The 142,820-nt window shown below is 46.1% G+C and overlaps 4 protein-coding genes and 1 long non-coding RNA gene across 10 annotated transcripts in view; 2 read left to right on the plus strand and 3 right to left on the minus strand.

The window, feature by feature from the left end:
- The first annotated feature begins 8,363 nt into the window (after nt 1-8,363).
- C8BH5orf58 (chromosome 8b C5orf58 homolog) lies at nt 8,364-13,089 on the plus strand. Of its 2 annotated transcripts, none has more exons than XM_028894903.2 (3): nt 8,364-8,515; nt 10,171-10,264; nt 12,336-13,089. In XM_028894903.2, exons 2-3 carry the CDS (start codon nt 10,171-10,173, stop codon nt 12,482-12,484), a joined length of 243 nt encoding a protein of 80 aa, XP_028750736.1. In that variant the 5' UTR covers nt 8,364-8,515; the 3' UTR covers nt 12,485-13,089. The 2 variants fall into 2 exon arrangements, with proteins under 2 accessions (XP_028750736.1, XP_037057479.1); XM_037201584.1 differs by lacking the exon at nt 8,364-8,515 and adding an exon at nt 8,816-8,893.
- Nucleotides 13,090-13,538: 449 nt separating this feature from the next.
- Nucleotides 13,539-59,527, minus strand: Lcp2 (lymphocyte cytosolic protein 2). 3 transcript variants are annotated; one of them, XM_028894900.2, is made up of 21 exons: nt 59,201-59,527; nt 54,465-54,527; nt 51,466-51,512; nt 37,260-37,325; nt 36,793-36,824; nt 35,742-35,779; nt 34,435-34,636; nt 32,264-32,364; nt 30,543-30,609; nt 30,363-30,446; nt 27,333-27,358; nt 27,198-27,217; nt 26,977-27,093; nt 25,637-25,667; nt 25,188-25,200; nt 24,384-24,513; nt 22,529-22,578; nt 20,646-20,740; nt 19,842-19,919; nt 18,139-18,294; nt 13,539-15,999 (listed from the first exon to the last, which is right to left on the minus strand). In XM_028894900.2, the coding sequence occupies exons 1-21, from the start codon at nt 59,276-59,278 to the stop codon at nt 15,877-15,879; spliced, it is 1,617 nt and encodes a 538-aa protein (XP_028750733.1). In that variant the 5' UTR covers nt 59,279-59,527; the 3' UTR covers nt 13,539-15,876. The 3 variants fall into 3 exon arrangements, with proteins under 3 accessions (XP_028750733.1, XP_028750732.1, XP_037057480.1); XM_028894899.2 differs by having other exon boundaries at nt 26,977-27,096; nt 59,201-59,524; XM_037201585.1 differs by lacking the exon at nt 59,201-59,527 and adding an exon at nt 54,616-54,909 and having other exon boundaries at nt 26,977-27,096.
- A 47,862-nt stretch (nt 59,528-107,389) lies between these two features.
- The window catches only part of Kcnip1 (potassium voltage-gated channel interacting protein 1), a 379,007-nt gene continuing 343,576 nt past the window's right edge, over nt 107,390-142,820 (plus strand). Inside the window, exon 1 of the mRNA XM_028894888.2 lies at nt 107,390-107,891. Coding sequence (XP_028750721.1) covers nt 107,804-107,891 — 88 coding nt within the window. The 5' untranslated portion in view covers nt 107,390-107,803. The remainder of the gene's footprint in view (nt 107,892-142,820) is intronic.
- Nucleotides 112,102-118,032, minus strand: LOC119087055. Of its 2 annotated transcripts, none has more exons than XR_005090507.1 (3): nt 117,779-118,032; nt 113,595-115,706; nt 112,102-112,494 (listed from the first exon to the last, which is right to left on the minus strand). It is a non-coding gene; the product is annotated as an uncharacterized LOC119087055 (long non-coding RNA). The 2 variants fall into 2 exon arrangements; XR_005090508.1 differs by having other exon boundaries at nt 113,595-117,367.
- Nucleotides 133,775-141,433, minus strand: Kcnmb1 (potassium calcium-activated channel subfamily M regulatory beta subunit 1). 2 transcript variants are annotated; one of them, XM_028894892.2, is made up of 4 exons: nt 141,277-141,433; nt 139,779-139,936; nt 138,312-138,483; nt 133,775-134,932 (listed from the first exon to the last, which is right to left on the minus strand). In XM_028894892.2, exons 2-4 carry the CDS (start codon nt 139,910-139,912, stop codon nt 134,663-134,665), a joined length of 576 nt encoding a protein of 191 aa, XP_028750725.1. In that variant the 5' UTR covers nt 139,913-139,936; nt 141,277-141,433; the 3' UTR covers nt 133,775-134,662. The 2 variants fall into 2 exon arrangements, with proteins under 2 accessions (XP_028750725.1, XP_028750726.1); XM_028894893.2 differs by lacking the exon at nt 141,277-141,433 and adding an exon at nt 140,911-141,255.

The raw sequence follows: 142,820 nt of genomic DNA on the forward strand, positions 1-142,820 counted from the left end.
ATCAAAGATTTATGCCTAACACCTCTATTTCCCAAGCAGCTCACCTATCACCAAGTGCATGCTGATTCTACCTCCTACATTTTGTGTTCATCGTGTTTCTGTCTCTTCTACCTCCATTTAAAACAAGCCATTGTCATATTTTGCATGAACTTTATGACATCCTCCTAACTATATTCTGTGTAGTCTCTGTCTTACACATTCCCAGCGTTTTCTCTAGCCAGGTCATTTTCTCAAACCACAAATATGATCATAATCTTTACTACATAAGACCGCCTAATGGTTTCTGTCAAGAACACACACACACACAGAGAGACAGAGACAGAGACAGAGAAAGACAGAGAGGGGGAGGACATTATCCTCGACGGTCCTGCCTCCTTCTGCCCTATACTACTTGCTCTCCACTGCTACTCTACATCCTTCCTGACATGGTTTCAGTCTCTTTCATCTGTAGGCTGCTCCCGGATGCAGTGCTCTTGAACACAATGCTCTCTCTGCCTAAAGAGCTCTTTTCTTCTCACCTCAGTTTGGGTGCCCCTCCCTCAGAGAAGCCATTCCTAGAAGCTACCTGGTCCATGTGACACCCCTCAAGATATGACTCCTTCCTCAACAACGGACAATGTCTATTTAAATGCTCACTTCATATGTGTACATCATGAGCTTCATAAGGATGCTTTAATCAGCAAAGGACAGTTTATAAGACAGCGGTCCCATAAGATTATATGGCCTAATGTGTCCTGGTGATGTACTGTCATCTTGGTTTGTATAAGTAATTGCACTCTACAAGGTTTCCATAACAACCAATCCTCCTAATGATATGCTACTCATCCTGTCATTAGTCCTTAGCATCACAGGGTTGTGTTAGTGTGGCCTGGGAACTCCTGCCTGTCTCCTCCTCACCATGGCCTCCCAGGTAGCTAAAGACCTGTCCATTTGAATTCAGTGCTAGATACATGAAACATAACGCGGTGATTAACAGTGAAGAGAGACTCAGGGAAGACTGGTTTTATGAATAAATGATGGCACACAGTATGTTTGCAAAAATTGGAAGTCCTGTTTCACCTACCTAGTTCTTATAGTTGAAAGTTCAATTTTTTTTTTTTTTGCATTTTGTGTCTATTTTAATGAAATATAATTTGTCAGTCACTAACAGTACCAATCCTAAGACAGCCCCCTGTACTAGAGATGGTCGGCAGAGGGCCCCACAGGAGTGATAATTGAAGTCAGGTCGGGGGAAAGCTGTTGGGAGACCTTAGGTCCTATCCCCTGATCTCCATATGCCGCCCAGAGAGCATGCCCAGCAGGCTGCAGGATGCGGTGGCACTCTAGCCTACCACATCCCCAAACTGCCTGATCTGGCTTCAGGAAATGTGTTCATAGACAGACAAGCACCACCCCCATGGATTACTCTGATGCAAATCTACCGCTCCATCCTGGAATTGTCGTTTTCAAGCTCGAAGGATTTGTAATCAAGAGCTCACCGTTTGGAAGGATCGTGCAAGAGTGTTAGGGGAGAGCTGCTTTCTGAGGGGGCTGCTTTGTGCTTGCCAGTCAGTAGTTTTATTTCCATTTTCATTTTCAGAGCATCTGCCCCCCAGCAACAGCCTGTGGTTTGGAATTCATGGCTCTGCTGTGTGTTTACCCATGGTGCTTGCTTGTAATTGACAAATTTAAATTCTGGTCATATTTCATTTATTACCCAGACCCAGGGAAAAATCCTGGGCGGAAACCTAATTACAGCGGAAGTGCCACAAGGTAATTGCTGAGAAAGAAGTCGTGCAGTGCAGGGCTAAATATTTCATCTACCCATAAAATGATTACCCTGACAAGATTCTGAAAAATAATAAAATCTGTTTAATAAAACAGAAGCAAAATACCAGTGTTTTTACACACAAAGTATTAAAACATCCTTCATTTTGGACAGATCCTAAGTCATCTGATTTTTATTCAGATGATGATCCACAGCTGATCCCCTCCCAAGGTCCTTCCTACACATGGCTGTCTTGAAGTTTGCAGGGCTGGCACAGCTTCTAGAAGAACTCTGAGTCTGCTTTCTGTTGCTCAGTGAACACTTTTGTGGAATGATGGGGATACCCTTAGTTTGGGGTTGCTGTGTGTGGATGGCTCCAATTCATTACTTCTGCCCAGCCACACCTTTCCTTAGAGGTCTCAGAAGACATCCATGTGTAGCTTCTACTGCCAAAGCCCAGCCTCGAATCCTGCAGAATACCAGGGGGCAACACTCATTTAAATTTCTCTGACCTTCTAGGGCACTGCGATGGCCAGGGCCTGTCTATTCATCCAGCTGCTAAATAAAGACACTTACTATGTGCCAAGAGTTGTGCTAGGCAAAAGGCAGGGGATGTCAGCAAGACAGTGCTCTCCCTTGAAGTGTTACAAGAAAAGAGACAAGCTCGAAACCCAACAACAAACACACAGACATAGAGAGGGGAACATTCCCCAAATACCAGCAAGTGTTGAGTGGGGGCAAAGAAGGGGCTTCGGTGCAGGATGGGGGGATCTGAGAAGGTGGCTGGCATGCTCCCTAAAACACAATAAGGAGCCCATCTGCAAGGGTCAGAAAGAAACAGCTGTGGCACAATTGTTGGCAGCATGTATCGGGACTGAAAGAGGGGAAAAGGGAGAGTGGAACTCTGCGGATCAGTGTGAGGAAGGAGATGTTTGTGCCAAATGCTAGAGAGAATCGCTGGAGTCCTCAGAGGAGGGGAAGGGCATGATCCAGTTTACACTTTCAACAGCTTATTCCAGTGGATTCCAGCTGGCAAGAGTAGCTGTGGGGTGCCAGGAAGGGCACTCTTGCAAGGATCAGGGGTAGGAAAGAAGTTGTCCTGCATCAGGGCATGACAGCAGAGACAGAAAGAGGAAGAGCTTTGCATGCAAAAAATGCACATCTAAAAGCATGTATTTTATAAACCATGTCTTAGACATTAGCTCTAGACATTCCATTAAGATGGTAAACAAAACTAGAGAGCAGTAACAAAAGGGTCAGGAAATGGAAGGCATGAACTACATTGGAAAGATGTTGAGAGTGTGCTCTCATTTCTTCTTCCCACATCAGTGATCAAAGCAGACAGCAGGAGTCTAGTTCCATCTGAGCTGGGGGAGGTGTTCTACTCAAACACTTCCCTCTCTACTTATGTGGATCTTATTTAGATCTGAAATTACATAAGTATCTGAAGAGACAATGTTCCCGAATGTAGTAAGTTAGGTTGTGGCCATGCTTTTGCGTCTTGCAGAAGATACCCAGTGAAGCTGTAAGCCAGCCTTCCTTCAGGTGTAGTAGGCACACAGACCACCTAGATTACACTAGAGATGGGGGTGGAGGTGGGAGGGGATTGAACTTGGAGATTCAGAGGTCCTCTCCTTAGATTTGCCAAGTCAGTCTTCGAGGGAGATCCCTGAATCGGCCTTTTTAGACACCCATTGAGTCGCGGTGGTACAGTGTCAGGTTTGAGGAATTCTGCCTGAATATGGCTGATTCACCATGTTGAGCAATGATCAGAAGTACTTAAAATAGAGAGAAGGCGCTTTGGGTTAAATTACAACCAAATAAATACAAAGAAGTCGGACTTAAATCCTGTAATGATAAGTGTTAGCAATCCTTGCCAATGTGCTTCCGGATATTCTTCCAAATCTGCTCTTATACACATAGCATTTTTCATAACAAAAGATGAGCACACTTAGATTCTGGTGTAATTGACTTCATTCACCTAATAAATCCTTTCATAAAGATGCTCATTTCTCACTCCATGGACAGCTGATGAGAATGCAAGGGGGTAGGGAAGCACAGTGCCCAGAGGGAGGTGACATTAGATCAGGATCTATGCCTTTAATAAACAGAGGAAGTATTGTTATGGGATGGATGGCTGACATAATAGAATTAGAAACATATTTTATTTGGGGACAGAGACAAGCATCCTGATTGGTGGATTTCTGGAAATAAACACAATTTGTGTCATGAATATGCCTTGCTAGATGAAGGGATATCTAAGGAGCCAAGCACTGAGAGTTTTCAAACAAGAAGACATGGGAAGAAACTGTTGAAAATGCTGCCTTGTTGAACAGCATCCGCTTTCTCTGACACCTAGCCCTGCGCTTGCTTCACAGGGAGGCTGAGGAGGAAGGGAGGAGAGCCCAATTCTGACGCAGTAAGTGTATCTGTGCTGGTATTTTGAGCAGCGCATTGGAAGGCTTCAGCTTTCTCTTGGCTTCTGTACCCACTGACTCTGCAAGGATTCACACTGCTGTGTTCACAGCTGAAGTGTTTGGGATAGGGATGTGCCAGCTTTAGCAAACAGAAGTGCAGGGGTCCCCGTTAGATTTGAATCTCAGATAAATCACAAGTTTTCAGTCTAAGTGTGTCATACAAGACACTCAGGACCTTTGTGATAAAAATTTTCTGTTGTTCCTGTAAAATTCCAATGTAGCTGAATAACCTGTATTTTATCTGGCAGCCTTATCTGGGTAGCTCCCTGTCTCAGGGAGAGAGATGTTGGGATACAACTGTAACTGCTTACTTGGAGGTAAGTAAGGAGCAATGGAGATTCCCATTACTAACATCTTTCTGCATTTCAGAAGGTATTTCCATGGGCAAAAAAACAAATGGCTGCCTGACGCCAGCTCCTGGAAGATGGCAGTAACTCTAACTTTCACTTTCTATCCCAGCAGCCAAAGTCTTCCAATTGCTTCTTGCTTCCATGGTGTAGTTGGCCATGGGAAAGCCCAGGTCATCTGGACACAAAGAAAATTTTCATACTTCTGACTTTGCCATACTGGTCATGCCTTTCAGATAATGTGGGCTCGGGGCTGCTACCTCCCAAATTCATGTTCCCAGGGAGGGTACATAGCCGTGTTCAGAAGGGAGTTACGAATCCCAAGAGTATCAGTCCTCAGACACAGTGACTAGCACTTCTAATCGACAATGAGCTGATAGAGGAGAGAAACAGAAGCCCTGAGATCCAGCAAAAGTCAGGTAATTTACCCAATTGGTTTTCCTGGAAACTAAGACTTTCTGTCAGGATTTTGCAATAAAACTAACTGAGGGACTCACACTCAGCTCCATAAAAGGCTTAATCACCTTGTTCAGCAACAGCTTTCTTCTTTCTAGGGAATTTACCATCTTTTAAATCTCCTATATTTGATTAACATTAGAATCAACAATGGCTACCAAGTTAATAAGGACAATAGATTTTTTTTTTTTTTTGGCGGCGGCGGCGGGGGGCGGGGAGGGGGGATGTCTCAACAATAAGATTCCCAAGCTGTAAGTAGCAGATCATGCTTTTATGGTTTTATTTTCTTGGGGGAAAATTCCACAAAGACAGAATACATAGCTGTGTAAGGAGGGAGCACACTACAATAAGTTGTCTTTGTCTCCTAAGGCAGCAGCTTGCCATAGTTGACCTTTCAGAGTTCTTCATCTGTCTATCCTCTTACGATGATTATTTAAAAGAACTATGAAGTCATTTCTTTGTGAATAACAAATGCTGTGCTGCTGCAAATGACAGTCACTCCAGTCTATCTGTAAGAGGGATTCAGAGCCGGTGTGTAGGTGGGCGGCTTACAGAGGTTACCAAAACTTCTGGTAGTCCGGTAAGAGGCATTTGAAGCACAGGAAGTGAGGCAATGGCAGTTACTGAAAACCCTAGACGGATTCTGAAATAGGTTCAGTGTGCTCAGAACCCCACATCCCACCCAGTCGCAGCCCTCCTCACCACTTGATTTACAGGATTTTCCAATTCCAATGCTGTCTCCGCACACCTACTTAAACAATAGTTCTTCTTAAATAAACCCCCCACCTTTTCTTCCTGCTATTATCTGCAGGGAATTTCCAAAATACCTATTCAACCACGAAGCTCTGAGGTGAAGTTTCCTCCTCAAAGTAAAGGGGGTGGGGGTGGGGATGGGGACAGACGGTAAGCTCTTCTTGTAAGTCAGTTTTATTCTGAAGCTGTGTCCTTCCTGTTCTTTTGATGCTAAGTTATCCGTGCTTTTGTAACACACTGGTGCTAGTTCTATTTACTTTGTATTTTTGATGTCCTTGATTCAGAAAACGAATGTCACTCACTCTGTGCTGGCCACCCCACATTTGTATGCCTGTGTGTCCATTATTACGTGTGTATTTAAGTTCAATGGTCAATTAAAACTAAAAGTCCAGGGAGGCAGGCTGGGCTCACTTACCATCCCTGGTGGGTGGGTCTATTGGTGTGCCAGGCAGTCCTAACAAGACACCACTGTTGAGTGTCTTGAGCAGCAGAAACAGCCCTTGGAGTTCCCGAGGCTGGAAAGTCCAGGCAAAGGGATGCAAAGCTTTGGCCTCCTTCCTGCTGTGTCCTCAAATGATCTTTACTCTGTGTGTGTGAACATTCCTGGGTTCCTCTCTGTACAAGGTACTGTTAAGAGGTGATGGGGTCCAATCTTAACACCTCTGTTTTAAGGCACAAACATATCTTTAAAGTCACTCCAAATAGAGTCACGTTCTGAAGTGCTGGGGGCTATCATTCCAACACAGGGATTTGAGAGGGATAAAGTCTAGCCCAGCAGGTGGTAATGTGGCCTAGGAGGCAGCCATAACGGTGCAGAGAAAATAACAGAAGGACCAAATCCACAGACACATGATAAATTCTGTGGGTCTGCTGTTTCCTGGCTATGGACCCTTGAGCAGGGCAGGAATTCAGCTATGTGAGAATAAGCTGCTCTTTCTATGTAACTGGGATAATAGCTGCTTCAGAGCTGTCAGAGTTAAGCTCCCAACACAACACATGACACACAGTGAGCTCAAAGAACATCCATTGTCAATTCTTTAGTGTCTACTTACATTCTCCTAACTCAGAGTACCAAACAGAAAGAAGGCATCAAGTGGTTATGTTAAAAATATTAAGTGAGGGGCATCTTGGCACAGGAAACTGTGTGAAACCACAGCACTGAGGAGGGCTGATTCGGGAAGGCTGTCTCTAGGAATCTGAAAGTTTATATCTAGCACACGGAGGATTAGGAAGCCTTAGAAAGGGAAGGATTGTTAGAGAGCAGCCAACCTGGGATCCCCAAATGCAAGGACAAATCTCACTAGTGATATGAAGGATGCTTGTATATGGGACACATAGGCATCAAACATGTGCTCATGGTGAGTGGCTCCTCTTGCAATTCTTTCCATCTTTCTGATTCCAGTCAGATGGAAGTCTGTTTGTGCTACTTTCCTGACCAATGGGAACCCATTTAAACAAAAACCAGGCTCTGAAGAGGCAAGCTCACATAATGTAAAATACTGTCGCATTTTCGTTGCCTTTCCTCATCTAATGAACTCAGCCTTAGACACATTCTACATTGTTAAACTGAAGGTAAACACAATTTAAAATGACCAACAGAGTGTGCTGTGGCTTGTCAGGGAGGCACTGATTCAATAAGGCTCACCTGTAGTGTGTGAGCGGCCTGGGGAGAACAGAGTGTTGTCTGGCACCCGGTGCTGGAGACCTAAGGTCTCAGCAGGTCTAGGATAATAACCCACAACACCAGGTCAAATGCTTGGGCCAGTTCCTAAACTTGTAGTGGCAGGGATTCCTCTTGGAAGCAAGCAAAGATGGCTTGAATCCCAGCTTTTCCACTTGGCAAGAAACCACCGTATCTGTCAGCTCTTCTGTATCCTACTCATCAGAAAAATTTATAAGAATGACACCAGCAAGCCGGACAGTGGTGGCAAATGCCTTTAATCTCAGCAGAGGCAGGAGAATCTCTGTGAGTTCAAAGCCAGAGTGGTCTACAAAGTGAGTTCCAGGACAGTCAGGGCTACACAGAGAAACCATCTTTCAGGAAAACAAAAACAAAAACAAAAACAAAAACAAAAAAAAACCAAAACAAAACAAAAAAACAAAACAAAAAAAAAAAAAAAAAAAAAGGAAAAAAGCAAACTGTTATGAATGGGACAGTTACCACTCACCAAACACCTCTGATGAATTATTTCAGCCCTCAAAATATTATTCCAAGATAGTTTTTATTGCTCTATAAGATGGAGGAGCGGGTTTGGTCTCAGAATGGTTACATGTTTATCTGTATCTATGCAACTGAAGGAGTGGTAAAGTCCGCTTCAAAGCCAAACCGTCAGTCTAGAGTCCGCCCCTAGCTCCAGCACTGCACTGTGGAAAGAGAATACAGGTAAGTCGGCACCTAGGAAGCAGAAAATGCCAAGGAGGCCTTGTTGGTCCTCTTAGGAGGAGTCACTTGCAGCTTAGAATCCAGGATCTTCCGTTGAGTTGCTTATTTAAGACTACAATTCCCAGAATGCCATAGGTGCAAGAAGCTACCCAATCGGAATGCTATAGGCAGAGACGCTAGCCAATCATGTAGGCAGAGACGCTGGCCAATCAGGAAGCCTGTCCTGGTTTTCCCCGCCATCTCTCCACACCTTCTCCACACCTAGCGTTGAGTTGGCTGGCTGTTGAGGGTCTCTCCGCACTGGGTCCGCCGAAGGTGACGAGGCTTTTATTTGTGGTGACCAGTTGGAAAGGTGAGAGTTATTTGAAGCCATTCAGTCACCAGGCTAACTTCCGGGCTGCGGGGTGGGCGGAGAACCCGGAGGGTGGATGAGGGCTGTGGAAACTTCCAGGCTGCCTTAGACCTGCCCTCGGCGCTGAGCAGGGGTTAGGCGGGGGGAACGCGGTGACCCCCGGAGAGGAGCGGTCCTCGGGGGGTGTGGGTGGGGCTCAGGAGGAAGGCTTCTGAGCAGAACCAGCCCAGGGTTGAGGCAGGGTTGAGGGCTGGGACGGGCCCTGGGGGCAAGGGCGTTAGTGACGTCATGCCCCCCATGCTCGCCGTGTTGGCCTTGACGCTGTCTAGTCCTCAGGCACGGATCCTCTGTGCCCAGTTAAGCGTCATTTGAATAACGGTAAAGCTGAGCTGCCGCCAGCCCCGTGGGATTCGGGCGCCCTAAGCCCCTCTGCCCACTGAGTGGGGCTCAGGACACTCCTATTAGTTTCATGTTCAGGTTTTTTCATTATTCATTAAGTTTTACACTTTTTAAAACCGTGTTTCTTTTCCCCCCCTCAAACCCGAATCCTGGTTTTGGCATGTCCAAGTGAGATTGTTATTGGCATTCTTGTTTTAATATTCAGGGGCTTAGAGGTGGGTGCAAAGTGTGTTCTATTACGTCTGGAAAAGAGTTTTTCCAGCTGCTGTAAAGGGAGTGAGGGAAAAATAGGATAAATGACTGGAATTCAGGAAAAGTCCAAAGACAAGGTCTAACTTGGAGGTTAGTTTAATTATCCTGCACAAACAATGCTGAGGTGTAACTACCCAACTTTTACGTGGCAGGCGTTGCCTGGGCTAATTGTGGTTTATTTTTCCAAGTCGTTTTGCCAGGTTTGACTAAAAGGTTAGTATCTAGTGAGCCATCTCACTGTCCACAGTCCTGGTTAGACATATTTACTGTACTGTATATAGCACAACATGGCGGTTTATACATTTCAGACAACCAAGCACTTATCCTTGTCAATAAATAATAAATATTTTAGTTTTAAAGAAATTACAAGTGGGCACTGTCATTCAAGAGTAAGAGACAATGAATAAACATAAAATTAGGAAATCTACACAATTGCTAAATTGTAAGGTAGTTTAGAAATGTTGAGGATTTCTGTAGAGGGGACTTATTTCTATTGTAAGGGCCCCATCTTGTGGATGTGGTTTGATAAAGAAGAAACTTCACCCTAAGAAGTCTATATGCAATTGTTTTCAAGTGCAATTCCATTTGAAACCCGGAAAAACAAAAAGTTGATGCTTCCCCAGCTTATAACCGGCTTAACCATTTAGAAAAGACAATGATTTTGGTTCTAAAGTAACTATTTTTCTTTTATAAATTACCTACCTTATTTTTAAAAATAATTTTTATAATTTTATTTTCAACTGTGTGTGTGTGTGTGTGTGTGTGTGTGTGTGTGTGTGTGTGTGTGTGCCATTTGTGCATGGGTGTCTGAAGAGGCCAGAAGAGGACATTGGATCCTCTGGAGCTAGAGTTATAGGCAGTTGTGGGAGACCAATGCCCACTGTGAGTGTTGGGAACTGAATTTAGGTCGAAGGAGCTCTAAGTGCTCTTGACTGCCCAGTCATCTCACCAGCCCCCCTCCCCACATGTAAATAGCTCTGACCTGTACATTGTTTCTGTTTCAGATGTTTAAGAATAATCATCACGACCACAAGCAAAAAGTGGAAGCCATGATTAAGAACATTAATACAATTTCTTTGGAGATGAAGAAGATGAAAGGTGAGGATAGAGTCAACAACATGTTTTCACGTCACTGCTATAAAAGACACGTGAGAGCCAATGTGTGTTTCAGCTAGGGTAGTGTTCCCACTGCTTATAATTGTCCTGTTAAGAAGTGTCTACAGTATAATCTGAACTGTATTTTTGAAGGTACTAGGCCTGAATTCCTATTTCTGATACCAATAAGTTATCTAATCTTTCTAAATTTACATACCTTTCCTTAAACACCATTACATGACTATATTCCATTCTACAAAATTCAGTGTCTTTATCCATGAATCCCTACTAAGCACTACTATGCCAGATCAAGAATTAAAAGTTAGTTCTGTAAGTGAAGTGGTTTTCATTTTAAGTATATTCTTAGTGTAATAATAGATCTTAAAGGTCATGATGTTTAGTCAGTCATAGATATGGTCTCTTATTTTCTCCTAGCCATATACAATTTCTGTGATTATTTCTAGGGTACGCTCTCCTTGAGCCAGCATGCTGGAGAATTCTCTCATCAATTAACCCATTTCATTTTAGATAGTTCCTCAGGGATTAGCTGAAGTCTGTACCTCTACTCTCTTCATCTGATATTTGTAGATACTGTCTGTGTCACTTCTGAGACTGCCGCTGCAAGTAAATAATACCGACCTTATGTGATGCACACCACGAGGAGAGAATCCAAAGTGAGGGCAGCCCTGAAATTAATTCATCAGGAGCCAGCTTCTTTCCATCTTTCTGCTGTGCTGTGTATACTGCTACTAATCATCATTACACCCGAGGTGGCCGCACACAGACACTATTTCTGCCTCTTATACTTTTTATAAGCCTTTATCCATATAGCTCCAGCAGTTCTCCATTCTTTATAAAAATATGAAGGCCATGTAGCAATGATAGATGTCTTGCTCAGCTTGCACAAGGCTCTGAGTTCAATCTCTAGTACTGCAAAATAAAGAAATACTTTGGGAGAAAGGAGACTTGTAATAAGGGAATAGCCAAGTTCTGAATAGGGAGAAAAGCAATTTACTAACTAACATGATTTGAGGTGTCACGTTCCTGATGAAAAATGAGAAAAATAAAGCAAGTATAGTTAGGAGCAAGCCTGCCCCCCAAAAAAGTGGGATGATGTACCTACAAAATTCAGCTGTGAAGAGGACCTATAATAGTAAAACTGAAGGTTAAATAGTTGAGTTAGTAAAAGTATGTATATACACACACACACACACACACATATATATATTTCTTCAAGTATATTTGGAGGGGTGGGGAGTCAGTAAAAGAACGTTGTCTTTAGGAGCAATTGGCAGAAATCGAAAGAAAATCATGTCTTTTGAGATACAGAGAGAAATACTAACATACTCACACCCACCCTGACTTAGTCTGCTTTCTATTGTTGTGATTAAACATCACGACCAAAAGCAACTTGGAAAGAGTTTATTCCACCTTACAGCTTATAGCCTATCATGAAGGGAAGTCAGGACAGGAACTCAAGCAGAGGCCACAGAGAAATGTGGCTCACTGTGATTCTCTTGGCTTGCTCGTTTGCTTTCTAGACACCAGCCCAGGGATGGCACTGCCTACATCCACATCCTATCAACCAGGAAAATGCCCCCAAAGCCCGTGTCCAGGCCAGTCTGATCTAAGCACTTCCTCAATTGAAATCCCCTCTTCCTAGATACGACTGGTTTGTGTCAAGTTAACAAAGACCAATCAGCCACCACCAAAGGAGGGCAAACCACCACACACACATAAAACCAAAGAAAATGAGATTCAAGCAAAGTTGAAACCAGATGCCTGTTTTAGTAATGTCTTATGGGTGGCTCCTATTCTTTGCATTGTGTGTATATGTGAGTTAGCTAAGTTTAAGATATGTTTACACAACGTTGCAGTGTAGGAAGACATTTGAATAGATGGGTGGAGGGCCTTTCTAGTATACCCATGGTTTTCAGTCAGAATGGGTCACACCTCAGTAGCAGCTTGATCATAAATATTGGAAGAACGTCATTAGAAATTAGGACTAGCTAGCTCCTTACAGCAGTAACAGTTGTTATGACACCAGTGGCATTCTGTCTTCTCCCTTACACAGAACTCTCCCATATCCTGCTGTGTGACCTCAATCTCCATTTTGGTCAGCCCAAGAAGACTGAGGACCCCAAGGAAGCAGAAACAAGCCACCCATTTGAAGAGCCTGAGATACCAGATGTAGCCCTTGCCTCTATCAGTTTATCTGACTGAATTTTTTTTGTGTTTGTTTTAAATTTCTGGTTTTGTTGACTTAAAAATCTGTAAGAACTAAGTTTATTAGTATAACTTAAAACAATATAAAATTATAAATGAGCATAGCATCTGCTTGAAAGCTGTTTTTGTTGTTGTTTTTGTTTTATTTTTATTTTTTAATGTCTCAAAGGGAAACTGATTCCATTAATGCTAGAAGTCTGATGTCGGAAATTGACCTATCTGTGTTTGACGTGCTAGCCTTGTTCTCTGTGCTGTAGACAGGCTTCCTCCAAGTGCAGGGTAGAAGATGGTAGTAGCATAGCAGCAGACAGCTTGCCTTTGGGGGCCCTGAAAAGAACTGGTTTTCTGTTCAGAGGGGTCCCTGAATAGCTTAACTTTTGTTAAGATGTTAATCTGTGAGCAGAGAGTTGAGCAATGGTGATAGGTCCAGCTGGGGTCGTAAGGCCCATGGCTCAGATAGGTAAGACTGGCAGAAGACTAGAATTGGAAGTACCCAAAGAAAAACACGTTGTGCTCCTCCTGAAAACGTGAGACTCCAGTGACTGTAGTCCCAGGAGTGTAACCCTTACCCTAAGAGACTCAAATACATTTCTGTCATGTCATCAACTGTTACTTTTCTTGTTTCTGTGAGCAAACACCTGGTAAAGAAGCGGCTTAAGGGCGGAAGGGTTGGTTTGGACTTAAACTTTGAGAGAGATGGTTGATCCTGACAGGGAGGAGAAAGTGGGCTGGGAGGCAGCTGGTCACACTGTATCCACCATTATGAAGCAGAAAGACAGATACTGTGCTCTGGGCACTCAGCCCACATTCAGGGTGGGTATTCCCTCCTCGGTTGAACCCCTCTGGAAGCCTCCTCACAGACACACCCTTAAGTGACCCTAAAATTCAGTGAAGTTTTGGTTGTGAGCCTAGCCTTCAGCACTCTGGAGGCAGAGGCAGATGGATCTCTATGAGTTCAAGGGCAGCCTGGTTTACAGAGTGAGATCTACAACAGGCATAGGTACCAAAACTACACAGAGAAACCCTGTCTTGATAAAATAAAACAAAAAAAAACAGTTAAGTTGACATATTTAATCATCACAGCTACCAATGCTTTGAGATCTACCATGTCCTTAAATTTCATCACCTTTAGATGGAGAAATACCTGCAGTTTCCTGCTGCTCTCTCCCCAGAACCTACTCAGTGTTTTACACAGTATGGGTGCTGTAAATTCCTGTTGGACACCTGCTGAGGAAATGTAATTAATACAGTTTTCAGCTTTAGCATTCCCAAGTTCTAGGTCCTAAGTTGAGAACTCCGGGCTTGTGAGGATGAGGTTTTATTATTTTTATTTATTAGAGCATTATTGTCATTTGTTAAGCATTTCTGCATTCTACTTATTCCTTAGCTTAGTGTATTAACCTGGTGACTTCTAAGGTTCCTTTAACTTATGAAAATAAAGGTATAGACTATTCCTTTCCACTTGAAAATTTTGTAGATCAGAGAAATCAAAACATTTGTCAATAAATGTCACACAGTGATGCTAGAAGTCCTGAAGGAATGAGATTAGAAGAACAAGGCATGTCAGTGTTCAGTGAATACTAGGTTATGGCTTGCTAAACATGAACAGAACTGCAAATTCTCCTCAGCCTACACTGATGTCTTGATAAAGCTTACAGTGGCAAGGGGAAATACTGTGAACTGAAAATTTATTTACTGACAGTACCTATTGAACATCAGAGCTCAGCCTAGCCTGCCTTAAACATGTTCAGATCATACACCTTTAGCCTGTGGTTGGGCAAAGTCACCTAACACAAATTCTGTTTTGTCTTAAAATACTCAAGATATTATTTAATTTATTGAATTTCCATACCCCCCCCAAAAGGAAAAACAAAACAAAACACTTGCAACCAAAAAACTTGCAACACTGTAAAGTACTGGTGGGTACCCTGGTGGTCACATGGCTGACCAAGACTTTCATATCACCTGTTGCTAGCTCAGGAAAAAGCAAAATTCACGTTGGCATACAGTTTGTACTTAACAAGCATCACCCCCATACCATATAGTTGAAAATGGTAAAGCAACATAAGCCAGAAAGCCAACTGTATGCTTCATTAAGTGTGATTTATAAATTGAAGGAGAGTTGAGGTGCTGCGAATGATTTATAAGTCAATCTGAGAAGGAAGAGACAGGAGTTTCACAGCACACTTGTGTTGATGACAGAAAAGCAGAGCTGAAGTTTGGATGGGTTTTTTCCAAAGGCCCCAGTGTTAGAGGCTTGCTCCTGAGCCAGGGCAACAGTCAGCAGTGGTGGGACCTTAGGAGGGAGAGCCCAGATGGAGTTAGGTCAGTAGGTGCATGCCCTTGAAGGAGATTACCAAATCTTCCTTTGCTTTTGCTTCCAGCCACCATTTCAGTGTCCTGTATCACATGTCCAAAGGAACGGGAACAAGTGACCATACTGAGCAAAAGTCAAACTTTCTAAGTGAAAGTCAACTAATACAAGTTTTATCTAGTAGGGAAGTGGGCTAGAAGTGTGTGTGTGTGTGTGTGTGTGTGCGCGCGCGCGCATGTGCAAAGCATTGCTCTATCGTCCCAGGAGATCTTCAACACTAGAGAATGCTTTTCAAGACTGGAGGGGTACACTGTGGATGTAGATACAGGAGGCTGTGGTAGAGAAGCAACAGCCAGCGTGTTTGGCAGCAAAGCTGCATCACTGAATCTAAAACCGTTTTCTTACAGAATTTGTAGCTTATATTTACTTTAAAACCAAAATATAACAGTATGGACCAAATAATAAAGTTGTTTTAAGGATCTGAAAGAGTAAAGCAAAAGATAACTTTAATTCCAGGAAGTTATCCCAACATGCATTTATCTCAAATAAAAAATACATGAAAATACTCCCTGCAAAACCAAATAAGAAAGAATGGGGTTATGTTTCTGGAGCCTCTTAAGTTATTGCTGCTCAGAAAGTTAATTTTAATTGTGTTAAGTTGTATAAAAAAAAAAAAAAGGTTGCCTTGGACTGACAAAGTTTCATTATAAAACATGTGAGATCACAAACAATCAGTTTCAGTACTTCTTAAACTTGCCCCACATTATTTCTGTAGTATGTAAAGTACTGTATTTTGAGATGGATTGTTCAAAATCTCATGTCTTGAGATGAAGTACTGCAATGCACTCTTAGGCTTCATATATGGGCATGATTACTTCTGCACTTTACAGACATCGAAGAAAATAAATAAATTATGGGATATTCAGCAATCTTCAAACTCTTTTTAAAGGAAAGGGCAAAACTCTGTGCCCGAATTGAGGGTTTGCTTTAGTCCTAAGTGTTTATCCACGTCCTAAGGCCGCTTGACCTTCCTGCATTGACAAGAGTCAGGAGACTGACTTGCTTGGCTAACTTGCTATGGACACCCCGCAGCGTATGTCAGCGTGCACTGGTATCTGGAGCCTCGGTTTTTTCCATCAATGAGCAACAGTGGCATTTTCCTGAAGTAGTCAATAATATCTGATACAGACAGAAAGTCCTGGAAAAGTCAAATAGGAAGATGAGTTATAACGTTGGAATGGACAATGCACATTTCATAATTATGTGGGTTTTTTTTTTTTTTTCAATTCGAATCAGTTTGGGAAAATTGTGGGAAAAATAAAATTTGTCAAGTACTTTAGAGATTTTCTCATAGTCAACAAATTTTAAGAGATAACAATGTTAGTTTGGGCCAGCAAGATGACTCAGTAGTTAGAGGCCTGACGACCTGTAGTCAATCCCCAGGAACCACATGGAGGGAGGAGAGAATTTAATGCCTACGAGTTGTCCTCTGATCTCCACACATGTGCCATGGTGCACACAAAAATACAAAGTTTTTTTTTTTTTTTTGTTTTTTTGATTAAAACCTTTTAACCTCTGTAGTGATTCACCCAAACTCTTAGGAGGTCTAAGGAATCAGGAGGTCAGATGGGGGTCATTTCTGTAAGTGAAGGTTTAGCATTTTACCATTCCTTCCCTCTCGCCTCCACACTCACAATGTGGGCTCAGTAGCCAAATCTTTGCGTCTATAACCTAGAGCACTCAGTGCAGTCGGTCCCACTCACCCCTCTAGATGTGACCAGAAGTTAAATTCTACCTAAACTGGATTGTGTAGTTGTTCCAAGACAAACTGTCCAGATACCTCCCTCTAAGGAAACATGTATTTTCATGTCAGACCAAGAGAAATCTTGGGAGGTGATATTCTGCCTTTGGTGATATTCTGCTTTGTTGACAGGGAACAGGTGGCCTAAATGAGCAAAATCATGTTCTTTATACTCAGCATTGTCATTGATTTAAAGTATTTGTATTAAAATTATTAGTGAATTGTTCTCATTCTGTTAATGTTTCATTCAGCTGGTTTTCTTTGTGTATGCAAAAGTAGCCTAATGGTTGTTTTCACATCAAAGAGTTGACTTGTCCAAACAGGAAAATTTCTTTGGTAATATGGCCATCTTCACAGAGCCAAATGTCTCAGTTAGCAGTAAATGCCCCAAGCATCCCAATAATCACTGTAGCAATAATTCCAGGTTTCTCTGCTTTCTTATATGGGATTTCAAATTAAATTTTTTGTTTTTTATTGATGTGTATATGTGTGCCTGCTTGTCTGTATGTGTACCATGTGCATGCAGGTACCCATGGAGGCCAGAAGAGGGCATCAGAGCCCCTGGAACTGGAGTTACAGTAGGTTGTGAGCCACCCAATGTGTATCCTGGGAATAGAAAGAAACCCCCCGCCCCCAGTCCTCTGCAAAAGTAGCAAGTACTCAATTTTTAAGCTATCTCCCCAGCCCCTCTGATGGTATTTTAAATAAAGTTTTATAGGCAAACCATAGTCTTACCTTGAAATTATATCAAAAGAAATCAAAATAGATGATACTGCCTTTGACACTTTATAAATGTATTTTTTTTTTTTTTTTGGTTTTTCGAGACAGGGTTTCTCTGTGTAGCTTTGCGCCTTTCCTGGAGCTCACTTGGTAGCCCAGGCTGGCCTCGAACTCACAGAGATCTGCCTGGCTCTGCCTCCCGAGTGCTGGGATTAAAGGCGTGCGCCGCCACCACCGCCCGGCTAATAAATGTATTTTTAATTAATTAATTAATTAATTAATTAATTAATTTTAAAAGTTACACTTCAGGACCAGAAACAGAGCTCTGTGTTAGCACCTGACTGATGTGTACAAGACCCCAGATTCAGTCCCAAGCACCACAGTGGGTTACGTCTATGATATTGGATTATTTAGAATGAAAATACAAGAAGACCCCTCTAGTGGAGTAAATAACTCTGAGTATTTGTCTTCTTTCCTTCAGTAAGTGGAGAGCTTCAGTAAAGTTGTTTAACAGTATCATTGTTATACTGCATGTGATTGCACAGCATTATTGCTATACACCATGTGTTTTAACTGCATCATTGCTATACAGCATGCAGTTTAACTGCATCATTGCTATACACCATGTGATTTAACTGCATGGTTGCTAGACAGCATGCAATTTAACTACATTGTTGCTATACACCATGTGTTTTAACTGCATGGTTGCTAGACAGCATGCAATTTAACTGCATAGTTGCTATATAGCATGTGATTTAACTGCATGGTTGCTATACAGCATAAATTTGGGGAAAGAGTGAAGCATGAAGTCCTTACCTCTTTTCCTCGAAGTCCAGTCCCCAACAAGTATACTTGACTTTCCTCCTGGTAACGGATCTGAATGTTGTAAACTTTGTCTTTGTACAACACCATGAGAACATATGGATTGTTTACTGTTTTCTTAGAACTATCTCTAACCAGGAAAGTGCCATCCTAGAAGAATAGGTGCTTGTTGTTAATGGGAGCAGTGAAAGTCAGTCCTTGTTGCTTGTAAGAGACAAGCCTCTAGGGGCCTACAAAGCCGTCACTTGTCAATTGACATTGAGTTTTCCCCACAGCTGGGAACCCCAGGTACCCTGGATCTTTTGATTATTAAGAAAGACAACTGAGATTGCATCTGAAGTCTTCCAAGTTAACATATTTGGAGCTTTTTGTTGTTGTTTGTTTTTGTTTGTGGAGACAGTGTTTCTCTGCGTAGCCCTGGCTGGCCTTGAACTCACAGAGATCTACCTGCCTCTGACTCCTGAGTGCTAGCATTAAAGGCATGTGTCACTACCACCTTGCTTTTGAAGCTTCTTAGTATAAATCTTTTTCAGTAATAAAAACAATTAGTAGGTGAGTAAAGAACCATAAGACATAAGGTGGCTCACTTACTATATACCTGTTCATATCTATTAATTGTCTAAACTTCCCTTTGTATATCTTTACTCAGAATACACTTTTTGCCTGTGAAGTGCACCCTCCTTTACTCTACACATTTGTTGTATTTAGTTTTCACCCATTTCTCACCTGAACAAAAGAGAATGTGGACTTCCTATATTCTTGTCAACCTTTTCCCCAATACTTTATAAAATGTGATTTGTTCTGTACTTTAAATTATCATACAAGAATTATTGCAATGTAATAAGACATGACAAAGATCTAATATTAAAATAGAGCTAATTAGTAAAACTAATGTAAATCACTCTCTCCTCTATGTACTTAATTAGAATGGGTTTTAAATAGCCATCAATATGCAATAACGATGTTCCTTTGTTCCTTTTATTCGTACTTAATTGACCCAGTCAGAACATATCTGCTAAAGAAACCTCTCTGGACCAGTGAGTCACAGGCTTGGCTTGAATTCAGAGTCACCTGGGGAGTCTGAAGATTCCTTCAGCCCACCTTGCATTGCCACTTATTAAAACAATCTCTCCAAAACTCACAAACCTGGATTAAAAAACAAACAAACAAAAACCTCAGATGACCAAATCTGCTGCTGAGACTGAAAATGGTTGCTGTAGCCTTTACAGTGTGAAAGATGAAGGGTTGTTCTCCATCTCTGATCAAGGGACTCAGGGCTAAGAGTCAGTACTGGACCTGGGTTAAGACTTTATAGCATTAAGATTTCTAGACATATCTAGAAGACTTTGAAGATATGCCTTCAACATGGGTCTTTCCCGTGAATTTGAATGGTGACAGAGTGTTAAAAGGAAGATGAACTAGTAAGATGTCTGAAATGCATGATTCCTTTGACCAAAAAGAGACACATTCATTAACGAAATGGCCTAATATTTGCCAACTGACATATAGTGATGGCTTGGAGGTAACAGTCTATGGATGCTAGTGGGTAGGATGGTAGTACTAATGGCTCTTAAAGGAACAGCACCTAGCAGCAGGAACAGAAGCTAAGCTCATACTTGAGTCCCAGTGCATATCTATACCCTTTTCCTTCTCCTCTAACATTTATAACTGCATAAAAATAAACTGTAGAATGATACCTGGTTTATCTTCCTAAGAGCAGCTTCTGCCTCTGGTCGGGTAATATATGAGGCGTACCACTCTTCATCTAGTGAAGTCTGCAAATAAATTTTAAAAAGCACTGTAAGTTCTGTAGTTACATAAGCAAAGTGAAAAAAATGAAAAGGAAAAAAAACCCCTAATATTTCCCATAAATCACCACCTCAAGTCTCTGGGCTTTGAAACATTTGTTTTCTTGACTTGAATCACTTAGATGGGGCTACATGGAAGGCATTTTGTGCAAACTGCTTCCTTATCATTTCACTGACTGCAAAAGGAAGGAGCCTCCCTTATATAATGGAAACTTTCATCTGGAAAGACAGAGATAGACGAACTTCTTCTGCTTATTATATAGTAGTAACATACTTAATGAAAAATTTGTTTTAATGGAGCAACAAGGAGACTTGCTTGTTCAAGGCTATAAACCTTATAGCCTTGAAATAGATAAAAAAAAAAAATGGGATTATTTTTCTCATTTCCTAATGCCCCTGGAAGACTGTGAAAGAACACTAAAGAAAACATTAGTTTTCATCTACATCTTCCCCTCAGTTTTTGCTTTATTTATTTTGGTGCTGTCAATCTAGGGAAGGGCTTCACCCAATGCTAGGCAAAGGTTTGACCACTGAGCTACACAGCTGTGCTCTTAATTAAGTGCAATAAACGAAACTAACAGAAGACACAAATACAGCAGAGGGGTTGATGAGTATTTCTTATGGTCCTTTGCTAGGGAGAATCCGGTCCCTTGGTTAGGGAGAAAGGCAAGAAATTAGAAACAGCTGTATTACCTCTTCATCCCCAGGAGATGGAGGCTGCGGCCTGTTTGGAACTGGCAAGGGTAAGTTTCTACCTTCATTTCTGAGAGGTGGTCTGTTGCTGAGACCTTTCAAAGCAAAATATTTTGGAAATTAATTTATTGTAGGTCATTGTTTTCTCATCTCATAGCACATCCATCACAGATGTTCCCATGGTAGTGGGGGCATTCATCTTTTCAAGGATATGAGGTTATAGGGAGCCTGCATGGGACTGACCTAGGCCCTCTGCATATGTTACAGTTGTGTAGGTTGGCCCTCTTGTGGGACTCCTAACAGCAGGAGCAGGGGCTGGCTCTGACTCTTTTACTGGTTTTTGGGACTCTCTTCCTCATGCTAGGTCTTCTAGCCTTAATACATGGGGAGATGCTTAGTCTTACTGCAACTTGATATGCTGTGTTTTGTTGATATCCATTGGAAACCTGTCCTTTCCTAAACAGAATTAGAGGAAGAATGGATTGGGGTGGGGTGGGGGGACAAAGGGACAAGGTGGGGGAGGAGCTGGGAGGAGAGGAGGGAGGGGAAACCAGCCAAGATGTAAAATAAATAAATTAATTAATTTTTAAAAAAGAATATGAGGTTGGACAAATAATTTCTTCCTCTTTCAAACCATGAGGGCTCTTTGGGCTGTGTTCCATACCATGCCAGTGGAACTTTGAGAAAAGACCTCGACATTTCAGTAAACCCCTAATCATGCATACAACATAGTGTGGGCTCATCTATAAAAACAGCCACATTGTTTGGCTATGGGCCTCAATAAGAACATGCAAAAAGCAGACCTTTCATAGATGCCTGCCATCACAGCACACGTGGACCAACAATGTGCGAGCACACATGGCAACAGTGAGGAGACATTATGCCCTCAGTGTCTTCACAGAGCAAGAGGGAAGGCCTGGAGAAGAGTGTTGTTTTAGAGCCACTGTTGGCTGTGGTTTTTCAGTTTTTTTTGATTTTGCAGTCCCCCAAGATGGAGAACTGTTGGACTAGAGGGTGCCATCAATTGCTCACTTGCTTTAAAAATCATCCCAGTGCAGTCCTGTCTCACAGACCTTTGCTAGAACTAGACCAATAGCATCAATGTCCGGTGGGAACTTGCTAGAAATGCAAAGTCTCGGGTGACACCCAGCCCTTCTGAATTAGATCCACTTTGACACGATTCCCAGGCATCTGTTCATACACTGAACATTGAGAACACTTACAGCAGACACTCAGTGGCAGCATCACTGGAAAAGGAAAGCCTCTGGACTCTCCCACTAAATCAGAAACTTTTGTTGTTTTTCTGAGGCATGAGCTCATGTAGCCCAGGGTGGCTGCAAACTTGCTCTTTAGCTTATTAAGATGGTCTTACACTTTATTTATTTATTTAGTCTTTGACTCTTAATCCACCTCCCATGGTGGAGATTACAAGTTTGAGCCACCATATCTGGTTTGATTCAGAATCTCTGGGGCTGGGTTCTTGTAATCTGTATTTTGAATATGCTTCCCAATTCACAACCTGAGAGCAGATTCATTGCTGAGACAAGGAAGTGAAGCACTGCTCTGAGTTCTTTATCAAACCATCAGGGACATAGCACTCGGTGGGAAGATGAGGGATTAAGGTTTGCCTGCTGGTGGAGAGGTGGAGAGAGAGATAGAGAGATAGAGATAGAGATAGAGATAGAGAGAGAGAGAGAGAGAGAGAGAGAGAGAGAGAGATTTTATGTAGTGTCTCATTCCAACAGCCCTTGGTACCTTGTAGACAATAAATTGTTAAATGAAATATACTTTTAGGGAAAAGCCTTCGCCTAAAGGCTTTGAGACACATTATACTGTAACCATATGGACATGTTGGTAGGCAGAGATCGTAAACATGTACAAACCTTGAGAGAAGTATGGAGGCAGGGAGGCACTCTGCTGGAAGCCAATGTTACTGTAGAAACAGAAAAAGAACAAGCTTTAAGCTGGTTTGGCATGATGGGACCTGACTGGGGAGCTGGGTTGAAGACTGTAGATGCTTCTTGCTTTGTTATTGCTGTCCACCACACCTCCCTGGCATCATGGAAGAGGGAAGGGGGAAACTTATTTGATGTACTTTACTGATGTCCCAAGATGGACAAAGTCTAACAAGTTTCACAAGCCAAAGGCAAACAACAATAAAAATAAAGCTCATAAACTAAATTTAAAAGTCACTTTTAAAATGGGGCTGTGGTTTGAGGTCTTTGAGTCTATAAAATGGCTAAGAAGGAAGACACACTAATCAGTGTGCATGCAAACAGTAAAACGCCTGGAGCTACTGGTCTACAGGGAGAGAGTGGGGAGAGTGGGGAGAAAGTGCTGGGTGCTGCTGCATCACATCTGAGATACATTTGCAAGGCTGGGATGGGAAAGGAAATGTGTGGAGGCCCTGGGATGCTATCTGTTCCCTCTATGCTATGATGCACTAACACCAGCCATTAGCCCACATAGTAAATGTCTGCTCTGCACACTTGATCTTCTTGGCAGTTTTCAAGAACAAAAGATGTAGTTAGAGCCATGTGTGAGATAATGCGCCCAATTGGACATAGCAGTAGAGAAAGCCAGCTGGAGGAATGAACAGAAAGAAGGCATGAAGACCTCGGGGCAAAGCGAAGGCTTAAGAATTTCCCCAGAGAGTTGGCAGAGGTGGATGGGTTGTGCTGGTGGTTCCATTTTCCACAGTATGTAGGGTGAGAAGTTGGACTTCTTTTGAGTATTAAAGGGTTGGTGGACCAGCAGGGCAGAGGCCCTGAAGAGCAGCTTGAGGCAGTCCATTGGCTTGCCTGTGAAGGGATGATCTAGGTCTTGTTTGGTTCTCCTGGCCATGCCTCTGTTTCTGCATGGTCTTATTATGCCTGAGAAATTCTAGTTTTAGAGAAAACAATCCTTTTGAGGACAGCTCATGAGCATGGGTGCTTGGCCCCTGTCATGTGCAGGGCACATTCTCTGTTTTGCCATCCAAGATGAAAGAGAGACTCCAAGAACTTCACTTAACTGTGTTTCTTAATGATGTTTGTTTGTTTGAAATTAGCAAGTGAAAACACCCACCGTCTTCTGACAACATGTCCATAGCTCGGGACAATCTTGAGACAAGTCAGCCTTCACTCCCCTCAAGCTCAGAAACTCTGAGAACAACTGGGCTTTCAGGTTGTCCTCCAAGCTCATTTCCCTTATGAGGAAAGACAGTTCTGCCCAATGGCTCATTTCTTTCTTGCTCAAACTACCCAGCATTTACCACAATGCTAAGCTGAACTGGTTAGTTGTAACTGTTAAATGTGACCCAGCCTAAGATCTCCTGGGAAGACAGTTTCAACTGAGGAATTATCTAGATCACATTGGCCTGTGGGTGGATCTGTGGGGAATTGTCTTGATGGTTACTTGGGGTAGGAGGATCCAGCCCACCGGAAGTACACTATTTCATGGGCTGGGACCTGGACTGTATATGAATGAAGAAAGCCAGCCAGGGAAAAAGCAGGCAGATAGCATGGATGCATTCATTTCTCCGTGCTCTGGCCTGTGGATATGATGTGACTAGCTTCTTGAGTTCCCGCCTCAGCTTTCCTGCAGTGTTGGACTAGAACCTTAGGTTGTAAAAGAAAACAAACCCTTTCTCTGCTATGTTGCTTTTTGTCAGAGAATTTGTCAAAGCGACAGACATGAAGCTAGAACACAAGCCCCAGACATTATGCTTAGTTAGAACTGAGTGACTCAGCCACCGACCTTTCTGAGAAGGCTCCCGGCCCGTGAGACAATGGGAATGTGTGCTTGGGGCTGGGCTTGGCAGATCTTGAAGGGAATGTGTTGGAGCTCATAGAAGGTAGTGATGGCTGGGGCAAAGGTCTTTGATGCACTGTGGGGGAAGAAGAGAAAAATGAATAGTTAGAATTCAAATCTGGGGACATTCAGAGTACCTCCCCAGCTTAAACCAAACCCAAACCCAAAACCAGGTGATACAGAGAGACAAAAATCCAAAAGTTCAGATATAATTAGCAAATGGTAGGAAGATAACCTACCTCATATTTTTTTCCTAGATAATTCACCACCTTAGAATGCACTTAAAATTGTTGTTCTCTATAGTAGATTTTTCATTTTACTTTTAAACTACTTAGTTGGCAGAAAATGTTAATGGGAAACTTGTGAATTTCAGAGATGATTTATAATTTTTATTTTGTCATTTGCAAGCCAAAATCACATGCTATTTTGTTTATCCACAGTTACTGATTCTGTACCCGTGTATGTAAGAGGGTATAAATATTAAAAACGTTTCTATCAAGACATGTATGCAATTTTCTGCACAGTTGGGTGTTCTGAACACATGAACCTAAGTTTCCCTTGGTAAACCAACCAAGTGATTCCATTTTACTACAGCCATGAGGTGTAGCAATTGATGTATGTCTGTTTATTTTGATTTGACATGTAGGTTTCCATACTCAGTAATTGTATTTAAATGGCTGATCAGAAAAAATAAGAGAATAGAAGTTTTAAGAAATGATAATAGATTATAAAAAAGATCTCTAAACATACCATCATCTTCATCCTGTAAGGGAAAAATAGTAAGAGATATTAACTTATCATAAAAGTAGCATCCATCAACACTAACCCTCTCTTTTGTGAGCTGTGGAGGTTTTCAAAGGAGAAGAGGCAGGTTGGAAACTTTTGTGTGAGACTTAGACTCTGCAGCATCTTCCTGACCCCTTCCTCCATTCCTGACCATCAGTCTCCTTGCTATTACCCTTGGGAATGAGACTGCCAAGAAGCCAGCTACCCAGGACCTCTCAGGGGGACGGGAGCAAAGCTATTCAGCCTGAGGAGCTCAGCAAAGATGTAGACACTGGTATTTAACAGACTCTTTGGAGGTCTTGCTCTCATTACCTGACTTCAGATGAGAGCAGGGCAGATGGAGTCCCTCCTCCCCAGACCCTACACTGGTAGCCTCTGTGCCAAGCATTTATTAAATGACATTTCACACTTACAGTCTCTCTTCTGTCTGGTCCCCGTCCATGCCTGAAATGAATTAGATCACAGAAGTGAGCATCAAGAGTTTCAAAGAGCCAGCCCCAGAAGATAATTTCAGTAAATTGCACAAGGAGAAATAAAACCCACTGAACCGTGGCCCAAGGGGAAGTTGCAAATGCCAGCAGAAATGCTGGGGAGAAGGAGAGAAGGGAAATTTGGCCACAGGATGCTCTGTTATCATTGCAAGCTGAGCTAGGCAAACCTTTGTTCTTCAGAGCTACTGTAGCAAATAATTACATAATTATACATATATATATGTTTAGTCAGCTTTTAGTAGCTATTAAATTTCACTGAGTAGATGTTTTTCCAAGCAAATAAAAACATTTTCAGTAATATTCTTCTTTGCTGAGGTTTTAAACCAGACACCACAGGGTCTGCCCTTCAAGTAATAAGAAAACAGTTGGCCAAGGTCCCTGTTCTGGGCTTTTCCAATAGGCCATTGGCACTGAAGAACAAGCCAGTCCAGCAGCTTTGACAATAGCTATCCAAGGGCCGCAGAGGCGTCTGCACTTCCTGGGAGGGGGGAAAAAGCTAGGAAAGAGAAGAACAATTTGTTGAATAGCTAATGCCAGATGTTTCTCCTATCATCCTTCAGTTCTTCCCTTTTGTTTGAAAGTTTTGATATTTTAGCAATTATGATTGTTTTTCCTATATTTTGGTTTTGTTAAATAATGCATTAAAATGTTATGGAAGTCAACGACAGAGGATTTTCCTGGCACACCATAGCCCTAGTCCTGACTAAATTCACTCAACAGCCAAGCCAGGGCGGTGGTTATGAATCTTGATTGATAGATGAGATAATGAACCTCACTGTTCCCTCCCCAAGTAGCCTGGCTGGCCCACAACAAACCCGGGTACACTGGTGTTGTTTGGTAAATAGACCATACATGATTTTATTAGAGCAGAGGTAAAGCTGCTAGAGCCAAGCTCGGTCTCCTGTGGTTGGGAAAGTGGTTGAGCAGTAAGAAGGAGACTAATGCTGGCCTAGAAACCCCCACCCAGTCCTTCTCTGCTCCCTCATGACAAAAAGCGACAAATACAGCACCCGTGCTGTTCAGGCTGCAGTCCGACAAAGGCAGAGAAAACCCAACAAAAATGAGACCCTGCTTCAGACAAGGTCTCCCACAGCAGCCACCCTGTAATCCCCACTAAGTACTTCTACTCGCTCCTCAGCTCGATTCCATTCTCTTCACAGACCTCTCTACTTTTCATCTAACCAGCAAGGGAAGGTGTCCTCGCCCTCCCTCCCAAGTACTGGGAGTTCAAAGGCCCTCTGCAGGCGGAGCAGGATGATTACTTTGGAACCGGTGGCTTCTTTGCTGTCAGGGGTCCGCTCCTTTCATTCCTTTCGTGTCTGTCCATGGCTGGTGGTAAAGGAGGCTTTTGTATCTTGGGTAAATGCTCCCCGAGAGTCCTGCTGAGTGTACAGAGAAAGGATTTATTTGTAAGAAACCACTTTAACTGGGCAGAGAGCTACAGGGGAACTCTGGGGCTTGATCCAATACAATAGAGGCTTACCTTCCCACAGGGGCTGAGGGCTGTAAGACATTAGAGAAGACATGTGAGGGTCCAGCACTCTCCAAAGAATAAGGACAAGACCAAAAAAATCAAAATGAAAACTAAAACGATAAACCAACCAGAAAAACAGCTTACCTTGTCAGAAAATGTTGGTTTCTTTCCTGGAAACAAGAGAGAGTAGAACATTCAACTGGGGACAAGTGTGAGGTTGAGAAACAGATTCTGATGAACACTATGTCTGGGTCTCTGGGGAAGACTGACTTCAAGCTGGGACTTCAGATCTTGAAGGATCTGTTGCAGAGCACCTGATCTTCTTGGCTTAAAAATACTGCCTGGATTGTCCAAGTCACAGAGCTGTGTACATGCTAACGGGATGTGGGGGTCTGTGCTCCTTTTCATCCTGTGACTTAGTGTAACTGAGCATCCAATGGATTGATGTCTTCTTGGGATTTTACTTTTCTTTCATTGCTTAAGCATCTGTTGTCCAGCTTATTTTGATTTTTGAAGTAAACCTGTGTTTCATGAAGGAGTAATTTTCCTCCAAACACTTGGTATTATGTAAAGAACTCTATTTGGTTTCTGAAAAAATTAATTAACTTGGGAACAAGGGCTTTAAGAGATTGTCCTGGTGTACCAGAAACCATTTGAATAGTGATGATGATGGTCATTGTGTTGATGGTTATGGTGGTGGTGGTCACGGTGGTGATGGTTATGTGGTGGTGGTCATGGTGGTGGTGGTCATGGTAGTGATGGTTATGTGGTGGTGGTTATGGTGGTGGTGGTCATGGTGGTGGTGGTCATGGTGGTGGTGGTCATGGTGGTGGTGGTAGTGATGATAGCAATGGTGGTCACAGTGGTGGTGGTCATGGTGGGGATGGTCATGGTGGTGGTGGTGGTGGTGGCAGTGACAGTGATTTTTGTTTGTTCACTTGTTTGATTTCTTTGAGAATAGATGGCAATGAGGCCAAGTATTTATACCCAAGGGCTCTTTAATGCCAAGTTATTCAAAACAACTTAGGTTATTGTATCTGAGACCCTGTGAGTTAGGTGGATCTTTTGTTTTTCTATGTGATAAAAACATTATTATTGAGGTTCTAACAGATCTAGAAGCAGGCCTGATAGTACCTGAGCATGTTGGATCTCAGTTTCCATGGCTGTGAAGTCAGTGTAGGTTTTCTGTGAGGGTCAGGGACAGGATAGATGGGTAGGTGCTGACAAATACTGGCTAGCTCCTCTCTCTTCCTACCCTCCCATACTTAGCACCCAAAGGTGCATGCTTATGCCGTCCACTTGGAATCACATATTCACAGCATCACATAAGGTCTGAGTTCATGGTGGACCCAGGGAGATATAAGAAAATTGTCTGCTTTGAATAACTCACTGGCCAAGGGAAGAGCATTCTCATGACACGCAAGAAGTTTAGGAAATATTTAGAGTTTGAGATTGAACACCTTCTTTAAAGGGGTACCCCAAAAGTAAATTAACATTCTTTGGTCAGAATAGATTTTCCTTGTTCAGAAAGTATTTGAGTCATAAGAAACAAACAAACAAACAAACCAAATAGCAATCTTTTAATATGCATATACTCTGGGCATGTTAGGAGTTTTATGGTCAGAGTCTAAGCATTAGCAGAAGTTTGTTCCTCTGCAACATCTGGACAAGGATGCAATTCCAAAGTTAAACCTGTATCATCAGGAAATGCTATTTCTAAAATGTCTGCAAAAGTTGAAAAGTACTTAAAGGAGTAATTTGTGTGTCTGAAGATGAAATGTGAAGTATTCCAATTTCCTGATGCCCTCGCTTGTGGTAGTGAGAAGGCTTAGAGTTCAGATCAAGTCTATCTACTTTGTTGTTGTTGTTGTTGTTTTCTGAGACAGGGTTTCTCTTTGGAACAGCCCTGGCTGTTTTGGAACTCACTCTGTAGACCAGGCTGGCCTCGAACTCACAGAGATCCACCTCCCTCTGCCTCCTGAGTGTTGGGATTAAAGGCGTGCGCCACCACTGCCTGGCTCCTTTTTATATAACGTGTACAGTTCTCTACAATGAACTCTAAACTCAGTGGATAACACAGCTTCTCATGACTCAACAGAGCTAACATGTGCATCAGGGAAATAACAGCAAGCTGAAGCTTCCAATCCAAGATCTTAAAGTCGTTTGGCCAACCGAGGAGAACACTGTGGCCAAGAAAAGGCCAAGGCTTTGTTCAGAGTCCCACTGGGGAAGAGAAAGGATGGAGCTGAAACCTGGATTCTATTTCTACTCAGTTTAGATTTTTTTCTTGCCAAGATCCACCTAGTCTTTAACAGGTTCAAAGCCCAGGTCCTCAGTATCATGTGCTAGGATGCAAAAAAGCACCCACTTCAAAGTCCGAAAGACATGGTGTGAAAATCTTAACCCATCTATGCAAATTGAGCACAATCATTCATCCTCTTTGAACTTGTTTCCTCATCTAAGAGGTGGGGCTGATAACAACCCCTCTTCGTTGGCTTGACCTAAGGATATAAATTGCTTGACCCATACTAGATGTTCAATAAATGGTAGCTAAATTTCTGAGTTGAATTTAAAAAACGACTGTGTAAGGGTAGCTAGAATCAAGGTAGCCGGAATCATAATTACGAGAAAAGTCCATAGTGTTTCATCAACTGCACACATCCATGGCAAAGGGCATTTTGACATCAGATGGTACTTAGAATTTTAGAAAACACTTTCTCCTAAGAGAACATCCTCCTGATCGTGAGACTGTGCCTAAGCAAAAAACACCCTCTGGGTCAGCAGCTAAGAAGTAGCAGCCCAAACAGCTGATACCAGCTCTCCCAGAGCTCTGCCTCTCAGCCCATTTCCTCCCTGGGTACCAGGATGCTTCCTTCTGTGTCTTGGCCGAAGTACACACAGCTCACAGTTGTGGTGGAGCAGGCACAGCCCAGGGACTAAGAGCAGGGGATCTCAGATCAGCTGACCTGGGTTTAGGTCTCTATCTTCATCATGTGGTGGCTGAGTGATGTTGGGAAGTTACTGCTTTGTGCCTCAGTTTCTTTCTCTGTAAAATGAGGATGCTTCTCACAACAGCACAGTAGTAAAGTGGTATGGTGTGTATAAAAAAAAGTGCACTTAGCTCACTATAAAAGTAGCCATTGTTATCATGCATAAAATATGAGTAATACCAACCTAGTGTGAAGGGCTCTCGGTCGGGAGGCGCCAGTGAGCGGTCGAGGGGAGGTTTTGTGCTTCTGTCTATTGATGGAGGAGGCACTGGAGTGGAAAAGACTGAGGTCAGTTAAAAGAAGAAAGCTGCTGGCTGGGGATGGGGTAGGAGGGCCGGTGGGCAGAAGGCAACCCTATGCTTACACTTTGCTGGTTTGTGGTTTCGATTTCTGCTGGGTTCTTCATGGGTGGGTTGGGGTGGAGACAGTGGCTGCATGAAATTAAAAAACAAACAAATAAACGTTTGGAAACTTTCCCACATACCTCAGCAAGACTTGGTGGCATTGTCTCCCCAAGTCTATCTGGACCTGCTCCCCTTTCTCCATCGTCAGGTCTCCCAGCAGCTCGCCATCCCCTCTGTCAGCTGAGCTGCAGAGGTCGCCTCCTCTGTGAGTTTCCTCACTCTCTCATGCTAAAGGCTTTGTGCACAGCAAAGGAGCACGCAGAAACTCCTGCCAAGGCCTCCAGGGGCTCCAGTCACATGGGAAATGAAACCCAAGCCCCATGTGAAGTCCTACACAAGATGCTCCTGCCTGCCTCTCCAGGGAATTGTTGTGCTCTTCTCTGATGCTCACAGGACCCCCACATAAGGGCCTCCTTACAGTTCTCACCAAACCCAGAGCCCATACACACTCTCAAACATCTCTGTGGCTGGTTCCTCTGAGCGGGATGTTCTCTCTGCTTTCTGTCAGGTTGGTACCCTTGGTCACGTTACCTGGTTTTCTGCCTTCCTAACTGCATATGCAAATCATTTCTCCATCTATTTACTTGTTTATCATCAAAACTTCATGAAAGTTGGGGCATTCTGAGCTGTTCATATTCTTCCCCTGGCACAGAGAACACTGTTGTGTAGTAGCTGCCCAGTCAATATCTGTTAACGTGATGGGCAAATTCTGCCTCCCAGTGGAGGAGGTGAAATTCTCCAGACTTCAAAAACAAAATGCTTGTGTAGACACATGGGCTCCATGAGGCCCCTTTGCAAAAGTGCTATGCCAGCAGGAGGGGGCCGTCTATGAGAAGGAGGTCCTCACTACAGTGAGGACTCCATATTTGCCAGGGCCCTCCTCTCATTCTAATCTTCCCTTCTGGTCCTCACACTTGGACACTTGGCACAGTTGTTAATGTGTCCTGGCCACTTGGGGAAAGAGCACATCGCCAGATACTGACTCCTTTCACTTTGTGTGAGCTCCATAGGAGCTGGACTGAATGCTGAAAGGAAAGGAAAAGGGGGCTTGCTACTACTTTCTCTCCGGCTTCACTGCATTGGAAATTTTGTTGCCTGAAGGTGGTCATCCCTGAAGTTTCGGGATTTGGCCAGCAGGTGGCACAATACTGCGTGCAGGAGGGAGGCCTAGATTGGGAACCTAGACTCAGTTCTCCCATAGTTAAATAGATGAATATTGGAAGGGGAGTCCCCCATTAAACACACAGTTTGCCGGGCGGTGGTGGCGCACGCCTTTAAATCCAGCACTCGGAGACAGAGGCAGGCGGATCTCTGTGAGTTCGAGGCCAGCCTGGTCTCCAAAGCGAGTTCCAGGAAAGGCACAAAGCTACACAGAGAAACCCTGTCTCGAAAAAACAAAACAAAACAAAAAAACAAAAAACAAAAAACAAACAAACAAAAAAACCCCACACAGTTCATATTGTTTATGGTACCAAAAAAATGCCAATAAACATTATGACATAAATAGAAACTGCTTATGTATCACCACAAAATGAGTGGAGCGGGCGGGCTTGCCTTTTCCCTGGCGTAACCGTTTCTTACAAACTTAGAATCAGGTAAAGATGTCTAGTTCCTTTTCTGTCTGCTAATGAAACAATTGCTGCGGATACAAAGTGGCCTGAAAGAAGGGGAGAAGGCTTACTGAGTGATTCCGGCCAGTCGTTGGCAAGGGAGGGAGGGCAGCCATTGGTCTCTGCGGGGGCACCGGAGGCTGCTGGGAGACCTTGCTGGTGGGAGGCCGGTCTGTGGAAACACAATGTTCAAGTGAGAGAAGAAATGAAAACTTGAAAGAGAGTGTTGTCTAAGTGCAGGGTTCTCTTGGAACATGCTGTGCCGACCCATGCAGCTTGAGGTGCCAAGAACACCTGATCCTGGGCCCCCAGACCTCCATCAGCACCAGCATGAGTCCCAGCTACAGTCAGACCCAGCCTGGGTCCTACAGGAGGCGGGAAGTCCTCGAACCCTGTCTGCTCCACTTCCTGTCAATTGGTTTGACTCTTCAAACAGGTGATATCTGAGACACTGCCAACCAAAAGGAATCTTCTACAGAATTACCCCAGTGAGTGTTTTCAGATACAATTCTACATGTGTGGGTGTACAAATGTATACATGCATGGACACATGAGCCTGCATGCATATATATGCACATAATGTGTGTATGTTCACAGGCATGTGCACACATGTGCACCTAGAAACACCTGTGTATGCTGACATTTATGCATGCACAGACACATGTGTGCATGCCTGCATGCATATGCTCACACCGCACATGAACTTGCTTATCAGTGTTACATTAGCTGCTACCTCTCACGGGCCCCTTGTTCTGTAGCTTCCTTCCCTTTACAGACATTCTGGACTCACTCTCCTACTTCCTCCTTTTGCCCGTCTCCTCCCTTAAAGGGAGGAGCTGGCCCCCAACTCTGTTACCAAGTTAAATAGCACATGGTCTCACCTGAGACACTCACATTACTCCAACTGCCACAGAACTGCTCAAGAGCAGCTTGATGAGTTTGGGGTCTCTCACCCCTTTGGCTGGGAGAGGCCAGAGTAGAACTGTGAGGCATGAGCAGCAAGTGGCCGACAGCCCCCTGGCATCTTGTGCTTTTCACTTTATCATACTTGTAGAAACCCTAACTGACTATGTTAGTTTTAGGAGGAGTGTGGAGGGAGTCTGGTACTTGGGGTTAAAAAAAAAAATCCTGAGTGTTCTCCTGATCCACCCTTGTGTTAGCCCTAGGAAGAATGTCATTTCCCTTCCGGAAGGAATGGGCTCAGAGCGAGGGCAAGCCTGGTCTTCTCCACATCACGGGCCACCTTTCAGATCCTCCGATGTGTTATATTCCCTGGGACCTCAGGGCCTTTGCATGGCCATTTCAACTGCTTCAAATGTTCCTCCCTTACCCCACTCAGCCTCATTTAACCAACTCTAACTCTTTCTCAATAGTCTATTTAATAACAGCCGAAGACTGTCACTCAAATGTCACATCCCGAGGGAGCAAACCCATTTATCATGGTGGCTAACAAAATAACACATGCAATTGTTTGGTGTGGCCTCACTTACTAGACTAAGAGTGCTGGAGGATGAGGTCTGTCTCGATCACTCTGTCTTTGTGACAGACACTGAGAGACACTCACCACCTGGTTTCCCTTTTCTGCCCCACTCTCCTAGGTCTGAAACAGCTCTAATGATGGATGAAGCTCCCTGCCCATTGGCTTTAGTGTTCGGTCCTTCAATACAGGAAGTGAGGTGATGGAGTGGAGTCTGAAGCAAACGACAACACAGCCCCCAGGGTTAGACACATCGCTGCCTGGGTGCAGAGGAAGCCAAGTGTGGCTTTGTTCATTTTCTGTCCCCTCCTCTACTAGAAAGTAATTCCCACAAGACAAATGTGCATCTCCCTTCCTGGTAGCTTCCAGCACATGCTGTCTGGCTCACAAGAGGAGATGAGTAACATTTGTGACTTCGTGAAATAATGAACGAATGAACGAGGAAGGATATATGGGTAGAGAGAAACAGGCAGATGAGGAACATCCTCAAAACAGTCTCATTGTAAAGGCAGGACCAGCCCCTCCGAATACCTTCACATTTATTGTGACAGTCTGCAAATGGCAGTGTCACACAGCTGCCCTCTTTCTGGCAAGCCTTTGTCCTCTCTTCTGTCATTAGCCTGAGGAAGTGGCTAGAGGGGTAGATTCTTTGGTCTCAAGCCACACAGTTTTTCAGAAGCTGAGCAAAAATCAGCACCCAGAGCAGCTCAGCAGACAGCTTGTTCCAGGGCTGCCAGGGCCAGCAGGCTGCAAAGAGGCTCTTACCGATGTACATGGAGTTGGTGTTGGGGAAAGGCTTTGCGGGCAGGATGGAGTTCTGCAGAGCCTCCTCATCATTGGAGGGTGGAGGCTCATAATCATCAATATCATTCACCAACACCTCTTCTTCCTCATTGGGGGACTCGTAGTCACCATCGTCCTCCCCTTCCGGATCATCCTCGTTGGGACTTTCATAGTCATCTTCTTCCTGTGAACATAGGGGAGGAACAGCGCCGTTTGTACAGATGTCACAGGATGATGCTTTTACAGTGTGGATTCTGTGAGATCTCTGCCTAGGATCCCAGCGTCCTCCAGGCAGATCTATCAAGAAGCAAACTATAAAGTATAGTGGCCTCGGGACAGGATTGAAGACTAAGCTCCGGCTGAGCACAGGAGGGCTTAAGACAAACCTCCTCTGCAGGGATCCAGTTGCTGTGCTGAAGCACAGACTTGTCTGAGGAAACCTATGCTCTTGTTTATTTGTACAAAATAAATCTGTTGCATTCCTTTGTTTTTCCATAAAAAAAATACTTTACTAAAACCCATTTTCTTTCAAATGAAATGCTTTCAGTTACACGAATCCCAATAAGACAAGGGATATTCTCTCCATGAATGTTTTTTAAAGACCTAAGGAGACCAGAAAGACCTCTTAGACTTGGGCTGGGCAGCCTGGCCCCCAGATCCGCCTCTCCCCGGCAAAGGGGTTTGCACAAGTGCATCCTCCAGCAGGCTTCCTTGCTTTCTTTTCCATCACAGAGTTCTTAGCCCCCACCCGGCTTCATGCATGGTGACAATGTGTAGTTTGAGGTGAGGGGATGCACAATCCATCAGACTCTGAAAGATAGTGTCAATGTGACCCTAACACTTCATTCTGGAACTCTTCCCTCTGTGTCACCAATGGTGACTTAAGTCCATGAGAAGAAAAGTTAGAGTAGCATAGATTTCTAGGAAAGATAGAAGAGAGGGTGGGATTGCTATGAGGCTTGGTCGTGGTGAGCAATGGTGTGGCCAGCAAGTTACAGCTCCACCTCCATATTCTTCCAGGAAGCCTGACTGTCACAATCGAGCTCACTCATTTGCTCACTGCCCGTGGCGGCTTCTATTCCACAGGAGCAGAGCTGAGGAGTAGAGGAGAAACCCCTGGGCTTCCAAAGCTGGAAATATTTACTGCCGGGCCTTTTCTGAGCCCTGAAATGGGATGTTTCAATGCCTTGTTGGAGGAGGGAGCTTGCTCCTTTTTCAGCATTATGACGATCAATGTAAAGCCACTCTGGCCATCACTATAAAGATGATTTGCCCCAAACCATACTCACAAAGGATGACCAGCCACCATTGTCTTCTTCATGGCTTTCTGTGAAAGAGATAACACCACCATCAGCACCCAACAGAGTCAGAGCAGATCTCCCTCCAGTGTCCATCACAGGCCTTTTTCCTTCCCTCTACATGCTTCAGGACCAGCAACTGTTGTATTGAGTACAGTTTACCCTACCAGAACTCATTTAAATCGTGATGTAATGGCATTGAGAAGCCGAGGGATCCTTAAGAGATAATTAGGGACCTCATGAATGGATCAGTATCTTTCTCCAGAGACTGACTTGGGTCTCTCCAGACTGGAATAGGTGTCACAGGAGTCATCTGGGCCTAGAGACTAGATTACTTGTTACAGGCACACTCCTGGCATGTCACTTCTACACATGCCCCTTGCTAGTCTCATGCTTTCCCACATGATGCTATTCGTAATGAAGTTGAATTTAGCCAGAAGTTGAACTGAAGGCAGCACCATGCTCTCGGACCTCTAGAACTTTGAAATTAATAAATCTCTTTCCTTCATAAAGTAACCAACTTTAGGAGCAGTATTATGGCATCAGAAAACATACTAAGAGAGCAACTTACTATTGGCCATATCGTTTCTATCTGAAGAGTTCATTATACCAGAGAGCAGCAATGGTACCTAATCTTTCTTGTATGCATATAAAGTTACCCAGGTTGCTTTCATAGAGTAAGACCTGGGACCTTATTCATGGGGTTTCTTAGTCAACAGGACTGGGTAGGGTCCAAGAACCCAACTCGAGATGTTTTGTGCAATTGTACAATGGGAAACTGCTTGAAAGACTCAGAAATGAGACATGGCTCAGCTCAGGTGCTCAGAGCTTAGTCTAGGCTCTCCCACAGAGCAAGTAGAGGTCTGCACCGTACCTCTAGACTGGCATCCTTCCTCCTCTCAGTGGGAACCCAAACTCTTTTATGATGAAGACCTGGCTAGTAAGTTAATGAGTTGAGTCCCATGAAAGGTACTCAAGAAGGCCAGAACTGAAGCACGGTTCACCTCCTAGAGCAGCTGCCTCTTGGCCCCGATACCTTTACCTGTCTCCTCCGGAAATCGCTGAACCTGGGTTCTGCAAAGGCAAACAACAGCATCAATAGCCTGTCCATCTAATGGCATCTCCTTTCCTCAGTCCAGCCCTCTGCACCAATGGCGATTATATCTCCCTGCCCAAGACTTGCCCCCTCATTGCTTGGCAACCAGAGTTGAGCTGTCCCTCACTTTCTGGAGTCCACTAAAGCCACACTGGTGTCACAGCCTGTGACTCTTTAACAATCTAGGGAATGTTCCCCTGATGTCCTGGACCCAGGGGCAAAATGTTCATCGGGGAGAGGGAACTCCCTCCCCTCCTTCCGCACTCTCTTCATGACCCCCGGGACAGAGGGGACCACCACAGGGGAAGCAGTAGGGGCAACACCCGTGCTACAGATTCTTTTAAAGGCACATCTTGGGATTTTAATTCTTGAGTTCCATTGTAGCGGTGCCTAGGCTGGAGCTGCCTACTCACTTGCGTGTGAAAATGCTTCTTCTCTCTTCATTCTTGTTGATGTCTTGACTTAACTTACTGAGAATCCTGCAAGAGAAAGACAGACCTGAAGAGACAAAACAATCCCCTGCTAGTCTCCACCTCCCTGCTGCTCTCTGACCCACATGACTTCCAAGCACTAGGCCAAACCTGGCCAATCTTCTTCTTGTGTCCATTCTTTCCCCAAGCCAGCCTCACACCTTCAGCTCCATTTCTTGCTCCCACCTGGCTGGACCTTGTCCCCTCTTTCCTCAGGACCTGACCCAGTACCAATCACTTCTTCTGTTCCCGTGAAGTCTTCCATCACCAGCTGACCTACACCTACTGAGCCTTCAAAATCTGGCTCTGAGCTCTCCTTAAAAACTGGTCAGTTTACACCTGCCTCCTCCCTGCTCTGAAGGTCTGGTGCCCTAGGATCTGCACACTGGAGCTGTATCACTTACTGATCTGTCATTCACACAGTGTGGTCCCTTGGTTGATCACTCACTGTGCAGACTTCTTGCTCACACATGTGATCAAACGATATGCTAGACCCAGAGGCCCATGTGTATTTCTTATTACAACCTCCAATGGGCTGTTATTCACCCTGTTATCTCCCGGAATTGTCCCTCTTTGCATCTGCTTAGTGACATAGTATGATGGTCAATCTTGCTTATGTGATATGGTATGGAATAATCCATCTTCCTTAGCAGTTTAATTGGATTGAGAGACATCTAAGAGACTAGAACATCCCGGTGTGTCTGTGAACATGTTTCCAGAGATGGTCAGATCAGGAGTGCTCTGACTTAAGTGGCAGTTTCACTCATTTGAGGCAGGACAGAAAAGTGGGTAAATGATGGAGACATAGGAGAGGAACCCCTCACCCAGGATCTACTCAGAGACTCTCTCCACCAGTCAAGAACTCTAGCACAGTTAACAACATTTGCTGCAAAAGCTGTGCATTTTATAGAGAGACATTTTATAGAGAGATATTTTAATAAGAATATAAAATAGCAACAGATCATGCTTAAGACCTATGTGTACATGACCTTTCTCCTATCCCAGCTAAAACCGTACAGTTTTCTAGGAATCTTACTAGACTCCACTGGCAGTGAAGGACCTGTCTTCACCCCTTTGCACAATCTTGTGGCTCATAGTTTATTTTTATAATATTGTAATCCCATGGAGCCATCCTATAAGCTCCCTTATCAAAAGAGACAGACTGGGTGGTATCTGCTCTCTGCTGTAACTTGTGAGAAACCAAGTGGACTACTATATGGGGGCTGCTAAGACACTTGAGGCTGCTGTCCTTGAAGAAGCCCATGCCCACCTCCTCTGTGTGGCTTCTTCTCCCTCTGGGGGTGTCTCCTTCTAGGAACCCCTGTGTTTAAATCTATGTCAAACATTCTTTTCATTTTTTAATAAACTCCAACTCTGCTTCACACTGGCTCATCCTGAAATTCTTCTCTCCAGTGAAGTCAAAGATGGGTTTCACCTGAATGGAGGTCCCTGAAGGATAAGGGGACTCTTCAGGACACTGGGGGCTGTCGTGGTTTGTGTCTCGAGCTGCTAGGCACGGACACATTTATGTATTTGGATTTTGAGTAGATTGTTGGTAGGAAGTGGAACTACAGAAGTGAGGCGTGCAGGGTTGGAAGATGCTGGTTTCTAGAGGCTGGTACCCCAAGAGCATCTTAGACCTAGTGTTTTCTCCTGACTCTTTCTGTATTCTGGCTACAGTGAAGTGAATGGATGGCTCTGCTCTTCCACACCCTTCCACGCTGACTCTGCCTCACTAGCAGGCCCAGAAGCCACAGAGCCAAAGAGCATGCTCTAAACCTCTAAAGCTATGAGCCAAAATAAACCTTCCTTTCAGTTGTCTTACTTGGGTTTTCTGTCATAGTGATGAACAACTAAATCACCCACGTGGATTTTTCTTTTTTTTTTTTTTTGTAAAGATTTATTTATTTGATGCATGAGTGCTCTATCTGCATGTACAACTTTATGCTAGAAGAGGGTGTGGTGGTATTGTGTTCCCCCAAATATTATGTACCCTAATAAACTTAAATGGGGTCAGAGACAGAAGAGCCACAATATTAAACATAGAGGATAGGCAGTGGTAGCACACGCCTTTAATCCTAGCATCCCGGAGGCAGAGATCCATCTGTTCAAGGATACAGCCAAGCATGGTGACTCACACCTTTAATCCCAGGGAGTGATGGTAGAAAGCAGAAAGGTATATAAGGCATGAGGACCGGAAACTAGGAGCATTTGGCTGGTTAAGCTTTCAGGCTTTGGAGCAGCACAGTTCAGCTGAGATTCATTCTGGATGAGGACTCAGAGGTTCCCAGTCTGAGGAAACAGGACCAGATGAGGAACTGGCAAGGTGAGATAGCTGTGGCTTGTTCTGCATCTGATCTACCAGCATTCACCCCAATAACTGGCCTCAGGTTTGATTTTATTAATAAGACTCTTTAAGATTCATGTTACAAGAGGGCATCAGATCCCACTATAGATGATTGTGAGCCACCATGTGGTTGTTGGGAATTGAACTTGGGACCTCTGGAAGAGCAGCCAGTGCTCTTAACTGCTGAGCCATCTCTCCAGCCCTGTCACTTGGATTTTTATAGAAACTTAGAAAAGCATCCCCAATAAAGGTACAGCTTGCAGAGGGAGAGACTCTTGAATCAGCCAACCCCCGAGGCCAAATTCTGGTCAAAATAACTGACTATACCATATGCTCAGGTACATTCATACAGAACCAGCAAATCCCTGAAACCCAGCACAGGGAGAGCCTTGGCTCCCAGGGCTGTATCTCAAGCAGGCCCTAGCAATCCTCAAAATTCCCCAACACGAGACTCCACATTGCAGATTCCAGCAGGGTCCTCCCTGGCAAGCAGACTCATTGCTCTTTGGAGATTCTGTGACTGAAGGAACTTCGGAGATCATCCCAATTATATTTTGCAGGAGGTGGCAGAGGTTCAGACAAAAGAAGGGATAGTGTAGATTAATGATGAGGGCCACCTGTCTCCACAACACACACACCAGCACAACAAAGCACCCTCTCTAGTTTCCAACTCAGCACCCTTTCAGAGTCCCACAACCTTGTGCAATTCTCCCTGTGCTGTCTTCTTCCGGGGACTCCTGAGCCTCTGCCTCGCTGTGAAAGTGATGTTCAGTCTGTGTCTCTTTTGCTGATTGGCAGCTCATGGGGACGGGTTGGTCTAGTGCAAACTTGTTAGACTAGCAAAGGCAGTCCTTAACAACCCTAACATTTTTCTCCTTCTTCACTCCCAGGGGCTCTCAGTACCTTCCTATCTCATCCAAGTGACAGGGCAGATGAATTTGAGGAGCCTAGAAACTCAGGAGTACAGACAAATAAGGCAATGGTAAGCCCTATAATAATAATGTCGTTGTTGGAACTTTAGACTTTAATCACCATCTAGAGCAGAGGTTCTCAACCTGTAGGTCAGGACCCCTTTGGGAGGTCAAATGATCTTTTCACTGGGCATACCAGAGATGTCCTGCATATCAGACATTTACACTGCAGTTCTTAACAGTAGCAACATTGCAGTTATGATGTAGCAACAAAAATAATTTTATGATTGGGGGCCACCACAACACAAGGAACTATATTAAAGGGTCAAAGCAGTAGGAAGACTGAGGACCACTGTTCTAGAGGGAGAGGTGCTTTAAAATGCAGGGGTCGGGGTGGGAAGCACTTCCTAATTCTCTCTAAGCGCAGCATCAGGACGTTTGTGACATGACTCTTGTCACATGTGACCTGGCAGTGGTTGTTTAAAACAGATAGCAGGCATGCTAAAGGTCTCTTACAGGACGGTCAGAGGAGAGTGCATCCTGCCTCCTGCCAGGGTAGGTGGTAACAGCTACGGCGGCCACTCCTCTTCTGTCACCTGCTTACTTAAGAACATGCATTAAGGGCCTTCTAAGGGCCAGCAACTCTGCGGGCACTCAATAGCAAAAGCACCTGGGTTCTTGACCTTGATGGGTTGTGGAGAGAAGCAGACAAGGGGGCTGGGGAGGTGGTTCAAGCAGTGTTTGCTGCACAAAGTGTGGGGACATGAGGTATAAGTTCAGTTGATCCCTACCCCCCACATCAAAGCCAGGGACGGTGCTGTGCATTTGTGATCCCAACACTGGAGGCAAAGGCAGGCAGAAGATCCCTGGGCTTCACTGGGTAGCCAGCCGAGGCCCCAAATCACAATGAAAGACCCTGTTCTAAGAAAACAAGGTGGATTGCTCTTGAGGAATGAAAACTGAAGTTAACCTCTTGTCTGCACACAGGCACATGATCACGTGCACAAGAGCACACACACACACACACACACACACACACCTACATGCATATGTAAACACACAAAAATGAGAAAAAATAATGTGTGTGTGTGTGTGTGTGTGTGTGTGTGTGAGAGAGAGAGAGAGAGAGAGAGAGAGAGAGAGAGAGAGAGAGAGAGAAACAATGAATGTTTATTTGAGACAGGGTCCCATTGTGTAGTCCAGGCTGGCCTGAAATTTGAAATCTTCCTGTTTCAGTCTCCCGAGGGGTGGGATTAAAGATGGATGCTATCACCTAGATAACGATGAATACTTAAGGGAGTAATATTCAAAGTAAGAAGGTACTATGTATGTTCATGTGATGGTGGTGAGAGCTTGGACAGGAAGACAATGAGGTTACAATTTAAAACTACCAGTGCTCAGCAGTTAGGTACCATTTCAGCAAGGGTGGAGCTGAGCCAGCACTCAATGCTCCCATCCCACAGAGCTTAGCTGGACTTTAACGGGCTCCCACATCCTTTGACTCTTAAAAATGTCTCCCACTCTATGCTGTGACATTTCTCACCAGTATCTGTAACAGCCAGGCTGGGGCTGCTGGGGCCCTAGCTGGAAAGGAAGGAAATGCTAAACCGCAGGCCCCACACAGAGCAGCGAAGAGCTGAGAGGGCTGGATGGCTCAGGCTGTCTGCAGGCAGCAAAGCTGGGCCTCCCAGAGTCCTGCTGTTGAGGAGAGGGCTTCTGAGAACACTTCCAAGTTGCTGGGACCCCTAGCGGGGGCAGGCTGTTGAGTTGCTTTGCTAACGCTGCTACCATCTACCATCGCACAGACCTACAAAGTTGCACCCCACCCCCAGTGGATCAAGTGACAGTGAATGGCAGAGATGACTCACTCTCACTCTCCCCACAAACCCCCAACCCTCTCTCCCCAACCAGGGAAGGAGGAAGAGAAGGCTAGGCATCCACACAGGAGTCTATTCTGCTTCCCCTCATCTGAGGGTGGTGCTGGCCCTGGGAAGGGACTGAGCCTCTAAAGGGAAGTCAAGCCATTGCAGGAGGGTGGCATCACATAATGGCCTAGCTCCCAGCCCCAAAGCATCTCCAACTTGCTGTGTGACAGAGCCGGTCATCAGCATCACGTGCTCAGATCTTTCCCAAGGATGCACAAGGAACAGAAACTGCAAGCGTGACACTGTGACACCGTAATGTCCCTCCCCAAGGCCAGCACCCTGTTTGTCTTCAGCAAAGCCTTTGCCATCTAAAGGTCGCAGATTTTTCTTTGTTTGTTTTAATTTTTGTAATAAAAGGTTGCACCTGACTACTCGACTGCCTACTCATCAGGAAGAGCTAGGTGCCTCTGCCACATGGACTCCCAGGTCTAGTCTGGGATCCACGGAATCCACAGTGGGCAGGGAGTAACTCCCAATAGCCCCAAGGTAGCTCTAATGATCAGAAAATCTTGCAAAGTAGCTCTGTCACTCTGGATTTCAATGGAGATTATCATTTATTATTTTTTTTTAAAGGAAGAGAGAAAGGAGAGAAGAGAAGGAACTTTGTAATTACAAGGGGATTAAAGATAGAGTGGAGCTAAAACGTTGACAGGGCCTCATCTATCTGGGATCCTGGGCTCCGCCTCCACACTTTCTGCTCAACAGACCATTCTATGTCTCCCCTGTGTGCCTCGGATCAAATGTGCGGATCGCTCTCGAAGAAAGAGATGGACAGGGAAGGAGAGAGCACGAATGTGGGAGAGCGGGGCACAGAGAGGAAGAAAGAGGAGCTTCATGAGTAGGCACACAGAAAGGCATTGGCTCACACAAATTCAAGTTTTGTTGCCCTTGTCCCATGTGTAGCTGTTCAGTAGCCAATGAGGTGGGGGCAAGGCTGTTTCTTGTCATAGCTCGGCCAGTGGAAGTGATTCCTACCCCATTTTGGTTGGGATGCTCCCTTGGAAGGCTGCTCTCTTGCCTGGGGGTCCCTCTAGAACAGCATCCTCCAGGCCTTGGGTGGGGTAGACATCTGCACCTGCCTGGAGTAGCACTGTCAGGGTGTGTCCTCCAGCCCTGTCCTCAGCCCTCCTCCAGAACACCTTTGCACCATCATGTCCTCTGCTCTGAATTTCATGTTCTTTAAGGAAACTATCGTCCTTTTTGAACCAAGAGGCAGGCTTTCCATAATCCTCCCTTAGCCAGAGAAGAGTTGCAATGTCTGTCTGAAGACTCAGGAAGGGCCTTTCAAGTCCTTTTAGATCTCAGTGGAACCCTGCATGTAGGTCGGAAAGCCTGGGGGAGCAACATGACCTCCCTGCTTCCCTCTCAACCGCCTTCACGCCTCCATTTGACGTGGGCCTTACAGCCGTTTGAGTGGTAAGCAGATATAGTCAGCTCTGTTTTTCCAGTGTGGAACTTGCAGCAACTGAGGATCTGTGTCCACGTGCAGCGGAGGGAGCCTTAAGTAGAGTTTCCTGAACTCGCACTGGAGGAGGAGAGGTGGCAGCTGAGATGAAGCACCCCTCGTTGAGAAGGATTGTGGAGGGCTGGGTGCCTGGACCGGGATTAGCCAGTTGGTGGTAGAGGGAAGGTCGGAGGTAGGTTTCAAAGGCATAAATGCTTCTGTTTTGCTGGGGGCTGATTATTTACTTGTAGGTAGAGAGTGTTCTTTTCTCCTCTGAGGCTCCCCCTCTGCTCTTTCCCCATTCCCTTCTCTTCCCCGGTATAGAGATAAGCACTATGTAGATGAGACAGAAGATGGTCTCTGCTGTTAGGAACCTCGTGGCTTTGTCCAGAGAGACACATGAACTCTGCACAGCTCCTCTGATGGATCTAATCACTGTATGTGATGGATACAGTGCAAGTCAACTGTGAAGGGCATCAACTCATGCCAGTCTGTCTGATGCCTGTGCCACCCACACCAGTGCTGCCCCTGCCATCCTCAGCTACAATGTGAGGCTCAGTCTAGGCTCTGTAAAGGGAACTTCCATTGTTTTCTCTAAGATCGCCTTATTAAAATGTTCAGGGTGTCTTGATTAGCAACCATGTCCTGAGAGAGTGACTGTATTTGCAGAAAGAGAATTTCATTACAGAATCAACTTTTTAATAAAATCTAACTTAACTTTGGTGGTTTTTTTCCCTTACAAAATACTGTTGAGCTCATTTTGTGTTGGCCACCTATTCCTGGGCACAGGGACTGCCCTGAAGTGTGGTTAGTATATCCTGTACGACTCCATTGAAGAAAACTGATTTCTCCTTGGCTATCAACTGCAGATAGCTTTATGGTTACTGGCAGGAGCCTGTGTCTACTTCCCCTGCTCAGAGGTGGGACCTGTTTGCCTTGACCTTGCGCAGGCTTTGCATTCGCTGCCATGGTCTCTATGAGTTCATGTGTGCATCAGTCCTGTTGCATCTGGAAGACACTGTTTCCTTGGAATCACATCACCTCTGGCTCTTACAGTTTTTCTGCCTCCTCTTCTGCACAGCTCCCTGAACCCCGAGGAGAAGGGTTTGGTAAAGACATCCCATTTAGAACTGAGTGCTCCAAAGTCTCTCACTCTCTGTACATTGTCTGGTTATGGGTCTCTGTTTAACTAACGTTTTAAGCAGTGGGAAAGGATACAGAAATATCCAGACATGTGATCTTATTTTGCTTCTGTACTTGACTACAATCTCTTTCCATCGGCCTTCAAGATGATGGTCAAGACAAACCAATCTCTGTATAAGATGGTAGAATGCTAATTATTAAGTATCTGTATTGTAAAGGATAGAGCCAGGGAATTTATGTTCCTTTAATATTCCCCCCTCCTTGAGAACTATTACTTTGCCCTTCTCCAGAAGGGGAAACTGAGGCTCAGACTATCTGAGCAGTTTTCCCAAGGGCCTCAGTGGAGGCAGGAGGCACATTCAGCTTTAGAAGCAGTCCCTCCTACTCTGTAGCCTTGTGCCCTTGCTATTCTCTAATCCTCTCTTTCCAGAATATCGAATTCATAAAGATGGGAAACCATGCTGGTGACAGTGTTACATAAGAGACAAGCTTATACTCATTCAATGGGTTTTTTGTTTGGTTGGTTTTTATTTGTATTTCCCCAGTGTTTCTTCTAATTTTCCCCACTGACCCTTTGAGGTCAGTCTCATTACTATCTCCACTTTACAGACGAGAAACAGAGGCTCAGAGAGCTGAGACAGCATGCCCAGAGTCCTTGCAATGTCTTGTGAGCATGTGGACATCCACATCTAACTCACTCTCATGTCCCAGCTGATTCCCCTCTAAGTCATCTCTTACACTTCCCTGGACAGAACCAAGATGTATGGCTTCTTTGATATTCTTCCTGGTACACTCCCTTCGCTAACTCTTCCTTACAGAGGCTCACAGGACCTTTGTCAACTGTGAGCTGCACATACCAACTAGCTGTGTTAGCCTCTGTTTTCCTCTGCCCTGCTGCACACGTCCCGACTCTCAGACACAGTAGTACCAATGAATATGCTCGCCTCTGTGCTTTTACAATATGCTTCCTTCTCCCAGAATGCTCCACAGTTCTTCCCTTTCTATTACTTCTCCTTACCTTCCTCCCTGTCCTCCTTTTTTTTTCCCTTTTGGCAACAGGGTTGTTTTCATAGAGGCTAACCTCTAACTCATTTTGTGTTGCTGAAGCTGGCCTTGAACTCCCTCTGCTTCTGCCTCCCAAGTGCTGGGATTGCAGGCATGCGCCACTATGTCTGACTGTCAATGGGCTCTTACCTGCTCTTCCAGTTAGAATGTGAGCGTGCTGCGTGTGAAGGCTCTGTTCTTTATCTTTGTAGGCCCACGCTGACAAGTCTTAAAACAGTATAGGCATTTAGCAGCATTTCACCAAAAGAATGAGGTAGTCACAAAGTAGTAATTTGTGTAGGAACCGAGAGATAGAAGTCAGATGTCCTCAAAGGGTTGAATATGTATCTACAAGCACATGGCCACCATTTCCGACACTTTGCATCCTCCCATGAAGATCCACACTAGCAGCAGGTGCCATTTCCTTCCTCCCGGCAGATTTTCTCTAACAGTTGTTGTAGTGTGGCTGAGCATTTGTAATGAGTTCTTTCAGCCTTTGTATGTCTGAAAACGTCCTAGTGTACCTGCACTTGTCAGCGGTTGGACAACAACACACATTTATTGAATGCCTACTGTATGCCGGGCACAGTTCTAGACGATGAGAAACTCCAGCAAACACCACATCAGAGCACAATACAACAAGGGGCGCTGCTCACATAACCCCCCGACCCCCTCCTAGCATGCCTGTCTTCTGACCAAAGAGAAATGTCTTTTGAGGCTTCTAACTTTCTCATGAATTTCACAGTTAATTATTAAGGCATCATTTTGATTATCATTTGGGCAGTAGCAGTGAATATAATGAAGACTAGATCAAGGCAATCTGGTTAAGGTTTTTGCTTTCATTTCTGAAATAACGCATCACTAGGGTCTGGTCTTGAAACTGTTCCCCCTTTCGGGACTTAAGGAGTCTTCTTGGTGACATCGTTTCTGACAGAACTTGCCCCCACCCCCATCTTCAGTCACTCCTCAGGGTGTGGTGTGATTTCTCTTCTCTGACTACACGGGTGGTTTTTTTCTCTTCACATTTTGTTTCTAGTCAGTTGTTTTTTTGGGAAATTTGATGATAACGCATCACAGAGCAGCAGTCCGCCTATTTCTTGGGCTTAGGGTTTGTGATGCCTCTTGAATCTGTGAACTTAACAATTTTTATCCAACTTGGGAATTTCTCAGCTGCTATTTCCTCATGTCATTTATTTCTGTATCTCCTCCTCTCAGCAGGCACATCTTTTGGGAACCATAATTCTGCACATTCAGCTGGTTGTAGTGGCCCCACAGTTGCGGGATGCTCTGCCCACTTCCAGCACTGGAGAGCAAACCCAGAGCCGCAGGAATGCTAGGTAAGCACTCTCTCCCTGAGCCATCCTCTGGCTCCCTGATGATCTTCGACTCTGCAATACTTTCTCCTCCGTTTGATTTTGGGCAGTTTCTCTGGTTCTGTGTTCATGTTCAATGACTGGGGTGATTAGTTGTCTACTTGACACAAACTAGAGATACCAGAGAAGAGGGAACCTCACCTGAGGAACTGACTCCAGGAAATTGCCTGTAGGCAAGAATATGGGGCATTTTTTTTATTGCTAATTGGTGGAGAAGGGTCCAGCGCACCATGGATAGTGGTACCCCTGGGAAAAGATGAATCTGGGAAGTATGCAATGGTAGCTGAATGTAAGCCTGGGAGCAAGCTGGTAAGCAGGTTTTTTTTTTTTTTTTTTTTTGTCCCTCAGAGGTCTCTGTTTCAGTTCCTGCCTCCAGGTACCTGCTTTGAGCTCCTTCCTTGACTTCCTCGGATAACGGACTGTGCACACCTGCCCGTCAAATAAGCCCTTCCTTCCCTCCCCAGCTGCTGTTGGTTACAACGTTGGTGACAGCAGAAGAGAAGTAACCAGCACGCTGATGTGCAAAGCCTAGTTCCTAGTGAGACTACAGCAGTCTACCCTTCATCCCAGACACCTCCATCTCGAGGTCTGTGCAGATCCGTTTGTGTTTCCTGTGCCTCGGCTTGACTTTGGATACGATGGAGCTCTTTTTTTTGATAGATCCAGCTATCTGGGTCAGTTTTAATACGTTTGTTTTTTCCACTCTGGGTCGTATTTTCTTGTTTATGTCCTTGCCTGCTACTGATTAGATACTGCACACTGTGTTTTTGTTTGATCATGGATGCTTTTGCACATTCAAGTTTCGTTGGAGGATGTAGTAGAGTTGCTTGGAAACAGTCTGCATCATCTCTGCCTTGTTTGTAAGGCTCACCAGGCTGAGCCAGAATAGGTTGCCGATTAGGACTGATCATTCCTCTTTTTGGAGGCAAAGACTTCCTGTGCACTCTTCTTGGTGACTGAGTCTAGGCACCCTGACCCTGACTGCTAGAAACAGGTGCCACGTTCAAGCCTGTAGCTTCTGTTACTTCTCTGATTAGATAGGTCTTTGGTCAGACACAGGCTTCCTCCAATGTGTAGGCTGACCAGCACCCTACTAGAGAGGGACCCTGGAAAGTTTCCAGGACATTTTCTATCCAGCTCTCTCCTCTAATGGACTCTGTCTCCTAGAGTCTTTCCTCTGGCTCCTCAATTCGAGGATCCATCAGACTCAGGGTTTCTCTGCTTTCCTTGCCCTGGGCTGGAGACTGGAAGCTGAGGGTTAGCATAAGAGTTGCCACTGTGTTTCTATTGGTGAGATCTAAGGTAAACTGATAAAGAATGAATCCTTCTTAAAGGGGAAATGGACATCAGATTTGCCTGACTGCTGTCACAATAGAATGTAGACCTAGAATTATACTTTCCTTTTTTTTTTTTTTAAGAGAAAGTAGATTCTGTGAAACTTTTGATGGTTTTTAAAACACACAATGACCAAAGCCTAAAGTAGCTGAGGCCGAGTTTGTGGCTGACAATTCTGCCTCCTGTGTGTCTGACTTTTAACAGAACTCATTCATGCACTCGTAGGACTGTCCTATGCCCATACTCTTATATAAAGTCACCACCACCCTTTGTCCACAGGAGGTCCCCCAGCAGACATGCCTGAAGCTATAGGTGGTCCTGGTCCTGATAGAATATATCTGATGATTCTGCCTATGAAGGCACACCTATGAGAAAGGCCAACTTATAAACTGGGTGCAGTAGGAGACTAACACAATAACTGATAAGAAAATAGAGCAACCGTTACAATACTGTAAAATAGAAGCTGTGTGGATGCTCTCTCTCTCTCTCTCTCTCTCTCTCTCTCTCTCTCTCTCCTTCTCTCCTCTCTTTCTCTGTATTTTATTGCACTGTGTTTCAGATGCGGTTGGTCATGGGTAATGGAAACCATGGGCAGCAAAACCACAAATGAAGAGAGACTATTATAGTAGTCACCACATACCTGTAGCTACTGAAAGATGTCTGGTGGACTGGTAGAACTGGATCTTAGATTTAACCAAAACTGAATCAGCCATATGTGCTTACAAAAAAAAAAATTCTAGGGAGCTCTAACAAAGATAGGCAGCCACAAGGGTGAACTCTTAATGTTTTCATTTCCTTTATTTGCTGTGGGATGGTCTTTCTGTATGCTGTGAATATGTGTTGCCACCATTGATTAATAAAGAAGCTGCTTTGGTCTATGGTAAGACAGGATAAGAGCTAGGTGGGAAATCCAAGTAGAGATACAGAGAGAAGAAGGGTAGAGTCAAGAGCGCTGCCAGGAGCCACCGATGGAGGAACATGTCAGAGAACAGGTAACACCACGAAGCCATGTAACGATACATAGATTAAAAGAAATGGGTTAATTTAAGATGTAATAGCTAACTATCAATAAGCCTGAGCCATAGACCAAACAGTTTGTAATTAATATAAGCCTCTGTGTGTTTACTTGGGACCAAGCAGCTATAGGACACATGAAAGCTTTCAGCTACATCCACTTTTCTGGACAAAGAAGAAATAGCCAGGCTAAGTGTATTTTCTTTTTTCCTACATACCCAAGAAATCTTTCAGCTTCCTACTTTCTTGGGATACTTTCTTTTTATCATTATTCAGTCTAAGGCCCTTAGAACAAGAGAAGGGATTCTAGAGAATGCTCAAAGTAGATGTTTCAAACCAGTAGTACCAAGAGCAAATCCAACTCGTGTAGCTTTGTGCTGATTTTCACAATGTCTAAAAACATTTGAGTCAGTATTGAAAAATTGAGACATAAAACATTTGAACTCATGTTTCTAGCTATTTTTTGATCAATTTAAAGATTGGCCATCATTGGGTCCACATTGGCTGGAGATGAGTAGCTACAGGGCTCTCAGAGTAAAACACGTGATATGTGATTTGCCATAACCAACATTACCCCCTACCGTTTCACCATCAATCAACCTTTCTACTGGTTGTCTTTAAAATCATAATTTCCTATTTTTATTTTAGTGTAAAAATATTTCTCTAGAGACACTCATATTCAATGATAACAAAAAGAAAGATAAATCAATGGGAATTTGTGTTTACAACCTGTCCTATTTTGTACATTTATTCACCTGACTGGTCTCTGTATTTGAGCATGTTAGGTCTCTACTAGGACAATGAAAAATACATGTCACAATATGCATACCGCTGCTTCCCATTTCAGCACCCAGGGTAGACATTACTAATCGATTATAGCTCCTTTTCCTCAACATTCTTCTTAACATTACACCAACAGCAGCTATCCCAAGAAATCAGTATTGACAGATAAAATGATCTCCTTTGCCATCATTTATTTGGGTCCATGTTCATTTTATTAACCAAGAAACAGAGGTCTTGCAGTCTTAAACCAGTGAGTCAATGAAGATGCCATGAGGAGCTAGATAGATGACTCAGCAGTTAAGGTCATGTGCTGCTCTTACAGAGAACCCAGATTCTGCTCCCAGCCCCCACATCAGGTGCCTCATAACTGCCTGTAACTCAAGCCCCAGGGGATCTGACACATTCTTCTGGCCTATACCTGCATCTTTATGCTCACACACATACCCACATGCAAACACACAGACCAAACATAATTTTAACATGAAATAATCTTTTAAAAGACATCATGATGAAACCATAGAGTCTCTTGATTTTGGTACTGTGCTCATAGGCCCAAGCTATCCTATCAAAAAGGCGGGAAATGAAACATACGATCTAGTGTTGGGAGTTTGTGTTGGATAAGGAATCCAACTACTAGCGTGACTGACTGGATCTGTTACTTCTAGCTCATCATGGGATTCCTCTTCCCCAGACTCTGCTATTGTCCTCAATCTCCCTACCTGATTTTACCATTTAAAATTACATTCATATACACCTGACCCAGTCTCCCCTCAACAGGTCTTTATTTTAACCTGTTCCCCATCCTGCTGCCCACCAGGGGGTGTACTCACGGCATCCTCAGCTTAGGGAACTTCTGGATGTCATTTTCTGTCAGGTTCTGGAAAGAAGAGACACACAGGGCAGGCAGGTTAAAACTCACAGGAGGGGCCCTGGTCAGGTGCTCAGGAGGAAATGACAGAGAACCATCGTCATCGCAACACCCTTAGGTTTACTTTTTTCAAAGGGAATCCTGAAATTGGAATCTTATGTAAAATTTCCTGAATTATAAACAAAAATACTTTAGTAAACAAACACCGGGAAAAAATCTGTGAAACCAAATGGAATTTGTTTCATGGGCAAAATTTGGCAGCCTCCTCCTTATATTTTCACCCCAGGGTTCAGGTCCCTACTCAGTTTTGCATGAGAAGGGAGCAGTTCCGGGCTAATGTCATCAGAGGAGCTAATACTGAGGGTCTTGGCAAGGTGCTTGTTGGAGCATCAGGCCCGGCCCTTGTTAACCTGTGGTGAGTTTTCTGACCAGGCCCCTGTCAGGCCGCCTGAGTTATCGTGAGAGGATGAAGGAACAGCCACATACTGGGAAGTTGGACGGGCAGCCAAGGCGTTTTTCAGAGTATGGCATGATGAGTTGAAGGCATCTTGGAGTCTTCCAGAGGGACACTCTGGAAGTGACTGAGAGGAGGACACAAGCTGAGAAAGCTGAGCTAGAGATGGAGGAGAAGGTGTACATGACCATGGCTGGAGACAGAAGAGGAGGATGTTGGGAGGAAGAAGTCTTCTACACCATGGACAACAGCTGGGAAGGAAGGTGGGAAATGGTGAAACAGGCTTTGGGAGTTTTGCTGTGTGATAGAACTCCCTCCTCCCTTTCTTTCAAAACCCTCCAGCAATCCTGAGCTAAGCTTCATTGGAGTTAGATTTATGGATTTTAGAAGCATGATTATTTGCCGAGTTCAGAAAAGAGGTCCACAGACAGATAGCTACAAACCAGGTCCTGGCAGAGAAGCAAGGTGGCAGACAGGGCTGCTTGTCTCCCAATGTCCGTTCTTTCCATCTTCCTTACTGTCAGAACCTGAATTTGGTTCAGGGTGGGAGATGTGTTTGTGCAAAATAGTTAACTCCCCAGGTTACCTTGGAGATGGTGGGGTCACATGACTCACTTGTGGCCAGTAAGGTGTAATCTGCAGTCTACTGGATGAGATTTCCAGAGTAATGGTTATTTCTCTCTTTTATTTTTGCAAAGGGGATAAGGGCACATTCATCAAGCACCGTGCACCCTTTACTCTCCACCTTTCCCCTCTTCCTCTGCCTATTACATATATATATATATATGCATAATTTTATATATGTAATATATAATATGTATATAAAACCTGGAGGTGGAGTAGCCAGCTTGCAGTGATTTGCACAAACACCCAGCTTTCCATAGACTGAATGGCACCTAAGTCCAGGGCTTCCTCCAGAAGTCGCTCAGCCCTTCGTGTCCACTTGTACATGTCTTACTACTTGAGGAAGACCACATACATTCCCAGTTAACCCATCAAGCACATCCCTCCTTTTCTTACACCTTTTCAAAGTACAGCATCTCAATTTCTCACCAGAAATGACTCCAAGACTCCATTCTTCTCCATGTTAAACAAATGCGCCATTAAGACAGATGGGGGGGTATCTACTAGCTCCCACACTGAAGAAGAAAGGAAGGAAGAAGAAACAGAAGTGAGGAAAAGGAGAGGGGAAGAGAGGATAGCAAGTACTCTTCCCTTCAATAGTAGAATAGTCCTGGATGTTCCAGAGCCGAATGGCTATGAGATGAGTTACTGGAGCTCAGATCAAGACTTCCAAAGCAAACCCAGCAGAGCACAATGCAGTTCAGAACACCCCAGCTGCTGGGGCAGGCACCAGGTTCTACTTCCTGTTCTCGGGCTGCTCCTGCCCCCTTTGCACTCCCCGCTGTTCAGAGGGTGAGGAGGCCCGGCTGATTTCTGTGGAGGGCTGAGAGGTCCCAGAGATGGAACAGAGGAGATGGCTGTTCAGATACCGTCTCTCAACCAAGGAAACAACGGTCCTATCAAGTCAGCTCAAGCCTGGCACTCACATGAGAGGCACATAGCTGAGAAGTGCCATAGTTACCCCTGACCGTGACCCTGCACAGTGTGTTCCGTCAGCAGAGGATGAAGCAAAGGGGGATTGGGGACAGAGAGCAGATGCTTACTCAAGATGAGTCAGGACAGCAGGGCAACCAGGACCCTCTTCAAAGATGTTGCCCTTCCTCTGTACTCAACGTGGTGTCTCTTTTCTCAGTGGGAAAGCATCAGAATGAAACATACGATTTAGTGTAGTTGCAAGAGCAGCAACAATAAAACTTAGGGAATTCTCTTCATTCAAAGCTCAGTGTGAACAAAACAACAGCAAAACCCAGACAGTGTAGGAGAAGCTAGAGTCATGCTTTGGTTTAGTCATTAAATTTGTGACTTAAGACAAAAATCACCGCATCTCTGCATCTGTTTCCTCATTTGGAAATGAGGTGGTTGAAGGTATTCGTGAAGGTATCTTTCTCCTAAAAAACAGTTTCATGAAGACAGGAATCTCATATCTTATGATTTCTCTGTCCACAGCACGTGACATTATCTAGGATGGAATAGGTACTCATCTCAGCACGAGACTTCAGAGGTTCCCGGAAAGGGGAGACAATTGCAGGAGGTAGTGAGCTCACCATCACTAGAGAAGGTGAAGCAGAGTGAGGCAGGGATGCAGTGTAGGAAATGGATTGGTGTGCTGTGTAGCAAGCTGCGACATATGCTATCTTGGTGCCTTTCAACTAGCTTCAAGTCTCACGGTCAAGCTTCACAAAGCTACGACATAGAGACATGCAATTGGATTGCCCTTCTCACTCTGAATCTGAGAACATCTCCCACGAGACCTTTAAATTCGTTTTCTTCCCTTGTTAAAGAGTAAAGCAAAGTGCCCAGAGGGGATGACGAGGGATAGTGACAGTTTGTCTGAACGCACAAGCAAAGCGTTGTTCCAGTGTATGGGACTGGACAGAGCTTACCAAGAACCGAGCGCCGTCAATGTGGTACTTCCTCACCGCCTTCTCACAGTCCTTGTAGTTCAACTGCACAGAGAAGCACAAGGTGCCATCAGTGCCACAGGCTCCTGTGGTCCCCCCTTTGCCTCCTCCAGAGCTTAGCAATCTGTGGTACCTGTGGCTAGCCAGCCCCTTCCTGATTCTTTGTCTAACAGAGGGGCCAGGTCCACATCTTAGCCATACTTTCACTACTCCCCAGGCCCGTCTGAAATGGAGAAATTGTGCACTCTAGTCCGTGGGACCAGAACCTCTGGAAACACACTGTCTTCAAAGCTCAAGAAGAGTGGCCACATCCTAGTAAGGACAGCAGAAAGGAACTAACAGAAGAATCCAAACCCCAGCCCCCATCTTGTGTCCCCAAAGACTATCTTAGTGACCACAGCAGTCATTTATGCCTAGCCCATTTCTGAGCATGAGGGAGGAATCAACTCATGCTCAGTCTTGTTACGATGACTTTTTTTTTTCTCTTAAATGACCTAAAGCAACAAGATAAACATTGTCTGGAACTATGATAAACTTGTTTTAAATGTTTTGTCGAGGACCTCATTTACTAAATAATTCCCATAATTTTTAACCACTGAGTGTTCAGGTCATTTCCCTGGCTGCCAGCTCAGCAGTGAGACCAGCAGCTGCTAGTTAACACTGGATGCTCTGCAGGCCGCAGGCCCTGCGCCCACACACTGGATGCTCTGCAGGCCGCAGGCCCTGCTCCCATGCACTGGATGCTCTGCAGGCCACAGGCCCTGTGCCCACACACTGGATGCTCTGCAGGCCGCAGGCCCTGCTCCCAGGCACTGGATGCTCTGCAGGCCGTAGGCCCTGTGCCCACACACTGGATGCTCTGCAGGCCGCAGGCCCTGTGCCCACACACTGGATGCTCTGCAGGCCGCAGGCCCTGTGCCCACACACTGGATGCTCTGCAGGCCGCAGGCCCTGCGCCCATGCACTGGATGCTCTGCAGGCCGCAGGCCCTGCTCCCATGCACTGGATGCTCTGCAGGCGTCAGGCCCTCCTCCCACCCCAAGCAGCTGTAAGTCACTTAGTCCTCCAGTTACATGGGTGAAGGATGAGAGACAGAGAGGGTTAAGAAGCTTGCCTGGGTGGAAGGTGACATAGGTGACAGCTGGGCTCCAGCACTGGGCTTTAGTGTTTCCACAAAGGACAGTCATTAAGTAAAAACGTCCCGTACATAAGTGCACACAGTGAATGATCAGGAACGCACCCGAAAGCACCGTCTAGATAGCATATACTGCGCAGTGGATGTCATTCTGCCTAACTCTTTCTTTGTAAGTTGAATTGTTGGAGTCAAATTCTCTGAACAGAGTGACAGAATCAGCAGAGGTCAGTGCTGTAAGGTCTTGGGTATTTTCACAGCTGACCTCTGACCGTGGTGCACCCACCTCACCTTGTCCTCAATAGCACAAAACTTCACATCAGAAATTCCTCCAAGACTGAGGTCTGGTGTAGTTAAGGGAAACACATTTTTCTCTGAGGACCTTCTATTCTTCTCACAAATAGTTAGCTCAACCTTCTTTGAAGGAAATTTTAAAATCAATTTCTTATCTTACACTGTCCCCCCAAAAATGTGAAAAGTAAATATAGCTGGGGGGTGGCACACCCCTCTAATCTTAGCACCCAGGAGAGTGAGGCAGGAGGACAGGATTGATGTCAGTCCAAAAGCAGCCTGGGCTATACTTCAAGAACCCATCTCAGTAATAACAATCTTAAAATGTAATCGTTGTCATCTCCTAGTCTAGAAGAGCAGAATGGACATCCCACTTGGGAAGCTGATTTATAGGTCCATGTCACGGGCAGACAGCGCCTGCAGCATGCTGCTGTCTCCTTGACCCACACTCAGGGTGTGTAGCGGACTCTTGGAACTGGCAGCTTCCTTTAATCCATGTCACCGCCATCGCTATCAGATGAATTGCCAGTTCTGCAGAGTACCGGCTTTGACTCCAAACCAAAGCTAGAGGTCTAGCCTTGAACCTCCATAGTTGATGCAGTCCAGTAAGGTCTGAATTATGGGACCTAAAATCCATATTTCAACAAGCACCCTAAGTGATTTCCATTAGCACCCAAGACACCAATCTTGGCCCTGACCAAGTGGTTATCAGCTTTGAAGATGATGTTGACTGGGACCCAGAGAGAAGGAGGTCTGGCTTTAGGTCACAGAGTGAGGTAGTGAGGTAGTGATGTCACACAGCGAGGTAGTGATGTCACACAGGTAGGGATGTCACACAGTAAGGTAGACATGTCACACAGTGAGGTAGTGAGGTAGTGATGTCACACAGTGAGGTAGTGAGGTAGACATGTCACACAGTGAGGTAAAACCCAACAGGGTTATAACACAAGGCTATGAGCCAGTGACTCTCCTGCTAGGCCTAAGCCAATTGGAGGAGTTAGGGACACACACGCAGACTATGGCCTTAATCCCCATGGTTTCCATCCCTAGTCCAGGGCAAGGCACACATATCTGAGGCAATATGTCAAAAAGCCTCACTAGCCTGCCTCAACCTCCCCAGCAGGTTCTGCTTAGAAGAGCAGGATAAAGGTGAGGTAGAACATGGAACTCAATGCCTCACATGCATTTCCTTTCAACCTCACCTCCATCTCATCTGGTTAGTTACTGTCAATACCTCTGTTTTACTGTTTTGGTAAGTTGAGGCACAGAGAAGCAAAGTGACTGGAGGAAAGTAAGTCCCCAAGCTAGCTGGAAAGGGCACAACTCAAACCAAGGCATGACTCCAGAGCTGGGCAGAAGTCTCAGGGGCCCAACCCGACTGCTGCTGCTGGAGACATTAAACTTGCTGGTCAGTCCTTTCAATGGCACACTGACATCCAAGAGCATCCTTACATGACTCTGTGTTCATTTCACAGAGTGTTTTCTCTGGGGACCAATAAGCTCGGGGTCTGAAGGGTCTCATCTGTGTCTGTGGCAGGGGCTGGTGCTTCTAGGATTACCAATTCCTCCTCAGCTTCCTTGTTCCTACTCTTGATCCTTTCCCTCCGGAAGGTGAGGCCTGTCTCTGGGATGTGGCTTTGACTAAGCTCCATGGTTCCCAAGAAGAAAACTCCTCTTTCCCTTAACTCAAGCAGAGCGATGTGTACTTGGCCACCCAAAGCCCACCCTGTGCTGAAGGGAATTTGACCTGCACATTATCTGTGGCACCATGGGATTACATAATATCCCACTTACACTAGAACATGGGACCTTTCCGTGCCTCTCGGTCTCTCCCCAGACTTCCCTGCCTTAATTCTCAATCCTTTCTCATTGCTCTATTGAAATAACTCACTACTTCATTCCACCAAGGCAAATTTACCTTTCTGCCCTAACTTACTTCACTTTTAGTTAAGAAAAGTACTAAAAAGCAAATGCTTCAAGAAGTCAATTGTCTAATCATATTTCCACCCACAGTGTTAAAAGAAAAGTTTATAATGACCTTATGGGGAGAAAGTAACCAAAACAAGATTTACAAAAAGTGGCAAAGGGCAGGATCTGTGGGGTAGTACTCCTACCATGCCTCGTTAATACAGAATGCTCACATTTTCTTCTGTAGGTTGGGAAGGAACCACTGTATATATTATAGGTTTGATTACACCCCAAGGATCCTCTTCTACCCTTTGGGTCCCCCATTTCTTCAGAAACAATAGACGGCAAAGCAGATGATTTCTATGGTCTTAGCTTTAGGACCTCATCTTCATCACTGCCTGGAATATGAGTGGAACTGGAGGACAGTCTGCAGGCATGTGGACAATGGAAGCCCATGTCTTTCATAAGCCCTCCTACCTCTTCTGTACGGCTGCCTTAGAGGAGTCATGTGTCCTGGGATATACCTAAGCAGACATGTGGTCTTCGTTAGCAGATAACCAAACAAGGACCCTTGACCATCTCCTCCCAGCCTGGAAGGCAGGACAGTAACACTGTGGTCATCTTGATTTCTGAGTCTGCTGAGCTCATTCTTTGTGTTGCTGACTATCCTGAGGCTCATGTCTGCTTTCTGGCCTGCTTTCAAGGATTCTCATAAAGCTCCAGTGAGACTCCAACCAATAAAAAGACACTAGCCCTCTTCCAGGATCATGAACAGTCGATGCCCAAATATCGTTGTTCATCTAACCCTCTGTCCATCCCTCCTGCCCTGCCTGTTCATTATCCTACTCTGGGACTCCATATCTCCTTTTCTAGTGAGTAGACTTCAGTATAGCCGTTCTCTGCATTTCAGAGCATGTGCTTGAAAGCTAAGTAGGCACAACTGCAATCCAACCCAATCACATAAGACTCAAGAGCTTGGGATCACTCAAACTCCCTGAGCTGACTCTTCAGCTGAACAAAATATTGACATTGAGATGCAACACTGTTAGTGCATATCATTAACGCGGTAACACGGAACTCACATTACTGTGGGTTGTGTCTAATAGGACACAGTCTGTAGAGCACTACATGCATGTCTGTATGTACTAGGGGCTTATGCACGTGAGGGTCCCCTCCCTATCTTTCTCTTCTGGACACACTGCCTGGAAAGCTCAGTAGTCCGTCTGCCTCCCAGTAAAGTAGCAATTGCAAGTGGTAACGGTAACTCTGAGGCTATCTTGTACACCTTCCATATTCTGTCCTGATTCCGCCTCTGCTCTCTGCCCACCCCACTGAAGGCATACCAGCCCAACCAGAAGAAAGACTTTCACAAGAGTGAGAGACTCACCTTCCTGAAATAATCAGCGAGGCTGTCCGGGTTCCAGGCTAAGACCTCTGAGCGAAAGGGCACATTCTTTAAGGCCATGGCTGCTGTTCAGGGAGAAGCTCACAAGCTGAGGAGAGCTGCTGCAGCCATGAACAGAGAAAAAACCCAGATCCAGAACTCCGAGGTGTCCTTGGCTCTTTCGAATCCCAACTATGCTCAGAAACACCCTTGTTGAACAGGCGTCGTTTCTGCTGTAGCCAGATCCCAAGAAGCGGTGGCTTCCCCTGTGAACAAATATGGTCTCTTCTCAGAAAACGACTCAGCTAGTTTCCTTTACCACTTCCTCTGCTGACTTCTAAATAAGTAAACAAGGAAGACCAGCTCTGTGGGCTCACAATGCAGAGAGAGAGAGAGAGAGAGAGAGAGAGAGAGAGAGAGAGAGAGAGAGAGAGAGAGAGACTGGTAATTCCCCACTGGCCCAGACACCCCAGCCAAATGGGGACTTAAACTCAGTTCAAGTAGTTTTTTTCCATCCGATTTCTAGACACCCAAAGCTGGACACCACATTCCTGCATGACAAGGACTATGCAGATAAGAGCCTCTTTTGACAGTTCCCTAAAATTATCTATAATTTCATCCACTAGTGAACTGTGGGGGAAGGAAGATGGTCTCTTCATGTTTTCCAACACCCCCCCCCCAGTTTGTTTTTATCGAAAGCTGAGACGCCCTCAGCTGCTTCTTTGTGTTATGATGAGTGGATCTTTGGTGAGCTAGGCTTCAAGTGGCGAAGGGTGCTACGGTGCAGTGGACCAGCTCCGTTCCTGATATGAATGTTTCTGCACTGTAGTCTTGGGCATGGAGTGACTGAAGGGACCAGCTCAGGACACCCCAAGACCAAGTTCTCAGGACGAAGCATATATACCTACCCCAAAGGGACAAAGAGGGGGAATATGAGGCAAAGACTGAGATAGAGGTGAGGGAGAAGGGAGAGAGCAGAGGGGTGCTTATTTCAGAGGGGGACAAAGGATGGTCTCTGGATAGAGAGGAGACAGACCTGGTCTATAGGAAAATGGTGGTTTATAGAGGGAAAAGGGAAACACTGTGTTAGGATGAGCTGTTTAATTTTAACTGGGCATGTTAATTAGGTGAGCCAAATGGGGCTTTTGATTGCTGGACTTCAAGACTTTGATAGCTGGACCATGGTAGTCAGCCTCAGGAGGAGGAAATGGACCTAGCTTTAGGAATGTAATCTAACCGTTTTTAGCAAGGCAGAGGGAATGGGGGAGAAGGGCAAGGCCTGCCAGAGCCATGTTTGCCGTGTTTGGGCCAGTGTGAGTCCCTTCAGTGACAGTTTAGGTGACTAGTTCCCATACCTACAAGGCAGGAAAATAGAGGTGTTATACACATACAACCTGGATGCATTTACTAGGCAAACGCACAGACACGAAGTTTAAAGAATTGTTACTATTGATGGCACACCACCTTCTATACACCGTGCTTCCTCTCTTTATCTTCTGTCCACTATCATTTCTCCCGTTTGCTATTGAGTCCACCATATATCTAGCCAAAGAGTATTTTCCCTGGAGATAGGAGATGGGGATCTGTTGCATCCTCCTTCAGTCTCCGACTCTGAACAGATCTCATGGACTGAAATGATCCTTGGCAGTGAGTGGGACCTGAGGCTAAAAGCAAATATATCTGGTGCAATATGGCAACCTGTAAACACAAGTTAGCCAGTGTGCCATATGCACATGCACATACATACATGCCTGCACATATGGGAATGCACAGACTCACACATGTGCACAGATTTCTATTCCAGTGTTTGAACAATGCTCTGTTGCTGCCTGAGGTGCTCTTTCTTAAGTTTTTTCAATGGTAGCTTTAGCCATGAATGCTTTCCATTTTATGCACACTACAGGAAGCCCCACTGCCTCTAGTAGCTGTCTCATTACCGGCTCATGAGCTTAAATGAGATTATAGATGAAGCACCAGACCTAGCCCTGGAAAGTGGTCCATGGTGGTGATCTGCAGGAGGCATCAACCCAGGATTAAGTGCTCAACATCAAGTGCTCAACAACTGATAATGCCCAATGGGCCACTGCCCTGCTGCCCCACAGCTCCCCGACTAGTGAGAGACATTACTTCATTTTTTCAAATCAGCAACATGGCAGCTATCGTGGAGAGAAATCACTTTCAAGTAGAGTAAAGAAGACATCATGGGATGAACTGGGCTTTAGGCAGGGCCTTGGAGGGTGGAGTGGATAGGTGAGGATTCTGGACCTCAATCAATCCATCAAAGCCTCAAAACAGAGAAGTTCTGTGGAAAGGAACATTCCAGATCATTCTTAAAAGTAAAAGCAATAGTGAGTTTTTTGGGAGGTCAGCATTGTGGTTTTTTAATATTGTTGCCCCAACTCAGGGTAAAAACCAACAACAGAAAAGCAGAAGATAGAATAAAAATATTGTTAAATATGACACCCCTTGGAAAAAATTATCCAATAAAAAGTGGCCAAGATGAACAATCCATGGGGACCATTTGATTGCTCCCTATTTCCCTCAAGGAGGTTGTACATCCTGGTCTTGTCAAGAGTGTGCTTGAGTCCAGAGCCACTGTCCCTTACCATTTGCCTCCTCAAGGTTCTGGGATGTTTTGACAATGCCCAGAACAGAGTCAGGGTTCAAACTAGGTCTGTCTGGAGAGCCGGTACAGTAGCCCCTGTGTTCACTGGTACAGCTTATGGTCTGCAGCCCACAAAAAGCTGGTGAGTTGCTGATCTGAAATGTTTTTCAAATTGGTCCCTGCCCAGTGGACCACAGACCCATACCTCAGATAAAGCATCAGGGCAAAGAGAGATCAGATTATGAAAGGGGAAGTGTTTTGCCTCAGGCCCTGAAGACTGTCCTCTTCCTATCTCTGGGTGATTTCCCAATAATTTTAGGTTTCACATCTCCTGTGTTCTAGAAACTCCCAAGGCAGGGCAGCTCTGAAGAGAGCTCTCAGGAACCCAGGACAATGTGTGACAGTATGTCATCTCACTTGTTCCAGACTAGGTCTCTTTACATGTCAAATGGGCAGGCCTTTGCATTTATCCCAAGACAGCAGTGGTGCCAGGATGGCAAGACCTCAGTTCACATCAAGGTGTCATTCTGTTGGCTTTGAGCATGAAGCAGAGTAGCAGGTGGGGACCAGCCAAGGTCCAGAAGTAGAATCAAGGGAGCCTCTTTGATGGGGCAGCTGGTCCCACCTCATCTCTTTTGACCTTAACCAGGTAGAGAAACCCAGTGTTTACAAAGGAACAAGTTGAAAAGTTGGCCAAAGCAAGAGATTGCTTCCGGAATCTTTCATAGGTACTGAAATCTGTCTGAGCCCAAGTTCCTTATATAAAATGGTACAGTTCTTATACATAATATGTATACACCCTCTCACATACTTTGAGCCATTTCTAGCAGACTGGTAATACCTAAGAATACCAATGTTATGTTTGTAGCTGTGATACTCTGTTGTTTAGGGAATAATGGCAAGGAAAAGAAACTCTATCCACATTCAGTGTGGATCAAATTTTTAAAAATATTTCCCATCTGCTGTTGTTTGAACACATGGATATAGAGTCTGCAGACACAGAAGACCCACCATATGTCTCAAGGTCAGGTAAGAACAACACGAGGACAGCACTGAGCCAGGGACAGTGGCGGGGGCTCATAGAATGGGGATTGAGAAGCTGTGGGAAAGAAAGCGATGCTTGCAGTTTGTCTGACTGTTGGAACATCGGGACAGAGACAGTGGAGGCTGAACCCTCCCTCCCTCCCTCCCTCCCTCCCTCCCTCCCTCCCTCCCTCCCCAAGCCTAGATTTGCAGCACCCACCCTTTTCCTCTACCCCACAGCAGAATCACATGGCAGAGGTGATAACCACATTTCTTACTGACTGGTTTTAGAGGTGAGAAAATTGGCTGGGGAGCTGCTGCTCCTGCGTGTGCTGTGGAGGAGGATCTTGGAGAATTGTCACACTAGGGCCAGAGAAGAGAGGAAAGTAGAGACTTCATGCATGAGAATATGTTGCCCTTCTTAGGGCAGAGGCTAAGGGAAGTCCCCCCCCCCTCCAGCCATGCTTAGAGGCAGGCAGCGGAGATACCACCTGTTCGTGGGATCATCCTGGATGACAAAAAGCGAGTGATCGGATGATCCAATGAAGGAGAGTCACCGGAGGGTCCTGCACTGTACCTGGTACCCCACACTGTGGTGCAGAACAAAGAATACCTTCCAAAAAGTTCAGGGAATAGGAGGCAGGAATCCAGCAACTGATGCCCGGGGAGGACCAGTACTTGCTAGCACTCCTTGGGACTGTAGACTAGGAGACGGTAAAAATGGGCTTGTACAGCCCCATCCCGGCCTGTCCTCTGGTAACATTCACTCTATCTCCACAGTCTCTGAGAGCTCCCTCCCACCCGTTCTGGACACTGGTCTCACCTCCCCCATCCATGGATAACACAGGAGGAAAATATGAGTGAGCTGCCCTAGGCAAGGCAAGGACCAGTAAGTAATATTTTCCACTTCCTTGTGGCTGACAATTTCATTCTTCAATTTTTTTCAAGTCTCCTTGCTTTGATTCTCTTGCTTTGCTGTTCAACTGAGGTACCTCAGAAGTTCAAGGTGAATGGGAGGAAGTGCTTATTTGGACTTCCTGCCAAACCTCCCCTTCTTCTCTGTCCTGTTTTCGCTTTAGTTGCCTGAACTCAGATAAGTATGTCACAGAGAAAAAACTCCCCAAGTGACAGGAAAGGTGGGTGGATGTACACAGGGGCAAGAGAGAGGGAGCAAGCTTCCCTGCCTAATAGATGAGAAACCTTAGCTTTCTTTCATGGACAGCTGGAACGTGACGGGATAGCGGGCAGAGGACGGAGCACAAGAATAAAAAGCAGAAGGGATGTAAGCCTCTGGCACAAAATCAAAACAGTCCAGCTGCCTCTCATTGTGAAAGGAAGGTCTGAGGCTAAGAGTAACAAGATCAGGGACTGGTGAATGTTTTAGGTGAAGTCGAAGCACCAAGAATGTCTACCACCGCTTCCCAGGCACCTCCATGGTTTGGAGAGAAGAAATGGTTGGTGGGCCTTTATTCATTATACCATGTAACTCTCACAACCACTGCCCGAGAGGGGAATCTGGCATGTTCACCCACTTTGCAAATGGAAAAGAAGGGCGAAGGAAGCGTACCTGCTTATTGAAAGCCCCACAGAAAGCCAGTGGTAGAGTGTGGGTTCTGATGCCAAGAGAGACACAGTTTCCAGGACTCTTACAGCTCTTACAGGACTCAGGTGCACCCAGAGCAGGTCTTGCCAGTCACATCCACCCAGCTTTGAAACCCTTTTCCTTTGGTTCTCCTAACATGATGGGCCTATGTTTGCACATGTTGTTCTCTAGTAATGAAGGAGCAGAGTGTGTCTGATGCTGTGTCTGTGATACAGGCTCTTCTTCAAATGCGCACTGCAAGGAGAGACACAGCACTGCAGGCAGAGACACAGCACTGCAGGCAGAGACACAGCACTGCAAGCAGAGACACACAGCACAGAGACACAGCACTGCAAGCAGAGACACAGCACCGCAAACAGAGACACACAGCACCGCAAGCAGATACACAGCACTGCAAGCAGAGACACACAGCACTGCAAGCAGAGATACACAGCACTGCAAACAGAGACACAGCACTGCAAGCAGAGACACACAGCACTGCAAGGAGAGACACACAACACTGCAAGCAGAGACACACAGCACTGCAAGCAGAGACACACAGCACTGCAAGGAGAGACACACAGCACTGCAAGCAGAAACACACAGCACTGCAAGCAGAGACACAGCACTGCAAACAGAGACACACAGCACTGCAAGCAGAGACACAGCACTGTAAACAGAGACACACAGCACTGCAAACAGAGACACACAGCACTGCAAGCAGAGACACAGCACTGCAAACAGAGACACACAGCACTGCAAGCAGAGACACAGCACCGCAAACAGAGACACACAGCACTGCAAACAGAGACACAGCACTGCAAACAGAGACACACAGCACTGCAAGCAGAGACACACAGCACTGCAAGCAGAGACACAGCACTGTAAACAGAGACACACAGCACTGCAAGCAGAGACACATAGCACTGCAACCAGAGACACAGCACTGCAGGCAGAGACACATAGCACTGCAACCAGAGACACAGCACTGCAGGCAGAGACACATAGCACTGCAACCAGAGACACAGCACTGCAGGCAGAGACACATAGCACTGCAACCAGAGACACAGCACTGCAGGCAGAGACACATAGCACTGCAACCAGAGACACAGCACTGCAGGCAGAGACACACAGCACTGCAAGCAAAGAGACAGCACTGTAAGCAGAGACACAGCACTGCTGCACCAGGCTGATTTGGTGGTGAGGTGCTGGAGGAGAAGGGGAAACTGAGGAAGGAAAAAGACCATCGAATTCCATCCTTCCCATTGGGGGCCCCAGTGAGGCCCAAGTCACTGCCTGGCACTTCACATTCCAAGCTTGATTCTGAAAACTGTGTTTGCAGGTATGTGAGGGCCCTGGATCCTTCAGGAGGTTACTGTGCTGGTCGGGAATTCTGATGGCTGTATCCTCGGGGCCCTAACTCTGTGAGAACAGGAGCACATGACTGTTCAATTTGTCCATACACTATCAGAGAGAATAAAGGAGGTAGCCTAGAGTAGCTACATGGGGGACCACAGGCTGGCAGGAGGCGAGCCCCACCAGTGGAGTGTCTGACTTTGAGCTCCCTTGAAAATCACCCAATCTTTGTATTTTTGTTTGGTGGAGCTAGGATTGAACCTAGGACCTTGCACATGCTACTTCCTCGGTTCTTGTCTTTAGTGGGATGCAAATAACACTTAACACCCTTCCTGGTACTTTTGTTGATAAATGAAGCTGTTAGTGTTACATGCCTGAGCTGTACTAGATGTAATATAGAGACTTTTCCAGTTTATTTACTTTCCTCCGGACAATGCTAGTACTTCCTTTCTGTGCTAGCATGCCATGATGCTCTCAGTAGCTGATTCATTCTGTCCTCCTCACTTTAGAGACAGATACAAAAGAAACATAAAGAATTCTGTAGTGAGGATTTATTCTGCGAAGCTCCCGTGGAGCATCATCGGAGGGTGATCAGACATGTTACCAGGGACCAGGGATGCTGCTGAGAGCAGAAGGACGTTTGTTTGTACAACACTGAGCAACAAGTGCACCTTTGGGGCCGTGCCTAGAGAATAAAAATGCAAGGGTACCCTTAGTCTGTCCCCACCTCCTTGTGTTGACGAGTCAGTCTTTTCCCTGCCACGTCTCATCTGCCTCAGTTGCAAAATTCCCTGTTCCTCGTTCGCCCCCAACAAATGGTAACTCTAGTTGCTTCTAGTGAGAAATCAGGATCCTGTCTGCAGAACACAAGGCAGGCAGGGGAGTGTGTGAGAATGTGACCGTCACATACTCAGCTCACTGAGCTCTGTGGCTGCTGTTGCCCAGCTGCTGGGGTGTGAGACCCCCTCAGAGCACTGCTTCATCTCCCTTAGCAGAACCCTGTCAGTCTTTAGCGAGGGAGATGACGTAGGTTCCCGGCTCTAATTAAAACTTGGGGTAGGCTGATAAAAGCACGGGGTTCTCATGAGCAAGCTGCCCCCACCACTTAGCACCACTGTTCCTTGTTGCCTACTCTGTCGCTTTAGGGCCTCTTTAAAAACAAATGGCTACTTTTCCGATTAGCATACAAAGTAGTCCATTTCATTATGGCATTTTTTATAATACATGGTTTCAATTGATCCTCTTCCCCTGATTCCCTCCCCCAATCTCTTGCCTCCCAACTTGTACCTTCCTACCCCAGTAATCCCTTTTTTTTCTTTGATGCCACATGTATTCTCTCATTTAAAAAAATTGTCTTTTTATGTGAAGGAGTGCTTTGCCTGCATGTATGTATGTATACCACGTGCATGCCTAGTGCCCACGGAAGCTAGAAGAGGGTGTCAGATCCCCTGGAACTGGAGTTATAGACAGTTATGAGCTACCAAGTGGGTGCTGAAATCTGAACCCATATCCTTTGAAGGAACAACAAGAGCTCTTAACCTCTGAGCCATCTCTCCAGTCCATGTCAGATGTATTCTATCACACCCCATTTCTTTAAGAACTCTTTTCTCCTCACACAGTCCCCATCCCATCCCATGACCAATGAATGGACAGTGTCAGGCCGTCCTGCATGTGTATTCACTCTGTGATTCAGGAAATCTTGCCTAGACAGCTTCAAGCCCAGAATTCCCCAAATGGAAACATCCTCTGACAGAGAGGGTTTTTTGTTTGTTTGTTTGTTTTTCTCCTGTTTTGGCAGCTTCTGGGGGGACCTGGGACCACAGGATGGCCACAGCTCCCGCAGAATCAGCCTCTCAGTCTCGGCTTCTCTTCCCTCGAAAGTTTGAAAGCTCCAGCTACCACTTCTTTCCAAAGAGAGAACTTACCAAGCCTCAGACCAGGCATGGGAATAACACCATCGAATCCCTCTACAACTACACTACAGCTGAGTGGCCTTGGGCGACCTAGTCAACTTTTTCTCTCTGTGCACTAGTTTCCCACAAGGATGGGGAAACCTGAATAGCAGTCTTGGCTTCTCCGTGTGCTTGTGGAGACCCTGTGAAATGAAGCGGTCAGCTTGGAACACTGCCTGCCTTGATGTTCACAGCAGTCCTTGCTGGATGGTGAGAAGAATGAGCAAAGAGCTGTGTCCAACGAGAAAAGACAGAGAGAGACGACTCTGCTGACCTTGGAGATGGGGAAAGGGACCCAATCAAACGTGAGTGACTTCTGGAATCTGCTGAAGGTCAGGAAAAGGATGCTTTCTTAGGACCTGGAGAAAGAAAGAGAGCCCTTTATTCTGTTTAGTTCAGGGAGATGCATTGGGCTGTTGATCTGAGATCTGTATGGTAATGAGTTTGTATTGTTGTAAATCTCAGACGTTTTCAACCTGTAGGTCATGAACCTTTGGGGTTATACATTAGATATTTACATTATGATTCATAAGAGTATCAAAATTATAGTTATGAAGTAGCAATGAAATAATTTTATGGTTGGGGGTCACCACAACATGAGAAACTGTATTAAAGGGTCATAGCATTAGGAATATTGAGAACCATTGTTCTAAGATCATGTAACTTGTTATAGCAGCAACAGGAAACTAATTCATCCACTAACTTAAAAAAAACAAACTACCCCTGTCACTGAGCCATCTCCAAGGACTCATCTACCTTCTCAGTCCCCCTAGCTTCTGGATATACTGGCCCTCTCCACCAACAGCCACCTTCCACAAGCAATATGCCTACTGGCTAGAACCTCCACTGTGATGGTATTGTGTTCCCCAAAATATTGTGTACCCTAATAAACTTATCTGGGGTCAGAGAACAGGAGAGCCACAATATTAAAGATAGAAGATAGGCAGTGGTAGCACACGCCTTTAATCCTAGCATCCCAGGGGCAGAAATCCATGTGTTCAAGGATACAGCCAAGCATGGTGACTCACGCCTTTAATCCCAGAAAGCGAGCCTTTAATCGCAGGGAGTGACGGCAGAAAGAGAAAGATATATAAGGAGTGAAGACCAGAAACTAGAAGCATTTGGCTGGTTAAGCTTTTAGGTTTTGAGCTGCACAGTTTAGCTGAGATCCATTCGGATATGAGGACACAGAGGTTTCCAGTCTGAGGAAAGAAGATCAGCTGAGAAGTTGGCCAGGTGAGGATAACTGTGGCTTGTTCTGTCTCTCTTATCTTCTAGTGTTCACCCCAATACTTGGCTCAGGTTTTATTTTATTAATAAGAACTTTTAAGATTCCTGCTTTATTAGTATGAACCTTTAAGATTCCTGCCACACTCCACACTTTGACCCCTTTGCTGATACAAGTAATGGTGATGACCTGTTTCTTCTGGCCCTGAGGATTCTATGCATACAATAATTCAGCAGAGAAACACCAGGAAACTACTGTCCAAGGGGTCGTTTGCCCACAGTGGTGCCCTCATTGAGCATCTGGGATATTCAGCTACAAGGTGAACAGTGCAACAACGTGCCACTTTCTGACAAAGACTGGGCTGGCTGAGGATGATCAGCTGGACACCCATGAGTTTTGAGGGCTTGTACCTCTCTGAAGCTTAAGTGAGCATGTCCTTGCTGTGAGGAGAATTTCCCTTCTGTCCCTTGTCACAGGTTAAAAAACCTCACAGCTTGTATAATATAACCATCAATATAACCAGGTTGGTGTACTTTTAACTGGGCTAGTGTAAGGCCTTCATGCAATCAGCTAAACAGACCCAGTAGATATAGATAGATAGATAGATAGATAGATAGATAGATAGATAGATAGATAGATAGATAGATGATAGATAGGTATGTAGATAGATAGATAGATAGATAGATAGATAGATAGATAGATAGATAGATGATAGATAGGTATGTAGATAGATAGATAGATACCATGTAAGCTGAACAAACCATGTCTTTTGGTTGCAAGAGCTTCATGCCGCTCTGACTGAGGACTGCTGAAAGATGAAGTCTTTTTTTTTTTTTTTTAAAGTTGGAATGATTTGAAATCATCAACAGGAACCCCATGACCTACTTGGCAGTGAAGGACTCAAGATGGCCCAAGTGTGACTCATGCTGGGGCGCTAAGCCTCAGAGGGAAGCTCACATCTGCATCTCTGGGAGGTGAATGAAGGTAAACTGTGGTGAGTGAAGTGCCTGACTGTGTGGCAGTCACGTGGATGAACCTGTCAGTTACAGAAGCACATTGAACATGTGTGGAAGAGGAAGAAAGGGCAATGTAAGTGGTTACTGTTTTCCTACTCTCTATTCAAGGAATAGGAATGATACTGGCACACTCTGGGTTGACTGCAGGTGTGTCCTTCAGAACTTTTAACCTTGTCCAACAAGAGACACAGGGCATCATGCGAGGCGCTTTGCTAGTCACTGTTGTTAGTTCTGTTACCTGCTTCCCATACCAATATTGTTAGATAGTTTACACACCAACAATGTCCATCAACACAGTGTCATGCTTAGAGTTGAACCCTGGGAAATGGATCCAGAGGCTTCCATTATAGAGGGATGGGGTCCTAAAGGGTCTTGGCTCCACAGTGGTAGCCTTAGGCATCTTTTAGTTATGGATGTTCTGTTTGGACCACAGTGCTCCTTCCTGCCCCATCCCAAGAAAATTCTTTTGAAACCATGTTCCTTCCATTTGTCTCAGTCTTCAGTCGACCCATGAGGCCATGAGCACTCTTCCCTCAGCTAGGCTCCTTGCTGGGCTCCCAGAAGACCCATTGCCATTATGCCTCTGTGACCTTGTCAAAGCCCCATGCTTAGTTCAGCTCACTTACTCATTCATTAAACAAACATTTGTTAATCATCTGCATTGTGCCAAAGAATGTAATAGGCAGGAGTGAAGAAAACAATATTGTTGGTCTAAAAGGGCCTAACGGGTGGTAATAATGGATAATTAATTAGCATTTATATTACTTTGTGCCAGGCTAACCTTAAGCCATGTCTGTGTGTCTATTATATATGTATTATATATATAATCTTTTATAGTATATAGAACTATAGCTTATACTTCTATACAGTATATGTAATAGTGATTATGTCACACATACATGTACATATATATGTATTCAATCTTCTTAGTATAATGGGTTGGTATCAATAGAGTCAAAAAATTGTAGATTGAAAACATTCAAAAGATAATTAAATCTGTGTTACAGACATGTAGACCTTTTCTCATTGACATTTTCTAAACCATGTAGTTAATGATTGTATTGTTAGCATTGCATTAAATGTTCAAGTCATACAGAGATGATTTGAAGCACATGAGAGGATGTGCATAGATTGCATAACATAAAGATTGTGATATTTCCATGGATGGTGAAACTAGTCTCCCAATGACACTCACCGCAGCATACCACAAAGATGACGAGACTGAGCACAGGGCAGTTCCATGCCTATGTGACAGACAAGAACAGGGGAGCAAATAGGAGCTCTGAGCCTCTGCCTTGAACTAGCCACCAGCCTGACTGTCTAATCTAAAGGAAAAAAAGAGTGAACTAATTCAAGGCATGCTTCCTTGGCAGCACACACTTCAAACGCTCAATGGTCACATATGCCATAAAAGGTAGCACATGCATAGGTGTGTCTACCGTGGCAGAGTTCTGCCTGCTGTGGACCAGAGTGCTGTGGCTGGTGGTAGAAGCCCCAGGGTGTGGCTCCTGCTCTGATACTCACCAGCTGGGAGACTTGAAGCAAATTCCCCAACCTCTCTGAGTCTCAAGATATTGATCTACAAAACGTGGTTAATATATATGAGCATCCTCGTGGAGTTTGGGAGAAGATGAATTAATTCTGGGTTGTTAAGGGGTACCTAGTATACAGTAGACACTTGACTTCTTAGAGCCCCTGTCTCAAGCTCATGAACTGATGGGAGGTGAAAAGAAAGCCCAGCAAGGAGATAGAAGGTGGGAGGGGCCAGCTTAGGCAGGACTTAGCTTTGTATGGGTGGCATCTAAAGGAGCTGGGAGGCCCCACAGGATGACCATATGAAAGATATCCAGACTCAAGGCTGAGGTTTGCTGGGATAGCCCAGGGCTTGCAGTGACGCCGGTGTGACTGGGGAGGGGTATATGGGGCCAAGGACAAAAGCACAGCTTGGAGACCTGCTGAAGAACCACACTGCGGACTTGGCCATCTGTCCTGAGCGTGGGGAGCACTTGGTGGTTTTTACACAGGAAGTGATGGCACCTGCCTCACATGTGAAACTCATCTTGACCAGCTATGTGTGAAGGAAAGACCACAGAGCTGAGGTGAAGCGGGGAGCCCTGTTTGAGGGGCCAACTGGAGGGTGTAAAAGATGGAGCCCCACAAGTTTCATCTCACAGCCTGCTCTTCATTTGGAAGTCCCTCTGGGGAGCTCTTGGCCGAGCGACCTCCCGCCTCACTCTCTCACTTCTGTAGGTGCTGACTCAGAGATTTCTGTCCTAGTTTCGTTACCGAATTCTGTTGCAAAATACTCAGACAGCAGCCACTGATGGGAGAAAGGAGTTATTTTAGTTCATGAAACCAGCTTAAGGTCCACCGTTGAAGGAAAACCAAGGGACAGGAAACCTCAGCCACATTCAGTCAAGAGAGAGCATGAATGCACGCGTGTTTAGTCATTATCCAGCGTTCTCCTTTTTGTACGGTCCAGTACCCCAAGTGCAGGGAATGGTGCCACCCATGGTGGGTGGGTCTTCCTGCCTCAACTAATGAATCAAGATCATTTCCCAGAGATAAGCCCACAGGCAAACTTGGTTTAGCCAGTCCCTTAGTAAGACTCTCTTTCCGCGTGATTAGATTGTATCAAGTTGATAATTAAATGAACTGTCACAACTACCTTATCAGAATAGGCTTCCTCTCCTCCTTTTCTGCTTAATTTATTTTTTTCTCCTTATCCCAAACTAATTTATCATATATTTTACTGGTTTCATTACTGTTCATACAAGGATCAACATGATATGATAATGTGGCTTTTGTCACTTCTGGTTCCTTGCTGAGTCCCCAAATTCTACAGCATCACAAAGTAGTTGTTCAAGAAATATTGTAGAATTAAAGAATGAACCAATGAGCAAAGAGCATAGAGGAAGCAAGAGAGCAGATGCTGAGACCTTGGAACTCAGAGAGGGAAGTCCCTGGCCTCCCACTGGCCATAAAGAGCAAAGAGCAGGGCCATGCTGGAAGCCAGGCCTCCCAGCCCCCTGTACTCCTCTATGCTTCTCAGTACCTCTTATAAGTTTCTCCTTCATTCCAGGGGTTCTCCATAACCCTCTCCGCTCAGCTGTCACTTTCCCCTTGTGCTAGCTGTTCTGAACTGCCCTCCCTGTTCTGCACTGCCCTCCCCTTCTCTCTAGAATGTGCTGTCCTGTTTGACTGAGCTTTCTCTTTTTCTGCAAACCTGGCCAACTGTGAGGTCTCGAGAGTTACTGCATCATGTGGAAGAAAAAGAACAAGATGCCAAGATGCCTAACCTGGTTTTTCTACTCCAGCAGTCTGTCTGGTAAGATGTGAAGACACTGACTCCAGGCAGGAGGGCAGTGGGGAATATAGAATGGGGAAACCAAGTCAGACCATCATCTTCTCTCAGCCACAGCTGCTGTTGAGCACTGGTCACGGGCTTGCAGTTTGCCCTGGGACCTGTGCAGGGCCTGGTTGCAGAAACTTCATCAACTCTGGCCTCATGAGCAGAGAGACCCAGTAACATGGTGCCATAGTCCATTTTCCATTGCTGGGTGGTTTAGAAAGACTAGACGGTGGCACCAGAGTCTGATGGTGACCTCTTGGCTGCATCAAAAACATGCAGAGGGCCCCATTTTGTAAAGCAGAACATGAGAGGGAGGGCTTCTACAACAGAGGAGTTCCTGCAGCAACTCGTGAATTCATTAATTCGCAGACACATCAGGCCATTCAAGACCCAACCTTTCCCCAAAGGCCTCATGTCTCCAATACCACTAGCATGTGGTTGGAGGATTGTCTTTTTCATATGTGAAATTTGGAAGCACTTCTAAACATAGCTTCAGGCTTTCTTCCCATCTGGTAGAGGTTCTTAAACCTGGTCACTCCACCCTTTCACCTCCTCCTGAGAAATGGAATGTGCTGTTTCAGCTTGTCTGCTTGCTGTCCCTCAAAGTCTTTCCCACTCTATCCTATAGCAACATTTTTCTCTTTTCTGAATAATAGAAGAGTAAGGCACCCTTTAGAATGTTGGTTGGACTCTGGGCATTTTGCAAACCCATAATGCTGCATAACTCTCTCCACAGCCATAACACTGACTCAGTGGTAGCCCCTTAGGTGAGAAGTGAAGTTGGACTCAATCCTGGTGTCTGGATCTAACTCTGAGCTTTTCTTTTTCCTGTATAAACTTCCCATTCATTCATTCATTCATTCATTTGTTTTTCGGCAGATACTGTATTACAAAGCACTTTTATAAGCACTAGGTTATAGCCATGGACAGGCAGACAAGGTTCCACCCTCAGAGAACCAACTTCCTACTCAGGAAATGAGAGGAAAGATGCTGGAACAAGAAATAACTGTCCCATCAAGCTATACAGGAAAAGATTGACTGCTGTGCCAATGGAGGCACAGTGGTGGCTTCTTGACTGGGTGACTGGATGACCGGGACATGTTCCCTCATGCTGACGGGTACCATATATAGGCAGGTGAAAACGCTCCCAGGAAGATTGTGTCTGGGTCAGGAAGTGCCATGGAGGAAGAGAGGGCATTGGGAAACGGAGGTGGGCGTGGCTTCTCCTGGAGAAACCCTAAGTGTTCTAAGTCTCAGGAAAGTTCACTTCCTCTTTTGACTTCTCAGCATGTAGGAATCTTTCCAGATTTGGTGGTTCTTCAACTTCCTCTTTTGTTTCTTCTAAAATGCTTGACCTGGGGGTGGGGGCATCTAAGGGTTCAGCAAGGTTTAGAGAATCAGAAGTAAGGGTTTTAAGAATACCCACTGAGTACACAAAGGCAGAGAAACTAGACTTCCTCTGACATAACAGAGCACACCAGAGCATGGCATAGGGATTTCTTCATTTCCAGGAAACTCCTGAGATACTGGCCTAGAGTGTAGTGAGTCCCTGTCCTTCTTCTAGAGCCCCTAACAAGGTCAGAAGGTAGAAGTATGAGAAGCAGCCAGAGGTATTTAGCAAGGAACCCTGGCTTCATACATTTCATCAGTAGAATCCCTCCTAGTTGTCTGTGACTTATTTTGTTTGAATTATGTCATATTTTTTTTCTGTCTACAGAAGAAAGCATAATCATTATGGAAACATAATCAAAATACAGGTGAGGAAATAAGTGCAATAATAAAATGCTGGCATTTCCTTTTATTAAAAGAGAGATCATTCTCACTGTTTATAAAAGATTTGTATGTGTGTGTGCCATCTATGAAGATACTTGTGTAGGCCATAAGAGGACATTGGATCCCTTAGAACTGGAGTGACAGGTGACTGAACCTTGACGTGGGTGATGAGAACCAAGCTTGGGTTCTATGGAAGAACAGAAAGGGCTTTCAACTGCTGATCTAACTCTCCGGCCTCAAACGTTCTCACTTTTCAAATGAGATCACACTTTTCATGCCATTCTTTCTGGCTCTATGAAAAGAACAAGTTCCAACAGCTGTAATAACATTAACTTGGGCAAACACCAATACAAGAGTCTGCAGAACTCAGGGCCAGAGAAAACAGAGAGCCACACAGTGTGAGGAGCTGTCTTTTCTAGGCAGAGACTGATGGAGTGTGACACAGTGGCTGTCTGTGATTGGCTAAAGATCAGCTGTTCATGACTGGGTGAAAACTGGCCATTCATTACCAAAAAAAAAAAAAAAAAAAAAAAAAAAAAAGGAAAGAAAGAAAAAGCACTCTTAGGTTTCAGTTTGTCTGGCTACCAAGCTACAGTGTAGTTTGTTTCATAGAAACTCAGAGAACAGAGGCAGCCTCTAGCTAAAGGCCTCTGCTTATTTAATTTAGCACCCCTGTGGGGCATTTTTAAATGTTGTTTCATATACCCAACATATTGTGAACAGCTTTCCTCGTGATAGAATGCCATCCCAGAGCAGCTTTTTAATGGCTGCTGAGCGTCCTGCGGAATGCAGGTACCAGAATTTATTCCCCCAATTCCCTCTGCTTGGGTATTTAAGTTGGTTCCAAGTTTCATTATTGGAACTCAGAAACAAGCTTTCTTCTACCTCCACGGCTACACACGGCTGTGATTATTTCTTCAGGGTAGGTTGCTAGATGTTGACGTGCAGGATTGAGGATATGAGCTTTTATGTTTTGTCTACGTCTTACCCCACTGCTCTCGACAAAGAAGGCTTTCATTTGGCGGCTGCCTGTTGGTCACAGAGGTGTGTCTTGTCACCTTGTGACATTTCCTCCAGTCGCACTTCCGGAGGTGCCCATTGAACCTGCCTCCATGAAGATGATAGAGGGTAAGTATTGCTAAAATTTCTTCCCTGGGAAGACGTGAACAGCTACCTCCTCCTCTTAAGGTCCCCATGGCAAACCAAGGTGCGACTGCAGCAGGGTTCGTTCTGGGAAGCCTACGAGTCTATTAGACTTACCTGTAGAACAGCAGCTAAGGGGTTCTGGGCACAGGTTACCTTCCACCGCCATCCTGGAAGAGCTGCACCTTTCTCTCTCCCTTCCTATCTTCTCTTCTCTCTCTATTATAATAAACCATTTCTGTGTGGATGTAGCGTCTGGGTTGTGACTGTCCACCCGCCGCCGCCACAGCATGGAGGATGAACCCCCGGGACGGCAAAGATGAAGCCACACCCCTTTTTGCTCCCCCCACCCTCCACTGCCCATATACTTCAGCCCCTCTCCGAGGTCACGTGCAGTTAGGACAGAATTGCATCCACCTGATGGGGAGGAGTGTCCGGGTACTCTGGTGAGGATCCTATGACCCTCCCCGTCCCTCCCTCTTCTGTAAGGTCCTTCAGTAGTTAACAAACTCAGCTGTGGTGATTTTTGGATATCAGGCACGACTGATGGCAGTTTGTCCAGCAGGATAACACTGTACAACAGAAGGCCATGCATTTGTCAGGTGTATCCACCCAGGAAAAGCCCCCAGGGAAACATTAGCATGTGTGTGGTTTATACTGGGCATGTCCAGTATAGATGCTGGGGGAACAAGGCAGTATGTGATCAGGGATCTGTCATACCCATACCCCGATGCAGGCAGCACAGAGGCTTATACTCTCTGGGGCCACAGCAACCTGAATTGGAATACTGACCCTGACTTGGGCAAGAATTCCCTGAACCTCAGTTTTCCCAGTTAGGAAATGGAGTCATTATATCACATCCTGATGGGCATCACTGGACGGAATTAGGGGGAACAAATCCAAAGCATGGAGCAAGTACCATGTGGGCCTTCAGCACGTACTACTTAGGATTTTCATGAAATAGGCAATAATTTGAATTAACGTAGCAAACTTTATTTGAGGCCCTTGAGAGGCCTATGAAACTGCTAAGGGTGATTTGTACTCAGCACAACAGCTAATCTCAGAGGAAGACATGCCCATGTTAGTTAACTTCCCGCAGTGTTTACTGTGTTTTGTGTTTCATAACTCAATGCCTCTTTATATTTCCTGGGAATATTTATTTGGCTCACTAAGGCTCCATTTTCATAATGCTTGCCCTAGGGAGCCTGCTGCATGGCTAGGCGTGGAGGTGGGGGGTAAATCCAGGCTTGGTCAGCAGGTCAGAGATTCTCAGCTTGTGATCCTGGGGAAATGCACATCCCACCATCTCACCAAAACCTCCCACTCAGAGCTCAGGTGAATCCCAGGTGCCTGAAGTATTAGAAGACTTGCCAGGCAATTCTTACAGAAAGGTGGGCCTAAGACTGCAGGTGGACATTGGAAATGCTAGATTTACCATACATTGGATATTTGAAGACTTTTAGAATAAAAAGGAACATTTTTCTCAGGCTCAAAGGATTCCAAGTAGCGCACAACATCAGGATGTGGTAACTCTTCACAATTGTGCCCCAGCTCCCCTCCCCCACCTCAGCTCTCTGTCTCACATCCACATAGCCCAGCCTCATGGAGCTGTGAGCTGTGTGTGAGTCAGAGCACATTCTCCCAGCTCCAGACTTCTGAGTGAGCTTGGGGGTTTTGTTTGTGTTTTTGGCTTGAGCATTCTGAGCCCTTCCCTAAGCCAAACACTTTGTTAAACATGATTTTCTCCTTAATTACTACTGTTAAATATTTCAAAAGCTGTAAAAGCTGATAAACAGCAATGCACACCCATTTTTGTCTTAGCTGAGGTAACATTCTGCCCCCATTTGTTTCAGATGTCTTTGTACTAAGAAATAAACTTGGTAGAATTTCTTTCCTCATTTCCTAGACACAAATTTTTGCTAAACATTAGTGGGCCTCCATCCTCTCCCATTTTTATCTGTTTTCTATAAATGTAAATATTCATGAAGCACATATCCAGAAATGTTTGCTTAAGCCTTTTCTCTATGGTGCAAAACACAGTATGAAATCTGTGTCCTTCATACATGTGTGCACATCCATACTGTTAGCCATTGGCACTTGGCTGTCTGGTGGATCTCTAGGAGGCTTTCTCTTCGATGCTGAAAGTTCATGGCCCTTGGACAGTAGTTCGTCCCCCCACCTGCAGGCAGCTATCACTCCAGTGTTTGCTCCGGTGAGTTTGACTGTGTTGAATAACCCACCTGTGGGAAACTATTCAGTGTCTGTCCTGAGACAGGTCTATCTCACTTATCATGCTGTCCTCAAAGCTCCTCCATGCTGCACATGGGACAGAGTCCCCACTTTCAAGGTTGAGTTATACACAATTCCATGTTCACTGCAAAATCGTTCCCAATAGCCAAGGGTTGGAAGAAACCAAAGTGTCCCTTGATAGATGATAGGATAAAGCTCACACACAGAGTGTACATGTAATGGGATAGCATTTCCCCTTCCTCTTTAAGTTTATTATCTGTCTGTAGAAGTGTTATTACTTGCTGTTCATAGACAAGGAAACAGAGACAGTTAAAATTAACAAGTCTAAATTGAATAACTGCTTGGCTTAAATAAAGCCTTCTAAACCCTAACCATCACCAATCCACTTCGCCCCCCAAAGCAGAGTCCTTTCCCCATTCCTTTGGCCCACATGATAGCCAATGTTACTGTATCAGCCCCTGTCAGCTGATGGTGCCCTCTCAGTCTCATTCTATAGGAAAGAATTGGATCGTTGTCCAGTCTGGAGTGTCAACACTCAGCACAGTGACTGGTACCTGCCAAGAGAGCAGTGAGATGCTTTCAGTGAATGTTGGAATAAAAGGGTGCATAGATAAAAGGGGACTCTGGCAGAGCTCTTACAAAACCACCTGCAGGGCCCTCTGCCTGTAGATTCACTTTCTCCTGTGTCCCCGAGTTTACAGCAGCAAGAACTTTTGATTCTCTCTTTTACACTTGTGAAGTTCCATCTAAATAACCAGAGAAACCTTAACCTGTCTCCATCCTTACTCATTAGGCACTGGGACAAGAAAGCCCATCACTTTTGCCTAGGTCTGGTTTTCTGCAATATTTGCATATTAAAGAATGGATTGCCAAGAGCAAGTGGGTGTTTAAAGAGGATCCACTGACCCTAAGAAGTGGAAACAGACAGATTTGCAGTTTAGTTGACCCATTTGGGCCGTCTTCTTCAGCAGTACTTCCAACTCTGTTGGAGACATTCACATATCACCATTGTGTTCTTGCCTTGCCTAAGAGAAACCACGATGCATCAATTTATTTAGTGGACTACTTTCATTCAATTTTTTTTAACTTTAAAAAATGATTTTTGGGGCCAGGAAGATGGCTTACTGAGTAAGGACACTTGTCACAACAACCTGAGTTTGATCCCTATTATCTACATAGTGGAATGAGAACTAAAAACCTTCAAGTTGTCCTCTGACCTCTGCACTTGCATGGTGGTAAACACCCCACCCCAAATAAATAAGCTTTGAAATAATGTTTTCCATTTTCTGAGCAACAAGTCACAGGGAATCACGAATTACATAACCAGCAGGGAATGTGGTGAAGCAGGCACATACTCATGTCTGTATCATGATATCATCAATATCATGTATACTGCTTTGTGCACCCGCTATTGTGGCTCTATCAATACTAAGATTCCAGCTGTTCCAATCTGAACTCAGCCATGAGCAGTGCACAATCAGGAAGTAAATTGGTGTATAGGTCTCAGTGAGGAGACAAAACAGAAGGACTATCATCTTTTCTGGACCCCAGAGATCCACATCCAGCCCAGCCCAGCCTGAACTTGTATTCCTTAACATAGGAATTCTCCCTAACCCATAGTTCAGCTTCCTTATCTACAAATAGGTCAATAATGCTCAGAGATGGAGCTCAAACCTGAGACTTGTTTACAATCACACAAAAGGATTCCCTTTGAGAAACTAATGGAACCTGGTACCCAATGACTAATTTCACAAACAGCTCTGAAGGCTTGAGTTTCACACACTTGGGGGATGTTTGAGTAGGCTGGAATGTGGGGAATGGGAAGGATCCACGGGACTTCTGCCAGCCAGGCTGCAAGACCTCATGGCAGTTCCAACCTCTACAATCCAGTGGTACGTGGACAGGTGTTCCAGCTGAGCCTGAGTCTTCCTTTTTCTTAAATATTTCTTTTTGTTATCTTTAATTATGTGCATGTGTGTACTTGGGCACATATAATTTTATAAATATTTACGCACTTGCATTTTGACTGTGAGCCATCACACAAGTTCAGTATCAGTTCAGTTTTCAAAAGTTTTAGATTTTGGAGCATTTTGGATTGAAGGTTTTCAGATGAGGGATGCCCAACCTGGACAGTGTATCTGATTTGTGTGTCAGGTACCCAACTAATTCCATGAGTTGGAAGGGTAGGAGAGTGAGAAATAGGAGCATTGATGTAAGACAACACAGCATGAAATGATCATTAAGTTTTCAGGGGGACTCGAAGAAGCTTCCCTGCACTTTGGAAGCTCCCTCTTTTCCAGACTAAGCTGCCAATTGCAAACAAAACAAGCCCAGTGCCCACTATTGGAGGCAGCGTGTTTATTGCTAAAGGACATTTAAATGGAAAACAGCCCAGCAACTGGAATCAATGTGTCCTTGGGGAAGAAAGTGGAATTCTGGGCTATTCCACACCAGTAACACCATGAACCAAAGCCTCAATTTCATGGGCTCCTGAAGGGCTGCTCATGGGGGAAAGAGGAAAATGTAAAGTCACAACAGAAGGCTAAAACTGAAGATTAACCTCTCTAGAAGACCAAAGACCTTTCCAGAGCTAGGAAAAATAATGACTGGTGCTTTGTATAGTCCTTAAGGAGATGGAGTGGAATTCCCTAGTCTTTAAGTGTGGGTGCATAGTGGTTTTTCTCCAAACAACACGCATGGAAAGGGAGAGGGTCACTTGAAGACATGTAGCAAAACCTACTTTAATGAGGCGATCAAGATCACCACCAACAGTAACAGCATCATGGAAGTACCTGCTGTCAGCAGGGAAGGAGGCCACTTTCCATCTGTGGCCTTTCTTTTCCAACCCTATTTCAGCCTAATTGAGAAAACCATGCAGATAAATTCCAGTTCACAAACATTTTACACAATACCTTATAAGTGCTCCTCCACCTGTCAAGGTCATCAGACACAGGAAGAATCAAGAGATTTCTTAGTTTACATCTCTATTACACCACACTGGTCAGAAGAAAGGGTTTATTTCAGCTTACAGTTCACAGTCCATCGTCAAAGGAAACCAGGGCAGGACCCTAAGACAGAAACCTGGAGGCAGGAACTAAAGCAGAGACCCTGAAGGAACTTTGCATACTAACTTGCTTCATCCAGATTGCTCAGTAGCATTCTTATACAGCCCAGGACTGCCTACCTAAGGATGGGTACCACCCACAGTGGGCTGGACTCTCCTATGTCAATTAGCAATGAAGAAAATGCCCACCATCACACCCACAGGCCAATTCATTGGAAGCATTTATTCGGTTGAAGTTCCCTTCAGTTTGTGTCAAGTTGACAAAGGCTAGAGTGATGAGCACATGTGATATAGGACCTGGGAACAGAAAAGGGATGGTAGGTAAAAGCTAGAGAAATCTGAGTAAAGTGTGGATTCTAGGTAATATAAATCTACTAATACTAACTAATCCAGGTGTTGTAAAAGATGCTGATAATAAAGGAACGTGGTGGCTGTAAAATGCATGAGAATGCCACACACACTCTTTGCAAATTTCATGCACATTTAAAAACATTTTAAAATGGAAAGTTTATTTTAATGAACAAGCTTAGGTGGTAGAATATTGGTCTTTGCTATACTATTCTTTCAAGTTTGTTGTACACTCCAATTATACCACAGAGCTCTGTTCTTCTAATCCTGCCCATGTCTTCTCTCCAAGGCCAAGGTTCTCTACAGGATAGGCCACAGTTGCTGTCTGTAGACTCAGGGAAAGCCCTATGACAAGATTGTTGTGACCTCCCTGAGTAGCTTTCCATCGTCACCTTTGTCTCACTAATGTTCCTTTAGCCTCTCTCGGAGCTCAGAACACCTACTACATCTTGATACACCTGACTACAAAAAAAAAGTCTCTTGCATTTCCTAGTGGACTCTTTGATCAGAAGACAGCTTTTCATTTATTCCTACACCCACATTGGGACATAGTAGACACTAACCATCATCCACTAATCTATCCATCCACCCACACATCATGTCATCCATCCATTCATCTATCATCCATCTATAAGTCCACTCATCTCTTCATCTCTTCATGTACCCACCCAACACTCACTTATGTATCCATCTATGTATTCATACATATACCCATCTATCCATCCACCCACCCATCCATCCATCCACCCATCCACCTACCCATTCATTCATCCACCCACCTATCCATCCACCCACTCACCCATCAATCCATCCATCCATCCATCCACCCACCCACCCATCCATCCATCCACCCACCCATCCATCCATCCACCCACCCATCCACCCATCAACACATCCATCCATCCACACATCCACCCACCCACCCACCCACCCACCCACCCACCATCCACCCATCCACCCACCCACCCATCTACAATCCATCCACCCACCTACCCATCCATCCATCCACCCATCCACACATCCATCCACACATCCATCCATGCATCCATGCATCCATCCACCCACCACCCATGCATCCATGCATCCATGCATGCCTCCATGCATGCTTCCATGCATGCTTCCATCCATGCATCCATCCATCCATCTATCCATCCATCCATCCATCCACCTAGCCAACTAGCAAGTATTTCCTAGTGTCTTCACTGTCACCTTTCTCTAGGCTCTGTGGATAGAAAAGAAAAAGAAAAATGAGTTTCCATTCTCAATAATTATACTTCCTAGTGGGCCTCACAGACAATCAAAATAAGCAAGCTAGTGAGTGAGGGCCACCAAAAAGTGACTGTGTGAGCTTTCCCCGGAGAGACGGGGACAATCATCTATTCATCACAGACAGGGCACCAGGGTAAGGGAGTCCGCCCAAGTCTTGAATAAAGAAACAATGAGATCATTGGGCTTCCCGGCACAGCATGGCTAAAAGGTCACTCACAGGAGTGGCTGACCACAAAGCAGCTGTACCACCTGAAGGTTTCACTCCACAGTGAATGAGAACTTCCCCACAGCGAAGAGATGGCACCTCCCCTTCGGTTACCATTCCAGACTCTACACTCTATCTCTGCCTAAGACCATAGGTGGCTGGGGAAATGGACATCCAGCTAGCTGGAAGGTGCTGGAGAGAGTGGCTGAGATCTCAGGTGTGGGGCTGATGATGCCCCTTGTCTGAGGGAAAATCGACAGATTGACTCTGAAGGTCCTCTGCAAATCATCAAAGTACTGTAATAGAGCTGGTGATGGGTGCCATGCTTAGGGGACCATGCTCCACAATAAAAGTAAACAGGGTAGTATCCCAGAGGGGTGCTTTAAAAGGAATGCCCAGATTACCTTACAAGAGGGTGGTATTTGCTGTTTTTGTTTGTTTGTTTTGTTGGTGGTGGTAATGGTGGTTCTTTTTTCCAATAGGGAAAATTTTCATTATTTCTTTATCTTTTGAGATAATATAATCCCATAATTTCCCTGTGCCCTTTCCCCCAAACCTTCCCACAGACCCCTCCTTGCTCTCTTTCAAATTCATGGCCTCTTTATTCATTAATTATTGTTATATGCATATATGTGTGCATTTGTTTGTTTGTTTATCTATTCCTAAATACAACAAGCTCAGTCTGTACAGTGTTACTTGTATGTTTGTATTTGCAAAGGATGAGCATTTGGAATTGGATAACCAAGTGGTGTCCTTAAGGTTATTTTTTTCACCTTTTTATTGGTTGATTTTGTTATTTGACAATTTCGTACATGTATACAATGTATTCTGACTCCCACTCTCCCCCTCATTCCCATCAACCCCTCCCCACTAATTCTTTTCCTGGATTCATGAGTTTGGGCTTCATTTTGTCCGCATTCAGTTTACCCGGGGCTGTGTGGCTGTTGGATTGGAGCTGCCCATTAAAGTCCAGGGAAGTCATTGGTGGTTGCACAGCTGAAGGCAATGGATTCTTCTCTCTCTGGATCTATCAGTTGCACACAGTTCATGTCTGAGTGGATGAGCCTCCCGAGGCCTTCCTCCATCCTGACTCCTAACAGGCCCGTTTTGTGCAGGCCCAGTACAGGAACTCACAGCTCCAGTGAGTTTGTGATTACAGTGGTTGTGTCTTCCCAAAGAAGATGGCATTTCAGTCCTTCTCCCTGGCTTCCAGCTCTTGCATTTTTTTTTGCTCCCTCCTCCATGCATCCTCTGAACCTTACAGGAAGGAAATGATATGAGGGTCTTGTTTAGGACTGAGCACTCAACTATCAGTTCCTCTCAGCACTTGTGCGCCTTGGGTGTGGTTAGATCTTACCCAATGACTCCATGCAGACAATCACCTCATATTTATTTATTTAGTTAATGCATTTATTGACTATCTGCTTCATGTTGGATACTGTTCATATCTATCAGTAAAGCTAAACCCAGTTTATTTTTGCAATAGTTAACATTTCTTTTTTTTTCTTCCCTTTATTGAAAACAGATTTTTAAATACAATATATGTGATTATGGTTTTCTCTCCCCTAACTCTTTCCAGGTCCTCCCCGCCTCCCCTCCCGTCTGAATCCATGTACCCTTTCTCTCTCTCTTTAGAAAACACAGGCATCTAAAGAATAATAATGAAATAAAAATCACAAAACAAGCCAGACAAAAAGGAACAAATAGGACACAAAACAAATAGGACAAAAAGCAAACAGACAAGAGGTAAACACTAAAAACACAGTTCCCAGGGAACAGAGGGGCAGGAAGGCCTCAGGTGAAGACGATCTTCGAGTGTTTTGAGGAACAGAAGAGAACAGAGCAAGGGGACCAGACTGGAGCAAGAGGGCAGGAGCTGGAAGACAGTGAAGATGTGGTAAACGCTGGATGTTTGCTGATGATCACGTTAGATTGGGAATGTTAGTTCCTTATCTTAGATCTGAGGATAAGACACTTCCTATTCTCAGTTTCCCTACCACAAAGTTGAGAGGCAAGTACGACTGAGTTTGAGAGAGGAAGATTAGATAAAGTGACTCAGTAAGATTCTTGTTAAGATGCTGGCGAACGTGACTCCTTTTCTTGTCTTATACTAAATTGAGAACGATGATGAAGTTAGGCTAACCCATCAGAAAGCTCTGTTGTTCTGCCAGTGTTTGAAAATGCACTTAGGAGGCACAGGCTGGTGGCTCTATGTGAATTTGAGGCTAGCCTGGTCTACACAGTGAGTCCCAGGACAGCCGGGGCTACATAGGAGACCCTGTCTTGAGAGAAAGGGAGAGAGAGGGAGAGGGAGAGGGAGAGGGAGGGAGAGGGGAGAGAGAGAGAGAGAGAGAGAGAGAGAGAGAGAGAGAGAGAGAGAGAGAGAGAGAGAGGCAAAAATCTCATTGCAGGGGTTGGGGATTTAGCTCAGTGATAGAGTGCTTGCCTAGCAAGCACAAGGCCCTGGGTTCGATCTTCAGCTAAAAAAAAAATTTCATGGCAAGTCTCAGTTCCCCATTTTGTTTATCTACACATTGACATTTCCCTCTTATAACAACAACAATATGCAAAACTAAAACTAAAACTTCACCCTTGATGCCCTCAAGAAGACACCCTGGCTATTCTGGCTACCCTGGCCACCCTCTAGCAGAGCTGCCTCCAAGCAAGTGGCAATGTCCCCACAGTGGCCCTTCTGGCCTCCCCACTGGGATTGGAATCCAAGGCTGATGAGGGAGATGGAGATTGACAGGAGCTTAGGATGAGGCTAAGCCTTGGAGTGCAGGATGCCATATAGACATCTCTGTTCCCCCGCCTTAGAGTACAGGATGCCATATAGACATCTCTGTTCCCCCACCTTGGAGTGCAGGATGCCATATAGACATCTCTGTTCCCCTGCCTCGGAGTGCAGGATGCCATATAGACATCTCTCTGTTCCCCCACCTTGGAGTACAGGATGCCATATAGACATCTCTGTTCCCCCACCTTGGAGTGCAGGATGCCATATAGACATCTCTCTGTTCACCCACCTTGGAGTACAGGATGCCATATAGACATCTCTGTTCCCCTGCCTCAGAGTGCAGGATGCCATATAGACATCTCTCTGTTCACCCACCTTGGAGTACAGGATGCCATATAGACATCTCTGTTCCCCTGCCTCAGAGTGCAGGATGCCATATAGACATCTCTCTGTTCACCCACCTTGGAGTACAGGATGCCATATAGACATCTCTGTTCACCCACCTTGGAGTACAGGATGCCATATAGACATCTCTGTTCCCCTGCCTCAGAGTGCAGGATGCCATGTAGACATCTCTCTGTTCCCCCACGTGCTTGGGGAACTTCCTTCAGGAGCACATGGCTCACTTCTCTGTTTTCATGTACTTCCACTTGCTTTTCTTCTCCTTAAGAAAAAAATAAAAAGAGATGGAAGGGCCGGGCAGGTGGTTCAGCCAGTAAGAGGACTCGCTGCTCTTGCAGAGGACCCAGGTTCAGTTCCTAGAACCCACATAGCAGGTTACAACCATGGGCCACTCCAGTTCCAGGAGATCTGACACCCTTCCATGGACACCTGGCACATGCACCCAGTGTACATATATACACGAGGGAAAACAGTCATACACATGAAAGGGAAAATAAATGAATAGAGGCTGGTGAGATGGTTTAGTGGATAAAGGAGCCTGCTGCCCATCCTGATGACCTGAGTTCAATCCCCAGGACTCACATGGTAGGAGGAGAGAGCTGGCAAGCTGTCCTCTGACCTTCTCATTTGCACTATGACATGTGTCTGCATGTGCGTGTGTGTGTGTGCGCACACACACACACACTCACGTATACACATACACTCACATATACACACACATACCTGCACACTTCTGTGAATCTGCACATACATGAACATAATTACACAGCACCAAAAGTATATAAATAAGTAAATAATAAAAAGAAAGGAAAAATGTCTAAACAGGTTTGGGTGGTGCCAGAGTACCTTCTGGTATGGAGGTGAATGGTTTAGAGATAGTTTTCCCTGGACCGGAACCCAGAATCCTGCCGCATTTCATTGGAAGGCCACCAGAGCACACCCTCTCTCTTGCTCACACACATTCACACTTGCACTCCCAGCAGACCCTAGTCTCACTCCTCGCCCAGCCTCCAACCTCAAGAAGTAGATTTTTCAAAAGCTAGGGCTGGATATGAGTCACAGGCAATTCCGTTTTGTTTGGGGCCGAAGGGGGTTACTGAGAAGCTGTGGCCCTAACCCCAAGGGAAATCCCCATAACTGTATGACAACTTGGGAAGAACACAGTCCCTGTTCCCAGAAAGGATGTTATGTCCCCAGTCAAGGACTGGAAATCTTCGGGGCTTGGGGCTCATGGTGTACAGCTGAGGTAGTAGAGTTGGGGGGATGTGAGCAGCATGCGGTCCTTTAGAAGACTCTGCAGGGTCCCAGGTGGAAGGAGGTACTAGTAACTACATTCAAAGTTAGGCCCTGGGAAGGGAAGCAGGCCATTCGTATTTGGTGTCACAGCTGCTCTAAGGCTTCCAAACTTTCCCTGGGAGCAGCAGCCTTTGGAGAGAGAGGGCAGGAGAACCTCTCAGCACCCTCCAGCCCTCCTGCCACCCTCTCTCCCCTCCCCTAAAACCTTTGGCCGTGAAGGAAGTGGTAAGGATGGTCACCCAACGCCCTCCTTTGCCGACATCAGGACAGTCTGAGCCGAGAAGAGAAGGGAGCAGGCATCCTCTCCTCCACCATCACCAGGTATCCTGGTGGGAGAGGAAATGAAGCCCGCTGGGGAGGTGACCAGCCATAGGGGTTGGTCCTCTGATTCCCTGGGAAACAAGGAGATGAACTGTCAAGAAGGCTCTGATCAGACTTCTTCTGCTCTCTTTCCTTTCTCAGGTGGAAATGCTTCCCTGTGCCTCCTGCCAGCCTGATCCTTCAACTCACCATGTGGGGTCAAGGGGAGAGGAACGAGGGAAGATCAGGGGGTTGGGAAAGCAGCCACAGCTCTGGCCGTGCTCACTGTCCCCAGGGGTCAGTTCTGCTGGCAGCCTCCCTCCTAGGCCACTCAGAGTACCACAGAGGCACTCCTTGGCGATGGGGAGGCTGATCTACACTCCCAGCACCTCTCTGAGGAAGCAGAGGCCCCCTCTCCACCCCTGAGTCACAGGGTGGGCCGAGAGCATTGTGCCAATCCCAGCAACAGGGTGGTGCAAAACATCGCTGTCTGGTGAAACCACAGGAAGACAGAAATTCAAACAGTCACTAGTCAACACAAGACTCCTTCCTGGACCCAGAGATCAGACAGACACCTGGGCCTAATTTGAGGGAGAAAAGAAACATTGAAACTAGATACTCCTAGCCAAAGGTTTGCTAGAAAGAACTTCTCTCAGCTGTATACTACGGTAGACACCCAAGAGGCACCAGAGACCACACAGACTCTCGCTCAGTGACAGACAGCTTCCATTATAGCAGAGCACTGAATGCCAGAGTGCGCTGGCCACTGTGTATTCAAGGAGGTTTTTAAAGGGAAAAAAAAATGAAGGTACAGACAGAAGTTATTATAATACAACCCACTTTGGCCATGGCAATTAATAACCAGGAGAATGGGAGCCTGTGGGTGACAGGAAGTGGCTGAGCAGATATCTCTGGAGAAACTTTTTTATATAGGGTCATGGTGGCCTTCGTGCAAAGCTGTGATCTGACAGTCTTGAGTGATAGTCACCTTAGAGCTGCCTGCTTTCGTTTCCTCTCGTCTCAGGGTTAACAAAAACTACATGGCGTTGACCCCTGCAAAGCTCACGGTGAAGAACAGAAAGCAAGATGTCTTAGGAAGATAATTCTAGAAGAAGACTTGGCCATGGCAGGTTTATCCCCTCAGACAACCTGCAAACCCCGGTGGCATGAGCCCAGCTTCTTTGCCTGTTTCTAACAGAGACCATGTCATTTCTTCCCAGCAGAGGGCAGAGCAGCGTCTCCATTCTCCTTAACTCTTGTCCACAGCTAAAGGAAATGTTCAGCGAAGAACATTTAGCCTGCGAGCCTTCAGCTGGTCTGATAAAGATGCCAGTGTTTCTTCCTGGACTATACCATCGCATCAGGGATTGTGTCCAGGGATTATGGGAATGTGCTCTGTGCTGAAGCATCTCGAAGGGCCCCGTGGCAGTCTGTCAGGTCAACCTAGGGAAGGGGCACTGGGCTTCTCTGGAGCCCTGAATCCACGGCACCCTTGCCCCAGGTTAGAGCCTATTTGGTCATTTACCATGGAGACGCGTGTATCAATGTGTGATCTTTGATTAAAGTGGAGTTGGGATGCTGCCCATACTGTGGATCCCAACATGGGCTGTGGAAGCGCCTCCTTCAGCACCACAAGCTGCTGTTTGTACCACACCTGTGCAGGACCACAGGGCAGCCTCAGCCTCAGAGACTAGGTCAGTTCCTCCACAGGAAGAAGAGGAGAGGACTGTGGATTTCACTTCCGGGGTTCAGAAAGTAACCGAGCACTGTGTCTGCCTTCCCTTTCTAGAGAAAACCTGCCTTCTTCTAGGATTGCCAACAAATCTCCCCAGTTCATCTGTCTTGGGGACGGAAAGCCTCCTACCAAACTCTTTACCCTGTGGAATGAGAGAGACACCCTCTGTGGCCATGCTTCTCCCTGGGTTATCATCCCTTTCACTACCTTCTGCTGGACCTCTCTCTTTCTCTACTCTTCTGGCTGGTTCCTATTAGTCCCAGACGGGGCGGAAAAGACCATCGACCCAAATCATCATGGCTAAATTAATTAGGAAACAATTCAGTAAAGTAAGCTTTTAAATTAGTTTATGCTGGGCGGTGGTGGTGCACGCCTTTAATCCCAGCACTCGGGAGGCAGAGCCAGGTGGATCTCTGTGAGTTCGAGGCCAGCCTGGTCTACAAAGTGAGTTCCAGGAAAGGCGCAAAGCTACACAGAGAAACCCTGTCTCGAAAAACCAAAATAAATAAATAAATAAATAAATAAATAAATAAATAAATAAATAAGTTTACATGGGCAGTCTCCCCCTAAGGCAAGGTTCAAGAGGTCAGCATTGGATGTGCGGAAGACAAGGTTTTTATAGCTCGGGGGTAGGGAGTTTCCAAACGGGGTATTTGGAGGGCATAATAGGCGGGGTTACAGGAGCAGAACCTAAGCATACATACAGTTAGTCATAACTACATCCTGAAACAAAGACATGATTTCAAGGTGGTCATGGCAGGTTGTCATAACAACCTTTTGAAACAAAGGTAGGGTTACAAGATGTTAAACAACTTTTTTAAACAAAGACATGGTTGCCATTTCTTGAAACAGGCAGTTTAGAAGCCCTGTAGTTAGGTCACAGGTGGTGCACAGCCCAGTCCCTGAGAAACAGAGGTTTAATCCTACACAGGAATGAACCTAGTATGTCTTTACTATAATATGGCTTTTAAGCCTAAGATGGAGGCAGGCTGGTTCATCAGTTCCCTTCCATTCTTCACTCCTTGCTCCCTCCAGGTGGTGAGATAGCGCAGGTGTGTCTTTCAAATAGGTTGCGCTCTGCAGAAACTCAGTTGACTCTTGGTCGGTCCAACTCTTCCTGGCTGCGTCAGTGTTTATTTACATCTAGGACGCCAGGAGACAGGCTTAGCTAGGCGTTTCCAAGAATGGGAGAACTGTGATAATAAACAGTGGTGTTACTTTCTCCCAGGCTCTGAGCTGGTGCCCAAGCAGCCGCTGATCTCAGAGCAGGCACTCTGTGGGGACCCTCAGGGAGTCTCCAGAGGGGTGTCACTGAGGTGTCTTTTAGCCTGCTCTATGTAGTGAGTTCCAGTTAGCCAGAAAAGCGCTCTCTCTCTCTCTCTCTCTCTCTCTCTCTCTCTCTCTCTCTCTCTGTGTGTGTGTGTGTGTTTGTTCCATATTTGAATCTGACTTACTCCACTTCACACCATCTCTAGCTCCATCTGTTTTTCTGTGAATGCTGACATAAAAGCAGAAGGAAGAACCATTTGGAAGGAGGAAGGGGACCAGCAAAAGGGACGATACCGGATGGGGGGCAGTGGGGGTGCAAGTAAGAATGAAGTATAATGAGCTCTGTATTATAAACTGTTTCAATGACATTTCTCTATGAAAGCTAATCAAAAGCAATTCAAATATCAACAATGAAAAGTGCCACAGCTCCAGGGGGAGCTACAGGGTCTTCTTCCCCTCCCCCATCCCTCTAGGGGCCTCATCTTGACTTGTGGAGCCTGGACTCTCAAGAGAGATGCCAAGCCCAAGGTTGGCTGTGGCACCTTCTTGACATTCTCTGTAAAGGAACAAGGAATGCACACATAACTTGCAGTCTCCACAAGTCTGGAGCCATGACTCCCTTTTCCTGGGAAAGGGAGTAACATTTCAGCCTGAAACACGGATGCTTAGTCTTGGCTGTGAGGGGCCTCAGGTCCCTGCCCTGTCCCTCAGTGGCTGTGGTCAAGTCACTATCTCTCTTGATTCTGAGTTTCTTCATCTGCGAAATAGAAACCAATGAGTGTCTTCCTGCAAGCCTGGATGGAAAGGGAGCCTGTGAGAAAGTGCACAACTTGGCTGTGACACACGGCCACTTCATAGCCACGTTACTGCAGATAGCCCAGGGCTGCTCTCTCTACCTCACTGGCTAAACATGACTTGAGACTTTGGGTACCCTTACCCAAATCAAATGTGAGTGGCATTTTTAGGGTCTGCGCTGCTTATGGATTTCCCACTTAAATGCACCGATCCCTCATAATTCCAGCAAAAACAAATCACTGTGGACCAACGGGGGTTGTCAAGGAGCAATTGCTTGGCAATTCTCCCCCCCCCCAAGTGGAAGCAGAGCGAGATGAAGACGGGAGAGGCAGGGAAGAGCTCCAATTCCCCACGCTCTCTCTTTTCTGGATGTGATGTTCTCTGCGGGGTTGTGTGGCTGCCTCAGAGCCAGCTCAGCACTGTCCTTGGAGGGCAGGCCACAGAGATGGTACCTGAGGGCGGGGGAAGGGAGAAATGGAGTCAGTCGGTCTTAGGCAGAGGATCTTGAAAGCCACAATGGCCTGAGATCCACTGCTAAATAATTCTAAGGAAGGTGTGTGTGTGTGTGTGTGTGTGTGTGTGTGTGTGTGTGTGTGGAGAGAGAAAGAGAGAGAGAGAGAGAGAGAGAGAGAGAGAGAGAGAGAGAGAGAACTTCCAAAGTGGGGTGAGTACTTGCATTAGAATTATCCAAGTGTTTGTTAAAGATTCAGGTCTATGTCATCCACAGAAAAGAAGGCAGTCCTGTGATGAAGCTGGAGGCAGGAGACATGCTAAGTGAAATAAGCCATGCCCAGGAAGATAAATCCTGGATTAGCTTTCTTACATACGGAATCCTCAAAGTGGGTCTAGAGGTTAAGGCAGAATGGTGGGTTCTGTAGGCTGAGGTTGGAAAGGGGAAGCAGAAGTTGCTCAAATCTAGCTAAGAGGAGTGTGTCCTAGTGTTCTGTTGCCCAGCAATACAGTGAAGATTAACAGTAATGTTGTGCATGGTTCAAAACAGCTAAGCGAGAGGCTGTTGGATGTCCTTATCACAAAGAGATGATGAATGCTGGTGACAGGCATGCTAGCCACCCTGATCTGAACATTACATAAATTGGACATGTATCAACATGGCATTTTACCCCACGAATATGTATGTTAGGATGTATGTCTCAGACCCATGGAAATCAGCATCTGAACAGGCTGTGGGCTGGGGTGATGTTGGCACCTGCACTTGACTAGAGGACCAGGTGCCTATGCTAGCAGGCATCAGCAGTTAGTGCCAGATGCAGAAATGGTTGACAGGAAATCTGCACAAGACCACCAGAAACCATGCATTGTCATTTATGGAATATAATATCCAGAAGGGCTCTATGCAGGCTAAATCTAAGCATAGGAACAAAACCATAGAGTCCCCCTGCCCGGCCTTAAATCCTGATCCATCACCACTTGTCGGCAAGATAAAGTTGAGCACATCACTTAAGCTCTCTGGCCTCAGTTTCCTCAACTGTGAAGTAAGATAACGATAGGCTTGTGTCCCTAGAAGGATCGCTTTAGACCTCAGACACACACACACACACACACACACACACACACACACACACACACACACACACACACGAGCATCTGCTTAGATCCAGTAGCCACCAGTGAAGCCTACCTGGCCGTTGACTTGGAGCAGGGACTTCAGCTGTGTTTTCCTTTGCCCTGCACCACTCTGTCCCCTAGTATCCTTTGTCCCATTTCAAATAAAACAGAGCAAGACACAAAGTAACTAGTCCAAGGTTAAACACACACACACACTGGAGAATGGTGTTCTTGGTTTTTTCATAAAATATTTAATGTCCTGCAGCGCCAGACTCTATTCTAGGCATTGGGGGTTTTGTGGCACAGAGGGTAGACACGGTTCCTGGACCCATGGCAGTTCTGGGTAGTTTGGGGAGGGTTGGAAGCAAAATTGTCTGCATCCAGAGCCCATAGATCTAATCGCTCTGCATTCTGCCTCCTTGGTGAATAGTGGGCTTATTGTCATTGTTGGGTACATAGCTGGAGCGAAGAAATCCATCAGAGGATCAGGCCAGGAAAACCTGAGAGGTCCAATAAATCCTGCTTTTCCATAGCTTTCCCTCCCCTTTCCAGAGAGGCAGATCTTTCCAATAGGGACTTGGCCCAATGGAGTGACTTCTTCTGCTTCTTCTATCTCTGTCCCCTGGCTCTGGGGTCCCTAGACCCTGCATCTGGTGGTGAGAAGAGTCTGAAGCCAGGGATGGAGTGGTAAGTTCATCATGGGATTATTGCTTAGGCTGGGTATTGCAGGGTCCCACAACATACGTTAGAAACAGCAATCATTTTATAGATGCATCTATTACAGCATCTGCCCCTTAATTCCCTAAATTCTGTTGAGAGGTTATAAAGAAAGTCATCTTCTCTCTCCTAAGCCCACATCTCAGGCGCAGAAAGGAGTGGGAACATGGGCTCCCTCTAGTGACGAAGCGGGGCATTTCAGAAAACCCCCACAGGCCACCCCTGCAGTCAGGGAGGTTATCGCAGGGTCCTGGTACAAATTGGCTACTCTGTGGTCCCCAAGGGCAGAAAGCCAACCTGTCTTAGAATGCTCACTCTTCTGAAGATCATGACTCTGAACTCCATCTGTATGCATGCAGGTCCCTGGGGGTCTGGCTGTATGTGGTTCCTCTCGGACCTCCTCAGGAGACTTAGCCTCCTCACCAACGTTCCTCTGGCAGCTCAAACACACATCATTCCATCTGCTGGCCTAATGGGCTGGCCTCTTTTCTACTCACCCTTCACCCTGTCCACAGCCAAGACAGAGTTGGGTCTTCAACCCCATTTCCTGGCTCAGCTTCACCTTCTAGAAGGTATCTTATTGTATTTTTGGAACTGCTTAATACCCTAATGATTAGGAAACTCTTGCAAACAGATGCCTCTCTGCTGAGTCAACAGATCTCCAACAGTCGTGGGCACAGACCCTGGAAGGTGTCACTTTGAGGCAGTCTTGTGACCTCCTAAGTCTGTACTCTCCTTGTCTGAAAGTTGAGACTCAGAATTCTGCGGTTAAACAGACAAATATAGGGAAGTACTTTTGGAAAGGACAGAATACAAGCTGACGTTAGTGTTTTTGTTATTTTCATAGCTCAGAAATCAGCTAAGATGCTGTGTTGCTTGGAACCCAATTAATTTTGTGAGAATGTGACTCCATCATGTATGGGATCCTTCTCTCCCAATCATTCTGCTACTGTGCCTCTCTCTCTCTCTCTCTCTCTCTCTCTCTCTCTCTCTCTCTCTCTCTCTCTCTCTCTGTGTGTGTGTATTTGTGTGTATTGGTATTGGGGTGTGTGTGTAGTGGGGACAGGGTGCATGGGTAGGTAGAGTTAAGGGCTGTCCAGGCACCTAGAGCTCTGGACATTTGCTTCCACTGACTTGGCAGGTTCCCAGCTTTCTGTATGTACTAGTCTATTCTGCATCAATTACATTCCTTAATTTCCACTTTTAAAATGGAAAACCTGACAAGTGCTTTGTGTGTGGCCTACTTCCTAGGAGGTTTAAGGGAATGGGAGCCATGCAGATAATTTAAAGTCTAGTATTAGATATACTGTTCTTCAAAGCCCTCCAGCTGTTCGCAGTAGGTGGAGGGCAGCCTCTGTCTCCTCTCTCTTCAGCTCTTACACATGAATATTTTTTTCTGAGATTCTAGAATAGAGGAAGTCTTCTGCTGTGTCTTCTGACGCTTTTACTTATGAACAGGGTGTTCAGGACCCACACCTCACCCAAGCCAACCCATTCCCAAAGAGCAGCTCGGGGCAACCTTCTCTCTCCCCTCTGCCTTTGAGAGAAGTATATTTCTATGTGCAGGAGAGATGACTCAGCAGTTAAGAGCACTTGCTACTCTTGCAGAAGACCCAGGCTTGGTTCCCAGCACCCACATGGTGGCTCACAATCATCTGTTAACTCCAGTTCCAGGTGATCCAACACCCTCTCTCTGGCCTCTGCAGGACTGTAGGCATGTGGTGTGTTTACACACACACGAAGGCAAAGCACTCATACATAGCATAAACACATCTTTAAAAAAGTCTATGCCTGGTCCTCCCGTTCATACATGTAACAGACATAAAGGTGTGAAAACTGACAGCCGACAAAGCCGGGTAGCCCAGCAGCAGCCTGTGTCTTCCACATACCCGGAGAGGGCCGCCAGGCCTCTCCTATTTCTGAATCATAGTGATCTCTAAAAGGCATTAGTTCCCTAGATGAAGACTACAGAGTCAAACTCAAGAAACTCAATGAAGATGTGTCATGTGGAGTCCTATAGTGACACTCTGAGGTAGCTCATATCTCTCTCCATCCATGCTGAAGCCAAAAGGCAAGAGAAACCTGGAAAATCCTCCAGATACAACTGCTCCAGTCCCTCAGCCTACTCTAGAGCTCCAAGTCCAAGGACACCCAGCTCTGGGGCTCGTGTTCAGAGATAGCTTATATGTAAGGAAGGCAGAGTCACAGGTATTTGATACTCATAAGTTCTTGGGGGATTAGGACACCCTGGAGGGGTTAGCTGTGGACCTAAAGGTCTTCATTGTCTAGCTTATGAGAGTTGTCTGAAATCACAGGGATAGAAAGTCTAGAAAGTGAGCTACCTGCCATCATCAGGAACCATCCTTTAATGCTTTATATAACAATTTGCCTTTAGAAATCAAATCCCTGTCTGCTGGATTTATTTCTCACCTGGCAGACAAGCCTATTGATGATGAGGGACACAAGGCTCGCCCAGATGACAAGCTCTGCCTTGGTTAATACAGAAGTAGTAGCTATCTGTATTGTGCTGCAGGGAAGAACGTGTGTCTGTAATCACTCTGTGATCAATGGGGCTACAGGCTGGGTGGAGAAAACTGACACAAAGTCACTATGAGCAGGAAACCTTCACGCCCCTCCTCCAAGTCTGGCCCTTCCTGGAACACACCAGCTTGGCACTGGGCTTGAATTGCATTAATCGTTTAGTTGGTTTCACCATCTGAGGCACTGGGCACCATGACAAGGGGCGGGTTTCTCAAATCTGTAGTGGGCAATGGACCAGAGTCCGGGAAGCAGTGCCTGTGTTCTACTCCATGGGACCCATGTAAGCTCCCAGTGTCTCCAGATGTCCATCCATTGCACAGGACTCTGAGGTCCTCCAAGCACTGATGTAATTGTCAAAATGAGATGGCTATCTAAAGGACTCTTAGTCACCTGACAAAATAACAAACATCTCTCCAAGTTCCCTTTATTGGGGGGGGGTGTCTCTGAGTGGGTTTCTAGAGCAACGTTCTGATGAAGACCTGGAGCTGCCTTGCCTGGATCTTGTTCACGTAACCACCGTCCCGGCCCCCCTCAGCCTTTTTTTATCAAGTGGCCTTGGGGTAGAGAAGAACAGGCAGTCTGACCTGGCGGTGAGCAAGTCAGTCTGCACAAATGGTCCTCTGAGTGCCTACAAGAGCAAAAAGGTCTGGGTGCCTACTGTCATTGTTCCTTAACTATCTATGGCACCACAGAAGATGTAGGGCCATTTGTGACAGGGTGTGCAGCAAAACATAAAACTCAAATGCCCAAGAATCCGCATGCAGACAGAAACGAGGCAGTTGCTTGCAGTTCAGGGTGCTGACTACTCTGCTTCCACACTGTGACTCGGGACTGTTCTCATTTCAGCACTGACAGTCCCCCAGCCAGTAGGACACCAGAAGAGCTGCCCATGCCCACTCTTATCACTAATTTGTTAGCATATAAAGTAATGGGGTTTCATTGTAATAGCATCTATGTGTCTATGACCATACTTTGTTATTTACCACTGTCGTCCTCTGTTCCCCACTCCCTGCTCTTGATGGTTCACCCCCTCTCTCAAATAGTGCCTCCTCTGTTTTCATGTCTAAAATAAGAAATTAAAAGTTTAAAGAACCGGAGTAACTGAGCTATGTGAATGTAGATAATGGTCTTCAGCTGTTTTCTGTTTCTGTATCAAAATGTTTGAGCCCTGCTCATCTTTAAAGAGCAGAAGTTTATTTAGATCGTGGTTCTGGAGGCTAGGAATCCAGGAACAGAGCTCCAGCATCTCTCTGGCATGTGATAAGGGCCTCATGTTATATCCTGCCATGGGAGAGGGCACTCCATGGTGAGAGCTATGCCAATTCAGGTCCCCCCTTTTTTCTTATAATTATCAGCAGTGAATTCGGGGCTTGAGTTTCCCCAATGTGAACTTTGGGGAGACGCACACAAACCACAGCACAGGAGCAAGTCAATTCAGTTCGCAGGGGCTCCAAGACCTTATTATTGTGCTTAGATCTAACTGAGCAAGCCCTCTGCCCCCCAAAAAGATCAACATGTCAAGCATATTCCTGTGAACTTGTTTAGGGCTAGGCTGTGGAGACATCTGGAACTCAGGTTGAGGGCACTGGGGGCATCTATGAACACAGGGTGGATTATGGCATTTTTCCCAAATCCACTCGCCTTTCCTCTCAACACATTCCAAATGAGGTCCTACATCCAAGGGTTCAAGTAACCACACAATAACAGCAAATTAGGATTTGTGAGGTGGCTCAGTGGTAAAGGCACTTGCCACCAAGCCTGGGGACCTGAGTTTGACCCCCAGAACCCACATAGTTGAAGGAGAGAATCTTCACCTGAGCGTTATTCTCTGGCCTGGACGTGTGTCCACCACTCAATAAATAAATGGGGGGAGGGAGACTAATAAAAATTTAGACACATCTCTACTGAAAGTAGATGGACATTTTCCTTAACATTGTTCTCTAACCAATATATTTGTAGTGGCTATCAGAGGGGATCCAGAGATGACTTAGAGTAGGCACTTATGTGGACACCCTGACCTTTTACAGAAGGACTTGAGCATCCATGGATTGTGATCCCCACCAGCTCGAAACAGCACTGAGGTATGAGTGTACCACATTGGGACACTCATCTCCAGCTGAAAACCTCATCAGTGTCACCCCCAGAGAGATCTTCCTGCTGGCTGGACCCCTGGGGAGAAGTTCCTCCTCAGCCATGGCAGACCTATTAGGAGGACTGCTGATCCTTCGGTGAGCATTGCCTAGGAGCTGGAGGCTGTGAAGTGACTTGCAGAAAGACAGGTAGAGGAAGGTCAAGATAGACCTGAGAATACCTGAGAGGAGAGAAAAGTCCTGTGGTGTGAAGGAGCACTTTCCCCTGTGGCTGGAGCACTCAGATTTCAAAGCTGAGCCTCCACACTCCCCATACATGGAGTCCCCACTGCAGGTTGTAACAAGGTCACCTTCTTTCCTTAACTTTTATGGCTCTCTTTCCCCCCCTGAGGTAGGATGTAGCCTCATCCCTGGTCATAATCGAGGAAACTGGGGGTCAGGGTGTGATACTGGGGGGGAAATCAGATGCAGCATCTTGGGAGTGTGTATTTTGGGATGGAAAGATCAGAAATTAAAAGAACAAATATGTAGAGATGGAATTTCGCCCCATTTGGTAGGGGAAAGGCATTGTGTACCAGAGGATGGAGAGGTCTTCCTGGCAGACCGTGACAGGCTGTTTTACTGATGAGGACTTTCCAGGGTCTGCTGTCTAGCACCCACGCTGCGGAGCTCCGCCAGAGGTTTGCAGCCTTTGCTGCCCGTCCTGTCCTGGGCTGACCGGCAGAGACTTTGCTCTGTCTATGTTCCCCTGGCTTATTCTTTGTTCTCCATGGAGTCTCCACTCTCCTCACTAGTTTCTCTAAACCCTACACCCATCCTTCACTGTGTACAGCTCCAAATGTGTGGGGTCTATTAAAGAAAAGGATGAAAAGGAGAAATTCAGAGATCATGTTCCTCAGGGGGAGAAGACAGCTTTCTTTGGTCATTACTACCCCAAAGCCAAAGGCACCATCTGAAAAACATGATACTTAAATCAGACCTCTAACTGGTGAATGGGTGTGAGCATGCCTCTACAGAAGGAGGCAGGAAGGCTGGTGGCTGTGGTCCAGCCATGTGGCATTGTGTGTCATGTCAGCTGTTGGAACTCAATTTCCTCATCTGTAAAATGGGACCAGTGAGGCTTGGGTGAGGCTTTACAGAGATTATGAAGTCACAGTAGCGTAATAGCACAGACTGGGTAAGCTATGGCAAGCACAGAGACTTATTTTGGCTCGTGGTTCTGGAGACTCAGCATCTGTGAAGGGGCCACATGTGATGATGGCCGTTTTGCTGGTGACGTCTCTAGGTGGTGCAGCGTATCATATGGTGAGAGACGGGAGGGTGGGTGCGCATGTGTCCTGTACTGCTTCTCTCTTCCTTTACAAAGCCACCAAGATTCAGTAGTGGGGCCTCCACTCTGGTTTCCTTCCCAAAACGCACCTTTAAACACCAGATTCAGAATATGATTCCTCATTTCAACTCACAGAGGGGACTCTGTTCCAATGTGTGCTGTTAAGGAACAAGCCACACCAGACCACAGCACCGAACACCGATGGGGTGCACAGACACCACTCCATTATTCTATGGTTCCATGATTGACTGATCCTGCTGGTCAGGGGACCACGGAAGGCATCGTTTAGGGAAGGGAGCAGGGAGCGTGAGTATGGCTGCTATACATGAGTTGTGTGATTACAAGTGCCCTTCATCCAGATGCCAACTCGGCATCTCTTCTGCCCTCAGCCTGTGCCAGGCACAGGGGATTCAGCCTGCAGAGGCTATAAGCCCACACCTTAGAATGGCTGGAGGAGTTATTTAAGTTCAGATTTCAGAGCTCATGCCACTCTGAGCATACCTAGGAGACAATATTTTACCCAGCTCATCCCAAGTGACTCGGATGACTGGTAGAGCAGGTCACCATGAGTGTGGCTCCCAGAATTCACACTTTTCTTAATTCCTGAAGTGATTTTTGCTTTAGATGAGCTGCATTAGTTTCTTGTGACTGCTGTAATGAATCTTTCCAGACCGAGTGACTGCAAATGACAAGGTTTGTTTTTTTCTCTTTCTCTCAGAATACTGAAGGACAGATTCCAAAAATCAAGTGTCCTTATCTCCATAGGGTACAGGAGACTCTCTCCTGCTGGTCCTGGAGTTCATGGCCTCAAGCTGCATCACTTCCATCTCTGCCCGGTGCTCCATCCCTTCTCTTTCCACCTTCTCCTGTCAATCATGAGAACACGTGTCACTAGATTTAGGAATTACCTGAATAGTCAAAGATGACCTCTTTCCAAACTGCTTCATTTATATTCACTTGCAAAGACCCTCTTTGGTAAGCCTCCACTTTCACAGGTTCCACGATAGCACACTATCTTTGGGGGGGTCACCATTCAATCCGGTGAGTGGAATGTGGGTTTCCCTTTGAGATGTTTGTGCATGTGCATGAAGCTAGTAAGAAATGGGCAGGTCTGGGGATCCTAAGGAAGTAGGTGTGTCAGGAACTGGTGTGGGCTAGCTAAGTTAGACAGGAAAAGGAGGAGGGGAGAGGCTACCGATATTGTGTCCTAGAAACACTGGCAGGCTGCTTTGGATGGTGATCAAGATACAGAGTATGGGAGCAAAACAACAGGGTCATTCAGAAAGAGCAAGTTCCCAAGTGCCCGGGGCACAGGACACATAGTTTTTATGGGAAAAGGTGAAGTAGCATCCAGAATCAAACTTTATTTAGGAATTTGGGCTCTGTATTTGTGGGGCTTGCTGTGCTTCCAGTGGCTACAGAAAGCAGGAGGAAAATTAGTCTGCCCTATAAGGCTGGGTATGGGTTACTGCCAGGATTAGCCAGCACCCAAATTGGTAGCCTTTGGTATCCCATTTAAACCAGGGTTTCCCCATCCACGGTTGCACAGTAAACTGCCACAGTGAGTCTGTTCTTAGCACAGGATACAAACATGGATGGGAGAATGTGGAATTGGACAGGACATGCTGTCACGTCAGTGTGGGGCTTAGAGATGCTCAGTATCTAGGGGCAATAGGAAGAGAAAGGGAAGCTTCAGGGTCCACTGGTCTCTTTTCATCTCTGCCCGACAGCTCCTGAAGCAGCATCCATCATTCCGGGGGTCTATCGGGGCACGGACTTGCTGACAGCCAAGAGCAGAGTGCATGCAGATCCCAAGATGAGGTGCCTTGCTCTCAATGCAATGAGCCCTAAAATCTCTGCAAACAGTGCTGATGAATTGCCCTTGGCTTCTCAGGCATCATTTGTTCACAATTATAACACGGAGAAAGCTGCAAACTCCCACAGAGAACATGGAGTTGGTCCACCCTGGAGCAAGCGGACTCCATCTCTGGGGCCCACACTCAAGCAGAACTGATTTTTCTGAAGCTTGGAGGAAAAAATAAAATCAGATTTAAATCTCAGGAAATTGTTTTTTTTTTTAATCCACCTATGTAAGCCTGCATTTAAATGATAATATTTGGAGCCTACTAGGATGCTACATTTATTTTCTTCCTTAGCAGCCATGAGAATACTTTATTTATGAGAATTCTAGCCCTCACCTACTCTCCTGAGTACTTACTCCAATTCCCTCCCCACCCCCCATGGATGGTGCCATCCCCTAAGATATTCAGAACCTACAGCTCACTCTCTCCCTACACCCCATTCTCCAAACCCTTCTACCATTTTTGCTTCTAGAATCCTGGAGGTTTTCTCCGCCCCCCAGCCTCCCTTCTCAGCCACTGGCTGCATTGACTCCACCTCTTTCTTTGCCCTCCATGAAGTAACCACTGAGCCCTACCTAAGCCTTCATGTTCTTATCTATCTATAAACGGGTAGAGTAAAGAATTGTATCCAGATGCTTCGTGAGTTTACAATATGACTAGGGTGAGATCCCCCAAATCCAACACCTAGAACCATATTGGGCCGGGGGGGAGGGGAATCCTGTTGATGTCTGAATGATGGTTGTGTCTACACAGAATCCACCTTTTCTTCTTAACGGCTGTTCTCTTAGGAACTGGCCAGCAAGTTCTGGGAGGTTCCTGTCCTGCTGACTGTAAAGCACAGAGTATTTTCACTCCAGAGTTACCTACCTTTTCATTTGTTTGCGATCCTAAACCCGTGCCCCGCCCCTTCAAACTCTACAAGTTCCATACAGGAAGGGGTTTTGTAGGACTCCCTTGAGGGTCCTTACTCGCTGGCTTATAGAAGGTGTTGCACAACTATTTGTTGAGTGAACAAATGCAGGTAAAAGGCTTGTGGGGTATGAGAAAAGACAATATCTAGACCGTGCTGGTTATTTAGAGTTTCATCAAGTCCGGACTTCCTCCTTCCCTTCTGGACTTGGGATGTGTGAGCTACAACTAAGAACCACATGTCTGCTTTGCCAGCGGCCCCATGCCAGCCTCCAACAGAGCATAAGAAGGGCTGGCTGGAGGGAGGAACATGTTTCTTTCAGGCTGTCCTCTCCTGCCAGCATCCCCTCAGCAGGAGCAGTGACTCTTGCCTCTAGGAGTTGAATCATCACTGCGATTTTGAACTCCAAAAAACAAAACAAAAACAACCCCCCCCCCAAAAAAAAACCAGAAACATCCTCATCATTCCTGACCAGAGACTTCAAATCCGTCCAGGAGCACCCTCCCGGAAGGACTGTGTCTCTGCCTTCTAGGGTCCTCCTGCCAAGCTTCAGGATCCAGGGGATCTCGTTCCCTTTCCTTTGTGTCCTGTCTCCTGGTCCATCTCTAAAGGTAGAAGCTGGTTCCTATAATGTCACCTCTGTGGCTCCTCCAAGTTCCCAGAGTCCCACAGCACCAGCTTCCCGAGTCCCTACATGAAATGCTCTGATAGGCCCAGCCCGTGTTTAGCTTCCTGGCTGGACCACCCCGTCTCCTCTCCCCACCCTGCAACTATGACCGTGGAGAGAATGTTATTTCAGGGACCATGCTTTCTCCTTGAGTTTACAACTATGATGGGCAAATGCTCACTTTTTCCGGTAGCAAGGCAAACATAACCTTCCAAAGGTGCTATTTACTTAAATTTGGAACCCTAATAAGACATAAAGTAAAAATACATGCCTTTAATCTCAGCACTCAGGAGGCTGGGAGACAAGGCAGGTAGATCTCTATTAGTTCAAGGCCAGCTTGGTCTATATAAGAATTTTAGGCCAGCCACGAATACCCAGTGAGAGTCAGTCTCACTCACTCTCTCTCCCTTCCTCCATCCCTCCCTCCCTGACCCTCATCACATCACTTTCCATATCTAGGCTATAGAATGAGTGCTATAATAATGGCTGCCTCACCAGTTCTAATAAGAATTTGTGTTATGGAAAATAAATGCTTAGGGCATTTGCTCAGAGAAGGACATCGGTGCATGGTGGTACCATCACTGTCCTCTGGAGACAGCCTTCCTGTTCTTTTCATGTGGAAGTCCTGTCTACCCTCTTATCCTTGCGCTCAGATGAGTCAGTGCACCCACCCTGGTGCAACCAGTCAGTGCAACCATCCAGAGGCTGCCTAGAGTCCCACTTGCTCCTGGAGCCAGTGTGTAAAGATTCCCACCAGTGGAGTCAGGTGGAGAGTAAGTCTGGCTTCTTGTTTTCCCCTGGTAATGCACATCTGCGGTGCAGAGGCAAATGACAAGCCTGCTGGTGAGCTGGTTTCCCTGTGCTACCTGAGTGCTTGGCTCCTGTTTCTGTCTTCCTTCCTTCCTTCCTTCCTTCCTTCCTTCCTTCCTTCCTTCCTTCCTTCCTTCCTTCCTTCCCTCCTTCCTCCTTCCTTCCCCCTTCCTTCATTCCTTCCTTCCCTCCTTCCTTCCTTCCCCCTTTTCTTCCTTCCTTCCTCCTTCCTTCTTTCCTTCCCTCCCTCCCTCCTTCATTCCTTCTTCCTTTCTCCCTTTCTTTCTTTCCTCTTTTCCTTTCTTTCTTCCTTCCTTTCTGTGGTGGTTGGGATATGTGGCTGTGCTCACATGCAGAGGACATCCATTGGAGGAGGTTACATGTTCTGTTTCATCCCTCTCCACCTTATTCCCCTAAGTTAGGATCTCTCGATGGTTCTGGATCTAGGTGGCAGCTATCAAGCCCCAGTGGTCCTCCTGTCTCTCTCTGTCCACCAGTGCTGGGGCACAGATGCACATGTGACCATGCCCAGCGTTTTACTTGCGTCCTGGAATCCATGCTCAGATCCTCTAATTTGCCCAGCAAGTGTTCTTTCCCTCTTTGTCTCCTGTTTCTTGTAGAACAGTATGTTCCTTAAGCATGATTTTGTCCTGTATTCTCCTATCGTGAACCCGATGCTTCCTTCTCTACTAATGTTCTTGGTGCAGTGAACACACAGCTTATGTTCATGGGACATTGCTGTGTGGGACTTTGGACATTGCTGACCTTTTCTGGGCCTGACTCATTTATCTACGACAGAGTTCAAACACATGATGCCTTGTAGAGAACAGAGAAGAATCCAAATGCTGGAATTTGAGTTGCTGCTGGGAATGATAAAAACCTGAGCCTTGCAATTCCCAGAATTATGAGGCTCCGCCTGTATACCCTTTATCTATTTTCTTCCTCCTTTCCCCGTGATGGCTTTGTTTCTGTGTCTATTAACTCTTCCCACGCACCAGACCTTCACTGTTTTTAAGTTTCTCTCCTTCTTCTGTAATTCTCTTAGCCTTACTTGATGTAAACAGTGATTCTTGTAATGAGTTTGTATTCGGACAGAGATTTCATCTTATACCTGCTTTGTAGCTTCCCACAGCATCCCACAGCTCTGGGCAAGCAGCATATGTTTAAGAATATTGATTGTGAGCAGCGTCCTTGTCCAGTGGTTCTGGAGATGTTCTGGAGATGTTCTGGAGATGTTCTGGAGACAAGGTTAGGAACAGTAGCAGTACTGGAAACAGGTTGAACAATGAAAGCAACAGCAACAGCCTTGCAGTTGACACGAGAGCCTTCACCATGTACTGTACCAGATGCCCCAATGAGCTTGTTCGTTTTATTTAAACCTCAGAGCCCAAGCACTAAGGACTAAGTGTGGTGGCGAATCTCAGTTGTTGGCCTGTCTGTATTGAGAGACACAGAGAACTGGCAAAGCACACATCAGATGTGTATGTAGAGTGCTTCCAGGAATGATTGGAATGGGATTGGCCAAATGAAGGAAAAGGCTTACTTGTGCATATGGGTGACACTGTCCCACAGACTGGGTGTCCCAGACAGAATTAAAGGCAGAAGGAAAAGGATGCTCAAGTTGTTTGCTGCTAACATCAGACACTGGCTTCAGCTTCTGAAAGCAGACTCCCACCAGATCTCTTCTGCGTGCTGGGAGCTCAGTAAATAGTGGACAAGTGAATAAGTGAACAAAAGATTAGGTACCATTTACATTCCCAGACGTAACTATGTGTGTTGTAACGGGGGCTTTTAATGCCTAAAGGTAAAGGCTAGATAAGGCAACTGTCTCGGAGGCTGAGACATCACACACAACAGGGTATTCTCCGCCAGCGCCGATGTGCAAATGGTGGCCTCTGGCAAAGCTGGAGAGACTGGGGGCTGAGAGAAAGGCGTGCAGACTGTCTCCCAGAGCTCCCCTTGGGGCTGGACCTCTTTGGCGACCACTTGAAAGGCTGAGGTCTGTTTCTTTAAGATTTACTTCCCTGTCCCTTCCAGGAGCGAGAAACAAGAGCAGATGACACAGCACGAGTTCTGGGTTCTGGTTTATCTGACATCCTGTCAGTTCGGGGGTCCATTCAAAAGCTCTTCTCCAACACATTGCTCTGGATCACCCAGCAGGGAAGGTCACAGAGAGAGGAGCCAGTGTAGAAGAAGAGATTTTCCCAGGGAATGGCTAGGTTCGGAGGAGGTGGACTCCATAACTGCTGTGCATACGTAGGTGCAAAGCATCTGTGGATGATGTTCATGGCCCAGGTCCACCACAGTGACCTTCTGAGTCACCAAGAAAATGAAGTGGAACTACTGTGGAGCAATGAGATGTCCCTTGAGGTCCCTTCTAACTCACACAGTCTTCTTACACAAAATACCAGCCAAGTGTTTATTAAGCAATGGTGGAACTTTACATAAGGTTTACATAACTTTACATGAAGTTTCTGTTCGTAGTACTGCGTTGTGATGAACTTAGTGAAACCTCTGTCACCCCTTTATGCCTTTCTGGGGTTAATGGCAGCAGGTACTTATGCATGCTCTGCAGGGGCAGAGGTTAGGATCTAACAATTCCTTTTGAGATGGGGCCCCTGAAGCCAGGAGATGGAGCCACTGGCCATCCTGAGTCAGAGAGGCACATAGCACCTGCTGTTGATGGTCTTCCCACCCAAGATGGAGCGATCAGCTGCTTGGGGGTTGTGCTCTAGCTCTCCACTTAGCCTGGTCTCTCTGTGATACAAATCAGGCTGGTCCCAGGCTGCCTGCAAACTTTCCCCTGAGTGCCTGGGGCAGCTGCAGCTTCCTGCTCTGTGGGGCATGCTCCTGGATCCGGATCAAGGCTCTGAGAATTGATCTATTAGCGTAACTGGGAAGGGCAGGGTGGAAGAGTGAGTGAGCTATGACGCGAGCCTGCGGAGCGCAGGGGCTGTGGGGCTGTGTTTTCTGTGTAGCAGGCCCTCCCTTCTGACTGGAGTATTAATTGCTACATTACCGCTGCCATGTAGGCAAGACTGTCAGCAAAGCCTGGGAGGGTTCCAGCTCCTCCCTCCCTGCTCTGCTCAATTTCACTCGTATCTCAGTCTTCTCCGAGCCCTAGGTACCCTGGCAGTGCCGTCCCAGCCCTGGCATCCCGAGGTGCTCCTGTGGTGAGGACTTGAGTGGACAGAAGGAGGGGGTGGAGAGGGAGGGAGGGCTTGCCCTGCAGGCTCTCTGGATGCAGAGCTGGACTCGCTGCAGAGGCAGCTGTGCTCTTCCCGGAGACTGGTTTCTGGGGTGCCTCCATCTCACAGGGTTCACCTAGGCAGGCTCCAAGGTCCAGAGGCACACGAGGTGGGTGCCATCCCTTCTGGGTGCTGACCGAAGAATCTGCCTCACCTTTTGCCATTATGAGTGGCTGCTCCAAAAGATGCAGGCTCGGGTTCGTGAAATTTGCCCAGACCGTCTTTAAACTCATCACCGGGACCCTCAGCAAAGGTAGGGAGACTGACTTCCATCATTGTGTCCTGCCCTGATGTGGCCTGACCGGTCACTTGGTGTGTGCTGAGTGTGTCGCTCCTGGCACACGGGAGTCTTAAGTCTCTGAGGAGGCTGAGGAACAAGCACCTGGGACTAGAGGCTGCTGACAACCTGATCTGGCCCTGGGCAGGTAGGCGCTCCGCCAGGGAGCTCAGGAGGCTGTAATTGCCTGGAACTTTGGAAATGGAGTTGGCGATGTGTGGCTGATTGGTTATAGATGGGCAGAGAAACGGAACCCTTCCCGGAGCCTGGGAAGCGGCTTGGCGTGACTGGAGTTTTAAAAACTTATCCAGGGAGTGTTGTGTTTTGTTGATAAGAGAGAGATTTGATGCAGTGGGCTGAGTAATTCTGCACGGCAGAGATGCTGAAGGGGGGCAGCAGAAGGTGGCCCTGGGGCTGGAGTAGTTCTGCAGTGGTAAACTCGGAATCCTGATCAGCTCCACAGTCTATGCTGAGGCTGCCCTGTTGGGATTTGGGGGTCCTGTGCTTCTGGACTCTGTCCACAGATCTGCTGTCTCTGAGATTGTTCCTCCCCATGTCTGATTTTCTTGCTTCTCCAAGTACTGAAGTGTCAAGAGGTTTGCAGATTAATTCTCTGTGTGGCCGTGGAGAAGAATCAGGACTACACATACATCTTCAGCCCCCAAACCCAGCCAGCAGCCCTGGTGACCCTCCTGACAAAGGGGAGGCTAACTTCTCAGGGACTCCATTTGATACTCTGTGCCAGGGAGGGTGGGACATGGAGGGAAACTCGGACAAACTTTCTGGGCATAAATTTAAAGGGAGAGCAGCAGTGTGGTGTGGTTCCAGTGGCTGGGAAAATGTCTTTAAATATTCATGTCCTCTCACTGGAAAAATAAGTCTTTGGGGGGGGGGGGGAGAGACACTGGAAGCTGCAGACTTCAGGGAGGAAGCCCTCAACCCTAGAATCTGAGGAAGCAAAATCCGGGGATATCCATCAATCATGACGTTGCCCAGGTACCCAGCTGCACAGGGTTAGCTGGTGTCAATTGTGTGGCTGTTATGGCAAGGATTATGAGAGCCTCTTATTATCTCTCCTGGGTCTTTAATGACTCCCATCCTTTCCACGGCCTCTTCCTGAACTAGGACATTGTCCTTCCAGGATATCCTGGGGGACTAAGCATCCAGTGTTGGGGGTTAGGAGGCCTGGGGCAGAGATCGGGACATGAGCAGGGCACAGTTGCAGCAATGCTCAGTGGCTTCATTTCCAGGAGGAGAAAGCAGGGGATGAGACTTAACCAAGTTCTCCGTTTGTCCTAGGACAAGTGAGGGTGTTCTAGAACCTCTGAGACTGAGGGACTGACAGGTGAGGTAGCATCCTACCCCACCTCTACTCCCTGATGTCCCCCAGAAACAGCTCCAGCCCAGATAGTAGACACCTAGGCCTGGGCTCCAATGTTGCCACCTGGGAAAGCCACATCCTCTCTGTGGCTGGTTGATTTTTTTTTCATCTGTAAAATGAATTCATTACCTCCTGCTGAGTGCTGTTGCAAGGGCCCAGGAAATCCACATGTGGAATCCCTTTGTGGAATGCATGGCTGTATCTAGATATAAAGAAGTAGGTCAGAGGCTGAGATGGGTATGCATGTATGATGGAGGACCCAGCCTCAGCTCTCTCCAGGACCAAGTTCAGAAACTCTTTAGCTAACTGAAAGTGGGTCTCTATACCCCAGAGTGACACTATGCAACAGAAGAGATAAGCATGAGAAAGTGAGTCAGCAAAGGAAAGAGTGGGTCAAAAGGACGTGTGTGTGTGTGTGTGTGTGTGTGTGTGTGTGTGTGTGTGTGTGTAAGAGAGACACAGACTTCCGGAGAGAGGAAGGATTAATATTTGAATAAGTGAGTATGATGATATTTTCTCAGTATGTATGTATTGGACACTTATCTCCGATATGCCACACTCATATACTACACATTATTTCATGGATGCAAATTCCTTTGCAAGAAAAGCAGAGTCTAGTGGGACGCAGATCCCAAAATGGGTCCCACCTAGACACCACACTGAGTACTGAGATGTACAGAAACGGGGGTGGGGGTGTGGGCAGTAAGCACAGAAGAGAGATCCCTGGGCAGGCTGAGGGGCTCCTCTGAACTGTAGCTTCTAAACTGAGGTGGAGAAGAGGCAGGCTGGGCAGGAGAGGGAAGATGATGTCAGCAGAGAGTTGGTGGGTCTAGAACGATGATCTCTGCAGAAAGGCCAGCTGTGCAGAGGCAGGACACATAACCCACATGTATGCACACGCATGCACACACACACACACACACACACACACACACACACACACACAGAGGCATGCACACACCTGGTCAGAATCCCAGAAACTAAAATCCACCTGTCGTAGAAGGGACTTGATTGGGACTTAACAATGGGGACCAAGTGGCTGCCTGGCCTTCCTCTGAGCTGCTTCAACAGCAGGTTCCTAATAACTAGGTCTCGGGGAGGCAGCACACAGAGGGAGGGGGAGAACTGTGTCTGAACTTTATTATACCCTTGGCCTCAGGAAGGACCAAATGTTTGCACAGCCATGGCTCTGGGCCAGACGTGTGCAGGGAGAGTAGTACTGCCGAACCCAGGTGTTGGTTAAATATTTGCCAAATTAGTGATGGCAATGGGAGCTGGGCCAGACCTGGAGCCGGAGAGCTGAGAAAGGTCTTCACTGAGTCCGGAATAAAAGCTTTCCAATGCGTAGACAATGTGTATGATTCAGACTCCATCCTGTGTGGACACGTTACGATTGTATAATGGTTTCTGCTTTCCATTCTGCTTTCAGCTATCTGTGATTCATTGCACTGAGTTCTAGATGTACAACAATCCAACCCTCCAAAGCAGAATTAATCTCTGCCCTACTCTGAATTGGGAAATGAATGCGTCTATCATGCTCCTTTTCTAGTCTAGGGAATTTCCCCCTTCTCTATGTCACTGGGAATGCCTGGGGAATGGGGAAAGATCATGCCAGCCCCTCTGCCAGCTCCTGGTCCTTGGTCACCTTCCCTTCATGCCAACACCCACTTTTGTGACTGGTCAAAGGTACCAAGAGGCCCAGATTTCCTACCTGCAGTAGAGACAACTGCTCGGGTCTTCCTGAACATGTATCTCACTGGTTATGACGTTTGCCTTCCTAGCCCTGGTCACAATTTGTGATCTGTGTTCCTCTTGTTAGTATTTGAAAGGCTGCCCTCCCCACTAGCTTTCCACTGTGGGAGATCAAAGCTCACATTCTCCATTCCCATTGTAGCCAGGGCGATGACCACAGAGCCTGGCTCACCAGCAGAATTAAGTGAACGAAATGTACCATCCATCAGAGCCAGCAGCCTGTGGTCTGGGGGATGCCTCACACAGGTACTTTCTCGGTATCACTGTGGATCGCCTGTCCCACACCTGAAGAGTAACACTAGCTGAACTCTGTGCAGGGGCAGAAGCCGTGGCCACACGAAGCCTTCAGAGCTCTGCCTGGACTTTCACATGGTCTCAAATATCCTCAGAGAGGAGCTGGGCAAGCAGACTTCTGGCATTCCCCTGCTTCAGTTCTGTTTGGATTTGTTTTAGATCTCTCTTCCATGGTTTGCTTTTGCTTTAACAAAAAGTTCCCAAGATGGACATGGTGGTGCCTAATGAGCAGGTGCCTAATGAACCTGGCTCTTTGGGAAGCATGGGGATAACTTGACCATAGGGATTGGAGATCAACCTGGGCAACATAAGAAAACCCTGTCTCAAAAGTAAGTAATCACACACACACACACACACACACACACACACACACACACACACACGAATCACAAATGCAATGGGAGGCATCAGACTGGGCTATCACAGGACCCTCCACCCAGGCAGGGAAGCTTTAGGCTAGATCCCTCTGGCCTCAGTTTCTTAATCAATAAAATGGAATCAGTTCCCTCTGTTACTGCACTCAGTTGATGTGGGTGAATGTGGCTTTTACTAACTGCCTGTACCCTCAGGGCTGTGAGTGCTCAGGGCAGGGACATTTTTTCTCTCAATTCCTATGCCACTGGTGTCCAGCACCGGATGATGCTTAATCTCTGTCCAGCTTGCTCTCCAGAAGGCCTTCTCTGAGCAAAATGCTTCTTAAAATTTTTTATTGTATTTAGTGATGTGTGTGTGTGCACGCATGCGCGCGCGCGCGCGCGCCACTACATTTACATGGACATCAGAGGAAAACTTGCAGAAGTCAGTTCTCTCTTTTCACCAGATGGGACCGGGGGATCAAGCTGAGGTCATCAGGAGTCTCAGCAAATGTCTTTCCCTGCAGCGCCGTCTCACTAGCCCGTCAAAGGATGTTTGAACACCTCTGTTATCTCACCCCTTTCTAGGAGTTAAGAACATAACTCTTGGGCTGAAGAGATGGTTCAGTGCATAAAGTCCTTGACACCCAAGTATGAGAATCCCTGAGAATGTTGGGCATGGTGGCTTATGTCTATAATCACAACATCACAGAGGTGGAGACAGGAAGACACTTGGGGCTTGCTGAGCAGCCAGTCTAGTTGAATGGGTGAGATCCAGATTCTTTGAGAGAATTTGGCCCTAAAATTAAAGTGAAAAACAATTGAGAAAGACATTGGCAGTCAGCATCATACACACACACACACACACACACACACACACACACACACACACACACACACGAGGAGAGGGAGCTGTGTGATTCCCACAGCCTGGCCAACACCTACTGTATAAGGCCAGCCTCTGGCTGCATGCCTGGAAAGACTCGGGGTCTGGGCACCTGCCTCTCTTTCCTCATTCCCAGCCCTTGACAAAGAACTAGAGAGCAGAAGTGGTACAGGCTGCACTCTGACTGGGGAGGCTCAAAGCCTCTCCTTTTGTGCGTTGGAACTAATTTGCCACCCGAGGCACAGGCAACAAAGCCACAGTAAGCAGGAAGGAGGAACCTAATCCAGGAGAGCACATAGCAAGGTCCAGGCCACCCATGAGGCAATGGGACAAGAGGAGTCTGGGAACTGAGATCTGTGTCAAGGACTAAGCCTTGGTTTCAACTCTTTTTCCCACTTAGTCCAGGATGTTCCTGTCTCAGCAAGGAAAGACTCAACTATAGACCTGAAGACGCACTGTTCCCTTATGTCTCCTCCCTACTGCTGTTCCAGGTCCTCACAAGCTTGACCTTGGACCTGGTATGGCTTCTGCCTTAGGCCAGCTGGGCTTGCATTCCAACTTTGTTGTCTACCAGCTGTGTGGGTGAATGGTACAAGGTTCCCGAGTGCTGGAAGGTCTTTGCTTTTGATCCGAGAATAGCAAGGCCAACTGAGCATGGATTTTTTTTTTTGTTTTTAATTTACTGAGGATCATGAAGGAAGGGCAGGCCGTTAGTAGGGCAGATGTCCTTCTTGCAGCTGCAGAGAACTAAGGATGTATGCTCTTTTTGCTTGTTGTGCATCCCCCTTGCCTGGCTCGAGTCCCAACCCTGGAAGTAGGAATTGCCATCCCTGTTTTACAAGGGAAGGAAGCTGATTAGCTGGGCCACGTGGCCCAGTTGGGAAGCGGCAGGGCTGACATTAGACACCAGGTCCCGTGGAGCCAGGAACAGGCACATTGTCCTTCACTTATGGAGCTGTGGAAGATGTCCCCACCTGTGCCACTTCCCACCTCATCCAGCAGAGAGTCCTCACCCCAGCTCCCTGTTCATTGTGTTGGTGGGTTTGTTGAGAACTGATGTAGCAGCTGGATCTCCTCAGCAGCCACCTACCATTCAGGAATTGTGACAAATTCCAGAAGGAGACCTGACCTGCGTTAAAAAAACATGCTTTATAAGAAAAGGGACCACTTGCAGGCCAAGGACAGAAGACAGTCACACCCATGCTCTTCAGCATCCCTGTTACCTCTTGGAGAAGTGGGCAGGGCTAAGGCATGTGCCAGATGTTAGATGGGCTTTATACCCATGAGAGATCTTCCACACAACTTCTTTTTTTTTTTTTTTATATAGAGAAACTATGAAAAGTGCTCTTATCTGTTGAGGAGCCGGCATGGTTTGGGGTAGTCAGTCATCTGGCATTGAGCTGACAGCTAGAACTTGTTTGGGAAATGAATGGTCTTCACACTTGGGATCTGTGAGATATGGTAACGGCCTCTGTTAAGAAAAGACACTAGCCCTTCCTTAGGAAGCTCAGCCCCTTGCTAGGGCAAGAGGGTTCCTACCACCACATGCCTGTTAGCTCATTGTCCCAGCAGCAGGATAAGCAGCACTAGAGCCATGTCAGACAGTCCCAGTCCCTGTGTCCAGGCTCCCTTCAGGGTTGGTGCCCTGCCGTCTGCAGAAAGCTCGACCACTGGGTTCCTGGATCTTAGCTGCCTGCCAGGCCCCAGGTCAGGATGACCACACTGAGATCTGCCCTTGCTTTGGCTCTGTCCACATGCAGTAGCTTTCATTCTACCTGCCAGGTCTCCTATCCTTGCTCCTCTATAACAGGCCCGCCACTCCACTGACCTATTTCAGCTGCCCAGGTGCTCTCTTGGGTCTCCACAGTCAGATGAAAGTCACACGCCACCACTTGCCAAAGCTGTGTCTCCTAAATTTCCTGGCCTCCCTTCTAGAGAACCCTAATGCAGGCAAGAATAATTTATCCAAGGATGCTTAGCCTGGCAATGCCGCACAGACATCCTATTAACTTCAGGACCATGGGGGAGCGGCTAGTTTGTTCCAAATTAAAAGTAGTTGCAAATGGCCCTTATCTAGCAGGAGGGCGCTGTGGGCTGCAGTGCCGTGACACAATGGAGAATGGAGCAAAGCAGGTCTCGTTTGGCCCTCTGCGGCCCTGAGGTCCCAAAGCCCCCTTCCCTTCACTGTAACCCCCGTCTTCTCCAATCTTCTTAGGGTTACAGGATCTTCCCTGAATGCTTCGTCAACCCAGATCCCAAGTTCCCTAAAACAGACCGTGTTCAAACCTGCCAGGTCTGGCAGGCTTCCCCTGGGCAAGCTACCCCCATTTTGAACTCCTTCTTCCTTTATACAGTGAGGCCAGGGATGTTCATGTCCTGGAGCTACTGAGACCGAATGAGATAGGATATCACACACACAGTGCCTGGCGTATAGTGGTGGTCTGGTAAAGCTCAAGATGGCCACTTTTCTTTCCTCATGCACTTTAGCTGTGGCTGAGAGCAAGGAGATGTGAGGCCAAGCTGGAAGAAACAACAGTACCTGGTCCAGATGCTCCTTCTGGCTCCTAGATCAGAACTACCGAAGTCATTTCAGCTGTCCCCGGTCACCTCAATGGCAAGTTCTGTAACTGGGAATCTGTCAATAGCTAAACAGATTCCTTTTACCTGGATGTCTGTGTGTTTACTGGCCACCCACTGTGGAGAATATGATACCCACACAACCACTCAACTTGTGGTAATAGGCACCTCGAGTACCTGCACCCCATGAGAGCCCATAACAGCTAGATAGCAGCAGTATCAGGACCTGTACTGGATGTCCCTTTTTGAGGTCTGGTCTTTGTCTATTTCTTGGCACCCCAACTCCACAGGCTTCCTAACTCCTGTGTTGGTTTGACAGAAAGGATGCGCTCACGTGTCTTTGGTGAGCTAGGGTGTTAAAATCATGGACCCTGCCTTGAACCCACCTCAGTTTTCTCGTGCTTGGCCCCACTCTCAGCCTCCTGGAAGCAGTCTGCAGTGGTTGCCCATGCGGCTGTCCGTTGTTGTGCCTGCAGAGATGTCCATGACAGCTCAGGTGAGGTCAGGTTCTCCCCAGTGTCTACATCACAACCCGAGGGGCCGAGTACCTGAGGACCACAGAAGATCAGAACACTAAGGAGATCTTAGCAGGGGAGGAAGCAGCAACAGAGAAATATTACAGGCTCCTGGGCCAGATGAGGGTGGGGGGAGAAGCCAAGACCCCAGGAAAAAGCTCAGAGGGAGCCAGTTAGCACCAAGAGTGACAACCCTCTGGAGTGCCCCAGATTTGCAGTCTGCAGCCTGAAGTAAGCCTTTCTCCTCTGCTGGAAGGGGGCAGAAGACTGTGAGCATAGGCCAGTCCTGGTCCTGCCTGCCTGGAGGAACCAAGGTTGTATCCTGTGTCCTTTGGAGTACAAGGATCAACAACTTTGTAGGCCTGGTCTTGAATCCAAATTGTCCTATTTTCTTAGTTCATAAGTGCTGCTGTACGGAACACCACCAACTCAGTGGCTGTAAGTCATTTAGTTCTTCATTCTGGAGCTAGTGTCTGAGAATCGGGGTGACAGGATGACCCACAGTTATATTGGGAACTCTCTTCAATCATCTGTGCTCTGACACCAGCAAGTGGGAGCTGGCTGCCTGGCTTCTTTTATAAAGGCCCCACTGTCACAATACCTCCCAAAGACCCACCTAAAGTTCCATCTGCCTCTCTGCAAATGATGTGATTTCAACTAAAAAAAACCTCATGTGTGTATGTTGGGGGGAACTGTTGAGATATATATGACATTAAGTAGATGGGGGTCTATCTGATCAAAAGAAAGGGACCAGCAAGGGAGAGGAGAGAGAGAGTAGATCATATAGGAGGGGTGGATATGATCAGTGTACATGATATAATTAAATGTCTGCATAAAACCCACTACTATGTACAACACACATATGCCAATAAAAATAAATCAATAATTTTTTTTAGAGAAATCACCACTAAATGCCATCACAATGGGTGGGTAGAGCTACAATGTATGGTTTTTTATGAGGAGATGAACCTTCAATCCATGTCACTAAGCAGTGGCTTCCCTTCTCTGGGCCTCCACGTGTTCATCACCCAAATGAAGGAACCGCTGGTTTCAAAGGTCTCCTCCAGCTTTGGAGTCAGTATTTAATACCTACACTTGAAGCAAAGATTGAACATGCGCTATCTGCCCAACATGTCCTGTGTGCTCTGCACCCATCCTTCCACCTACCATCTTACCATGCACAAAAACCCCAAGGGTAGGGAGCTCACCTGAGCCCCATTTACAGAAATGGAGACCTAAGCTGCAGAGAAAAGAAGGGTGTTATAAGTTGGATATAAAATGCCCCCTCAAAGATTCCAGATTTGAAGGTTTGGTCCACAGCTAGTATATCCAGCCACTAAGAAGTGGTCATGGATTGTTAGCTGCACTGATGCATTAAACCACTGATAGATTCATAATTTAATAGAATTAGTAAGGGGGTAATGGAAATGAAGTTTAGTTGATTCAAGGAATGAGGTCAATGGGGACACGATCTGAAAGGTTTATCTGGTTCCAGCCCTTTTTGTCTCTCTGCTTCCTGACTGCCCTGACATGAGCAGCTTCCACTTCCACACCCTTCTGCCATGTTTTCTGCCTTATCACAGACTAACAGCGATGAAGCCAACTGGCCATGGATGAAACCTCTGCCACCATGAGTCCGAATGAATCTCTGCTGTAGATTGTCTGCTCGGGTGTTCTGTCACGGCAATAGAAAGCTGTAACACAAAAGAGCTGCCTGTCGGCAAGGGGCAGAGCCAGAGCCGGGATTCTGGGCTGTCTGTTTCCTAGTTCCCGTACGTATCCCCCAGTCTCTATCACACACACACACACACACACACACACACACACACACACACACGCACACGCACACGCACACGCACACGCACACACACACACAATACTCTCTCTCACATACACACATACTACTACTCTCTCTCTCTCTCTCTCTCTCACACACACACACACACACACACTCACACACACACATATCTTAAAGAAGAAAGCAAGAGAGAGTACATATTCTTACTTTAGAAATAAAGTTGTCAAGAGCTTCATTCAGACTAAAGAAGCACATTCCTAGGAAAGGCTGCACCCTCAAGACCTGAGCTCTCCAAACCAACACCTACCGGTTAGCTTCCATAGTCAAATAACAGAAAGTGGGGAAGAATTGGCCAAGCAGCCAAGACTTCAGCTCTGAGTCCAGTCTGACCAATTTTCATTTCTTGCTTAGATGAAGTTGTTTGGAGGGAGAGAACTGAACGGAGTCAGTGGGGAGACACAACCCTGGGGCTTTTCTCAGGGAGGCTGGGGTTGTAGCCTACCTCAATTTTCTTTATGTAATCTTTTGATGAAACTGGGTCAGCTTGAGTGACAGTTTTCAAACCACCTGTGCTTAGCAGGTCAAGCCAAGCCCAGGCTTGTTGCTCAGAATCTGCACACTTCAGTTTGGGACTGAAGGTCACTCAGAGCTCGGAACAGCTCTAAGCTGTGAGGCATATTGGATTTGCAGAGACTCACAAACCGGTGCTGGTGAATTCTGCCCACAACTCATAAGAACAGAACTAGTGGCCTGCCACCCCAAATATGATAAAAGTAAGAGGGATAATCTTTGCCATCACCCACCGAGTGCTGTGGCTTTAGAAGGAGCTCCACACTCAACCCAGTTCCCCTTGGAAGCTTTCTGTTCATATCCCCAATGCTTGAAGCACTTGCCAACGCCACATGGAAGATCAAAGCCGTGACTTGTTTCAGAGGAACAGTTCCCCCAAACAAGTTTCTCAGCCAGCGTTACCTTCTGTTGTGGACTAGACTGTGCCGACTCCCCTACCCCCTCGCCCCCCCCCCCCCCCGTTAAAATTCACATGCTGAAGTTCTAACCCCCAATGCGGTTATATTTGGAGACAGGACCTTGAACAAGGTAGTTTAATGAGGGCACTTGGGTAGGACCCTGGACCCATGGGACTGCTGTCCTTATCAAAAGAGGAAGACACAGTAGGGATGTGAGGAAGTGACCACTTACAAGCTGGGGAGAGAGGCCTCACCCCACACCAACTCCTCCAGCTTGACTTTGACCTTTGGCCTCTAGACCTGGAAGCATATCAATTTGTTTTTGAAGGCATTCCTGACTGGTGATATTCTGTAAAGGTGGCTCAAGCAGATTAAATGCCTTTTCTTGCATTCTTTATTGTGATAAATATCCATAAAATTATGTTTATTAAGCCACTTTTAAGTGTACAGTTCAGTGGTTTGGGGTACATTTATGTCACCACCATTCATTTCCAGAACATTTTTCATTTTTGTAACACAAATCCCTGTTCTCCTGACTGGGTCCTGGCCTTTCCAGAAATCCTCCCCTGGGCTTCGTTCAGTCCTCTGCTGCCTTTTGAAGCCAGCCATACATGCTTGGACATATCCTGTCACTGAATGCTGCCTCGTTTCCCTGCACAGCACATTATATTCCTACACAACACGTACACATTTTAAAAAATACTATTAAAATTATGGCGGATGCTGGTGGTGCACACCTTTAATCCCAGCACTGGGGGGCAGAGCCAGGCAGATCTCTGTGAGTTCGAAGCCAGTCTGGTCTACAGAGCAAAATCCAGGACAGGCACCAAAACTACACAGAGAAACTCTGTCTCAAAAAAACAAAAACAAAACAAAAAAAAGAGTAGTATTAAAATTATATGCACTTATGGTGTAGAGCAATATTTGATGTTTTATTGTGTATGCATAGTGAAGTAGCTACTACAGTCAAGCTAATTATCATATTTGTCTCATCATGTCATTACCTTTGTGAGTATATTCAGGATATCAAGTCTCTTCCACAGGAATCATGACAATGTGCCTCACCATAGCCATACTACTCAGTAGATCTCTAGAACTTTCTCATCCCCACAGCCCACAGTATTCCCTTGACTTACATCTCCCTGCTATCCATGCTTATCCACTAGAGTCCAGTCCTATAGGTAGGAACTGTGTGCTGGCCATCACTGCTTCCCCTGTTCTTGGCCAACAGCCTAGAACATAGACCCTGAGGGGAAGCCAGGGTTGTCCAGACAGTTTAGAAGCCTAGGGTCTAGAGGCTGCTCCCCAGCCAGCTGGCTTTCTGCTGTCAGCAAAGCTGACCCTGGAATCTATACCTCCAAGTCTACTTCCCTGCAGGCTCTGCCCAGCATACTGCCTAAGGGCCCCAGTGTTATTTCCTTGCCTTCCCATGTCCATCTTCCCATCCACACCTACCCTTGGCAAAACTGCCTGCCATCTGGCCTTTGAGCCCATCATCTTGAGAGGTATCACCTCCTTAGCTACTGTAGCTGGGGGCAGTTTGATTGACTTCAGTATGGAAAGAGGAGGGCTCTGAAGCTGGGAGTGGATTGGAATGACATCCACTCTGCTCTCTGCTCCATTTGAATGAGCAGATTGTCTCTGGAGATATGATGTCATCTGCAAATGTTTATGAAAGGTATAGGCACAGAATATCTTCTGCCCAGGTTCCCCTTCATCTGCTGAATATCCAGGCCCTCCTGAAAGCATGCTTTTGGAATTCACTAGACTCCAGATCATACACCACCACTTTCAACTTGTATTACATGGGGACGTCTTAGGAACTCACTCCTCTGTTCTGTCATTTATACAATGTGGACAGCGAGGTCCATCCTGAAGGTCGGCTGAAGGGATGCACACAAGTGTTGAGTGCAAGGTTTGTGCCTTACTAGAGTTCATGAACGACAGTGTGCTTGCTTTCATATCATGCTGCTATTTATAAGAACTAGTCTAAGTCTCCCCTTGTTGTATTACTGTCAAATCAGGGGCTCCCACATCCTGGAAAGTTACTGATTCATCGAAATGACCTATGTGGTTCAGAAATTGGTCAGAGATTTGTCCACCATTCTCTTTGCCTTCTCTTTCCCTACATGGAATCAGAGTTTCACTCTTGGTAGACAGAGCAGCAGAGCTAATGGTCCACTCAGAGTGACTTTGGTGTCCAGAGCCTTTCCTGTCTCTTGCATACCCTTCAGCCAGCCTTCTTCCACTCCTTCAGCAGACAGAAAGAAGAGCACAGTAAAGCCCCCACTTTGCATCATCCTGGGGCCCAGAGAAGTAGATGTAAGAGTTCTGAGATGTAATGCTAGGTCAGTCACCTGTGGCTGGGGCAATGTTCCCCTGAGAACTCTTTCAGCAGGAAATGGGGAAATCAGCCTCAAATCTTGAAGTCTCCTGGGCAGGCACACTCTGACAGAACTATCCCACTTTGCAAACTGAAGACTGGACCCAGAAGAGCTTCTGCCTCCCAGGGCACCGTGATGTAGGCAAAAAGCAGGAGACATTGTCCCCATGATGATTACATCTTAGACTTTGAAGCATAACCCACATGGCACTGAGAGCCTGAACTGGCTATGAGAGAGTGAAGTCAAGGCTGTACCAACACAGTCAGGGATAGCCCCACTATCAGTCTCCTGGGTATAGATGAAGAAACCGAGGGCACACTAAGCAAGGTCCCTGAGCTATATACCCCAAAGGAGAGCCTTCTCTGAAAGGTGGCTGGGGTATGTGGATAGGGTGACCTGGCTCCTCCCACAGCTGGTAGCTCTCCAAAAGATGGCTCAGCAAGATCCCTCCCTCTTCAGCTTCACCTGGTGAACTTACTTGAGAAGGGACTCCCAAATTCCCTTTTCGTGGGCTCTTTTCTTATGCTCCAGACCTATAGGTGACTCGTTGGTTGGACTGAAAGCTTGTGGTAGGGCAGAGGCCATGCCTTAGTTGTTTAGGAATGCTCAGCATTCAGCACAAGGTCTGGCACAGGGGTGCTCAAAGGATAGGTGGACAGAGGGAGAAAGAGGAGGAGGGGGAAAAAAGAGGAAGGAGGAGAAGGCCATCAGGCCCTTCTACTCCAATGACTGCCTGTCACCTCTGCTGAACCCTTATACAGCCATAGCCAATCTTCCTCTCTCCCAACCTCACTGTTTCTCTTAGCGGTTGGCGACTGGAACTGTGAAATATCTTCCGTCTGCTACTTCAGTGTTATTCCCAGAGCTTTCCCTGAAGTCCAGCCCTTAGCGCATCTCCCGGCTTTGCTGTGGTAGCCTCTACTTCTTCCCCATTTCTCTCCTCCCACACTGCGACCAGACAAAACATGGGCCAGGCAGGAGATTGTCCATCCAACCCTAATGGAGAAATCTCTTCTAGGCTTACGTAAGGCAAGAGTACTGCACATAGACTTTCATTCGGAGGTGTCTGCCATGGTATTATCACATTATTTACTAAAGTGGAAGTTGGAGATGATCTAAACTTCAGGGAAATAAACAGAAGCAAAATACATACATTTTGCTTTACCTACTGACAGGACCTCTGAACACCCACTTTGACTGCATGATACTTGAAAATGCTGAATTGAAAAGTTTCGGTTATGTGCCACGTGTTTCCAATCAGTGAACAGATGTGCAGGTGAAAATGTAAATTAGAAAAGAAACAAACTAAAACAATTAAATTAGAAAAGAAACAAACTAAAACAATTAACCTAAGTTTTAGTTGGGAGCAGGAGCTTGAGTTCGTTCCTATTTGTGCTCCTATTATTTACACCTCTTTTCTTATTACTCTAGCTAAGACTTCAAGTACTCTATTGAATAAAAGAGAAGAAAGCCGATGATCCTGTCTTATTATTGAATTTGGTGGAAATGCTTTGAGTTTTTTCACAGTTAATATGATGTTGGATATAGGTTCATCATATTATAGGTTCATCATATATAACCTTTATTGTGTTGAGATATGCTCCTTATAGTCTCAGTTTCTTCAGGGTTTTTATTGTGAAAGGATATTGGAGTTTGTCCAAAGCCTTTTTTTCCCTATCAATATGATCATATAATTTCTATCCTTTACCCTATGTGTGTAATGTAGTATATCTATTGATCTGGATACACTGAAACAATCTTTGATCCCTGGAATAAATGGAACTTGAACATGGCAAATGATCTTTTGATGTAAGAATTTTATTAATAATTTTTACCTCCTTGTTCATCAGGTAGATTCACTAATAATTTTCCTTTTTGTTATGTCTATATTCAGTTTGGTTATTAGAGCAATCATGATTTTGTAAAATGAACTTGGTGGCATTCCCTATCATTCTGTTTTGTGGAATAGTTTGAAAAGCATTGGTGTTAATTTTTCTTTAAAGATTTTGTAGAATTCAGCTTTGAGATGCCCTGCCACCCAGCTTGTTCTTTTTTTTTTTTTTTTTTTTTTGTCAGTTGGGAGACTATTTTATCACTGATTCAAACTTACAACTTGCTATAAATCTGTTGAAGTACTTTCAGTCTTCTTGGCTGATTTTGATAGGTTAATCTAGAAATGTGTTTGTTTCTCTTAGGTTTTCCAATTTATCGGAAGGTAGATTTTCAGAGTTGCCCTAAGGGGCCGCAAAGTTTCATTGGTATTTGTTATAATGTTTCCCTTTTCATCTCCTTAGTTAATCTGGGTCTTCACTCTCTTTAGTTAGTTTAAGGGTTTGTGAGTCTTGTTTATTTTTTCAAGAACAAACTCTTTTTTTTCATGGGTTTTATACTATTATTTTCACTTCCAGTTCATTAATTTCTGGACTGGTGTTTCTGATGTCTTTCCATACACTGATTGGAGGTTTAGCTTCTTGATTTTTTCAGACATTGGGGTGCATCATCAAGTTACTTATCTGAGATCTTTCTGAGTTTTAAAAAATATAGCTATACAATTCACTCATGGAACGTTTTTATTGTATCTCACAGGTTTCCATATATTGTGTTTGCATCTTCATTTGATTCTAAAAGTTTTATATTTTCCTCTCTTATTTCTTAATGATGCATTAATTAATTTTAAATAGTATCTTTTTTTTTTTTTTTTTTTTTTTTTTTTTTTTTTTTTGGTTTTTCAAGACAGGGTTTCTCTGTGTAGCTTTGCGCCTTTCCTGGGACTCACTTGGTAGCCCAGGCTGGCCTCGAACTCACAGAGATCCGCCTGGCTCTGCCTCCCGAGTGCTGGGATTAAAGGCGTGCGCCACCACCGCCCGGCTTAAATAGTATCTTTTTAAGTCTTCATGGATATGAATATTTTCTGTAGCTTCTCTTCCAGTTGATTTCTTATCTTGTTTCATTGTGGTCAGATGAAATACACAAAATTATTTTAACTTTCTTTTATCTATTAATAAATTGTGTCCTAAAATATGATCCATTTTAGAAAAAATTCCATAGGCTGCAGGAAATAATGTATATTCTGAAATATTTGGGTGTAATATTTGGTATATGCCTGTTAAATTCATTTAATCTGTGATGTCATTGAACTCTGATAGGTTTTTGTTTGTTTGCTTTTCTGGCCGACCTGTCTATTGGTAAAAGTGATTGGTCACCCATAAATATTTTGTTGAGATCAATCTGGGCCTTTACAACCAGTAGTCTTTGTTTTATAAAACTGAGGATGCTTGGCTTGGTGTGTGGATGTTTCAAATTTTTAGGGGATTTCCCCCTTAAATTATCTTCTTTTTTTTTTTCAACATAATATTTTTATTGATTCTTTGGGAATTTCACACAATGCACCTTGATCACACTCACTTCCCAGTCCTTCCAGGTCCATCCCCAGCCTTGTTATTTCCTCTCAGAAAAAAAAAGAAGAAAAGAAAAAGGAAAAAAAATACCTAGTCCATTTTGAATTGCCCATATACTCACTGGAGCATGGTCAAACTCCCTGTGGCCAGTCCCTTAAAGAAAATTGAGTCTTTCCCCAATCCCACCCCTGGCAGAAGCCATCAACTGTGAAGAGCTACACTTCAGCATCCCTATCAGAATTTCTTTATCTGTTTGTTTTTTGCTTTTTTTGAGACAGAGTCTCTCTATATAGGCCTGCCTGTCCCAGAACTCACACTGTAGACTAGGCTGGAAAGATTCACCTGCCTCTGCCTCCTGAGTGCTGAGAGTAAAGGCATGAGCCACCATGCCTGGCTCTCTATCACAAGTTTTAAGAGTTTTCCTCAATGGCTTCTTATCTAGAGTGTTTTTTAAAGGGAGGGGTTGTTACAGAATCCTTCTGTCTCTCATTCTCAACTATGAGTCTGCAGATATCAATATCACTGCAAAAGAAGCTTCCTTATACTTTATATTCAGGGGCAGCATGAATCATGGACTTCCACATGGTTTCTGGTTACAGTAGGAATCATGGACATCCACAGGGACCTGTCCTCCAGCATCAGCACAGTCTATAGACCTCAGCATGGTCTCTAGTGGCACTACAGACCATGGACATCATTATACCCCCATTGGAACACAGACCATGGACACCATCATGGCCCTAGACAGCAGCACAGGCCACAGATATCAACATGGCATCCAGAGGCATCCCAACCCATGGACATTCACATGGCCTATGGTGATAACATGGATTATGGGGATCAACATGGGTTCCTTTGAGGGTATAGACCATGGACATCCACATAGCCTCCAGCCACAGCATAGACAAAAAGACATCAACAAGGCCCTCGGCAGCACCATGACCACATACATCAATATGACCATCAGCGGCCACATGGACCTTGGATATCAACATGGCCTCAGGAGGTAACACAGAGCACATGCATCCACCTGACCTCTGGCAGTAGCACAGGCTACAGACATTGACATGGTCTCTAAAGGCAGCATAGACCATGGGCATTCACAAGGACCTCAGGCCTTAACATGGTCTGGGACAACAGCATGGACCATGGACATTCAACAGGATCATAACATGTCCCTGTGCTGTAGCACAGACCACAGATACCAAAATGGCTTCCAGGGGCAGGATGGACCATGAGGGTCTTTTGAGGAGGCCTATTCCAGAGAATGAGCCATTCTCCATCTAGGACATCTTGTAGTTGCTCAGAGTCAGGGCATTTATGTGGCTGGGCAGCATGTTCAGGGGTAGAGCCTGTGAGAGTTCCAGGCTGCCTCACACCATCCTAAAAGCCCTACTTGGCAGTGACCTGCTCCCCTGTCCACAACAGCCTTCTATCACATCTGTCACTGCTCTCGTATCTCTAGTTCGGCCTCTCTTCCCCGCCCACATGCCACTACAGTCCTCTCTCTTACCCACCTCTTCATTGAATATTTGTTTATCAAGGTGGCATTGCAAACTTGCAGTGTATAACAGCATTTTTTTTTTTTGCCCAAACAGCTTTATACGTAAATATTCATCACAATGAGTCATTGGTCTGGTTCAGGGTTTCTGGTTTCTGAAGCACCATAAATTTGGAACCATTGCCAAAACTTGGATATTCTGCTGTTGCCCAGGTTCAGGGTGATGTTGCAGCTAGATGGCATCTGGAGGCAGGATCTGAGCAAGCTCCAGACCACCACATACCTCCCCACTCTCCAGGTGGACCACCGCAAGAGACACCAGGCATGACCATTGTGCTTGAAGTACGCAGGCAGCGCCACATTCCTGAGCTCTACTTCTCCCAGACGGTGAGCAGCAGCAGTAGCTCCATGCTGCTAGCTGGCCCTCTGGCCAAGGACAAGCTTTATCCAGTAATGCCATGTTCTTCATCCACTGTGGTGTGCTCCCACATCATCCATTGCCACCTCTGTAGTTTCATCATTCTCTTCAGAGGGCTCGAAGCTCTGTTCCGCCATCTTTCCTTCCAATTCTGTGAGTCTGCTTTTTAGAAGCATCTTCCCATAAGGCCTTCATTCTTTCAGTTGTTCCAGGGATAGTGTAGGCTCTGTAGACTCCTCCTCTGCTGCCACCACTACACCCCTCTCCGAGCCTCCATTGGTCTCTCAGGCTCCTCAGAGCTGCTCTGAGGTCGGTGGTGGTTGCTGGTGGCTGTCACCATCTCCAATTACAGCCATGCTCCAGGTTTTCATCTTCAGTGGTGATGAAGTGCTCTTGGATCTGCTTCTGCAGCACCAGCTCCTCCACACAGTTCAGCAGCTCATAAATGGAGTGAGTATTGGGGTGGACTGCTTCAAAGCACTGGATCTGGGCCGAAACGGCAGCTGACTTGGTCAGCCTGTGCATTAACGTACCTTCTTCATCTCTTCTAATTTTGACTTGATGTCTATTTTGTGAAATACTAGTATGACTATACTTACTTTTTTGTTTCATTTGATGGTTGGAATACCTTTTCCCATCCTTTCACCCCAAGGCTTTCTTGTTTTTGCCAATAAGGTACACATCTTGAAGACAACGAACAGTTGGACCCTATTTTCTGTCCCATCTACTCTTCTGCATCTTTTGATCAGAAAACTGATGTCATTAGAGTTGTTATTGAAAGGTATGTACTAAGTCTGTCATTTTGTTGCCTTTATATTGGGTGGTACTTTCCTATCCCTCAGTTGCTTATTTATTTTGGTGTAATTTAGTCTTCCCTGTGGCCTTATGGATGTGTTTATCTTTCTCTCCAGTCTGCAGGGATAGCTTGGTAGTCATAGATTCCTTTAGTTTGTGTTTATCAGAGAATGTCCTTCCTCTTTCTTCTATTATTAAGGGTAGCTTTGCTGGATATAGTCATCGAGACTGGCAGTTACTGCCTTTCAGATGAAACACATCAGTTCATGCCCTCCTGGCTTTGAGAGCTGCTCTTGAGCAGTCTCTGTTCTTTTGATGGACTTGTCTTTGTGTGTGACCTGGAGTTTCTCTCCTGTCACTTTCCGTCTTCTTTCTTCCTTCTGCATCCTTGGTAATTTAACGATAACATAATGAGTTGATGTTCTTTTTGTGTTGTCTGTTTGGAGTTCTAAGACTCTTAGGTCTGGATAACCATCTCTCGGTAGGTCTGAGAAATCCTCTGTTATGATCCTGTTGAATGTATGCTGTCCACTCTGTATGAGAGTTGGCCTGCTCCTCCCAGCTGAACCCCATGAAGTCAGTCATCGTCTGTCCCCGTCTGTCCCTCCCACATTCATATTCTGGTCCAGCCAAATTGATCTCTGTGTCCTGTGTTTAGTGTTTCTGAATCTAATTCTCAGGTGGTATGCACACACATAAACACACATGAGGATGGGGAGGCGCACAGAGGGAAAGAGAGACACAGAAAGACAGGGAATGCAATTCTAGTGAAGTAATGATAATCTTCAATGAGGCGGGGTGAGCACTACATGTACTAATAGCTGCAGCTATAGTTAGACAATATCACATCTAAAAGTTGACGGAAATAAGAGAACACTAGAGTGTAGAGTTCAAAGGCAAAGACTGTAGAAGTTACCCGAGTTTCAGTTCCAGTTCTGTGATTATTAGATGCAAAGTAGTGACCTCAGGCAAGTGACTCACCTTCTAAGCCTTGCACTCTTCATCAGTAAATATACTACAGATGATGAAAACCCTAGCATATCTGTTTCCTGTCCAGAGGATGGGATGAATAGCTCAGAGCTTTGTGAAGAAGCTGGCTAGCATAGCTCCCAGTCACTGCAAACTGTCTGCATCCATGCTCAAGACAAAAATCAAATCCTTTACCAGAGTCTATCCACTCTATGCTCTATCTCCCTGTGCTGCCCAGTCCCAGATGACTAAATGCTGTGGCTTTGGAATCTTTTGCCTATGTGACTCTTTTGCCACTGGCCCATGAACACTAGAATATGGAGACAGGTTCCACTGATATTCGTATTTCTAGGGCCTGGCAGAGAAATAGTTAATGGGCACATAAAGCTCCAAATGAGAAACTTGAGGAGTTCAAGCTAAATGGTGAAGAAAGTTCTTTCATCAGTTAGGAGCTTGCAGTTTTGCTGAGGCAGCCACTCCGTTCCCATGGGCTTCCTCCAGATAAGGCATCACCTTGATAAATTAGCTGTGGATATAGGCATCCTGCAGGTGGCATGGAAATGCAATTTAATTTCCAATTAAGCCTGATTTCTGGGCCAAGGGATTTGGCTGCCTCACACTGGGAAGATTATTTTGTCCAGACCTATCATTATTATGGGTAATGATTCTGCCACAAAGTGGACTCTCAAAGCAAAAGTCCTTTGATTCTTGAGATGGTGTGACAAGTCAGTGGCGTGGGTCCCAAGGACAAGATGGCTTTCCTTCAAGATCTCAGTTTATCTAGGGATAGTCAAGGACTTCCAAGCAAAGACACAGAGCCCTGGTAAGTGACATTTTTAAGATGAATGGGGAAGATGGGCATGGCAGTTCTCAGTCACACTCTCCAGAAGGAGAATGGAAAGTTGCTAGTGAGAGTTCCTTGGAACTCACAACAGAAAAGCATCTGCATGGTTAGAGTTGGAGGGGTGGCTGGCCAGAAAGGGACAGACATTCCAGAGCATCTTCAATGCACCCGGTTCTCTACTGACTGCACTCGGCCATGCCAAGCACCCTATAAAACAAATGAAGTTTCTCTCCTTTCCCAGTTGAGGAAATTGAGCCTCGGGGAAGTTAAATGAACTGCCCAAGGTCATAGACAAAGCAATTTGAACTTCTGATTTTCTAAATCTTCTTTCCTACAAGCTTTATCACTAAAGACAAACATAAAAATACAGTGGGGCCCTACAAGTAATGCCACAGCGAACTGGCACTTAGCTCTGGAATTGTAGAATGAGAACAAGCCCTTGAAGAGTGCCCTGAGAGAGTGAAAATAAATGCTGTCTGCACCTTCTTGGTGCAATGGCCTGCGAGTAGGGCCTGCAAGGCACAATTCTGTTTGGACGTGTTACCAGTTTCCACACAGGAAGTGAGATCCGAGAGCCGACTGCAGTGCTCCGGCACGGCTGCAAGTCTTGGGTGGGGCCAGGAGCTCCATCCAGGATCCTGACTGTCCCCACTAGTGTTTTCCCTGGTGACACAGAAAATCCACTTTCAAGGATTGGAAAAAAATGCAAAGGCCTGAAGGACCATGGCCAGCATATTCACAGAAAATGTAGTTGGATGCCAAGAAGATGTCTCATGGCCAAATTTTTATTAATGATAAAGATAAACATAAATGATTATGCTGTCGACTACTGGGAAAACTCTAGAGATGATTATTAAGTCTGTGGTTTGTGAACACTGGCTAAAGAAAGAAAGGGCCACAAGAGAAGGGTGGGATCACCGAGAAGGTCCCATCAAACCTGCCGTCCTATTCTGCTTTGGAATAGTGGCCAGCAATGCAAGGATTCAGGAGATTGCAGAATGCCTGGGTTTCAAGTGGTCAGATGGGTTATGGGCCAGAAACTGGCTTTTGGCACACTGTAGACAGCCCCAGTTGTTCTTGGCAGCACCCACATTTCAAGTGTTCATATTTGGGAAATATTCTCAGTTACTGGCTCTCTAGAAGAATAGCACAGAGGAGCTGTGAGAGCCTAGGCCCCGGGGGTGGTGGGGTGGGATGGAGGCAGCTAACATGCTCTCAACATTCGGCCTTTGCACACTTCATAAAGGGGCAGAGACGGGAGAACAAGGTACTCAGTGGTTAGAGCCATAGTAAAGAAAGCTGTACTGTCTAGTTTTTATCTCAACTCCTCTACTTGCTAACTTCTAGGGCAAGTTAAACCCCTTCCTCATGTCTCAGTTATCTCATCTATGAAATGGAGAGGCCAATATTAACCTCAAAGGATGCCGTTACTGTTAAATGAACCACACATGGAAAGGCTTGGCCCACATCCCGGCACACAGGTGCTCCACAAATGTTAGTTCTTATTACTATTAGGGATGACAGATTGTCGCTTGGGGGAAAGGTTAGCTAAATATATCCCGGAATGGAAGGGCTACAGCTTGGTCCAGTGAGTTATTCATCAAAAGTGTTGATGTAGACTGTCACTAAAGAGAAATGTGGAAATATGAGGGTTTTCTCCCTGGCGGTGCTTCTGACGGAAGATGGGAAAGTTGTTCCTCCTCTGACACCAACCAGTTCTGACACCTTGTGAGCTTCCTCCAGTGTACTGCAGTTTTGATGCTACACAGAGTTAGCAAGAGACTCCACAGGTGGCCGGTGCTCTCACACAAGATTGCCCTTCACAGTGCATAGGAGGAGAAGACCTGTTTTGAGGATACACGTTTAGTGAGCCTCTAATTTTATTCCATGTGTGTCACATCAGGAGTGCGGGTTGAGTGGAATGATGGGGATCATGAGGAACCAAAGTCCCTGTAACCCACCTTTGACTGCAGCTTGGGAGAAGGAACAAGCCTGGGGATATATCGCACACTTGATTCACATCCAGTCTGGAGTTTGCTGCTTCCACATACTCCCCCTCCCCATCTCCCAACCCTCCTTTAGGGAAGCTGGCTGACAATAGTGTATTGTACATCAGCAGGGAGGAGCTGGGTAACCCAGGAAGACCCTGAATTTTGCATTGATCTGACATCCAAGTGTTTGTAGGTTGGGAGATAACCCATCCACTGACCTTTCTGTAACATCATGAACTGAGACACAGAGGCAATCCAGAGAACTAAAACCTCCTGTCTGTGTCTCAGTGGCAATTTGAAGTACTCTGTAGAGGACAGTTTTATATTTCCATGGGCATGGAGGGAAGAGACATCATCCTTATCTCTAGATGCACTAACCCAACCCCTAAAGCTGTCTGTGCTCAGGACTTACTATACTTTTGAAAAATATTGAAGCTCCAAGGAGTGTTGGTGTGTATTGGTCATAGCTATTAGTAGTTGCCATTTTACAAATTAAAACAAGGAACTATAAAATATTTCATTTCAATTTCTTTATTTGAAAGTAATAGTAAATCTATGCATGTTACAAAAACATTTTATGAAAAATAATTTCATCTTAAAAAATTTTATCCAGAGAAATCCCATTATTTCACATTTTAAAAGATTTATTTTTATTTTTAATTGTGTGTGTGTCTAAGTGTAGACATGTGCACATGGATGCAGGTGCCCCTGGAACCCAGAGGTGTTAGATGCCTCCGGAGCTGGAGTTGTGTGTTGCCTGATGTGGGCGCTGGGAACCAAATCCTGGTCCTCTACAAGGGCAACACACACCCTTAACCACTGAGCCATCTCTCACACCTCTGTTGTATATTTTTTGAAGATATCTTTAATGTCTAGTTAACCAAGCAGCTGGGCTCCAATCAATGTTATATATTTGATTGACTATGATGGGTATATCTCACTCTCTTGATCTGAAACTTCTGACCACGTTTTTAGGAGAACAAGTAAGAAAAGATATAATTTCTGTCTCAGTGTCCTTACCAAAGGGTAGTGGCCTCCTGTGTCTCCAGTTTAAAGGCAGCTGCCCTTCACTCTAGGGAGGATCCGTGTCTCTGACCTGCATTTGCCACTTCTCCTTCATCTGCTTGTGAAGGGACCTCAGCTGGTAAGGAACTGGACGGCCTCACTTGTTCAGACAGCATCTCCCCAAATATTTCATGGAATTCAAATTCCTCCAAAAACAAGAGGAAATAAAAGGGTACTAGACAGTTTAACCAACCACCTGTTATATCAGTGGTAACTTCGCAACTGGCTGACCTAAGGGGGTTAACAGCAGGAGAACTTGGGCTGAAACTTGTTGGTTTAGAGGGAAACAGATTATTTCAGCAGATCACAAAAATTAAGGTTTCTAGGTGACAGGATTTGAAATGTACACCATTCAGGTTCCTTCTCACCCTTAATAATGGTGGTGATAGAACGGGGGACAGAGCAAGAAGACAGACAGCCCCCTGAAGGCAAGCATATATCAGATTCATCTCTTTCCCCTCCCTGCCTTCCAGCTTTACAGAGAGCAGAGGAAGCTTTTCCCTTGGGAACCTTCAAAAATGGAAGAGACCCACTTTCTTTGAGTCATGACCTTGGCTAGAGAGCTGAAGTCATCTGAGGCCTGGCACTACTAGGGTGTCTCCCAAGGATTCTTTCCACTTCAAATCAGCAGCTCAGGGCCCTATTGTCTCTGGTCTCCATGAGGTATCTGATTGAGGGGAAAGGCCAGCTGAGGAATAGACCGGCACACCTCTGCAGGTGTGAGTCGTGGCCTGTGAGGTTCAAGGCAAAGGTACAGAAAGCACCTGATGCTCATCAGCAGTGACTTATCCGGCATGGGTGAGGGAGGGCTCTCTGTCTGTAGGCAGCCATTGTTGACAAGATCATCTTTGCTGTGCATCTGACTCTGCCACACTCAAATGCCCATTGTTCACATGCAGGCTGGCCACGCAGTTCCACAAACATGGATTGGTGTGAATTTGATGGGAGCAGGCCATCCGGCTGACAGGAGGGCAGCAGTTTTTCAAGAGAAAATGAAGGTCATCATGACTAATGCATCAGGCAGGGGAGGCTAGGCATCCCTACATACTGATTCTTCTGGAAGGATGTGTCAGTTTTCTCCTGCTGGAAACCTGCAGAAAGTAACCCCTTAAAGTCAGACTCCTTGTTGGGACATTTGCTTTCTCTTTTTAAATTGAATTTGAATTGGGGGGCGATGGTTATAGATTCACATGTAGTTGTAAAAAACAATACAGAGAGATACCTGCTACCTGTTCATGACTCTCCCTCAATGGTAGCATCTTGTAAACTATACCACAGTTGAGCAGAATGTGGGCTTTCCTGAAGACTCCTGAGACTGTGCTGACCCCCAGACAGAGATGCTCTGGGGAACAATGAGCGGCTTGTCCTTGAAAAGAAGGGTCACAGGTAAGAAACTGGAGGGTAACAGCAGATGTCAGGGCAACCTGGGCAGAATTATCAGATCGGTGGCAAGGATATAATGGTGCTGTTCACCTGCCCACCAAGCACCATGTGGGGAGAGCATCGAGAAGAGCAGCAGAGGAACATGCTACCTCAGGTCTCACTTCCTGCTCTTGTAAAGCTGATGGTACCAATTGGGGGCCCCCTTCTAACCCTAATCACCTCGTATTAGTATCGTTAACACTTAATGTGTTAAATATCCAACATCTATGTTTATAGGGGACATGTTGAAATCACCTGCAATATGAACTGCAAATTCTCATCCTAGTAAATGCCATTCTTCCATCTGGGGAGGCTAACACTGTGTCTTCCCAGCCTTCTCTAACAGGAGAAACAGCCCCGCATAGCCCGCCCTCATCTCCCTGAGGGTGGCCCCCTTTCAGCATTCTCCAAAATAACAGCTCTGTAACAGCTCTGTATTGCTTTTCAGATTAAAATCAACAAAACAGTATATGATCTTCCTATTATTAAAAAAGGAAAATAACAAAAATGAACAGGGATAAGGAAGAAAATTAAAATTAACCACCATGTCACAGTTAATATTTTGATGTGTTTATTTCCTCAAAGACTTTTGTTATTGTGTGAATATTCTTGGACTCTGTATCAGGAGGTTCTGCCCCATTGCATTCAATCAACTGCAGATTGAAAGTATTTGGGGAAAATTGCATCTGTAGTGAGCATAGATGGACCCTTCCTCATCATTATTCCCTAAACAATAGAAAATGAAAACTATTTACTGCATTGACATTGTAGTGGGTGTTATTAGTCACCTGGAGATGTTGTGAGGCACATAGGAAGGTGTGCAGAGGTCTCTCTCTCTCTCTCTCTCTCTCTCTCTCTCTCTCTCTCACACACACACACACACACACACACACACACACACACACACACACTGCATCACTTTATATTAAGGGATTTTTGGCATCTGAGGGAGTCTCGGAACTAGTTCCTGTGGATGTTGAAGGACAATAGCAATTTTACATTTTCAGAATAATGTGTGAGTTAATGTCCTTAACAAAAAGCAATACACTAAGTTGCCCTATAAATGAGAGCTCTTGTTTTTGTGACAATTGAAAGAAGCTGAATTTGGCCAAGGAGAATATCTTGGGAGCAATAGGCAGGCATTTGAGCTAAGAGAGAGAACATAGGAACAGAGGTGACAATATTCATCATCTGGGGCGTATAAACCGACATAGTAGTTAACAGACATGAACCAATTGAGGACAGGGAGCAAGGAGCTGTAACTGGCTAGCTCTTTGTCATCCAAAGGCACTGGAAAGCTATTAAACATTCTTTAGTAGGAAATGACTTCCCAAAGATGTTGAACAAACAAAAGAAGAGGAAGAGTGATGAGCAACCCTGCCTGTGACCCCTGCTGTCTGCGGTGACTCCCGCGCTATGGTGCAGAGTAGACTGGTCTACCTCTGAGCTGCCAAGATGGATAGGGACCTGTTGAGCTTCACCATGGCAATAATGAGGAGGCCACCAGTCAGCAGGAAGGTGGGCCAGAAGAAGGAGAAGAGGAGAACTTGGGGCCCATAGAGGCGACGATACACAACGGTGGTCTCATTGACTTGGGGTGCAGAGAAGCAGTAGAAAGTCTGGTGCTCATGGAAATTGCCTCTGACCGTCTCCACATCAGCCAGGGCCATCTGGTAGTTGTCCAGGTTGCCAGGGATATAGGAGCACTGTGGAGGAGAAGCAAGGGAGCTTAGGCTTTCAAATGCTCACTTCAAAGAGGCTCAGTGGTATGAAAAAACACGAAAACAAATAAAACGGTGGTTTGGGAGTCAGCCTCTGGAGAGCATGGTTGGTATCTGTGCCACTCAACTGATACTGTACACCTGGATGCAGGGCTCAACTGGAATCTATTTGCTGTGAAATCTTAGGCAAATTGCTCACCCTCTCTGACCCTTTATGGCTTCATTACTGAGATGGGTTAATAGTGTCACAGTGATGGGCCAGAGAATCATGGCTCACACAAGTCCATGGACAAGGGGTTTCTATATGCAAACTCATGCAGGTAACACGGAGGGGTGAAGCTAGGCAGGCAGTGGCAAGTCAGAAGAGAGTCAGCTACATCCCGAAGGGGGGTCATCACTCCCGTAGACAGGAGACACCAACCACATCATCCACCAACACCTCCAGAGAAGCCAGAAAACCCGATTTTACTGCAAACTCCCAGGACTTCAAAATCCTGGCTAAAATCCAAATAGAAGACTCTTTGAAGTCTAATCCTGTGTGAACCAAAGAAAATACGTTGGCAAGCGGGTCTGTGACAGAATCCAAAGGAAAAAGAGAAAGTGCAGAGAAGAGCTCCAGGCAGGCAGAGCGCGGCATACATTTAAACTCTGGCACTGAGAGTTGCTATTAGGAACCTTCTGGCCTGTTGAGATGATGAGACCCAGCTGCAAAGCTCTGCAGAGACAGCCCAGAGTGGAGACCTGGCTTTTATCTTCCTGTGCCAGAAGGACTGGGTGCCACCCATATGAACCTCAAGAGATACTTTGCAAGGATGGACCTCTCTATAGACCTGCAGGAGAATACCTCTGGGGTGCCCTTCAGCATAAGCTCCTACCCTGTGGGGCATAGGCACAGGGGAAGTAGAGACAGACAGACACTCAAGGACCGTATTCTAGTGAAGTAGTCATGTCCAAGATCAAATATGTAAGCCTGAGGCTCAATGGGCAAGTGGTGAACTAGTGTCTTCTCCAGGACTCAGTTACCTCCCAAGCTGCATACTCTATGGGCACCCAGTCCGGTAGCACAGAGATGCTTCATCGTGGTGCTTCATCGGGGAAACAGGGGAGCTGCAGGCAGGTGCAAGCTCACCTCAGTGAGCCAGGGAGAGCTGAAGCTCCCGGGGAATCTGGTCCTCAGAAGTGTTGGGCACTGCGGGGTGTTTAGTAACAGGACTGTCCCTGGGAAACCTTGACCATTGAGCACAGGTTTCTCTGTAGAGCCAGACAGGCCCTGTGTGACCTTGGCATCTGGCACAACCTCTTAAACCTTGTGAAGTCATTTGTGGTGGTGCCTGCCCAGAACCTCCTTGGAGATTAAACTAGGAAACTTATGTAAAGCACTTAGCGAGAGCCCAGATCTTGTAAGTTCAAAAAGTGGAAGAATTATTAATAATAATATTGTTGCTTTACCTATGAAATTGGAGTAACTGCTGCTTTCCCACTTGAAGCATGAGCTCTGATGTAGGGGTCCTGCACCCATCCCAGGGCACGGCTGTGTCTTTTGCCTGCTTGCAGTTCCTCTAGATTCTACATTCTTGATCTGTTTGTCAAGACCCTTGCCAGGAGTTTCCTCTCCAGACTGAGGCAAGGCCTGGGACCTTTTACCTGCCCTGGTACAACCACCTCTGAGTTACTTGCATGAGCTGAAATGAAGCAGCCCCTGCCTCTAATCTGAGGCTTCAATCTTGTTAGGATAGGCTGCCAAGAGCTCCTTCCCCTTAGACTGAGGTCCATGGGGGGAGACAGAGAAGGCTGTGGAGGAGGAATGAGAGCCTGGCGTGTCTAGAGGCATGCTACCAACCCGGAACATCAGCCAGGCACACATCAGCCAGAGAATGAAATGTCTTTGACTGCCCCAGAATGCCAGACTGCCCTTCACTCTCTGTTCATGGTTTGTGGGTGCTGTGGTTTAACAGCCCCCTTTTTCCCTCACTGGGAAAGAAGTAATATACACTGTTCGCAACCCAAGCAGGGTTTAAAGTAGCTTCTGGCTTCTCTGGGCTGGCAGCCTCAGGATTAAAAGGCAGCCTTAACCCAGTGTGCCAGGAGAATGGCACCATTTCTCATCTTTGAAAATGTTTTTCTCACTTCTGGGATAAATTACAGTTGCTGGATGCCAAAGAAGAAGCATGAACCATTGGTAGGAGCTAACCCTGATAGGCCTCAATGTTCTTGTTCCACACAGTCTTGCTAACAATGGCCACAAGTCTGACTTCTGTGCACTGCCACACCTCACTTCCACACTACCACCACCCCAAACATCACCCCAGGCACCTTGCCCCTCCCATTCCATCAGCCTCAAGTCTAACTGTCAGTATCATGCTTGTGACAGGGCCACACACCCGTCCTGGGGACTGCTGTGGCCCAGCTTCCATCTGGTAGCTGACCCTACACAGTTGCTGGCTATGTCTTCTCAACATCACTTGAATGGTGACCCTGAGCCTCCAGTAGCTCGTAGCAATAATATCCAAACTTAGACTCATCTGGGGATCTCCACCAACTGGTCTGTACTCAGGGACTCTGCCTCAGTTGGTCTGGTGTAGCACTCTGATTTTGTTAAGTCTAGGCAGTTCTCATACGTAGCCAGAGTTGAGATGCCCCAATTTGTATGCCAATATTAACTCCATAGTTATATAGGAGAGGTTCTCAGGAAACAGACCCTGATACCCTTCAGCCGCTTCTGACCCCACTCTATCAGGTGGCATTTCTGGAATCCGTCTTCCTATATACGTTCTCTCCTCTTGAGACCCGTGAGCCTGACTTGGGAAGGCACAGTGGTTGTTGAGTGGGTGGGGGAAGTGAGGGAAGGGAAGGGAGGGCAGGGAACCAGCTCGTTCAGTAGGGAGGGCTTTGATGGTGATTGGCAGGAGGGGGTGTGAACACTCTTACATGTTTGGTATGGAGGTTGCTGTAGCTCCAGCTTCCAGGTGGCCCACGGATTCACCCATCTCCGTTCTTGGACTCGGTTGTGGAATAAGTAACTACTAATGCCTGCTTCTCTTCTCTGAGGGCCCACCATTTGCCAACATGGGACTTTGCACATTTGGACACGGCACTGGACTTCAGTATAGCACTTCTGGGTATGGAACTAGCACCCATTTACAAGAGTGAAAACTGAGACTCCCAGGGCCTCAGTGGCCTTCCCCCCGTTGCACAGCCAATGAGGGGTAACTTTAAACCACTCACGTCTGTCTGATTCCAACACTGAAGGTCTGAGGCTGACTCCACCTCGTTCCAGCCATAAGATCCCATTCAGGTTGGTTAATGTATCTTGGCTTTAGTGACATGGGCAGCCGGGGACAAGCTCACAGCCCCCATTCATTACCTGCTGGTTTTGGTCCCGAGTGTCCTCTGTGTGATACAGCACGGCCCATCTGCCCACAGCTGATACATTGACCCAAAGGCATGGGTACTGGGGCACCTTCTTGCCTTCCAACTCATCATGGTCCTTGATGTTGGTTTCAATCAGATGACAGGTAGATTCCTGGGTCCACACACTGGGGAGACAACACACACACAAACATGCACACCTCAGAACAAGGGTGACACACACCAACTTAGAATCTCTGTTCACTGAGAGTCTTTGGAGAGGCCCAGGGCTGGCACCTCCATCCGGCTGTGAGCATGGAACAATCTCAGACTGGTTGGCTCATGGATATTTTCTAAATAATGGTTCTCTGATTTTGCTATCCACCTCACACCTGAAAACTTTTTAAAAGGCTGAGTCCCACTCTAAGAGAAAGCGGGGCAGAATTTCTCAGGAGCTTGGGCCCGGGCTCTGATTTTCTTTAAAATGCTCATCACAGGAATGTGATGAGCAGCCAAGCCTGGGACCTTCTTATCTATACCATCCCCAAGTCACAGGTGTAGATGAAAACCTCAGATGGGACAGTGACTTTTGGGGGAGGGGGACACATATCACCTGAGACAAGGGCTAAATCGCTTCAGAATCTCTGCCGTTTCCCCTGAAAAATGAGGAACTCTACGAGGGTCTTGGTGTGGTCAGGGTTGGGGGGTGGCAGCATAGAGTGGAGAGGCACACGACTGCTCAGCAGCACCTCATGTGGGTGACACTCTGGCCCGGCATGACTGTGGCATTGTAAAGCATGGATGCGGAGCAGGCCCAAGAGAGGCCAACTCCTAAGCAAATGGACTGTGGCTTCGCTCCCTGTATCCTGTGGGAGAACCTTTGTCAGACAGAGGAGGGTTGTCAGGAGCCAGAATCCGCCCAGAGGCCTCCCTCAGCAAAGGGTGGGCCGAGAGAGCACTGTGAGTCTGTTCCCAAGACAGCAGCCATCAGGAACCCCAAGGCTCTTCTTTAAAAGCTGGAAGGATGACATGCTGGGGAGACAGGGATGAGGGTGTGGAGCACTCTGCAAGATTTCTGTCTAGAGTCTGGGGGAGCAGATGTCAGCTCAGTACAGAGATTCCCCACTTATTGGAAAAACCCAGACAGAGAGGGGCGTGCTCCCCAAAGAGAGAACTCCCATCTCAGAGTCATTTATGCAGACTGCTGCCAGTCTGTCATTCCAGTTCTCCCCCGAAGATCACACTCTCACTGAAGAGCTGTTTTTTATGACAAAGGGCATCTGCACCTGTCATCACCAGGTCCCAGACCAGCGGGACTCTCAACAGTCTTCTCCAGCACTGGAACCCCTAAGCTTAAGGATGAGGGATGCCGGGTCTGTCCAGCCTGCTGTGAGGGGTCAAGGGCAGGGCAGGTAGAAGCCTGGGGTTCCTAGGCCTGTGGGGATCCAGGCAGTGGGGATCCAGGCAGTGGGGAGGTCCATACCTTTTCTGGTAGAGGGGCAGCACAGTGGTACCCAGGATGTAGTAGGTGATGGCCGCACACACTACCATTGTCACTCCCAGGCAGAGGGCTCGTGTCTCTCCACGCTTCTGGGCCATCACCAGCTTCTTTCCCATGGCCACCGGGGACAGCAGTCATTTCTAGTACCATGGAGGCAAAGAGAAATGAGACCCACCCAGTTGATAATCCATAGAAAAGAGGTGTGGTGAGAGAGGATGTGATCAGATACTAATATTGCTCTTATTATGCATGCCGCTTTGCAACTTCCACAGGGCTGTGACCTCACAGGGGCCCCACCCAGGCCCCAGGCCTTCTGGTAATAGCCTATGATTAGTTTTTCAATACCCAGAATCCATTATCAGCAATTATCTCTCTGAGAAGCTGGCACACTTGCCAGGAATTCCCCTGTGGCGTGCCAGCTTCCTCCAGGGAGCCTTCCTAGACTGCTGGGCATTCCCAAGACTAGTGACAGTAGGAGCCTGGTGAAGGCTAGAGCATGGAAGCTCAGAAGGGCAGGAAAGGGAAACATCTGCTCCAGAGCGGTCCAGCTCCTGCGACATGTCCCAGGCCCACCTGCCTGCAATGTCCTGATGGCTCACCAGCCCCATGGAATAAGTTCTAAAAGAAACAGCAACTCCTGTGTTCAGTCATGGATTCTGTTTAAATGGAAAACATAGGTGGGAATCTGGGATGGAGTCGACTTAATGAGGCTCTCCCTCAGGAAGAAGGATGTGAACCTTTGATATCCCCTGTGGCCTAGACAGGAAGAAATGGGTTATTGTGATAAAAGAAGAGATTTCGGTTAGACCGTAGGGGGACTATCCTGGTTGTGAGAGGTTAAGTGTCTCAAGACTCCTTCGATGGAACTTTCTGTGTAGAAAAGTCGCCCTAGGCCTGGGCTGGATTTAGGAAAGTTGGAAAAGGGTTAAGAGTCTTGTGTGGTTTTACCAATGGGGTGACAACCTCTTCCTTAGAAGGACTGGGAATAGAAGGTGTAGGGATTTGGGGAGTGTAGAGAAGAGAGGGTCTGAGGTCATCAGACAGGAGATCAAGTCCTGGCTTTGCTGCTTAGCAACCATGTGACTAAAAAAAGGCCAAGAAAAATAGTACCCACCTCAGGGAGCTACCGATACCGTCAAGCATCACAAATTTGCTACAATGGAAGCCCTTCATAAACAGTAGCTATCATTAACTGGAGAGTCGAAAAAGCGTGGAGCACTCTGCCAGGCCTATCTATTGTTGTCCCTCTACTGACGACAAGTGACAAGACTGGTCCCGATCTCCAGGCTGGCCACTGAAGTGACTCCCAGACCCGGGTCAACATGCCAGGTTCTCTGGTGCCATAACTCTGATGGGCAGCAGGGGAGGCAGGGTTTCTGCCACCCTGTCTGTGCCACTGTAGGCTGCTGTCTCCCACTGTCACCCCGCAGACTCGGCCTCCCAGAAGCCCTTCCCAAGCTCTCTGGGATGCAGTACTCACAGTTCCCCGGGTCTCCGCCGGCAGATGGTTTCTCTCTATCCGGCCCCCACCCCCATGCCATGTCGTCAGGCTTTAGCAGGAAGTTTGGTCTCCCAGTTGGTCTCCAGGGAAGCAGTCTTCAGTCCCATCTGGGTCGAGTCTCCATGCCCAAACATGGTCAAGTCTGAGCACACAGCTTGCCTCGGGACAAAAACTCCACAAGCAGGTACCTAGCCCTGAAGCCCTGTTGGGGATTCTGCCCCTGCATTTCCCGGAGTCTCCTGGGAAACAGATGTCAAACAGCAAAACCCATTGCCCCCCTCACAAGACCATCCTTATATATACGGGAATGTTTCTTCTACACTCCATCTCTCGGGCTGGCAGAGAAGCTAGGAATAGGAAATGATTTTCCTTGTGTGGTACAGGGGAGGGGGGTATAGGGGTTGGGCTTGTCACTAACCCTGGTCCATCCAACCCAGAGTAGCCAAAGCCTCCCGCCTTTGTCACTGACGTCCTGTGTGACTCTGAACAAGTCATGGCACCTCTCAGGCCTCTGTTTTCTCACTTCTATCATTAGCATTCTGAAAACTTAACTTCATTCAGGATTGTGGTGAAGTTAGAGATGGTGGAGTCCAGGGAAGGAAGGATACATTTTAAAGACCACTGGTACTGAGGTTGGGAGTAGTGGGCCCCCCAGCTGCTTCCAGCAGATCATCCAGGCCCAGGGACAGTGCCCTGTTGGGGACCTCCCACAGACTGACTTTGTCTCAGGCAGATCGTTGTTGCAACCAATAAGACAACTGAATATTGGTACTGGGGGCAAACCTGCCTCTGCACTCCAGGTTCTCATGAATTAAAGAGAAGAGCTTAGAGTTTAAAGTTGAGTGTAGCGCACACCTTTAGTCCCAGCACTCAGGATGCAGAGGCAGGTGGATCTCTGTGAGTTCAAGGCCAGCCTGGTCTACAGAGCGAGTTCCAGAATAGCCAAGACTACACAAAGAAACCCTGCCTCAAAATTTTTTTTAAAAAAATGGAGAGCTGAAAAAATCAAGAAAAACAAGACACACACACACACACACACACACACACACACACACACACACACACCATGGTACCCTGATAGGCATCCGCATGAGACTGAGGCCTGCAGACTTGATGTCCAGACCAGAGTTTCTCTACTTGATGGGCAGAGCCAAATTAGAAGCTCGCCCCTCACAGTGACAAATCCCAGCCATCCCTGCCCAACAAGCGGACGCTCCAACACCTCATGTCATACCCCTGACATGTTCCCAGACACCTGAAGTTATAGAGGTCACCTCTAGTGTCCCCTAATCCCAGAGCACTGTTTGCAGTTTAGATATTCCTGCCCAGTGAGTGCTCCCGAACCTCTCACAGAAGCCTGCCACCTGATGATGAGGTGGCTTAAGACCCAGAAGGAAAGCTGTCACTCAGGGCTCCTTGATATTCTAGTGGTGAGCACTATGCCTTTTCTATTTCCTCAATGACTCTAACAAGAGAGCCAAATGTCTATTTCATGGGCCTCAGAGAAATGGAGATTTATTTGT

The sequence above is a fragment of the Peromyscus leucopus genome, chromosome 8b (genome assembly GCF_004664715.2).
Source record: "Peromyscus leucopus breed LL Stock chromosome 8b, UCI_PerLeu_2.1, whole genome shotgun sequence".
In the NCBI taxonomy this organism is placed as follows: Eukaryota; Metazoa; Chordata; class Mammalia; order Rodentia; family Cricetidae; genus Peromyscus; species Peromyscus leucopus.

Excerpts from the sequence above, each read along its gene's own strand:
- C8BH5orf58 (XM_028894903.2), top strand. The coding sequence starts at position 10,171 with ATGTTTAAGAATAATCATCACGACCACAAGCAAAAAGTGGAAGCCATG. Across the intron at positions 10,265-12,335 it reads GGAGATGAAGAAGATGAAAG|AACTCTCCCATATCCTGCTG; the intron begins GTGAGGATAGAG and ends TCCCTTACACAG.
- Lcp2 (XM_028894899.2), bottom strand. The coding sequence starts at position 59,278 with ATGGCCTTAAAGAATGTGCCCTTTCGCTCAGAGGTCTTAGCCTGGAAC. Across the intron at positions 51,513-54,464 it reads TTGACGGCGCTCGGTTCTTG|AACCTGACAGAAAATGACAT; the intron begins GTAAGCTCTGTC and ends TCTTCTTTCCAG. Across the intron at positions 34,637-35,741 it reads ATGGTGGCTGGTCATCCTTT|GAAGAAGATGACTATGAAAG; the intron begins GTGAGTATGGTT and ends CTATGTTCACAG.
- Kcnmb1 (XM_028894892.2), bottom strand. The coding sequence starts at position 139,912 with ATGGGAAAGAAGCTGGTGATGGCCCAGAAGCGTGGAGAGACACGAGCC. Across the intron at positions 138,484-139,778 it reads CTGCCCCTCTACCAGAAAAG|TGTGTGGACCCAGGAATCTA; the intron begins GTATGGACCTCC and ends TTGTCTCCCCAG. Across the intron at positions 134,933-138,311 it reads CTCGGGACCAAAACCAGCAG|TGCTCCTATATCCCTGGCAA; the intron begins GTAATGAATGGG and ends TCTCCTCCACAG.